General features: G+C 42.0%; 2 protein-coding genes across 5 annotated transcripts; both read right to left on the bottom strand.

Annotated features, from left to right (window-relative positions):
- Positions 1-29,188: 29,188 nt before the first annotated feature.
- LOC124040347 (bone morphogenetic protein 5-like) lies at positions 29,189-71,002 on the bottom strand. Its single transcript, XM_046357471.1, has 7 exons — positions 69,935-71,002; positions 64,351-64,543; positions 43,220-43,368; positions 35,568-35,765; positions 34,825-34,901; positions 34,288-34,398; positions 29,189-34,078 (listed from the first exon to the last, which is right to left on the bottom strand). The coding sequence occupies exons 1-7, from the start codon at positions 70,428-70,430 to the stop codon at positions 33,929-33,931; spliced, it is 1,374 nt and encodes a 457-aa protein (XP_046213427.1). The 5' UTR covers positions 70,431-71,002; the 3' UTR covers positions 29,189-33,928.
- Positions 71,003-73,318: 2,316 nt separating this feature from the next.
- On the bottom strand, positions 73,319-121,578 carry col21a1 (collagen, type XXI, alpha 1). Of its 4 annotated transcripts, none has more exons than XM_046357466.1 (30): positions 121,366-121,575; positions 117,370-117,500; positions 116,590-117,150; positions 115,256-115,421; positions 110,651-110,879; positions 108,951-109,124; positions 108,047-108,124; positions 107,302-107,310; positions 105,451-105,540; positions 104,156-104,218; positions 90,475-90,528; positions 90,327-90,380; positions 90,076-90,129; positions 89,438-89,491; positions 88,992-89,045; positions 88,846-88,899; positions 87,541-87,594; positions 83,331-83,375; positions 82,503-82,556; positions 82,241-82,294; positions 80,676-80,729; positions 80,313-80,384; positions 79,440-79,475; positions 78,842-78,886; positions 78,289-78,321; positions 78,034-78,180; positions 77,804-77,858; positions 77,525-77,719; positions 76,234-76,311; positions 73,319-75,481 (listed from the first exon to the last, which is right to left on the bottom strand). In XM_046357466.1, exons 2-30 carry the CDS (start codon positions 117,467-117,469, stop codon positions 75,291-75,293), a joined length of 2,907 nt encoding a protein of 968 aa, XP_046213422.1. In that variant the 5' UTR covers positions 117,470-117,500; positions 121,366-121,575; the 3' UTR covers positions 73,319-75,290. The 4 variants fall into 4 exon arrangements, with proteins under 4 accessions (XP_046213422.1, XP_046213423.1, XP_046213425.1 ...); XM_046357467.1 differs by lacking the exon at positions 121,366-121,575 and adding an exon at positions 121,243-121,338; XM_046357469.1 differs by lacking the exon at positions 107,302-107,310 and having other exon boundaries at positions 121,366-121,576.
- Positions 121,579-144,179: the final 22,601 nt, after the last annotated feature.

The raw sequence follows: 144,179 nt of genomic DNA, 5'->3' as shown, positions 1-144,179 counted from the left end.
TACTGATCCCGAGGGGATTCTTCCTTATGGGCGTGTTGTCGGGTTAACAGTCTGGGGAATTGAAAGACAGGTTAAGCAAGCACTCACGCACACTGCGTCGCCGCGCGCTTGTCCTAGTAACCTCCTTTTCGTTCCTGTTTCCACTCGTCTGGCTGTTCTTCAGTGGGCTCACTCTGCCAAGTTAGCTGGTCATCCCGGTGTTCGAGGCACTCTTGCGTCTATTCGCCAGCGCTTTTGGTGGCCGACTCAGGAGCGTGACACGCGCCGTTTCGTGGCTGCTTGTTCGGACTGCGCGCAGACTAAGTCGGGTAACTCTCCTCCTGCCGGTCGTCTCAGACCGCTCCCCATTCCTTCTCGACCATGGTCTCACATCGCCCTAGACTTCATTACCGGTCTGCCTTTGTCTGCGGGGAAGACTGTGATTCTTACGGTTGTCGATAGGTTCTCTAAGGCGGCACATTTCATTCCCCTCGCTAAACTTCCTTCCGCTAAGGAGACGGCACAAATCATTATCGAGAATGTATTCAGAATTCATGGCCTCCCGTTAGACGCCGTTTCAGACAGAGGCCCGCAATTCACGTCACAGTTTTGGAGGGAGTTCTGTCGTTTGATTGGTGCGTCCGTCAGTCTCTCTTCCGGGTTTCATCCCCAGTCTAACGGTCAAGCAGAGAGGGCCAATCAGACGATTGGTCGCATACTACGCAGCCTTTCTTTCAGAAACCCTGCGTCTTGGGCAGAACAGCTCCCCTGGGCAGAATACGCTCACAATTCGCTTCCTTCGTCTGCTACCGGGTTATCTCCGTTTCAGAGTAGTCTGGGTTACCAGCCTCCTCTGTTCTCATCCCAGCTTGCCGAGTCCAGCGTTCCCTCCGCTCAAGCGTTTGTCCAACGTTGTGAGCGCACCTGGAGGAGGGTGAGGTCGGCACTTTGCCGTTACAGGGCACAGACTGTGAGAGCCGCCAATAAACGCAGGATTAAGAGTCCAAGGTATTGTTGCGGCCAGAGAGTGTGGCTTTCCACTCGCAACCTTCCTCTTACGACAGCTTCTCGTAAGTTGACTCCGCGGTTCATTGGTCCGTTCCGTGTCTCCCAGGTCGTCAATCCTGTCGCTGTGCGACTGCTTCTTCCGCGACATCTTCGTCGCGTCCATCCTGTCTTCCATGTCTCCTGTGTCAAGCCCTTTCTTCGCACCCCGTTCCTCTTCCCTCCCCCTCCCGTCCTTGTCGAGAGCGCACCTATTTACAAGGTACATAAGATCATGGACATGCGTTCTCGGGGACGGGGTCACCAATACTTAGTGGATTGGGAGGGTTACGGTCCTGAGGAGAGGAGTTGGGTTCCGTCTCGGGACGTGCTGGACCGTTCACTCATTGATGATTTCCTCCGTTGCCGCCAGGATTCCTCCTCGAGTGCGCCAGGAGGCGCTCGGTGAGTGGGGGGTACTGTCATGTTTTGTCATTTATTATCTTGTCTTGTCCCTGTGCTTCCCATTCTATTCGTTTCCCTCTGCTGGTCTTATTAGGTTCTTTCCCTCTTTCTATCCCTCTCTCTCCCCTCCCTCTCTCACTCTCTCGCTCTCTCTTCTCTCTATCGTTCCGTTCCTGCTCCCAGCTGTTCCTATTCCCCTAATCAATCATTTAGTCTTCCCACACCTGTTCCCGATCCTTTCCCCTGATTAGAGTCCCTATTTCTTCCTTTGTGTTCCGTTCCTGTCCTGTCGGTTCCTTGTCTAGAATTCACCGTGCTGTGTTTGTGTATCGCCCTGTCGTGTCGTGTTTTCCTCAGATGCTGCGTGGTGAGCAGGTGTCTGAGTCTGTCTGGTTCAAGTGCCTTCCCGAGGCAACCTGCTGTTCACCTGCTGTTCAAGATCGAGTCTCCAGTTTGTCCTCGTCATTTCGAGTGAAAGTTGTGTTTTTTGTTTGTATTTACTTTACTGGATTAAAGACTCTGTTTTCGCCAAGTCGCTTTTGGGTCCTCTTTCACCTGCATGACAATGTGGGTGAATTTAGCACATATTGATGTTTTAAGGAGACATCAGCTGGCGTTAATCTAGTGACATCCATGTTTGCAATGGGCATCTTGTTATTTGATTAAATTCCAATAGGCCACATTTTGCCTAGCCATTGTCACAAATTGAAAGGTGTGAAAACCATTAATAGGCTACTGTTTGTTTTTCCCTGAGCTGATTTGGGCCATCAGTTGATTGACAGATGTCGACCTACTGTAGAATGGTAAACTTTCCTCCAGTGTGGATGCTCGCCCATGTTTTATAGTTAGGCTATGTATAATTTGCAGAGGAATGTATGGTACTGAAAATCTGTACTTAAAGCCGTTATCAGCAGTAGAAACAATAACAAAGTGCTCTCCCAGACCCTGTTTCGGTATAAAGTTGAGGAATGGGGCTGGAGAAATGTAACCATTTAAATTCATAGACAGAGCTATTGATGCAAGGACTGACCATCCATGATATCACAATTATAGTTTTAACCATGTTTTGAGGCTATATAGTCTTTAATTAGTTTAGAAACAGATACATACCTAAGTACTAATCACAAATTTAGTTTGGTCATTTTTTACACCTTATAGTAAATTGTGGCAGCAAAGAAAAAGGACAGTTTAGTGCAAGTGATTTGACATGCATTGTTTCATTTAAGCCTGCCAGCCAGCACCATCTTGCAGATGTCCTCCAGTACAGCTAAAATCTTGATATAATAACCATCAGATGGAAATAAACGGGGTCACGCAATGATATGGTGTGGTCCTCTCACTACAACTCGGGAAACCATGCAGTTTACTAGGCTACAGATGAAATAAGTTACGATGAACTTCACAGAGTTGTGAAAGTGCACGGTGATCTTGATGTTCCTTTCCAAACAATATCGAGGGTCTTATTCTGGTGACATGATGTTTGACAAATGCTTGATTGCTGTTTGACAAATATTTTTGCTCTTGTCCATGATAAACTCATTATAAAGACTAGTTCACCCATCCTTACTGTATCTGCAAGCTGTTGGCTAGAGCACACGTGCCAAGACCAGAGTAGACACATTTGCTATTTAATGAAACAATTTTTGTGACATAACTATCCATTGGGTTGAAAATGCGATGGACACACATTGAACTTTAGATTTTTATTCGGTACATGAAAATGTAAGCGAAAAAGTACATTTTGTGTGGATTAGGTAATCACGTGCTGATTTTTATCCCCAACATGTCCATTTGGTGTTAACACCCCTGGTGGTTAAAGGCACATATTTTCTTTATGCGGATTCTAGAATATTCACATGAAAATCTGTCGCCAATTGGACTGAAACCTAGCTGCTGTGCAGAATTTCATAAAAAGGTAAATGGTAACTGAGACATTTTAATAATTTTACAATTACAATAGCATTAGAACGCCAGCCAGCCCTGAGGTTAAGAGGTTGATCCGGTAACCGAAAGGTTGCTGGTTTGAATCCCCAAGCTGACTAGGTGAAAAATCTGTTGATGTGCCCTCGAGCAAGGCACTTAACTCTAATTGCTCCTGTATTGGATAAGAGCGTCTGCTAAATGAGTAAAATGTCAAATGTAATTGCACAATATAATTTCAAGTACATGTGATGTGAATGCCCACTAAAAAGATGTACACCATGTTTCACTCAAAATGAAATATCAAGGATGATCAGGCAAGCGTACAAAAGTCAAATAACCATCAATATAGAAATGTCACTATCAATCGGGTTACTAGTATGCAAATCAGGCACATTTCAACGTGTAATTAAAGATCAAGGTAGGTATTCAGGTCAGCATCATAAGTAGCCTAACAGATAATCAAAAGGCCTAATAGAATATCAATTGCCATAGTCAACTCAATCATCTTTTTCCAGCCAAGGTAGGATTTACTGGTCATGTTTCAATAGGATTTTACATTTACATTTACATTTAACATTTAAGTCATTTAGCAGACGCTCTTATCCAGAGCGACTTACAAATTTTGACATCAAAGTAGATTTTTTGGTACATTTTAGCTAACTGTAACCCTTCTCCCAACCTACTCCTCCGAACCTGCATCGTTAATTCTCTTAACCTGTTGCATAACTTCCAAAAGCAGTATCCCTTCTAGACAAAACCAGATTTACCCGCCGAACCTCACCTTTCCACTTACAAAGGTATTTTATTTTCTTGGCTGGCCTATTCTACTCCCCCTTGGTTGTGCTGTAAATAAGACAGACACAAAAACAACTTTGTAGTATATGGCACAAAAAAAGATTACTGATATGATACACTGACTGAATGAGAGATTTGCTTATGGGCCTAGGTCATAAAAACACAGGGACATTTACACACACGCACACTGCGCTGAACATTAGCTAGCTAGCTACATGGTCTACACTGCAGCAAGCTAGCTAGTTTAGACAGCATATCTACTTGCACTTAATGTGATAGCTAGTTAGCTATTGCCACACACATCTGATTAATCTGGGCAGTATTTAAGCCAATGACAAGGTGGCTAGTTAGCCAATAAGCAGAGATAATATGGAGAGCTACAGTGCCTTGCGAAAGTATTCGACCCCCTTGAACTTTGCGACCTTTTGCCACATTTCAGGCTTCAAACATAAATATATAAAACTGTATTTTTTTGTGAAGAATCAACAACAAGTGGGACACAATCATGAAGTGGAACGACATTTATTGGATATTTCAAACTTTTTTAACAAATCAAAAACTGAAAAATTGGACGTGCAAAATTATTCAGCCCCTTTACTTTCAGTGCAGCAAACTCTCTCCAGAAGTTCATTGAGGATCTCTGAATGATCCAATGTTGACCTAAATGACTAATGATGATAAATACAATCCACCTGTGTGTAATCAAGTCTCCGTATAAATGCACCTGCACTGTGATAGTCTCAGAGGCCCGTTAAAAGCGCAGAGAGCATCATGAAGAACAAGGAACACACCAGGCAGGTCCGAGATACTGTTGTGAAGAAGTTTAAAGCCGGATTTGGATACAAAAAGATTTCTCGAGCTTTAAACATCCCAAAGAGCACTGTGTAAGCGATAATATTGAAATGGAAGGAGTATCAGACCACTGCAAATCTACCAAGACCTGGCCGTCCCTCTAAACTTTCAGCTCATACAAGGAGAAGACTGATCAGAGATGCAGCCAAGAGGCCCATGATCACTCTGGATGAACTGCAGAGATCTACAGCTGAGGTGGGAGACTCTGTCCATAGGACAACAATCAGCCGTATATTGCACAAATTTGGCCTTTATGGAAGGGTGGCAAGAAGAAAGCCATTTCTTAAAGATATCCATAAAAAGTGTTGTTTAAAGTTTGCCACAAACCACCTGGGAGACACACCAAACATGTGGAAGAAGGTGCTCTGGTCAGATGAAACCAAAATTGATCTTTTTGGCAACAATGCAAAACGTTATGTTTGGCGTAAAAGCAACACAGCTTATCACCCTGAACACACCATTCCCACTGTCAAACATGGTGGTTGTAGCATCATGGTTTGGGCCTTCTTTTCTTCAGCAGGGACAGGGAAGATGGTTAAAATTGATGGGAAGATGGATGGAGCCAAATACAGGACCATTCTGGAAGAAAACCTGATGGAGTCTGCAAAAGACCTGAGACTGGGATGGAGATTTGTCTTCCAACAAGACAATGATCCAAAACATAAAGCAAAATCTACAATGGAATGCTTCAAAAATAAACATATCCAGGTGTTAGAATGGCCAAGTCAAAGTCCAGACCTGAATCCAATCGAGAATCTGTGGAAAGAACTGAAAACTGCTGTTCACAAATGCTCTCCATCCAACCTCACTGAGCTCGAGCTGTTTTGCAAGGAGGAATGGGAAAAAAATTCAGTCTCTCGATGTGCAAAACTGATAGAGACATACACCAAGTGACTTACAGCTGTAATCGCAGCAAAAGGTGGCGCTACAAAGTATTAACTTAAGGGGGCTGAATAATTTTGCACGCCCAATTTTTCAGTTTTTGATTTGTTAAAAAAGTTTGAAATATCCAATAAATGTCGTTCCACTTCATGATTGTGTCCCACTTGTTGTTGATTCTTCACAAAAAAATACAGTTTTATATCAGTTTTTTAAAAGCCTGAAATGTGGCCAAAGGTCGCAAAGTTCAAGGGGGCCGAATACTTTCGCAAGGCACTGTAAAAACAGGTAGTTAGCAACCTAGCCATTTAATTTGCACTCGCCCCTCAAAACACAATCAAAATAAAATTTAATTTGTCACTTGCACCGAATACAACACCTTACCGTGAAATGCTTACTTACAAGCCCTTTACCAACAATTGAGAGTATGAAAATACTGGCTAAATAAACTAATGTAAAAAAATAACAAAGAAATAACAATAACGAGGCTACAGTTGAAGTCGTAAGTTTATATACACTTAGGTTGGAGTCGTTTTTTTCAACCACTCCACACATTTTTTGTTAACAAACTATAGTTTTGGCAAGTCGGTAAGGACATCTACTTTGTGTATGACACAAGTAATTTTTCCAAGCATTGTTTACAGACAGATTATTTAACTTATAATTCACTGTATCACAATTCCAGTGGGTCAGAAGTTTACATACACTAAGTTGATTGTGCCTTTCAACAGCTTGGAAAATTTCAGAAAATGACGTCATGGCTTTAGAAGCTTCTGATAGGCTAATTGACATAATTTGAGTCAATCGGAGGTGTACCTGTGGCTGTATTTCAAGAACTACCTTCAAACTCAGTGCCTCTTTCCTTGACATCATGGGAATATCAAAAGAAATCAGCCAAACCCTCAGAAAAAATGTCTGGTTCATCCTTGGGATCAATTTCCAAATGCCTGAAGGTACCACGTTCATCTGTAAAAACAATAGTACACAAGTATAAACACCATGGGACCACGCAGCCGTCATACCGCACAGGAAGGACATGCTTTCTGTCTTTTAGAGGTGAACGTTCTTTGGTGCGAAAAGTGCAAATCAATCCCAGGACAACAGCAAAGGACCTTGTGAAGATACTGGAGGAAACAGGTACAAAAGTATCTATTTCCACAGTAAAACGAGTCCTATATCAACATAACCTGAAAGGCCGCTCAGCAAGGAAGAAGCCACTGCTCCAAAACCACCATTAAAAAAGCCAGACTACGGTTTACGACTGCACAATGGGGGACAAAGATCGTACTTTTTGGAGAAATGTCCTCTCGTCTGATAAAACAACAACTGTTTTGCCATAATGACCATCGTTATGTTTGGAGGAAAAAGGGGGAGACAACCAAGCCAAATAACACCATTCCAAAACACGGAGGTGGCAACATCATGTTGTGGGGGTGCTTTGCTGCAGGAGGGACTGGTGCACATCACAAAATAGATGGCATCATGAGGTAGGAAAATTATGTGGATATATTGAAGCAACATTTCAAGACATCAGTCAGGAAGTTAAAGCTTGGTCGCAAATGGGTCTTCCAAATGAACAATGACCCCAAGCATACTTCCAAAGTTGTGGCAAAATGGCTTAAGGACAACAAAGTCACGGTATTGGAGTGGCCATCACAAAGCACTGACATCAATCATGTAGAAAATTTGTGGGCAGAACTGAAAAAGCGTGTATGAGCAAGGAGGCCTACAAACCTGACTCAGTTACACCAGCTCTGTCAGGAGGAATGGGACAAAATTCACCCAACTTATTGTGGGAAGCTTGTGGAAGGCTACCCGAAACGTTTGACCCAAGTTAAATCATTTAAAGGCAATGCTACCAAATACTAATTGAGTGTATGTAAACTTCTGACCCACTGGGAATGTGATGAAAGAAACAAAAGCTGAAATAAATCATTCTCTCTGCTATTATTCTGACATTTCACATTCTTAAAATAAAGTGGTGATCCTAACTGACCTATGACAGGGAATTTCTACTAGGATTAAATGTCAGGAATTGTGAAAAATTGAGTTTATATGTATTTGGCTAAGGTGTATGTAAACTTCCAACTTCAACTGTAGCCTACGCTGCTTGAACTGACACCCATTGGACCTGTAGTCTAATATAGCCTACAAACACCGTTCAGATCTGCCCCCTGGCAGTTATTCCTAAAATATTCAATATTCACTCAAATCCTCAAGCTGCAGAATTATATTCCTCCTGCGACAAAAGGGGTCAAATTAAGATCCAACATCTGTAGGATTAGCCATGACAAGAATACGCTATATACACTACCGTTCAAAAGTTTGGGGTCACTTAGAAATATCCTCAATAACATCATATTGATCAGATATACAGTATTGACATTGTTAATGTTGTAATTGACTATTGTAGCTGGAAATGGCTGATTTTTAATGGAATATCTATATAGGCGTAATATAATAATAATATATGCCATTTAGCAGACGCTTTTATCCAAAGCGACTTACAGTCATGTGTGCATACATTCTACGTATGGGTGGTCCCGGGAATTGAACCCACTACCCTGGCGTTACAAGCGCCATGCTCTACCAACTGAGCTACAGAAGGACCATAAGGCGTAGAGAGGCCCATTATCAGCAACCGTCGTTCCTGTGTTCCAATGGCATGTTGTGTCAGCTAATCCAAGTTAATCATTTTAAATGGCTAATTTATCATTAGAAAACCCTTTTGCAATTATGGTAGCACAGCTGAAAACTGTTGTACTAATTAAAGAAGCAATAAAACTGTCCTTCTTTAGACTAGTTGATTATCTCAAGCATCAGCATTTTTGGGTACGATTACAGGCTCAAAATGGCCAGAAACATAGACTTTCTTCTGAAAGTCATCAGTCTATTCTTGTTCTGAGAAATTAAGGCTAATCCATGCGAGAAATTGCTAAGAAACTGAAGATCTCGTACAATGCTGTGTACTACTCCTTTCACACAACAGTGCAAACTGTCCCTAACCAAAATAGAAAGAGGAGTGGGAGGCCCCGGTGCACAACTGAGCAAGAGGACAAGTACATTAGAGGGTTTAGTTTGAGAAACAGACTCCTCACAAGTCCTCAATTGGCAGCTTCATTAAATAGTACCCAAAAACACCAGTCTCAACGTCAACAGTGAAGAGGTGACTCCGGGATGCTGGCCTATGCAGAGTTACAAAGAAAAAGCCATATCTCAGACTGGCCAATAAAAAGAAAAGATTAAGATGGGTGAAAGAACACAGACACTGGACAGAGGAACTCTGCCTAGAAGGCCAGCATCTGTTTAAGCTCTCTTTGGTAGGGGGCAGCATTCTGCATTTTGGATGAAATGCATGCCCAAATTAAACTGCCTGCTACTCAGGCCCAGAAAATATGATATGCATTTAACTGGTATATTCTTCAATGGACAACACTCTAAAGTTTCCAAAACTGTTAAAATAGTATCTGTGAGTATAACATAACTGATTTGGCAGGCGAAAACCTGAGAAAAATCCATTCAGGAAATTTTTGTTTGGTAGTTTTCTATTCATTGCCATTACAGTATCCATTGACTCAGGACTCAATTTGCAGTTCCTATGCTTTCCACTAGATGTCAACAGTCTTTAGAAATTGTTTCAGGCTTGTATTCTGATAAGAGGGAGTAAGACCAGTCTGAATGAGTGGACCCTGACGTGTCACAGAGCTTTGTCATGCTCAATGTTTCTATGAACTTTACGGATACAATTTTGATTTTTTTGCCTGCCTGTTTTAACTGCGGTTGAGCCTGTGGATTACTGAAGAAAACGCACGATCAAAGAGACTTTATCGAACAAAAGGAACATTTATTGAGTAAATGAATGTCTTCTGAGTGCCACCATATGAAGATCAAAGGTAAGGGATTAATTTTATCTCTATTTCTGAGTTTTGTAACGCTTCTGCTTGGCTGGTTACTGTTTGTAATAATTTGTCAACTGGGCTATGTTCTTGGCTAGGTATGTTCTGGGCTAGGTATGCTTTCACCGAAAAGCATTTTATAAAATCTGACACTGTGGTAGGATTAACAAGAAGTTAATCTTTAAACCTATGCAAAATATGTTTTGTTTTCTGAATTTTTATAATGAGCATTTCTGTAATTGAATTTGGTGCTCTGCAATCTCACTGGATGTTGGCCAGATGAGACGCTAGCATCCCACATACCCTAGAGAGGTTAACAGTCTCATGATGTTGCCCTCTTTGGACACAGCGAGCACCATCCTCCTACCTCTGCACCATCCCCCTCTCTCTCTCTCTCCTACACTCAGGCTGCTGTGGTCAAAGAGGTCATAAATTCCTGGAGGAGAATCTTCCTCATGGTGTCACGACTTCTGCCGAAGTCGTTGCCTCTCCTTGTTCGGGCGGTGCTCGGCGTTCGACGTCACCGGTCTTCTAGCCATCATTGATCCTTTTTTCATTTTCCATTGGTTTTGTCTTGTCTTCCCACACACCTGTTTTCTATCCCATTCATTACTTGTTGTGTATTTAACCCTATGTTTCCCCTCATGTCTTTGTCAGAGATTGATTTGTTGTCAGTGTTCTGTGATTGTTGGTATAGGTGCGCGTCGGGTCCTCGTACCCATGTTTTGTTTGTTTGTACATTTATTGTTATGGATCATACTCTTGGAACTCTATTAAAAGACTCCATATTTACACTCCATTTGACTCTCCTGCGCCTGACTTCCCTGCCACCTATTACACCTATGCGTGACACATGGCCAGACAGTATAGAGAGAGAGTGAGTTTCATAGAGAGAACAAAGGAATTTATTCCGCCTCACAGAACTGGAGAACCGAACAATATTTATGTTCTGGAGAATGGATAAAAGATCGGTGAAGAATCCAGCTACGAACTGGTCCATTTGGTACAATTTTGTGAAACTCATGAGAGTCAACACAGCCGCATTACCATGACCCTGTTTTTACAAGATTCTCAGTTATGAGGCTTACATCTAATTGTTGTATGAAATTCATGAGTAAAGATGAAACTATTTGTGAAATTATGTAATGTGATTTTAGACTGTTTAATGAAGGAAACTCCAATTCCCTTTGGAGTTTAACTAAATCAGAGGACCGCCCCCAGCACAGGCAGGACCCGGCGTCATGGGACCGCCCCTTTCTATGTTCTGAATAAAACCCCCACCTGGGTTTTCCCCACTTCAGACCGAGCTTACCTCAATTAGGGGAGGGCTAAGGGTTGAGACCAGACCAGCTTACCTCGATAACCACGAGAGGGCTAAGGTTGCAGACCATGCATTTCTCTTGTTGAAAACCATACCACGTGGTTAAACTCTTAGACTATTGATACCGACAGAATAAGAACAAATCTTTGATGCTAAATACTAGTCTGCAGCTAGGAATTCGGTATCATTGAACCGACAACCGCCGAAACATCTATTCTATAACAACATGAATGAATGTTACTCTGAACTATCCATTCTAACCACGGCAGAGAGAGAGGGCGGACAAACTCTCCAACAGAAACAAACTTTTCAACAAAGATCCCGACGACACACTGAGCGTAAATATATATTGACTGCAATTATTCCCGAATGAGTGAGCGTTCATGTGCAAAGGATTAGCATTTCAATTGTTATAATGATCAACTTTGTAGTGTCTCATCTCAGTTGACCCCCACTTCCCTTTTTGTCCACCAAGCCGCGATACCTGTTTATCCCACTAGGGAAACTCCGCAATCATTTCCTTGTAACTATCTACTGTTTGTTTATGCATTTCTGTGAATTACTTAGTTAGTAAATAAATGATTTAAGACAATTGATGTATGGATGACTCATAGTGAAGACTGGGTTCATGCAGATAACCAACAATTTACGACGTTTGGAATGAGACTAACGTGAGGTAAAGAATAACTCATTAATTCGAAGACTAATTGATCAGATATTAAAATACCTGAAGTTACATTAGGAAAATTATAACTTTGTAATCTGAATATTTTCCCTGGTGCCCCGACTTCCTAGTTAATTACAGTTACACAATTAATTTGTTTAATCGCGTAATAATAATTACAGAGAGTTATTTGATAAAAATAAGTCTTCAGTTTTAATGATGCCAAAGACACGACAACAGTCTAATGGCCTGGGGATAAACCGTTTCTATCAGTCTCTCCTCCCAGCTTTCATGCACTTGTACTGTCTCCTTTTTCTAGATGATAGCAGGGTGACCAGGCCCTGTTTCGAGTGGCTGAGGTCCTTCATGATCTTCTTGGACTTCCTGTGATACCGGGCTCACCTCACCACCATCTGGAGAGCCCTGTGTTTGCGGACTGTGCAATTGTCGTACCAGGGGTTGATACAACCCAACAGGATGCTCTCAATGGTGCATCTGTAGAAGTTTGTGATGGTTTTAGGGGCCAAGCTGAATTTCTTTAGCCTCCTGAGGTTGAATCAAATCAAAGTTTATTTGTCACGTGCGCTGAATACAACAGGTGTAGACCTTACAGTGAAATGCTTACAGGCTCTAACCAATAGTGCAAAAAAGTATTAGGTGAACAATAGGTAGGTAAAGAAATAAAACAGTAAAAAGACAGGCTATATAGAGTAGCGAGACTATATATAGTAAAAAGACAGGCTATATACAGTAGAGAGACTATATACAGTAAAAAGACAGGCTATATAGAGTACCGAGGCTATAAAAGTAGCGAGGCTACGTACAGACACCGGTTAGTCAGGCTGATTGAGGTAGATTGAGGTAGATATATGATAAACAGAGAGTAGCAGCAGCGTAAAAAGAGGGGTTGGTGGGGTTGGGGGGAGCACACAATGCAAATAGTCCGGGTATCCATTTGATTACCTGTTCAGGCTTGGGGGTAAAAACTGTTAAGAAGCCGTTTTGTCCTAGACTTGGCACTCCGGTACTGCTTGCCATGCGGTAGTAGAGAGAACAGTCTATGACTGGGGTGGCTGGGGTCTTTGACAATTTTTAGGGCCATCCTCTGACACCGCCTGGTGTAGAGGTCCTGGATGGCAGGCAGCTTTGCCCCAGTGATGTACTGGGCGGTACGCACTACCCTCTGTAGTGCCTTGCGGACGGAGGCCGAGCAATTGCTGTACCAGGCAGTGATGCAACCAGTCAGGATGCTCTCGATGTCGCAGCTGAAGAACCTTGTGAGGATCTCAGGACCCATGCCAAATCTTTTTAGTTTCCTGAGGGGGAATAGGCTTTGTTGTGCCCTCTTCACGACTGTCTTGGTGTGTTTGGATCATTCTAGTTTGTTGGTGATGTGGACACCAAGGAACTTGAAGCTCTCAACCTGCTCCACTACAGCCCTGTCGGTGAGAATGGGGCCGTGCTCAGTCCTCCTTTTCCTGTAGTCCACAATAATCTCCTTAGTCTTGGTTACGTTGAGGGATAGGTTGTTATTTTGGCACCACATCAGTGTGGCAGATGTTTTGCTACCTACCCTCACCACCTGGGGGCGGCCCGTCAGGAAGTCCAGGATCCAGTAGCAGAGGGAGGTGTTTAGTCCCAGGATCCTTAACTTAGTGATGAGCTTTGAGGGTATTATGGTGTTAAACGCTGAGCTGTAGTCAATGAATGGCATTCTCACATACAGTGCCTTGCGAAAGTATTCGGCCCCCTTGAACTTTGCGACCTTTTGCCACATTTCAGGCTTCAAACATAAAGATATAAAACTGTATTTTTTTGTGAAGAATCAACAACAAGTGGGACACAATCATGAAGTGGAACGACATTTATTGGATATTTCAAACTTTTTTAACAAATCAAAAACTGAAAAATTGGGCGTGCAAAATTATTCAGCCCCTTTACTTTCAGTGCAGCAAACTCTCTCCAGAAGTTCAGTGAGGATCTCTGAATGATCCAATGTTGACCTAAATGACTAATGATGATAAATACAATCCACCTGTCTGTAATCAAGTCTCCGTATAAATGCACCTGCACTGTGATAGTCTCAGAGGTCCGTTAAAAGCGCAGAGAGCATCATGAAGAACAAGGAACACACCAGGCAGGTCCGAGATACTGTTGTTAAGAAGTTTAACACTTACCCATGTCGTCATTCAGCCACGATTCCGTAAGACATAGGATATTACTATTTTTGATGTCCCGTTGGTAGGATATTCGTGATCGTACCTCGTCCAGTTTATTGTCCAATGATTGCACGTTGGCGAGTAGCATTGACGGTAACGGCACTTTCCCAGGCATCTGGCTCTTTGTCCTCTGTACCTGCGTCGCTTCCTCTTGGAAATAACGGGGATGTCAGCCCTGTCTGTCACGATGTTCGTAATAATGAATGTCGGACCAAGGCGCAGCGCATGTTGAGTTCAACATAACATAATTAAACTTTAGCAAAGACAAAACAATAAACAATAAACTAACAAACAACAAACCGTGACTACAACACTAACTCAAAACATAAACAATATCCCATAACCCACAGGTGGAAAAAATGCCTACTTAAGTATGATCCCCAATTAGAGACAACGATTGCCAGCTGCCTCTAATTGGGAATCATATAAAAACCCCAACATGGAAAAAACAACCTAGAACCCCACATAGAAAATATAAACTAGACTAACCCCCCAGTCACACCCTGACCTACTCCACCATAGAAAATAAAGACTCTCTATGGTCACTTGATGATTGAGTTGGAGACGTGCGTTGCTACACAGTCATGGGTGAACAGGAAGTACAGGAGGGAGAGGAGCACACACCCCTGTGGGGCCCCCATGTTGAGGATCAGTGTGGCGGAGGTGTTGTTGCCTACCTTCACCACTGACCCAGGGCCTTGAGCTTAGTGATGAGCTTTGAGAGCACTATGGTGTTAAAGTCAAGGAACAGCATTCTGTGGGATGGGCAGTGTGCCTTGCAATGACGATTGTATCATTTGTGGATCTGTTGGTGGTCTAAGTTGTCGGGTAAGCTAGAGGTGATATGGTCCTTAACTAGCCTCTCAAAGCACTTCAAGATTACAGGAGTGAGTGCTTTGGGGCAATAGTCATTTAGTTCAGTTACCTATGCTATTTTGGGTCCAGGAATAATGGTGAACATTTTGAAGGAAGTGTGGGGGATAACAAACTGGGATATGAAGAGATTGAATATATCCGTAAACACTCCAGCCAGCTGGTCTGCACATGCTCTGAGGAATCGGCTTGGAATGCCATCTGGGACGGTAGCCCTGCGAGGGTTAACAAGCTTAAATAACTTACTCACGTCGGCCACAGAGGACAAGAGCACACAGTCCTCATGAGCGGAGGGGGCCCGCGTCCGCGACTTGATGTTGTTTTCCTCGAAGTGGGTGAAGGAGGTGTTTAGCTTATCCGGGAGTGAGGCATCGTTAGATCAACACTTAACCCTGCTGAGAGCACTGAAACACAAAACTGACACTTCACCAGAACTCAGTGTGCAGTGCAGGGTTGCTCCTGTGCAGTGGCTAACCAGATATTAAATATAAAGGAGCTGATTGACATCTTCTGTCATGCAGGTGAAAGAGGACCCAAAAGCGACTTGGCGAAAACAGAGTCTTTAATCCAGTAAAGTAAATACAAACAAAAAACACAACTTTCACTCGAAATGACGAGGACAAACTGGAGACTCGATCTTGAACAGCAGGTGAACAGCAGGTTGCCTCGGGAAGGCACTTGAACCAGACAGACTCAGACACCTGCTCACCACGCAGCATCTGAGGAAAACACGACACGACAGGGCGATACACAAACACAGCACGGTGAATTCTAGACAAGGAACCGACAGGACAGGAACGGAACACAAAGGAAGAAATAGGGACTCTAATCAGGGGAAAGGATCGGGAACAGGTGTGGGAAGACTAAATGATTGATTAGGGGAATAGGAACAGCTGGGAGCAGGAACGGAACGATAGAGAGAAGAGAGAGCGAGAGAGTGAGAGAGGGAGGGGGAGAGAGAGGGATAGAAAGAGGGAAAGAACCTAATAAGACCAGCAGAGGGAAACGAATAGAATGGGAAGCACAGGGACAAGACAAGATAATAAATGACAAAACATGACAGTACCCCCCACTCACCGAGCGCCTCCTGGCGCACTCGAGGAGGAATCCTGGCGGCAACGGAGGAAATCATCAATGAGTGAACGGTCCAGCACGTCCCGAGACGGAACCCAACTCCTCTCCTCAGGACCGTAACCCTCCCAATCCACTAAGTATTGGTGACCCCGTCCCCGAGAACGCATGTCCATGATCTTATGTACCTTGTAAATAGGTGCGCTCTCGACAAGGACGGGAGGGGGGAGGGAAGACGAACGGGGTGCGAAGAAAGGGCTTAACACAGGAGACATGGAAGACAGGATGGACGCGACGAAGATGTCGCGGAAGAAGCAGTCGCACAGCGACAGGATTGACGACCTGGGAGACACGGAACGGACCAATGAACCGCGGAGTCAACTTACGAGAAGCTGTCGTAAGAGGAAGGTTGCGAGTGGAAAGCCACACTCTCTGGCCGCAACAATACCTTGGACTCTTAATCCTGCGTTTATTGGCGGCTCTCACAGTCTGTGCCCTGTAACGGCAAAGTGCCGACCTCACCCTCCTCCAGGTGCGCTCACAACGTTGGACAAACGCTTGAGCGGAGGGAACGCTGGACTCGGCAAGCTGGGATGAGAACAGAGGAGGCTGGTAACCCAGACTACTCTGAAACGGAGATAACCCGGTAGCAGACGAAGGAAGCGAATTGTGAGCGTATTCTGCCCAGGGGAGCTGTTCTGCCCAAGACGCAGGGTTTCTGAAAGAAAGGCTGCGTAGTATGCGACCAATCGTCTGATTGGCCCTCTCTGCTTGACCGTTAGACTGGGGATGAAACCCGGAAGAGAGACTGACGGACGCACCAATCAAACGACAGAACTCCCTCCAAAACTGTGACGTGAATTGCGGGCCTCTGTCTGAAACGGCGTCTAACGGGAGGCCATGAATTCTGAATACATTCTCGATAATGATTTGTGCCGTCTCCTTAGCGGAAGGAAGTTTAGCGAGGGGAATGAAATGTGCCGCCTTAGAGAACCTATCGACAACCGTAAGAATCACAGTCTTCCCCGCAGACAAAGGCAGACCGGTAATGAAGTCTAGGGCGATGTGAGACCATGGTCGAGAAGGAATGGGGAGCGGTCTGAGACGACCGGCAGGAGGAGAGTTACCCGACTTAGTCTGCGCGCAGTCCGAACAAGCAGCCACGAAACGGCGCGTGTCACGCTCCTGAGTCGGCCACCAAAAGCGCTGGCGAATAGACGCAAGAGTGCCTCGAACACCGGGATGACCAGCTAACTTGGCAGAGTGAGCCCACTGAAGAACAGCCAGACGAGTGGAAACAGGAACGAAAAGGAGGTTACTAGGACAAGCGCGGCGACGCAGTGTGCGTGAGTGCTTGCTTAACCTGTCTTTCAATTCCCCAGACTGTTAACCCGACAACACGCCCATAAGGAAGAATCCCCTCGGGATCAGTAGAAGCCACAGAAGAACTAAACAGACGGGATAAGGCATCAGGCTTGGTGTTCTTGCTACCCGGACGGTAAGAAATCACAAACTCGAAACGAGCGAAAAACAACGCCCAACGAGCTTGACGGGCATTAAGTCGTTTGGCAGAACGGATGTACTCAAGGTTCTTATGGTCTGTCCAAACGACAAAAGGAACGGTCGCCCCTCCAACCACTGTCGCCATTCGCCTAGGGCTAAGCGGATGGCGAGCAGTTCACGGTTACCCACATCATAGTTGCGCTCAGATGGCGACAGGCGATGAGAAAAATAAGCGCAAGGATGAACCTTATCGTCAGACTGGAAGCGCTGGGATAGAATGGCTCCCACGCCTACCTCTGAAGCGTCAACCTCGACAATGAATTGTCTAGTGACGTCAGGAGTAACGAGGATAGGAGCGGACGTAAAACGTTCTTTTAGAAGATCAAAAGCTCCCTGGGCGGAACCGGACCACTTAAAACACGTCTTGACAGAAGTAAGAGCTGTGAGAGGGGCAGCAACTTGACCGAAATTACGAATGAAACGCCGATAGAAATTAGCGAAACCTAAAAAGCGCTGCAACTCGACACGTGACCTTGGAACGGGCCAATCACTGACAGCTTGGACCTTAGCGGAATCCATCTGAATGCCTTCAGCGGAAATAACGGAACCGAGAAAAGTAACGGAGGAGACATGAAAAGAGCACTTCTCAGACTTTACGTAGAGACAATTCTCTAAAAGGCGCTGTAGAACACGTCGAACGTGCTGAACATGAATCTCGAGTGACGGAGAAAAAATCAGGATATCGTCAAGATAGACAAAAACAAAGATGTTCAGCATGTCTCTCAGAACATCATTAACTAATGCCTGAAAAACAGCTGGCGCATTGGCGAGACCAAACGGCAGAACCCGGTACTCAAAATGCCCTAACGGAGTGTTAAACGCCGTTTTCCACTCGTCCCCCTCTCTGATGCGCACGAGATGGTAAGCGTTACGAAGGTCCAACTTAGTAAAGCACCTGGCTCCCTGCAGAATCTCGAAGGCTGATGACATAAGGGGAAGCGGATAACGATTCTTAACCGTTATGTCATTCAGCCCTCGATAATCCACGCAGGGGCGCAGAGTACCGTCCTTCTTCTTAACAAAAAGAACCCCGCCCCGGCCGGAGAGGAAGAAGGCACTATGGTACCGGCGTCAAGAGACACAGACAAATAATCCTCGAGAGCCTTACGTTCGGGAGCCGACAGAGAGTATAGTCTACCCCGAGGAGGAGTGGTCCCCGGAAGGAGATCAATACTACAATCATACGACCGGTGAGGAGGAAGGGAGTTGGCTCGGGACCGACTGAAGACCGTGCGCAGATCATGATATTCCTCCGGCACTCCTGTCAAATCGCCAGGTTCCTCCTGAGAAGTAGGGACAGAAGAAACGGGAGGGATGGCAGACATTAAACACTTCACATGACAAGAAACGTTCCAGGATAGGATAGAATTACTAGACCAATTAATAGAAGGATTATGACATACTAGCCAGGGATGACCCAAAACAACAGGTGTAAACGGTGAACGAAAAATCAAAAAGAAATAGTCTCACTGTGGTTACCAGATACTGTGAGGGTTAAAGGTAGTGTCTCAAATCTGATACTGGGAAGATGACTACCATCTAAGGCGAACATGGGCGTAGGCTTCTCTAACTCTCTGAAAGGAATGTCATGTTTCCGAACCCATGCTTCGTCCATGAAACAACCCTCAGCCCCAGAGTCTATCAAGGCACTACATGTAGCACCCGAACCGGTCCAGCGTAGATGGACCGACAAAGTAGTACAGGATCTTGATGGAGAGACTTGAGTAGTTGCGCTCACCTGTAGCCCTCCGCTTACAGATGAGCTCTGGCTTTTACTGGACATGAATTAACAAAATGTCCAGCAACTCCGCAATAGAGGCACAGGCGGTTGGTGATCCTCCGTTCCCTCTCCTTAGTCGAGATGCGAATCCCTCCCAGCTGCATGGGCTCAGACTCTGAGCCAGAGGAGGGAGATGGTTGCGATGCGGAGCAGGGAAACACCGTTGATGCGAGCTCTCTTCCACGAGCCCGGTGACGAAGATCTACCCGTCGTTCTATGCGGATGGCGAGAGCAATCAAAGAGTCCACATCTGAAGGAACCTCCCGGGAGAGAATCTCATCCTTAACCACTGCGTGGAGTCCCTCCAGAAAACGAGCGAGCAGCGCCGGCTCGTTCCACTCACTAGAGGCAGCAAGAGTGCGAAACTCAATAGAATAATCCGTTATGGACCGTTCACCTTGGCATAAGGAAGCCAGGGCCCTAGAAGCCTCCCTACCAAAAACTGAACGGTCAAAAACCCGAATCATCTCCTCTTTAAAGTTCTGGAACTTGTTAGAGCAATCAGCCCTTGCCTCCCAGATAGCTGTGCCCCATTCTCGAGCCCGGCCAGTAAGGAGTGAAATGACGTAAGCAACCCGAGCTCTCTCTCTAGAGTATGTGTTGGGTTGGAGAGAGAACACAATCTCACACTGCGTGAGAAAGGAGCGGCACTCAGTGGGCTGCCCGGAGTAGCAAGGTGGGTTATTAACCCTAGGTTCTGGAGGCTCGGCAGGCCAGGAAGTAACAGGTGGCACGAGACGTAGACTCTGGAACTGTCCAGAGAGGTCGGAAACCTGAGCGGCCAGGTTCTCCACGGCATGGCGAGCAGCAGACAATTCCTGCTCGTGTCTGCCGAGCATGGCTCCTTGGATCTCGACGGCAGTGTAACGAGCGTCTGAAGTCGCTGGGTCCATTCCTTGGTCGGTTCCTTCTGTCATGCAGGTGAAAGAGGACCCAAAAGCGACTTGGCGAAAACAGAGTCTTTAATCCAGTAAAGTAAATACAAACAAAAAACACAACTTTCACTCGAAATGACGAGGACAAACTGGAGACTCGATCTTGAACAGCAGGTGAACAGCAGGTTGCCTGGGGAAGGCACTTGAACCAGACAGACTCAGACACCTGCTCACCACGCAGCATCTGAGGAAAACACGACACGACAGGGCGATACACAAACACAGCACGGTGAATTCTAGACAAGGAACCGACAGGACAGGAACGGAACACAAAGGAAGAAATAGGGACTCTAATCAGGGGAAAGGATCGGGAACAGGTGTGGGAAGACTAAATGATTGATTAGGGGAATAGGAACAGCTGGGAGCAGGAACGGAACGATAGAGAGAAGAGAGAGCGAGAGAGTGAGAGAGGGAGGGGGAGAGAGAGGGATAGAAAGAGGGAAAGAACCTAATAAGACCAGCAGAGGGAAACGAATAGAATGGGAAGCACAGGGACAAGACAAGATAATAAATGACAAAACATGACATCTTCAAAATCACGAATAAGATTACAAATCATTTATAATATTAAACTGAAATATATTCTGCTATCCATGGGCTCAGCTGTTTCAAAAAAAGGCATGCTAAATGAGGAGAATCTAGGTCAGGGATGTGCATATTGGCAGTCCCCTTTTGAAGACACTTTAATATACACTGAACAAAAATATACTAACCAAAAATATAAATGCAACATGTAAAGTGTTGGTCACATGTTTCATGAGCTGAAATAAAAGATCCCAGAAATGTTCTATAAGCACAAAAAGCTTATTTCTCTCAAATGTGTTTACAGCCCTGTTCGTGAGCATTTCTCTCATCTGCTAAAATAATCCATCCACCTGGCAGGTGTGGCATATCAAGAATCTGATGAAACATCATGATCATTACACAGGTGAACCTTGTGCTGGGGACAATAAAAGCACACTCTAAATTGCACAGTTATGTCACACAACACGATGCCACAGATGTCTCAAGTTTTGAGGGAGAGTGCAATTGGCATGCTGACTGCAGGAATGTCCACCAGAGCTGTTGCCAGAGAATTAAATGTTAATTTCTATACCATAAGCCGCCTCCAACTTTGTTTTATAGAATTTGGCAGTACGTCCACCCGGTCTCACAACCGCAGACCACGTGTATGGTTTCTTTTGGGCAAGTGGTTTGCTGATGTCAACATTGTGAACAGAGTGCCCCATGGTGGTGGTGGGGTTATGGTATGGACAGGCGTAAGCTACAGACAATGAACACAATTGCATTTTTTCAATTGTAATTTGATGCTGTGATGAGATCCTGAGGCCCACTGTCGTTCCATTCATCTGCTGCCATCACTTTATGTTTCATCATGATAATGCATGGCCCCATGTCTCAAGGATCTGTACACAATTCCTGGAAGCTGAAAATGTCCTAGTTCTTCCATGGCCTGCATACTCACCAGACAATTCAGTCATTGATGTTTGGAATGCTCTGGATAAACGTTCTACGGTGCTCTGGATTGACGTGTACGACATGCTCCAGTACCCACCAATTTCCAGCAACTTCACACAGCCATTGAAGAGGAGTGGGACGACATTCCACAGGTCACAATTAATTAGATATGTATTAGATAGTGTTTCTAGTTCCAACAGTGCAGTAAAATCTAACAAGTAATATCTAACAATTTCACAACAATACACACAATAGACACAAATCTAAAGTAAGGAATTTAATTAAGAATATATACTGTTATGTATGCCGAGTCTCCACCAAATGAGGCAAATCCCCTTTCAGTTTCAGTTTCCTCACCACTGGAACAATTTCCACAAGTCATTACAGTTAGATGTTCTGGTGTCGCTCGGACAGCTTAGGGTGTTAATTGAGGACCTAGTAGCTGAGGACTGTGACTGTTTTTCATACATTTTGTGTGTCCTGTTGATTCCCGTTATATTTTTAATCGTATTGGTTTTTGTATTTTTTCCCAAGGTGGTGTAGCAGTGCAGACGTGTTTTGTTCGTCCCCTCGTGTACTTTTGTATTTTTTCATCTTTTTTGTATATAGTTCAATTTTATTTTCAATCTCTTCTCCATTTTAGTTCAATTATACATTCCAGTAACCTACTTCACCCAATGTGATACGGAACCGCTATTATTTGTCATTTTCAGACTTTTAGCAAGAACCACAGCCATCAGAAGCTAACCATTAGCTATTTAGTCATTGTTAGCCACTGCAAGCGGCCTTTACCTTCTGCACAGGTACCAGCCACTTTTTATATATATATATATATATATATATATATATATATATATATATATATATATATATATACAGTGTGGCAAAAGTAAAAAAATGAGATGAGAGAGGCCTGTAATTTTCATCATAGGTACACTTCAATGACAGACAAAATGAGAAAAAAAAATCCAGAAAATCGCATTGTAGGATTTTTAATGAATTTATCTGCAAATTATGGTGGAAAATAAGTATTTGGTCACCTACAAACAAGCAAGATTTCTGGCTCGCACAGACCTGGCTCTCACAGACCCCTTCTTTAAGAGGTTCCTCTGTCCTCCACTCGTTACCTGTATTAATGGCACCTGTTTGAACTTGTTATCAGTATAAAAGGCACCTGTCCACAACCTCAAACAGTCACACTCCAAACTCCACTATGGCCAAGACCAAAGAGCTGTCAAAGGACACCAAAAACAAAATTGTAGACCTGCACCAGGCTGGGAAGACTGAATCTGCAATAGGTAAGCAGCTTGGTTTGAAGAAATCAACTATGGGAGCAATTATTAGTAAATGGAAGACATACAAGACCACTGATAATCTCCCTCGATCTGGGGCCCCACGCAAGGCCCCGTGGGGTCAAAATGATCACAAGAGCGGTGAGCAAAAATCCCAGAACCACACGGGGGGACCTAGTGAAAGGGGAAGGACTGCCCGTTCCATGATCTCGCCATCACGGTTGACAACTCCATTGTGTCCTCCTCCCAGAGCACCAAGAACCTTGGCGTGATCCTGGACAACACCCTGTCGTTCTCAACTAACATCAAGGCGGTGGCCCGTTCCTGTAGGTTCATGCTCTACAACATCCGCAGAGTACGACCCTGCCTCACACAGGAAGCGGCGCAGGTCCTAATCCAGGCACTTGTCATCTCCCGTCTGGATTACTGCAACTCGCTGTTGGCTGGGCTCCCTGCCTGTGCCATTAAACCCCTTCAACTCATCCAGAACGCCGCAGCCCGTCTGGTGTTCAACCTTCCCAAGTTCTCTCACGTCACCCCGCTCCTCCGTTCTCTCCACTGGCTTCCAGTTGAAGCTCGCATCCGCTACAAGACCATGGTGCTTGCCTACGGAGCTGCGAGGGGAACGGCACCTCAGTACCTCCAGGCTCTGATCAGGCCCTACACCCAAACAAGGGCACTGCGTTCATCCACCTCTGGCCTGCTCGCCTCCCTACCACTGAGGAAGTACAGCTCCCGCTCAGCCCAGTCAAAACTGTTCGCTGCCCTGGCCCCCCCAATGGTGGAACAAACTCCCTCACGACGCCAGGACAGCGGAGTCAATCACCACCTTCCGGAGACACCTGAAACCCCACCTCTTTAAGGAATACCTAGGATAGGTTAAGTAATCCCTCTCACCCCACCCCCCCCTAAGTTTTAGATGCACTATTGTTAAGTGACTGTCCCACTGGATGTCATAAGGTGAATGCACCAATTTGTAAGTCGCTCTGGATAAGAGCGTCTGCTAAATGACTTAAATGTAAATGTAAATGTAGTGAATGACCTGCAGAGAGCTGGGACCAAAGTAACAAAGCCTACCATCAGTAACACACTACGCCGCCAGGGACTCAAATACTGCAGTGCCAGACGTGTCCCCCTGCTTAAGCCAGTACATGTCCAGGCCCGTCTGAAGTTTGCTAGAGAACATTTGGATGATCTAGATGAAGATTGGGAGAATGTCATATGGTCAGATGAAACCAAAATATAACTTTTTGGTAAAAACTCAACTTGTCGTGTTTGGAGGACAAAGAATGCTGAGTTGCATCCTACTGTGAAACATGGGGGTGGAAACATCATGCTTTGGGGCTGTTTTTCTGCAAAGGGACCAGGACGACTGATCCGTGTAAAGGAAAGAATGAATGGGGCCATGTATCGTGAGATTTTGAGTGAAAACCTCCTTTCATCAGCAAGGGCTTTGAAGATAATAATAATAATATATGCCATTTAGCAGACGCTTTTATCCAAAGCGACTTACAGTCATGTGTGCATACATTCTACGTGTGGCTGGGTCTTTCAGCATGACAATGATCCCAAACACACCGCCCAGGCAACGAAGGAGTGGCTTCGTAAGAAGCATCTCAAGGTCCTGGAGTGGCCTAGCCAGTCTCCAGATCTCAACCCCATAGAACATATTTGGAGGGAGTTGAAAGTCTGTGTTGCCCAGCAACAGCCCCAAAACATCACTGCTCTAGTGGAGATCTGCATGGAGGAATGGACCAAAATACTAGCAACAGTGTGTGAAAACCTTGTGAAGACTTACAGAAAACATTTGACCTTTGTCATTACCAACAAAGGGTATATAACAAAGTATTGAGATAAACTTTTGTTGTTGACCAAATACTTATTTTCCACCACAATTTGCAAATAAATGTATTAAAAATCCTACAATGTGATTTTCTGGATTTTTTCCCCCTCATTTTGTCTGCCATAGGTGAAGTGTACATATGATGAAAAGTACAGGCCTCTCTCATCTTTTTAAGTGGGAGAACTTGCATAATTGGTGGCTGACTAAATACTTTTTTGCCCCACTGTATATATATATACAATGCCTGACACCTGCCGTAATCCCTGGACCATTCTCCTGATCTTCACAGCTAGCTAGCACCCACCGTGTTACCCAGTACTGAAGCTATCCCTGACACCCACCTCCCGGTCGACTGAGTTGTTCACCCGGACTCCAACCAAACACGACTAGAACACACTATTCCACCAAATCCTTGCCATAACCTCTGGACCTTGGCACCGGATCACCGCTGCTACCGAGTGGCTATAGTGGCTAAAGCCTCTGCCCCGAAGCTAGCACCAGTTAGCCGTGAGCCAGGCGTATCTACCGTATAGAAAACAAAATTACTACAACTACAATACCTCTTTTGCCACCTGGCTTGGATCCTTAGTCGACACGGCGCCCCGCCGCACCACCACGACAACTCTGCCGACGAATACTCCATCCGCTGTGCCTTCAATTGGCCTCAGTCGGAGCAGACACTTCTACTAGCCCCAGGCTATTAAATTGAAACGCTGCGTCGCCCTCGTGCTAGCGTGGTAATGACTACTCTGCGGCCTCCCTGTTCCATCTATTGCTACCCCTGGACCCTATGATCACTTGGCTACATAGCTGATGCCCGCTGGACTGTCCATTAATCACAGTACTCCATTCTGTTTATACTGTATATACTGTATATATATATGTATTTATTCATTATTATTTCTTTATTTCTTAATCTGCCGGCCCCAGCCGCAAACTCAGGCTCTGTGTGTAGTTAACCGACCCCCTGCCCATTCATCGCCATTTTACCTGTTGTTGTCTTAGCTAGCTCTCCAAATCAACACCTGTGATTACTTTATGCCTCGCTGTATGTCTCTCTCATATGTCAATATGCCTTGTATACTGTTGTTTAGGTTAGTTATCATTGTTTTAGTTTACAATGGATCCCCTAGTTCCACTTATTATACCTCTGATACCTCCATTGTCCCACCTCCCACACATGCAGTGACCTCACTCATTATAACCAGCTTATCCAGAGGTACAACCTCTCTTATCATCACTCAGTGCCTGGGCTTACCCCCGCTGTACCTGCACCCCATCATACCCCTGTCTGTATATTATGCCCTGAATCTCTTCTACCACGCCCAGAAATCTGCGCCTTTTATTCTTTGTCCCCAACGCTCTAGGCGACCAGTTTTGATAACCTTTAGCCGTACCCTCATCCTACTCCTCCTTTGTTCCTCGGGTGATGTGAAGGTAAACCCAGGCCCTGCGTGTCCCCAGGCACCTTCATTTGTTGGCTTCTGTGATCGAAAAAACCTTGGTTTCATGCATGTCAACATCAGAAACCCCCTCCCTAAGTTTGTTTTACTTACTGCTTTAGTACACTCCGCCAACCCTGATGTCCTTGCCGTGCAGAGAGAGAACTTGCAAAGTTCTGTCATACTTTGCAGGTCTATACCCAAACAGTTTGAACTTCTAATTTTAAAAATGAACATCTCCAGAAATAAGTCTCTCACTGTTGCCGCCTGGTATTGACCCCCCTCCGCTCCCAGCTGTGCCCTGGACACCATTTGAGAATTGATCGCCCCCCATCTAGCTTCAGAGTTCCTTCTGTTAGGTGACCTAAACTGGGATATGCTAAACACCCCGGCAGTCCTACAATCTAAGCTAGATGCCCCAAATCTCACACAAATCATCAAGGAACCCACCAGGTACAACCCTAAATCGGTAAACATGGGCACCCTCATAGACATTATCCTGACCAACTTGTCCAACTTTCAACCGTTCGCTGCCCGCACCCGCCCGCCCGACTAGCATCACCACCCTGGACGGTTCCGACCTAGAATATGTGGACAACTATAAATACCTAGGTGTCTGGCTAGACTGTAAACTCTCCTTCCAGACTCATATTAAACATCTCCAATACAAAATCATATCTAGAATCGGCTTTCTATTTCACTACAAAGCCTCCTTCACTCATGCCGCCAAACTTACCCTAGTAAAACTGATTATCCTACCGATCCTCGACTTCGGCGATGTCATCTACAAAATAGCTTCCAACACTCTACTCAGCAAACTGGATGCAGTCTATCACAGTGCCATCCATTTAGTTACCAAATCACCTTATACCACCCACCTCTGCGACCTGTATGCTCTAGTCGGCTGGCCCTCGCTACATATCCGTCGCCAGTCCCACTGGCTCCAGGTCATCTATAAGTTTATGCTAGGTAAATCTCCGCCTTATCTCAGTTCACTGGTCACGATAACAACACGTAGCACACGTTCCAGCAGGTATATCTCACTGGTCATGATAACAACACCCACCCGTAGCACACGTTCCAGCAGGTATATCTCACTGGTCATGATAACAACACCCACCCGTAGCACACGTTCCAGCAGGTATATCTCACTGGTCATGATAACAACACCCACCCGTAGCACACGTTCCAGCAGGTATATCTCACTGATCATCCCCAAAGCAACACCTCATTTGATAGCATTTCCTTCCTCTGCTTCCAGTAACTGGAACGAATTGCAAAAATCGCTGAAGTTGGAGACTTTTATTTCCCTCACCAACTTTAAACATCAACTATCTGAGCAGCTAACTGATCACTGCAGCTGTACATAGTCCATCTGTAAATAGCCCACCCAATCCACCTACCTCATTCCCATACTGTTTTTATTTAATTTAATTTTCTGCTCTTTTGCACACCAGTATCTCTACTTGCACATCATCATCTGTTCATTTATCACTCCAGTGTTAATCTGCTAAATTGAAATTATTCGCTCCTATAGCCCATTTATTGCCTACCTCCTCATGCCTTTTGCACACACTGTATATAGACTTTCTTTTCTCTACTGTGTCATTGACTTGTTTGTGTCATTGGCTTGTTTATTTTTTACTCCATGTGTAACTCTGTGTTGTTGTCTGTTTTACACTGCTTTGCTTTATCTTGGCCAGGACGCAGTTTCAAATGAGAACTTTTTCTTAACTAGCCTACCTGGTTAAATAAAGGTAAAATTTAAATAAATAAATAAAAGTATTGTTGTGATGAGGGCACCCTTTGGAAAGAGACCATGGTCTCAAGGAGTTTTCTCTGAATAAATAAAGAATAATACAAAAAAATACATAATAGTACTCACTAAAATAAAAAATACATCTGTTCAAGGTACAAAAACTAGTAACACTCAAGCAAAGAAAGACATAAAGAATGAAAGAAAGAGAGAGAGAAAGGTAGAAAGAGAGAAAGAAAGAAAAACACCCTACACAAACTTTAGCGGATTGTCATGGGTTGTTTTACTGCTGTTTTCAGAGCAGCCATTTTGTGGTGTGCCTCAGAAGTAAGGGGCTGTTGATGTGATGGGATTCAGAGCACCTCTGACTCACTGTGGGCTGTAATTCAACAGGAGGCCCTCCCGAGGGGAAGGAGGCAGTGTATCAATCTGCCCTCAGTATTGCAACTCCTTTCATGTGGTCAGGGGGTTTACGCTAAGAGGCCTCTATACTTGCTGAGAGTTCCTGAAAGTATGAGTTTATTCATGCTAGCCCCGTACGTTATAGAGAGGGAGAAATGTAGCTGGATTGGAAAGAATCCATGATATTAAACAGTAGATGGGATTGTAAGTGCTAGAAGTAATCATGCCAGGCAACAGGCCACAGGAATGCAAATCATCCTCCACGCCAAGAGTTAAGTTAGCAGGTGGCCTCTTCTATTCATTGAACATCAACACTTTACGATGGGAGCACACATAACATCTGGGCAGACTGGTCACTGCTTTAAATTAAGTGAAATATAGTCACTCAATGTTCTGCCATTTGGGAAAAAAAGCTATAAAAAGGGGTGACTGAGGGAAGAAAAAGTATAACTGAATACATGTCCTGTGTTTGGTGAAGGTCAATACAGTTGTGGCAATAAATATTCATCTTTAACCTAATCCCTTTGGTTATCTACCTTTCCAAGTGTACTGAACATCCCTGGGCAACCAAAGGACTTCAGGAAGCCTACTTGGACTGATTTGTTAGACCAGGGGTTGAATGCAAGAGCTATTCATCCCAGGTCCCTGCTCTCATTTCATAAATGAGCTGCTATGGTGAGATATTGCATTAGTTAGCGCATGCTCCTGTTGATAGAACCTTCTTCTGATTCGACTTAAGCCTGCTCATTTCATAGGTAGATGCTTACAGCTTTCAGAATAGAATGTGTGTGAGAAGTAGGTTAATATCACTTTATTCATACACAAGATCACCTTATTCATACACAAGATCACTTTTTTCATACACAAGATCACCTTATTCATACACAACATCACTTTTTTCATACACATGATCACCTTATTCATACACAACATCACTTTTTTCATACACATGATCACCTTATTCATACACAACATCACTTTATTCATACACAATATCACCTTATTCATACACAAGATCACCTTATTCATACACAAGATCACCTTATTCATACACAACATCACTTTATTTGTACACAATATTGTACACAATATTATTTATTTATTTATTTGTACACAGAAGATCCAATGGAAGAAAGACACACATACACACTCAGGTTGGAAAGGTTGGTGCGGGGGGCTGTTGTTGTTGTCGTGGAGCAGTTGTTGTTGGTGTTTAAGTGCCTTGCTCAAGGGCACAACGGCATGCAATGGCATCTATGATTTGATACCAGCAACCCTCCGGTTGCCAGCTTACTTCACGACAGATTTTTCCCATCAGACCCGGGATTCAATCTTGCAACCCTCCGGTTGCTTGTTCGCCTCTCTAACTGCTAGGCTCCCTGTTGCTAGGCTACTCTATAAACATTTTTTTTAAACTTTATGTACAGTGGCGTTTATTCATGGATGCCAAGGGAACACAGGCTTCCCCCAAAAATGAACGGGGAAAAAACGATATAAAATAATGTATATTTCGTCTCTCTGTGTTTCATAATTTTGATTCAATTCGCAAGAGACTGAATGTATCTCACTGGAGAAAGCATCTGAGCAAGCGAAACAGTGCCCCTCTCTCTGTCTCTGTATATGTAGCCCATGCTGTCTGGTCAAAAAGAGTATGACATTGTTGCCGCCCGCAGAATTGAATGCAAAAGGAAGCCAGAGAGCATTTGGTCTCTGTTGATAAAAACATAAAAGTAATAAAAGCCAATCAACATTGAGCTAAACTGAGTGAGCTCAACTGTGAAATTAGCCATGGATGGAGACACGGATTTGGACTTAATTATCCATACTGGCCAATGATTATAACATCGATTCTGATCCAACCATTAATTCATATTGTGCCCATGGCCTGAGGATGGTAGTTCAATATGCTGCTATATGTAGTAGGCTAACATTAACTAACTGGCTCATCATTGCCCATGAAAGGAAGTCAGGCTAGTGAGCAAGCATTTGAGCTCGGTAGTCTTGGAAAATATATATTGTGGTAACTCTCCGTGGTTCTAAATCATCAGTTATTTAGTAGTTGGAAAATGTTGTAAACATTAACTTGCTTGAATATGCTGTAGGTGATGTAACTGTTCGTATGCTTTGTGGACTTCACAGGACAAATGTTGCTCCCCGGTTTTGTGATGAAACAAAGGTGTAGTTGACTTTATTCTGCCACTGTCTTCTTAATGTCTGGGCCTTAGGCCTATATGTCACAGTGGCAAGGCATAACTGGTTATAGAGCAAACAATGCAAATATCACAACAAAAAGTTTTTTTCTGGCCTGGCTTCCTCAGTGATTTTACCCATGCACCGCACCGCTACTGTTTATGTATATTGCATAAACAAGAAGTTTGACTGAATCCTACTCTTGGTGTGTTAGTGGTTAATTAGGGACAAATTCCTCAATGGTTAACTATCTGTTCTTCATCCCATTTGAGCCAAGTGGGAGCTGGAATAGCAACTATGGCAAATAGCATTGCTTCTCTTTTCTCGAAGGATAGGACGCAATGTCAGTGGTCAAAAAAGTAAGTAGAACTGTCTTGAACTGAATTGTGTCTACAAAGTGTTTGTGTGTCACAGAGAAAACTGAATCCATTTAGATATTCTCCCTCTTGGCAGTTGTCGTTCTAATAGCGTGGATTTCCTAGCTAGTTGATTTAAAAGGTCACTTCTCTATGGAAACCCCGTGCTTTACCAACAGCTGCTTGGCGGGAATCATGATTAAGCGCTAGCAGAGACGAAAAAAGCATAACAACCATTGTGATCACACCACCGTAATTCAAACCCTGATGCTACTCATATACTTTGCATTAAACAATAATGTAGCAGTAGAACATTTGGTCAATGTATGGTCTAACCCGTACATTTATTTTATATTCTCCAAAATAGGAGGGATGCCTCTTTGGTGCCTAGTGACCATAGATCACTGCACACAGCAACAATATGATGGCGTAATCCTCCCTGTCAGGAGTCAGGAGAGAGCTCTGCTGAATCTCACAAAACAACTAAACATTAGCAGTCTGTCACTACGCAGCAGATGTACAGGCTCCCTGGGTGGACCCCTATGTTTATATCATACTTGTCAAACATTTATAAATCTCAGACGGTAGTCCGGCAACAGTGCATAAAACATCCATAGAATTCCAAACACTAATACACGAAGACAACTTGGATTTGAAAAACCTGAAGGCCTGCAGCTGGAGGACAAAAGAGAGTGTTTGTCAATGGAGTTTCTTTAAGGTGGGATTGGTGTTTTAAGCCTTTGGGGGTGGGGAAATTGTTATTTTCATGTTTAAACTGAACATCTTTTAAGGGATGTAAATTGTCTGTTTATTTTTTAATATGTATTGGTTGAGTTAATAATAAATTGAAAGTATTTGGAAACAATATTTTCAAAAAGATCATTTAATAATATGTAAACAACACTAACAATACAGTAACCTGTATTTTTCCCAAACATATATTACTCAAATTATGAAGCATAACAACATGACAATAATAATATAACATCAATAATAATACAAAAATAACAGTGATATAACCACAATTGGGCAAACAATGTATTTTCTCACACCTTGATCAAACCTGTCCCAAGCATGCATCCGCGTGCGCCATCGTGTGCATTTTGATTTAGTTTATCTCCACCATATGCGTTCATGACACGCAGGTTAAAATGCCAAAACCAACTGTGAACCAACTATATTAATTTGGGGACAAGTTGAAACACAAATGAAACATTCATGGACATTTAGCTAGCTTGCTGTTGCTAGCTAATTTGTCCTGGGAGATAAACATTGGCTTGCTATTTTATCTGAAATGCTAATGGTCCTATTTTTTTGCTGGATCTTTGTAGAGGACACACATACAAAATTGTGTGTCCTCTACTCCGACAATTAATTTTGTTGTCAGTTTGTCCGTTTTCTTTGATTAATCTCTCCTTGTTAATTATTCAATCACCCATGTGGGTTAGTATGGTCATGAAAACAAAAGAGTAGATGGGAGAGGCAGGACATGGAACCAAGTTCTGGCTACGCAGACGATCGTTGAAACATGCAAGCAGTTTGGATGAAATGAAATGATGATTGAACGTGTACATGATGTGTACATTTATTTTGCAACACTCGCGCACACAACGTGGCCGGTCTAGTCAGCATGTTAGGGATGTTTCATCCATTACGTATTGAATATGTAAAATATGAAAATATATACTGGCCATAAAGTACTTTTAAGAGCGCTACTGCACAACTTTTGCCTAATTTTCATATATTCCTATGGTTATTGAACTATGACATTTCAAGGGTCTGAGAATATAGCAGGCCAGTCCTCATGTTTTTTCAGTGAATGCTCTAGAAATATGTATTCAACAGAATGTAGCTATGGGATACTTTGGCATAGAGGAAGTACCTTTCAGCAGAACTTATTTGATATAAAACATGATATATACATATATTTTATAGCCAGAAGTCTAAGGATACCGTATAAACAACCACACGTTTTTCCAAACCCATTTTCATGATAGACTGAAGCCTGTGCACAGTGTAAATATGATTAACTTCAAGCCTGGAGGAAAAACTCAGAGTGTTATTCAAGGGGACCTATTTGAAATACTTCCTTTGCTCTTTTACGGCATACCTTTAATGTGATTTATGTTGTGCCAGGCTCTTACTCAGTCAATAACATCAATACGGATTCTGCTTTAACACGTCTGATGGATAAATCAAATACATTTTTTTGCAAGTTGCATAGGCTAGTATAGGTTATAATGTGCTTCATAATACAATGTCGATGCAATAATTGACACTATTTCTAGGTAAGATACTGTATTTTCAACTGCGATGTCATAAGATTTGACCTCATTTTACTGTAGCAGCATCTTGTAAATCTTTTCTGAGTGGTTAGAATGGTTTAAAACAATGGTTTGAAAATGAAACCTAATGTAACAGTTTGAAAAACAGTGCTTTACACTCTTAGAAAACGGGTTCCAAAACGGTTCTTCCGCCGTCCCCATAGAAGCACCATTTTGGGTTCAATGTAGAACCGTATGTGGAAAGGCTTCTATATGGAACCCCAAAAGGTTCTACCTGGGAAGAAAAGGGTTTCTTCAAATGGTTCTCCTATGGGGACAGCCGAAGAACCATGTTGGTAAAATGTGTATACTTAGTTGAACCGTATTCAATAACAATACGTCCAATAGATCCATATTGGATCGAGAAGTTTCCTTTTGCTAAGATGTACAACAAAATCCTACAACTATAACAACATACCTGTATATGTTTGATATGGCCTATAGGAGAGAGTGCCAAGTCATGTCTAATATACATGCACTCTAATTTCATATTCTAAGTCATATTCATTGTACAATGTTGAGTGTTTCCACAAAAATAGGGGAAATAAATAAGTTAATACAACTAATATATACATAATACTGTACATCACACCTCCAACCTATCTAAATCGATATTGTACTTTTTCCAGCAATACCACATATGTGAAATATAATGCTGCTTGCCTGTTAATGGCAACCACATGACCTGACGACCATGTTTCTGTATTTCTTGAGGATGACATTTGAGCTGTCATCAAAGTAAAGCACAGATATAGCGTTCAGCTTGGTCGGTGCACAGCATGGCTTTGGCACATTGTCAGGGAACATCAGATGGACCTGTGGAAGTGAACAGAAAAGACCGAGTAAAATATAAATGAAAATGACTGAAAGAAAGAAAGAAAGGACTGAGTATAGAAAGGAGATAGCATCAAAGCAGCAGTTTGAGAAGCTCATAAAATCTATATGGTGAGGGAATAATTATCACCATATTGTTAAAGACATTCAATATGAATTCAAATAAGTCACTTTTGAAGCTTTGCACTTACCAGAGTTTGCACAATGGCGTGATTTGTCGCATTCATATGTGCATTGAGTGGAAAAGAACATTCCCCATCGCAGTAAAAAGCAGCATAGCCTTCAGGTGCAATAATCCAGTCCTTCAAATAGAATTAAAAAAGACAAAATAAGCCTCAACGTGCTCCTCATTGAATATTGAAGACACTTCATGTGTTTTCTTTAGTCAGTCATCTGTCTGTTTCTCGTGAACTGCATTGAATACCATAAATAACAGTGTTGAAACTAACAGAGGTGTTTTTACAAACACACACATATTTGTAACACACATGTAACACACATATTATGATTCTGATATTTTTTTTTACTAATTGGTCTTTTGACCAATCAAATCAGCCATGAAAAAGAGCTGATGTCATTGGTCAGAAGACCAATTATTGGAGAAGGAAAAGAATTGGGCTGAATTGGGCTGTCTGTCTAAATGCAGCCTATGTGCCTTCTGCTCTGACATGCTTATGACAGTGTAGAATAGACATGGTAAGGTTGAAATGGTATTCCATCTTTCTTACCTGCCATCCTAAGTCTCGGAAGCTGACGTAAAGTTCATGCTTCTTGCAGGCTTGTTTCTGTTCACTGGTGTTATGATCTGAAAACAAGAAACATTCAATTAATCTGCAAGTTTACCGGTTTTTCATGCATCATTAGGCTTTTATTTTATTTTATTGATGCACCTGTGAGCACTATTATTATTTTGGACAATAGGAAACTAGAAAATTATTAGTGGAATGTTAACAAGCTGTTAACAGCAAATGGCAGCACCAACTCATTTCTAGTTATTACAGTAAATCGGCCACTGAAAGGGTCTTGACTGGGTGTCCCCAACGCACTGAAGCACATCAGTCCTAAACAGCTGTGGAGCTGAAGCAAGTGCACATAGACTTCTATAAAATGACAGCCAAATGAAACTAATTTATTGAGGGTCATTGGGGATGTTTTGTGTACTTTAGCTACAGTATTTATTTAAGGTGAGCGTTACATGTTAATATCCATGGACCATCCTGAGTTGAAGGAAGGGTAAAAGATTCACCAGGTAGGTTTATTATTTTGGAAAGCTGTGTGTTTTATATGGATCTATAGTACACGTGTAACTGCCAAAACAAGGCTAATTGGCAACAAGAAGCTGCTTGAGTAGACATAACTTCCTGGAGGGTAGACATAACTTCCTGGAGGGTAGACATAACTTCCTGCAGGGTAGACATAACTTCCTTCATGGAGGGTAGACATAACAATTATGATCGTTTAATATGCCCACCTCCACTTTTCGGTGCCTGTGATGATTCCTGTTGACCACCTGATTTGTTACGATTGTGATTCTTTTTCTTTCCACCAGCGGCCCTGACAGAGCGCAGCAATACCTCACTGGCCTTGAAGAATGAGACTAGGAACGGCTGTTTGGATTGTGGTCCATTCCTACCAACGATGCCAGCAGACTTTATGTTGATACTCCGTCCTTTAAAACAACAAGCAGTGTGAATAGCAGCAAACAGAAGCATACTTACATTCCTATCCAATCAAATGCAATGATCGGGGCACAACATAAGAGTTTATTTCCAAAAAGCACTGTCCACCAATCCTTCACATTTGTGTTTTTAGGATTGCATATGGATACTTTCATGTGTGTGTAAAATATTACTGTTCTCAGATGTTTCATTCATAGATTTTAGATGTATAGTTGAAGTTAGAAGTTTACATACACCTTAGCCAAATACATTTGAACTCAGTTTTTCACATTTAATCTTAGTAAAAAAATCCCTGTCTTAGGTCAGTTAGTATCACCACTTTATTTTAAGAATGTGAAATGTCAGAATAATAGTAGAGCAAATGATTTATTTCAGCCTTTATTTCTTTCGATCACATTCGAATTGGGTCAGAAGTTTACATACACTCAATTTGTATTTGGTAGCATTGCATTTAAATAGTTTACCTTGGGTCAAATGTTTCACAAGCTTCCCACAATAAGTTGGGTGAATTTTGGCCCATTCCTCCTGACAGAGCTGGTGTAACAGAGTATTGTAGGCCTCCTTTCTGGCGTATGCTTTTTCAGTTCTGCCCACAAATTTTCTATAGGATTGAGGTCAGGGTTTTGTGATGGCCACTCCAATACCTTGACTTTGTTGTCCTTAAGCCATTTTGCCACAACTTTGGAATTATGCTTTGGGTCATTGCCCATTTGGAAGACACATTTGCGACCAAGCTTTAACTTCCTGACTGATGTCTTGAGATGTTAATTCAATATATCCACATCATTTTCCTACCTCATGACACCATCTATTTTGTGAAGTGCACCAGTACCTCCTGCAGCAAAGCACCCCCACAACATGACGCTGCCACCCCCTTGCTTCATGGTCAGGATGGTGTTCTTCGGCTTGCTAGCCTCTCTCTTTTTCCTCTAAACATAACAATGGTCATTATGGCCAAACAGTTCTATTTTTGCTTCATCAGACCAGAGGAGATTTCTCCAAAAAGTACAATCTTTGTCCCCATGTGCAGTTGCAAACCGTAGTCTGGCTTTTTTATGGTGGTTTTGGAGCAGTGCCTTCTTCCTTGCTGAGCGGCCTTTCAGGTTATGTCGATATAGGACTCGTTTTACTGTGGATATATATACTTTTGTACCTGTTTCCTCCAGCATCATCACACGGTCCTTTGCAATTGTTCTGGGATTGATTTGCACTTTCCGCACCAAAGTACGTTCATCTCTAGGGGACAGAACACATCTCCTTCCTGAGCGGTATGACGGCTGCGTGGTCCCATGGTGTTTATACTTGCGTACTATTGTTTGTACAGATGAACGGGGCACCTTCAGGCATTTGGAAATTGCTCCCAAGGATGAACCAGATTTGTGGAGGTCCGCAATTTTTTTCTGAGGTCTCTGATTTCTTTTGATTTTCCAATGATGTCAAGCAAAGAGGCACTGAGTTTGAAGGTAGGCCTTGAAATACATCTAGAGGTACCCCTCCAATTGACTCAAATTATTATTATATTAGCCTATCAGACGCTTCTAAAGCCATGACATCATTTTCTGGATTTTTCCAAGCTGTTTAAAGGCACAGTCAATTTAGTGACCCACTGGAATTTTGAGACAGTGAATTATAAGTGAAATAATCTGTCTGGAAACAATTGTTGGGAAAATGACTTGTGTCATGCACAAAGTAAATGTCCTAACCGACTTGCCAAAACTATAGTTTGTGAACAAGACATTTGTGGAGAGGTTGAGAAACGAGTTTTAATGACTCCAACCTAAGTGCATGTAAACTTCCAACTTCAACTGTATATTTTGATTTTGTTTTGCAAAACGCTACAAAATGTATACGTTGTTTAGCTGGAATTTTTTATTTTTTATTTAACCTTTATTCAAGTCAGTTAACAGCAAATTCTTATTTGCATTGACAGCCTACCAAAAGGCAAAAGGCCTCCTGCGGGGATGGGGGCTGGAATGAAAAATAAACATGTATTAAATCAAAATATAGAACAAAACACACAACACGACAAGAGAGACAACACAACACTATATAAAGAGAGACTTAAGACAACAACATAGTATGGCAGCAACACATAACAGCACAACATGTTAGCAACACAATATGACAACAACATGGTTGCAACACAACATGGCAGCAGCACAACATGGTAGCAGCACAAAACAGGGTACAAACATTATTGGGCAAAGACAACAGCACAAAGGGCCAGAAGGTAGAGAAAACAATACATCACTTAAAGCAGCCACATCTGTCAGTAAGAGTGTACATGATTGAGTATTTGAATGAAGAGATTGAGATAAAACTGTCCAGTTTGAGTTTTTGTTGCAGCTTGTTCCAGTCGCTAGCTGCAGTGAACTGAAAAGACGAGAAATCCAGGGATGTGTGTGCTTTGGGGACCTTTAACAGAATGTGACTGGCAGAACGGGTGTTGTAAGTGGAGGATGAGGGCTGCAGTAGATATCTCAGATAGGGGGGAGTGAGCACTAAGAGGGTTTTATAAATAAGCATCAACCAGTGGGTCTTGCGATGGGTATACAGAGTGATGTGTCCTACAAGCAGCATTGTTGGCAAATCTGATGGCCGAATGGTAAAGAACATCCAGCTGCTCGAGAGCACCCTTACCTGCCAATCTATGAATTACATCTCCGTATACTAGCATGGGTAGGATGGTCATCTGAATCAGGGTTAGTTTGGCAGCAGGGGTGAAAGTGGAGCTATTACGATAGAGGAAACCAAGTCTAGATTTAACTTTAGCCTGCAGTTTTGATATGTGCTGAGACAAGGACAGTGTACCATCTAGCTATACTCCCAAGTACTTGTATGAGGTGACCACTTCAAGCTCTAAACCCTCAGAGGTTGTAATCACACCTGGGGGGAGAGGGGCTTTCTTTTTACCAAACCACAGGACCTTTGTTTTAAGGACAGATAAAGCTTTTTGGACACTAAGAAAGCCTTGTTGTAGAGCATTTAACACAAAATCTGGGGAGGGGCCAGCTGAGCATAAGACTGTATCCTCTGCATATAATTGGATGAGAGAGCCTCCTACTACCTGAGCTATGTTGTTGATGTAAATTGAGAAGAGCATGGGGTCTAGGATCGAGCTTTGGGGTGTACCTTGGTGACAGGCAGTGGCTGAAACAGCAGCTATTCTGATTTTATACACTACACTCTTTGAGAGAGGTAGTTAGAAAACCAGGACAAAGACCTTCTTGTCTACACCCATTCAGCATCATTCACACCCTCTTCAGTTTTAGCCCCACCCAGCTCTTAAGGGTTGTTCCGAATGTACTAACAGCAGCAGTCAAGCACCCGAGCTAACTTGTTAGCTACTTAAGTGAGAGAGAACAGCTCACTGAACATTACTCACCCTAGCAGAGCTAATTAGGCTGTAATGTTATCCAGAACATTGGTGACTGCAACTGTGTTACAAATTAGACATTTGTAATATCTGAAAATATGGCTAGCTAGAATATCTTAATGTCTTATCTTACATTATTCATGGATATGGAAGCGTCTCCTGTCGGATGCCATGGTTGCTCTTAGGTTGAAGATGTAATCCGGAGACATATTATATTCCACTGATTTCAAAACTCAGTCCTCCAGAAAGTGGAGAGCCACACTTATGCAGTTATAATACACAATACACTTTTAAAAAAGCCACGCTAGACAGGATTACTTAGACATATTGACCAGCTCAAATAGACAGAAGCACACTAAACTCAGCAAAAAAAGAAACTTCCCTTTTTCAGTCTTTCAAAGATAATTTGTAAAAATCCAAATAACTTCACAGATCTTTACCGTAAAGGGTTTAAACACTGTTTCCCATGCTTGTTCAATTAACCATAAGCGATTCATGAACATGCAGCTCTGGAACGGTTGTTAAGACACTAACAGCTTACAAACGGTAGGCAATTACGTTCAAAATTATTCAAATTTAGGGCACCAATGAGGCCTTTCTACTGACTCTTAAAAACACCAAAAGAAAGATGCCCAGGGTCCTTGCTCATCTGCATGAACGTGCCTTAGGCATGCTGCAAGGAGGCATGAGGACTGCAGATGTGGCCAGGGCTATAAATTGTAATGTCCGTACTGCGAGATGCCTGAGACAGGGCTACAGGGAGACAGGATGGACAGCTGATCATCCTCACAGTGGCAGACCACATGTAACAACATCTGCACAGGACCGGTACTTCCGAACATCACACCTGCAGGACAGGTATAGGATGGCAACAATAACTGCCTGAGTTACACGAGGAACGCACAATCCCTCCATCAGTGTTCAGACTGTCCACAGTAGGCTGAGAGAGGCTGGACTGAGTACTTGTAGGCCTGTTGTAAAGGCAGCTCCTCACCAGACATGCACAGCATTGAGATTGCCTGCAATGACAACAAGCTCAGTCCGATGATGCTGTGACACATCGCCCCACACCACGACTGTAACGGCACAAACCCACCGTCGCTGGACTAGACAGGACTGGCAAAAAGTGCTCTTCACTGACAAGCCACGGTTTTGTCTCATCTGGGGTGATACACTGAGGCGTTACACTGAGGTCTGCACTCTGGAGCGGAATCGATTTGGAGGTGGAGGGTCCGTCATTGTCACGTTCTGAACTTTATTTCCTTTGTTTTGTCTTTATTTAGTATGGTTGGGGTGGGCAGTCTATGTTTGTTTTTCTAGGTTTGGTTTCTGTTTCGGCCTAGTATGGTTCTCAATCAGAGGCAGGTGTCGTTAGTTGTCTCTGATTGAGAATCATACTTAGGTAGCCTGGGTTTCACTGTTGGTTTGTGGGTGTTTGTTTCCGTGTGTGTGTTTGTCGCCACACGGTAATGTTTAGTTTTTTGTAGGTTTCACATTATCGTTTATTGTTTTTGCTCGAGTGTTCATTTGTCTTTATTAAAATATCGCCATGAAAACTTACCACGCTGCATCTTGGTCCGATCCTTACTTCTGTTCAGACGAAGATCTGCCGTTACAGTCGTGGTGTGGGGCGATGTGTCACAGCATCATCGGACTGAGCTTGTTGTCATTGCAGGCAATCTCAATGCTGTGCATTACAGGGAAGACATCCTCCTCCCTCATGTGGTACACTTCCTGAAAGCTCATCCTGACATGACCCTCCAGCATGACAATGCCACCAGCCATACTGCTCGTTCTGTGTGTGATTTCCTGCAAGACAGGAATGTGTTCTGCATGGCCAGCGTAGAGCTTTGAGCACATATGGGACTTGTTGGATCGGAGGGTGAGGGCTCGGGCCATTCCCCCCAAAAATGTCCGGGAACTTGCAGGTGCCTTGGTGGAAGAGTGGGGTAACATATCACAGCAAGAACTCGGCAAATATTTTGCAGTCCATGAGGAGGAGATGCACTGCGGTACTGTTGATGGAATTTATAGCTTTAAAGGAATGATTAGAATACTCCACTCAGAAACCATATAATTGTAGAAATTGACTAGAATCATAAAGTTATAATTAATATTGTGTGTAGTTTTAGTCAGTCAAACAATATGTCTATTATAGCGTCTTGAGCACAGAATGTCTGAGCAATATTCGGTGCCGACCTGACTAGAGATTTGGGAGAGAATGGGACGTCTCAAGGACAAGGTCTCCCTAATCTCTGTCGGCTGGGTAGTGAGACAGTATGCGCGTCGGATACCTTCTGTTTTGTGTGGATGTATGTGTGTGCATATGTTTGCGTGAATGTGTGTGCGTATGTTTGTGTGAATGTGTGTGCGTATGTTTGTGTGAAGGTGTGCGTGAAAAGCCAGTATAAAATTAATTGTTTTGTACAACAGGCTAGCGTGCTCTCGTATATACATTTTCTGACTATTGTAGCTGGGCCTCCGTCTGATTAATTTCATCCAGTTTCTTACAAATTATGGGTTTCAGGCTGAGTAATTAATTCAATTGGGTTTATGAACATTGAGAACATAATTCTCGTGACAGATACTTAATGCAGCTGGTGGCCACACCAGATACTGACTGTTACTTTTGATTTTTAGCCCCCCAACTTTGTTCAGGGACACATTATCCCATTTCTGTTAGTCACATGTCTGTAGAACTTGTTCAGTTTATGTCTCAGTTGTTGAATCTTGTTATGTTCATTCAAATATTTACACGTTAAGTTTGCTGAAAATAAATGTTGTTGAAGGTGAGAGGACGTTTCTATTTTTGCTGAGTTCATATGGCAGAACAATCCCAACTCATCTCTCGGCAAGTCCGGCCCACTCATTATCTCAGCCAATCATGGCTAGTGGGAGGGTTGCTCACTATTTCTGTGGCTCAACCAACTAGACTCGTAATTTAACAATTTTATTTGTATTTACAGATTGCATACACGTTTGTTATTAAGGCAAATGAAAGCTCACATGTCCGAGAAGGCATTTCTGCCAAGAACGCATTTTGATAAAAATGTTTACGTCCAAACGGCTCTCCTGTGAAGTAGTGACCCGCGACATATGCCTAGTTTCCTGAAATGAGTTACATTTTACTGTGATATGTGGCTGTCTTACCTAGCTATCTTAAGATGAATGCACTAACTGTAAGTTGCTGTGGATAAGAGCAACTTGCGTTCTTGGCAGAAATGTCTTCTCGAACATGTGAGCTTTCATGTGCCTTAATAACAAACATGTATGCCATCTGTAAATACAAATAAAATAGTTAACCTCTATGAGGAACGGGCTTCTCAGGATGATCAAACACATGAAGAGGATCTATCCTTAACTTTCATTTATTATTAGGAAAGTCAGTTAAGAACTAATTTTTATTTACAATGACAGCCTACCCCAGCCAAACACAGACTACACTGGGCCAATTGTGCACCACCCCATGGGACTCCCAATCACAGCCAGATGTGATAGAACCTGTATTTGAACCAGGGACTGCAGTTATATCTCTTGCACTGAGACAGAGTGCCTTAGACCACTGATCCACTTGGAAGCCCATGAAGCCAAGCAACACGTGTTGGGTTAAATGCGGAAGACACATTTCAGTTAAAGGTATTCAGTTGTGCAACTGACTAGGTATCCCCCTTTCCCCTTTCCCCAGGGCTCAGTTCTCCTCCCCTGTTCTCTCTCTAGACCACGACCAAGTCACAGGGCTCTGTTTTCTCTTCACAGGGCTTATCCTACATTTGCTATGCAGAAGGCAAACAGCTCTGTCTGTCCTTCTCTCATCTGACATACAGGTTATGATATGGTACAGTATGTATCTCTTCATGGTAAACATCAACATCACAACCTCAAACCTTGACAATAAAGACCTAAACTCTCCTCTATGGACAGCTGTGTCTACCTACAAAATGGCAAAGAACTTGGTTGTGACTTTGGAAGACCAGTTTTGGGGTAACTACAAAGTTTAACTGCCATTTGCTTTTCTATATGTATTTCCCAGCAACAACAAAGGCTGAAGAAAAGTAATGCTTCCATTACCATCCATAGTTTCAACAGAGAGCTGCAGACCCATGTTCTGCAGTGGATTCAGCACCCAGTGGTTACTGGTAGCTGTGATATCAAAGACCAGCCAACCCCCATCAGAGGCCTTGATCTTTTTGGAATCCAACAAGAACGTCTCTGCATCCCTGTTGAGGAAGAAATACATAGAAAATCAATAAAAAAATAACAGGTGAATGCATGTGATCACTTGACCCGCAAAGCAATGCACATACATTATTACGTGTAATAGTTTGATTTATTGAATAAAAAAGATTTGGCACAGTGGTGATATAATTGATGGGCCTTCCTCTCCTCTTTAAGCTCTGGAACTAATCATGAAATTCCTGTCATTACGCGTTAATTTTGTTAAAACTTGCACGGGGCCACACAAAGAGAGAACATGCTTCCTCTGTGTCATTTAGACTTGGAAGCAGAAGAACAGTTAAGGAGGCCCTGACACACCATATTGGAAATTATTATAGAAACAAAGTACCATTGAATAATCCCTACTGGATACAATTTGTTCCATCTTTCTCTCTCAGATCTGAGCCAAAAACATCCTTTGACAAACATGTATCTTGCTAGTTACATTTATTGATCCCATTTGCTCTGTCCTTTGAGCCCCATACTTTGAAGTAAATTCTTCTGAAATACAGGCACGCAACTTTCACTGGGGACTGGGGGTCATGTCGCCCCTACATTCTGAAATTACATTTCAAACTCAAATAAAATCGAATCAATTTTATTGGTCACAATCATGTGTTTAGCAGATGTTATTGCGAGTGTAGCGAAATGCTTGTGCTTCTAGTACTGACAGTGCAGCAATAACAAGTAATATCTAACAATTCCACAATAAATACCTAATGGAATCATTTACATTCTGAAATTACATCTCTGTCCCCCCCAGTTTTATCATTGCAATATGATACAAAACAGCGGCAACGGTGTGTTTAGAACGACGTGGACGCCTCGGAGAGGTCCACTAGGCTGTTTGGAGTGTTCAGCAAGCTGGAATTAGGACCATCCGGACACCACAGAGGGGGCGGACAGGCTGTGTAAAAGGCAAAGGAACTGGAAGGCTGGTTGGACCAACACCAGAGAGTTGAACATAGGCAGCTGCTGTCAGTGTGTTACACTTTTTTTCCAAGTTGTAAAAGCAAGCAGAGCAGAAACTGGCTACTCTTTAGTTGACTGATGTAGCTGGTAAGGTAACTGCTGTTTAACTTAACAGAATAAAACAAAACTAGTGTTTATATGCAGTGCTGAGCTATTAGCTAGTGTGACTGACATAACATTTGCTAAAGTTTCATCCTCTCTCGACTGAGGTGAATGAATTAGCTGCACTAGCTAGTAGCTACCATAGCCAGGTCAGCTCTAGCCTCTAGCTGTCTGTCAAATTGCGATATGAGGTCCCTATTATAACTATATAACAGCAGTTGCTTGTATGTACAGTATTTTTGGGCCTACCTGTAAGGAGTGGGAAGATTTTCAGACCAAGAAATATGGGTTATCAATATTTAGGCCTATTTCTAGGCAATGTAGTACACTAATTAGGAAGTATATTTTCTTGGAAAGATAACTGCCCAGTGCTTCTCTGCCCATGCATAGGCTATAGCCTACTCTATTTAATTGAGACCACAAGTGCACCTAACCTCAGGTACTGTATGGCTACTGAACTTGAAGCAGCAAGAATGATGACAGCGACACTTGCTATTTTTTTGCAGAGTCCTATATGATATAGCCTACCTTTTAGGAGGACCATTTGCAGGCATTGACAAATAAATGGGTAATCAATGCTTATTGAAAAAGAAAAGGCGCAACCCTCGCTCACCATAGTAGCCTAACCAATGTGCGTATTGTGCCTTTTTCTTTTCAGTGATGATTATATTTTTGGATTGCACTTCAACTCACGTTGGTGGAGCACCCTCCACTTCGTTCCATTACCAATATTTATTTACAGACACTGTGGTAAACTACAGTCTAATCATATTTAAGTTAACAGCCACGTGATTCTCTGCCCATGTATGCAGCTTAGTTTATTTCAATGAGACCACACATTCTAGATGCACTTGAACTCTCACGCCCAACTAGGAGAGGTAGGCTACTAAAGTTGAAGCACCATATTCTGAGTGTGTGAGTAATGCGGAAAAATATGTGCTTTTAAACCTCTCTTGGGTAGGGGGCAGTATTTTGACATCTGGATGAAAAGCATGCACAAAGTAAACTACTTGTTACTCTGCCCAGAAGCTAGGATATGCATATAATTGGTATATTTGGATAAAAAACACTCTAAAGTTTCTGAAACTGTTAAAATAATGTATGTGAGTATAACAGAACTGATTTTGCAGGCGAAACCCCGATGACAAACCATCCAGGGGAAAAAACAATTGACATCATAGGATTTTCCAATGGATTTCTATGGGATACCCTTATTATTAGGAACCTGGTTGCAGTTCCTATGGCTTCCACTAGATGTCAACAGTCTTTAGAAATTGTTCAATGTTTTTCTTTTGAGAAATGAAGAAGTAGTCCTACTCATTGTATGTGTCACTCCAGGTGGACTCGACGGTTTTGGTGCGCGTGAACTGGAGCGCGCTTCACTTTGTATTTATCCGGTATTAGAAACCGTTTATTCCGTCTTAAATTTGATTGATTATTTACATTTTAGGCTACCTGAGGTTGGATTAGGAACGTTGTTTGAAATGTTTGGACCAAGTTTACAGGTAACTTAGATACTGCGTAGGCATGTTGGGCGAGTTGAAACCGGTGTATTTCTGAATCAAGCGAGCCAAATAAATAGACCTTTTTGGGACATAAAGAAGGACATTATCGAACAAAATGACAATTTGTGATGTTTCTGGGACATGATGTTTCTTGGAGTGCCAACAGAAGAAGATCTTCAAAGGTAAGGCATTAATTATATCGCTATTACTGACTTATGTGTCGCACATTCCTGGTTGAAAAAAGATTTTCATGTGTTTCTATGCGGGGCGCTGTCCTCAGATAAACGCATGGTGTGCTTTTGCCATAAAGCCATTTTGAAATCTGACACAGCAGCTGGATTAACAAGAAGTTAAGCTTTTTTTAAATGTATAACACATATATTTTCAAGAATGTTAAAAATTTGAATTTAGTATTTTTGAATTTCACGCTCTGCAATTTCACCAGATGTTGGCCAGGTGGGACGGTAGCGTCCCACCTGGCCAACAAGAAGTTAATACAATACAATAGGCTAACGCATACAAAGCAGAAAGAGGACCGTTTCCAAATAATCTGTGGGACAAGAAAAATATTTTCATCCCAAAGTCATTTGTCTGACCGCCTGCAGCATGAAAAATGCAGACCGCACCGCAATGATCTCTGTCAGTTCCTGTAGGCATCCCCCGGGAATGCAGCCCTCTAGTGCACAGACAGTACACAATATTGCTCATGATGTCTTAGCAGGATCAGATGGTGACATGGGTCAGGGAAGACTAATCTACAGAGCTCAGGTGAATTTTGCAGTATATTAACAATATCAGTGAATGATACAAAGTTCCATCTTGAATTGATGGGTAGACCTACAGTAGCCACAGGACAGCAACTTAAAGCTATAGTCTGAGATCTGGGAATGATGGTCATTTCAATTATTGAACAATTTATTATATTCTTGGATAACATCATGTATAAATATACACCAAGGTAATTCGTTGTCATGCCTCATCTTAGGAGGATCAGATGGTGACAGGGGTCTCAGCAGAGTCAGGCAGCCTGGGAAAACCAGTCTGTGATGGAGCTGAGGTGAAGTTTTGCCGATACAACACGATATTCTCTCTGTGCAGCAAACACTGGACAAGCCACATACGGTTTCCAAACTGTATAAAGGGTTGAAAGAGGCTTTGTCTGATGTCACAAAACATTCTGAAACAAAAATGTGAAGAAGACCAATGGGCAGGATTCACAAAACCTTCTTAAGAAGAAATTTCTTCGTAACAGCCATTTTTTCTCCTTAACATTAGACTTAAGAATAAAGTTAAGAAAAATTGCTATTCCTCAATTAAGTTATTGGAAATGTTCTTAAGGTTTTTCCTAAATGTCTTTTTAAGAAAAAAGTCGAAAAGAAATGGGATTCTTGAAAATAATGCTTTAGAATTTCTTCTTGGAAATGTACTTAACTTTAGAACAGTTTAAACCCTTGAGACAAATGGATACTTTTGTAACCATGAATGTTTTCTTGCACCACAGACACAGTTGGCTAACGGATACAAATTAAACATGCATTATCTAGCTAGCTAGTAATTAACAACATATTACAATATTCTAGAAGTGTTAAATAGCTAATGCTATCTCGTCAATTTGCAAAGAAGAACACGGCTAACTTAGCTAACGTTAACGTTGTTAGCTATGTTGGCTATAATGTCTTTACACGTTAGCTAGCTAACATATCTAACTAATTTACCGGTTGCGCAGTCCGTCTACCACCATCTCTATGATGGACGACACCTTCTCCTCCAGCTGGTCCACATGAATGGTCTCTCAGCTCCCTTCTTCTTAGCAGCCGACTTGATGTCGGGCCACTTCTTTACGGCGTCACTGTCCCTTGCCATACCCCCGACGGCAGAGACAGACTCAGCCACTCTCGCCCATCCTTTCTTTTTGGTCTCTGCAGTGACCACACAGTTATCAAGTCTCACCAATAGCAACCTTTTCCTGGCTGCTATTTCCTCCACCATCGTTTCAATCTCTTTTTTTGGTTATCAATTTTTGATTTTGATATAGTTAGTCTGATGGCAATAATGTGTGAAAAATAACCAAATAACCAAATCTGATCATCCCTGTCACATAGGCTTATTGACTGGTTTCAAGCCCGTCACTAATGTCAAAGCCCTCAAATGAATTACTTAAAAATCATACAATGCGATTTTCAGAATTTTTGAAATTACAGACCTCTCTACATGCTTTGTAAGTAGGAAAACCTGCAAAATCAGCAGTGAATCAAATACTTGTTCTCCCCACTGTATATACAAAACATTAAGATCACTTGCTCTTTCTGTGACATAGGTGACCAGGTGAATCCAGGTGAAAGCTATGATCCCTTATTGACGTCAAATTTAATGAGCTCTTCAGTAAGACCATTCTACTGCCAATGTTTGTCTATGGAGATTGCATGATTGTGGGCTCGAATTTATACACCTGTCAGCAATGGGTGTAGCTGAAATAGCCAAATCCATTCATTTGAGGGGGATTCGATATGCTTTTGATAGAATTAGATTACTTCCCCAAAAATGTTTTTATTTTGTCTTTGGCAATAGCAGGTTGTAACTCAGCCTCTGAATATCAACTAAACAAAACAATGATATCAATATGTATCTGAGTAACGTCTTTCCTGGGTATTTTACACTTTGTTTCTAGCATAAAGCATCGCAAACCAAAGCGCTGTTATAGATCACTTTATATAATCGGATCAGTTTTATTTGAATCAAAATCTTAAGCTAACAAAGGGTAGGCTTTTAGACATTTTCTTTAATAAAAGGTCAGCCTATTGGATACCCTCTCATACCCCCTCAATTCAAGTCTTGGTTTAAACTTAACAGCCTTTCACTGGCACAGAGGTAGGCTTTTTAAAGAGTACAATATGGGTGGAGGAATTTACCAACAACTCTATGGATATAGCAGCATATAGCCTAATTTTGTTTGTTTCTTATTTCTTAAATAGGAAGAAATAGGGTCAACACAAAGCCCTCTTGTTGTTAGTAAAGTCTAATTTAAATGAAGACGGTTGAAATTAATTATGCTTACTTGAATTTGCCTACTTTCATCACCCTGAGCTGTCCATTTCTGATTGATTGTGGCGCGGCTGCTAATTCGAAGTTTAAGCACCACAATGTAAGTTACTCCAATCTGGCTTATTGTCAATGACTCTGATAAATACACTACTGTTCAAAAGTTTGGGGTCACTTAGAAATGTTTTTGAAAGAAAAGCATTTATTGTCCATTAAAATAACATCAAATTGATAAGAAATACAGAGTAGACTTTGTTAATGCTACCCACCATTGCGACCTGTACGCTCTCGTTGGCTGGCCCTCGCTTCATACTCATCGCCAAACCCACTGGCTCCATGTCATCTACAAGACCCTGCTAGGTAAAGTCCCCCCTTATCTCAGCTCGCTGGTCACCATAGCATCACCCACCTGTAGCACACGCTCCAGCAGGTATATCTCTCTAGTCACCCCCAAAACCAATTCTTTCTTTGGCCGCCTCTCCTTCCAGTTCTCTGCTGCCAATGACTGGAACGAACTACAAACATCTCTGAAACTGGAAACACTTATCTCCCTCACTAGCATTAAGCACCAACTGTCAGAGCAGCTCACAGATTACTGCACCTGTACATAGCCCACCTAAAATCTACCATTCCAGTGTTTTACTTGCTATTTTGTATTTACTTTGCCACCATGGCCTTTTTTGCCTTTACCTCCCTTATCTCACCTCATTTGCTCACATCGTATATAGACTTGTTTATACTGTATTATTGACTGTATGTTTGTTTTACTCCATGTGTAACTGTGTCGTTGTTTGTGTCGAACTGCTTTGCTTTATCTTGGCCAAGTCGGAATTGTAAATGAGAACTTCCTCCCTCTCCCATCGATGGAGGAACGGGTTCTCCACCACACCACCGTCCTCCATCGGATCGGATCCGCGATGGATCAAGCGATGGAGAGAATGGACAGATGGGAGAGGAGTGGTCTCCTCTCTCCACCTTCGGCATCAACGGTTCCAGACTCCCCATCTCCCGACTCCAGCACCCCCCATTTGACGCTACCGAGGGCTTATGATGGAGTGGCGGTGGGTTGCCAGGGGTTTCTGCTTCAGCTGGAGCTATACCTGGCCACCATCAGACCCACTCCCTCAGGAGCAGAGAGGGTGAGTGTCCTCATTTCCTGCCTCACGGGTCGTGCTCTGGATTGGGCGAATGCAGTCTGGAATGGCCCAGACTCAGCGCGGGAGCACTCCACAGAGTTTTCCTGCCGCTTCCGTGCCGTGTTTGATCACCCTCTAGACGGCCGAGCGGTGGGAGAACGACTATTTCATCTCAGGCAGGAGAGGAGGAGCGCCCAGGATTACGCGCTGGAATTCCGGACCTTGGCAGCCGGATCTGGGTGGAACAACAGGGCCCTTATGGACCACTACAGGTGTAGTCTCCGAGAGGATGTCCGCCGGGAGCTAGCGTGTCGGGACACCACTCTGTCACTGGATCAGCTGATTGACATGTCTATTCGACTGGATAATCTGCTGGCTGCCCGCGGGCGTTCAGAGAGGGTTCTGTGCGTTCCACCACCCAGCCCCTCCGCTCCCATTCCAATGGAGTTGGGAGGGGCTGCGCCGAGGGGTACCAGAGGAGGAGGCTTTCCCTGCACCAACTGTGGTCGGAGAGGACACACATCTGATCGGTGCTGGGGGGGTCCGTCTGGGAGTAGAGATGGCAAGCGGAACGCTTCTCGGTCACCCCAGGTGAGTCAGCATCAAACTCACCCAGAACCCCTTGTTGGCCACATGTTTGTCTTAACCTTTTTCCTTCACTTTTTCCCCTCTTCCCAGCATAGGGCGCTAGTCGATTCAGGCGCAGCTGGGAACTTTATGGATCGCGGACTCGCCCTTAAGTTAGGGGTTCCGCTGGTGCCGATAGATTCTCCTTTCCCCGTGCACTCCCTAGATAGCCGGCCATTAGGGTCAGAGATGGTCAGGGAGACCATGGTCCCACTGGACATGGTGACGCAGGGGAATCATAGGGAGCGTATCAGTTTCTTTATTATTGATTCGCCTGCGTTTCCAGTGGTGCTGGGGACTCCCTGGCTGGCACGGCACAATCCTAAAATTTCGTGGAGACCGGGGGTTCTCCAGTGGTGGTCAGAGGAGTGTTCTGGAAGGTGTTTGGGAGTTTCCATCGGTGCCACGTCGGTGGAGAGTCCAGACCAGGGTTCCACAGTGTGCATTCCCCCCGAGTATGCCGATTTGGCAATCGCTTTCAGTAAAGTGAAAGCGACTAAATTACCACCTTATCGACCGGGAAGGGATTGTAAGATAGATCTCCAGGTAGACGCTGCGCTTCCCAAGAGTCACCTGTACCCGCTGTCCCAGGAGGAGACGTTGGCAATGGAGACATATGTCACGGAGTCGCTGGGACAGGGGTACATTCGGCCCTCCAATTCACCCGTCTCCTCAAGTTTCTTTTTTGTGAGGAAAAAGGAGGGAGGTTTGCATCCGTGTATCGATTATAGAGGTCTAAACGCCATCACAGTGGGGTATAGTTACCCTCTACCTCTCATCGCTACGGCGGTGGAATCGTTCCACGGAGCGCAGTTCTTCACAAAACTGGATCTCAGGAGTGTGTATAGTCTGGTGCGTATTCGGAAGGGAGACGAGTGGAAAACCGCATTTAGAACTACATCCGGCCACTATGAGTACCTCGTCATGCCGTATGGGTTAAAAAATGCTCCAGCCGTTTTTCAATCTTTTGTAGACGAGATTCTCAGGGACCTGTGTGGGCAGGGAGTGGTTGTTTATATCGATGGCATTCTGATCTACTCGGCCACTCACACCGCGCATGTGTCTCTGGTGCGCAAGGTGCTTGGTAGACTGCTGGAGCATGACCTATACGTCAAGGCTGAGAAATGCGTGTTCTCTAAACGAGCCGTCTCTTTTCTGGGATATATCGCATTTCCACCTCGGGGGTAGTGATGGAGGGTGACCGCATTAGGGCCGTGCGTAATTGGCCGACTCCAACCACGGTAAAGGAGGTGCAGCAGTTTTTGGGTTTTGCCAACTACTACCGGAGGTTTATATGGGGTTTTGGCCAGATAGCGGCTCCCATTACCTCACTGCTGAAGGGGGGCCCGGTGCGGTTGCAGTGGTCAGCAGAGGCGGACGGAGCATTCAACAAGTTGAGGGCGCTGTTCACTGATGCGCCCGTGTTGGGGCATCCGGACCCCTCTCTAGAATTCATAGTGGAGGTGGACACGTCCGAGGCTGGGGTGGGTGCCGTGCTATCACAGCGCTCGGGTACGCCAGCAAAACTCTGCCCCTGCGCTTTCTTCTCAAGGAAGCTCAGCCCAGCAGAGCGTAACTATGATGTGGGGGACCGGGAGTTGCTAGCGGTGGTTAGAGCTCTGAAGGTGTGGAGACACTGGCTTGAGGGGGCTAAGCACCCTTTTCTCATCTGGACTGACCACCAGAATCTGGAGTATATTCGGGCAGCTAGGAGACTTAACCCACGTCAGGCAAGGTGGGCCATGTTCTTCACCCGTTTCCGGTTTACTTTGTCTTATAGACCGGGCTCCCAGAACGTGAAGGCTGACGCACTGTCCCGCCTTTACGACACGGGGGATGGGTCCACCGAACCTATTCCCATCCTTCCCGCCTCAAAGCTGGTAGCCCCAGTGGTATGGGAGGTGGACTCGGACATCGAGCGGGCATTACGGGCTGAACCCGCGCCTCCTCAGTGTCCAGCGGGGCGAAGGTACGTGCCGCTTGGTGTTCGGGACAAACTGATTCGGTGGGCTCACGTCCTACCCTCCTCGGGTCACCCTGGGGTGACGAGGACAGTGGCGGAAGATCCTGACCGATCTTCCGCCGTCTCAGGGGAACACCACGGTTCTAGTGATTGTGGATCGGTTCTCTAAGTCCTGCTGTCTCCTCCCGTTGCCCGGTATCCCTACAGCCCTACAGACTGCGGAGGCATTATTCACCCATGTCTTTCGGCACTACGGGGTGCCGGAGGACATCGTTTCTGATCGGGGCCCCCAATTCACGTCTTGGGTATGGAGAGCGTTCATTGGAACGCTTGGGGGTCTCTGTCAGCCTGACCTCCGGTTATCACCCGAGAGTAATGGGCAGGTGGAGAGAATGAACCAGGAGGTGGGTAGGTTTCTGCGGTCGTATTGCCAGGATCGGCCAGGGGAGTGGGCACTCACTACGCCACTCCTCTACTAACGTGTCCCCTTTTCAGTGTGTGTTGGGGTACCAGCCGGTCCTGGCACCATGGCATCCGAGCCAGACCGAGGCTCCTGCGGTGGAGGAATGGGAACAGCGCTCCAAGGAGACCTGGAGGGCCGTCCAGGAATCTCTACGACAAGCGAGTGGACGGCAGAAGAGGAGTGCTGACCGCCACCGCAGTGAGGCCCCCGTGTTTGTACCGGGGGACAGGGTCTGGCTCTCGACCCGAAACCTACCTATCCGCTTGCCCTGCCGGAAGCTGGTTCCGCAGTGTGTAGGGCCCTTTAAAGTCCTGAGGAGAATAAACGAGGTGTGTTATCGATTACAACTCCCTTCCTATTATCGTATTAACCCCTCGTTTCATGTGTCTCTCCTCAGGCCGGTGGTAGCTGGTCCCCTGCAGGACAGTGAGGTGCCGGAGGTCCCCCCCCTCTGGACATTGAGGGGTCCCCGGCGTACACGATCCGGGCCATTCTGGACTCAAGACGCCGGGTGAGGGGCCTGCAGTACCTCATGGACTGGGAGGGGTACGGTCCGGAGGAGAGGTGCTGGGTACCGGTGGGGGACATCTTGGATCCATCCATGTTGAGGGATTTCCATCGCCTCCATCCGGATCGCCCTGCACCTCGTCCTCCGGGGCGACCGCGAGGCCGGTGTCAGCGCGCTGGGGGTACTGTCACGAGTCCGACCGAGGGTGTTTCCCCTTCCCGGGCGGGTGGAGCTCGGCGGTCGTCGTCACCGGCCTATTAGCTGCCACTGATTGTTTTTCCTCCCCCTCCTTGCATGTTTAGTGGTAGCACCTGTTCATGTTAATTAGTTTGACTTTATTAGACAGCCGGCCCGCCTGGTTGTTGTACGGGATTATTTCAATGTAACCTTAGGCTCTGTTGTAGAGGTACGTGTTAGTGCCTGGTCGTGATTTTTTCCATTGTATTTTTTGATTCCCTGTGTTTGGGAACGTAACTTTTGTGAGCACCCTGTGGTGCGTTGGTGCTATTAAAAGACGCACAGCATTGAACTCTGTCTCCTGCATTTGACTCCACACCCACGACACCCGGAGCATTACAATAGGTGTATAGAGGCCCATTATCAGCAACCATCACTCCTGTGTTCCAATGACACGTTTTGTTAGCTAATCCAAGTTTATCATTTTAAAAGACTAATTTATCATTAGAAAACCCTTTTGCAATTATGTTAGCACAGCTGACAACTGTTGTGCTTATTAAAGAAGCAATGAAACTGGCCTCCTTTAGACTAGTTGAGTATCTGGAACATCAGCATTTTTGGGTTCGATTACAGGCAAATGGTCAGAAACGAAGCACTTTCTTCTGAAACTCGTCAGTCTATTATTGTTCTGAGAAATGAAGGCTAATCCATGTGAGAAATTTCCAAGAAACTGATGATGTCGTACAACGCTGTGTACTACTCCCTTCCCAAAACAGCGCAAACTGTCTCTAACCAGAATAGAAAGAGGAGTGGGAGGCTCTGAGCAAAATGACAAGTACATTAGAGTGTCTAGCTGAGAATCAGACGCCTCACAAGTCCTCAACTGGCAGCTTCATTAAATAGTACCCGCAAAACATCAGTCTCAACGTCAACAGTGAAGAGGCGACTCCGGGATGCTGACCTAGGCAGAGGTGCAAAGAAAAAGCCATATCTCAGACTGGCCATTAAAAAAAAGATTAAGATGGGCAAAAGAACACAGCATCCAGGAGTCGCCTCTTCACTGTTTTCCGGTGAGACTAGTGTATTGCGGGTGCTATTTAATGAAGCTGCCAGTTGAGGACTTGTGAGGTATCTTCTTCTCAAACTAGACACTCTAATGTACTTGTCCTCTTGCTCAGTTGTGCACCCGGGTCTCCCACTCTTTTTTCTATTCTGGTTAGAGCCAGTTAGCTCTGTTCTGTGAAGGGAGTAGGACACAGCGTAAGGTAGTCATGTACAACATTAACAATGTCTACAATGTATTTCTGTTCAAAATTATGTTATTTTAATGGATAAGAAATGTGATTTTCTTTCAAAAACAAGGACATTTCTAAGTGACCCCAAACTTCTGAACAGTAGTGTACATCATGGGCAGGAAACATACTGTTTTTTATAAAAACCAACTATATTAGTAGCAAGCTATCAAAGTTGATCTTCATTCCTCCTAATCTTCACACTCTCCTTAAACTGATGAGAACATAGGCTATAGGCTAGTCCATGCGCAAGAAGTGTGTTTTTTGGACTAGGCCTAATCCTTTCCCAAAAATCAGAAGAAGCCTTTGACTCTTCTTCTGAACTGCCACCTACACAGCACAGCCACTGGCCAGGCAGCACATAAACACGTTTTTGATCAGCAAGAGCAGAGCAGGCAGGGGCTCAGGGTTGGAATATCCATTGCGGTGTGTAATGCAGCCTAGTTTAATTACACCGTCACAGCAGCTATTTTCGAAATGTAACTTTACTCTGTGATTCTCCGAGCGTGCACTTCGCAGACTACAGCCTGTATGGAAAATCTGATTGAGACCACAGTAAATAGCCTATAGGCGCAATTGATATTGCACGCCCAGCGGAGAATCATAGATGAGGGGTGGCATCGGGCACACATCGATATATAACCTAATAAGCAACTAATTGTAAAAAGATGTTTTTTAACCAATTACAAATGACTCTGACTAGATTTTAAAAAAGACTAAACCTTCTCATGTCTAGACTTAAAAAAGACTAAACCGTCCTCTGACTATATTCAAAAAAGACTAAACCCTCCCCTTGACTGAAATTGAAAAAGTATGGCCCTCTCTATTTTCCTCCAGGTAAACATTCTGTAACTTTCGATTCATGCCTCATGACTCTTTGGCCAGATTAGAGACAATCTGTTTTCACAACTGCACAATGTATGGACAGGCAGGATATTAATCAACCAGTCACATACTCAAGGCCATAATTTCCAAGTAGTGAAAAAACCAATAAAGTTACAAATGTGTCTTTGTTCTACCACACATTTAAAGTCCTATGTGTCTGAGCTGTTGAGCAGTTTAGAGCCATCTTTATGAGTGCTTCTTGGGGGAGGAGCAGAGAAAGGAGGTGCTGAACTGTGAAACTCTGAATAAGTTTTATCCAGCAGAAAAATAACAGTTAGGACCTAAGAAGCTAAATGTGTGGTGTGTGATGGCTCCAGACCTGGGTGAGCTATAAAGGTGACCGTGATGACTGAGGCCCAGGGCTTCAGATGGGAGAGTTTATTGACTAGGACCTCCAGAAAAGCCCAAGAGGGCCATATCTCCCCTTCAATCACCCGCACACATATTTGGCCAGTGAATGTGGGCCCTGCTTTAAGTAGACCCCTGTGTGTTCAGCTATGTCACTGCTTCCCACTTCCAGAACAGCTTTAAGAGAAGTAGGTAGGCATAAGGGTTACCATGGGAACCCCCTAGGCAGCTCCTATTGGGCCAATATGGCTTCAACTGAACGGGAATGCAACAAGTCGCCTGATAGTTAACACAGAGCAGGAGGACTGATAACTGATGGATTTCTGAGTGGTGAACTTGCTAATGGAAAAGCTTTATCCAATAACTATATTTGTGAGCCCCTGGTGTGGTGAGAATGAGACAGAACAGGGTTTGAGATACAATACACAAACTGTATCTAGTCAGTCAACTGAAAGGAGAACAATGTAGAACATTTTTAGACCAGGCAAAGATCAACTGTAGAATTCATACATAACATTGACATATTTACTTAACATGCAAATGTATGTTTGTTCTAAAGTTTCAGTAACTTATTAAAAACTATTTTTCATGTCCAAATACACATAAAGTCAAAATGTATGTTTGGTCTTAATTAAATAAAAGAAAAACCTGATTGGGCCAGAATGTTTGCGTAACCTTGTCCATTAAGCTGTGTTTACACAAGCAGTCCAATCAGATCTTTTGCCAATAATTGGTCATTTGAACAATCAGATCTTTAGCCCATATTTGGTCATTTTAACAATCAGATCTTTAGCCCATATTTGGTCATTTTAACAATCAGATATTTTGCCCATAATTGGGTAAAAGATCAGAATTGGGCTGCCTGTGTCAACCCAGCCTTATTGCCTCCTTTGTTGTTTGCTTCATCTTCATTGTATTGTTTCATGACTCACCACACTGCGTAGGCTACTGATTGCATTTACCACAGCTAAAACTCTCTTTCCATGGAAGACGTATAATATAAATACCACAATGGATGTTTCTAGTCAATAAAATAACCTTAATCTAGATCCTCCATTTGGAATCACAGTTAAGATAAAACAAAAGTATAGTCAATCTCCTAATGATAGTATATTTGTGACAAGCTTCATTTCATGGCATTTCTTATTAATTTGTGCCACTTAATGCTCTGCAATATCCATCTATTGCCTAAATGTTTGTATCAGGTCATGATTTGATATTTCAAAGGAGAAAAATAAAAAGTTTGAAGATACTCAAAACAAGCTGATTAATCAAGGAAAATACCCTCTAAACTTTAGAGATGTGCTAGTGTAAACATGCCCTTTATTTTCTGTCTGATTGCCTGCCACAAGTGTTTCACAGTATTGTGCAGGTGTTAAAGGGACATTTGAAAGCCTCCCTTGGAGAAAGCCTCCCTTGGAGTTGATTGATTGACTGATTAAGAGCACAAGATTGGATAGTGCTAGAGGTTCCAAGGGTGGCTTCTGATTTAAGGCCAATTTATACTTGATCTCCAAATGCGGTTGGAGGTTCCGTATGGACGGTGTGACACAATTGTGGAGCCGCTGGAGGCATGCAGAGGCCATTGAGGTCCGTAACGCATTGCCGTGCTCCTCCCAAATTTTGCAACAATGAGGAGGGCTCTGTATTGCTCCGTATAGCTCCGCATTGACATGATTGATTAAAGAATGGTAGAGGCGGGAGGTCCTGTGTCAACACAAACTCACTTCGTTAACAACTTCCTTCACAACAACTCTGCTTCATAAAGCACAATACGTATGAATGCCCTGACTTCTGCGGAAGCTGCATCACAGTAAACGCTGTAAAGCCACTGCAGACGTCAGATTGACCATGCATAGCGTTTTAGGGAGAGCCGCTCATAGATGTTATGCTCTACAGATGTAGAATATGTTGCAAGGAAAGATCAGGCTTGAATGCCTCGTGCCCTTTAGGGAATGTACAGCATTAGTGGGGGATGCTCTAACGGAAGATTGTGTTTGGGTTTCTGTTTCTGTACAGCACTTTGAGATATCAGCTGATGTACGAAGGGCTATATAAATAAATTTGATTTGATTTGATTTGTTTGTTTTTTATGGTTATGTCTTGTAATTGAGTATTTGTATTTTGTTTTGTATTGATGTGTGTGTTTGTATTGTGCAGGGCTCATTTGTAAAAGAGACTTGGTCTCAATATGACACCCTATTAAAATAAAGCTGAAGAAAAAGTATAAAATGTGATTGATTGGATTTATTGATTAATTAATTAGTTAATTAATGAATGCATTTATTCATTCATCCATTCATTTGAAAATACATTTACATCCATATCACTGAGGTATTACATCTCACATATGATAAAGTCATGTTTTCCATTCTCAAACTTTCCAATTTAAAAACCCAAATCAGCAACCATTTTGGATCTCTAACTGGCAAAAAGCCCAGGGCAGAACAAGGCAAACTGGTTTGTAAACTCACATGGCTGCATCTTTTATGTACAGTGATTCAGGATGCCTATAAACAGTAATAGGGGACATTTGAGATGGCTGTTTCCTCTCAGTTAAACAGAATAAAATGTGCTTTCACTTCCCTTCGTATAGGCGTTTGATTGAGGAATCCACCACTCTAAACCATAGAATGATCAATTACATGCAGTAGCAAATTCAGTTCATAACATAGTTTGATTTAGACCAAATGTACAGTGACCGTCTAAAGAGGTATAAAACTGGATGTCAAGGATACTCTACTGTACACAGTACTGTTTTAGAAAAAAAAGATTGTGGAACTTATTCCAAAGGTGGCATTCAATATAATCTGTTTCTGTGGAGGGACTTTTAAATGCCCATGACTGAATGTATATTCCATTTCACAAGAATTTACAAGGTAATGATATACTTCATATAAAAACATTTATATAGGATGGATGATTTACAGAGTCAAATTGAAAAGCAGCTGGTCATGATTTGATATTTCAAAGGAGACAAATTACCTTCTTGAAGCTACTCGGAACAAGCTGATTAATCAAGAAAAAATACCCTCTAAACTTCAGCGATGTACTTATATAAACAGGATGTCCTTTATTTTATGCCTGATTGCCTGACACAAGTGTTTCACAGAACCGTGCAGGTTTTAAAGGGCCATTTAAAAGCCTCCCTTGGAGTAAACTGTCACAAGCATGTACCCAAACCTGGATGCTCAGCTTTAGATAATGATCTAAAGATATCCACGCCCAAAATTCCAAACTTTCAAATGCATTCACATCAAATCAAAACAAATGTTGTTTTTCACATGCGTCGAATACAACAGGTGTAAACGTTACTGTGAAATGCTTACTTGCAAGCCCTTAACCAACAATGCCATTTTAAGAAAATGGAGTTGAGAAAATGTGAAAATGTGCAGATGTGTTCTTGCCTACCCTTACCACCGGGAGACGACTCATCAGGAAGTCCAGGATCCAATTGCAGAGGGAGGTGTTTAGTACCAGGGTTCTTAGCTCAGTGATGAGCTTTGTGGGCACTATGGTGTTGAACGCTGAGCTGCAGTCAATGAACAGCATTCTCACATACTGTAGGTGTTCCTTTTGTCCAGGTGGAAAAGGGCAGTGTTGTGTGTGATTGAGATTGTGTCAGCTGTGGATCTGTTGGGTTGGTATGTGATTTGGAGTGGGTCTAGGGTTTCCGGGATGATGGTGTTGATGTGAGCCATGGCTAGCCTTTCAAAGCCCTTCATAGCTTCCGTCCTGAGTGCTACAGGGAGGTAGTCATTTAGGCAGGTTACCTTCGCTTCCTTGGGCACAGGGACAATGGTGGTCTGCTTGAAACATGTAGGTATTACAGATCTGGTCAGGGAGAAGTTGAAAATGTCAGTGAAGACACTTGCCAGTTGGTCAGCGTATTCTCTAAGACAAGACCTGTTAATCCGTCTGGCCCCGCGGTCTTGTGAATGTTGAACTGTTTAAAGGTATTGGTCACATCGGCTACGGAGAGCATGATCACTGATCACTGTGTCCGGAATAGCTGGTGCTCTCATACATGCTTCAGTTTTGCTTGCCTCGAACAGACCATAAAAGGGATTTAGACTGTTTGATAGGCTCGCGTCACTGGGCAGCTCGAGGCTGTTTTTCCCTTTGTAGTCCGTAATAGTTTACAAGCCCTGCCACATCCGATGAGCATCAGAGCCGGTGTACTAGGATTCCATCTTAGTCCTGTATTGACACTTTGCCTGTTTGATGGTTCATCTGAGGGCTGTCATGACGTTGGCATGTGGGTAAGGTTTATGACCCACCCCCCATAAATACCTTTCTCCCTTCCCTCTCTCTTGACTCTACAGAGCGACTCTTGAATAGCCTTTGTTAAACAGAGATTCTGGGAACATCAGAAGGTGGGGGGAAATGAACCATATTTTGGTAATCCAACCAGATGAACATATGCATTGGTACTTAATGAATATGATGTCCGTTCAGTTGTCATCTGAGACATTCTCATCACTGATATGATGACATAAACAGTACAGTGGAAAGTCTACACATTATAGTTATCAGATTCACATGGAATTGTGTGCAATTTAAATGTTTGAATATTAAATTATTTGGGAGGGGATGAAATGTGATTTTATATTCTAAAATGTGAGAATTGGGTTTTCATGAATGAATTAGGCCCGACTCAGTGGCCCACCCACGTGAAGAGACACTCGTTATAATCTATGAAACACGCCCTCCTCTCCCTTCCTATGTAAAACCTTGACAACAATATAACTTTCTGTTCCGGGTACATTAGGATGACATTCCGATGTCAGAAGGGTTCAGATAATAACTACAGAACAAAGCCAACCTCAGTGTGAGCTTTGGTTGTGAATGGTATGAACTTTGATCTCTTATTCACTACAGAAGTGATAGCTGTTGAGTTAGCAACAGCAGCTACAAACGTGGGCTAGGAAAGAACAGACACATAACAACGTTATTACAATGTATCCAATTTACCACCAGAGACATTCTTCAAAGGACAAAGGACTCTGTTGGGCAACACAGCCTTCTATCTACCACCAGCCTACCGAAGTGCAGCTCAGAGTAAATATTTATTGCATTTTCCTTTTCCAAATGAGCGGTAATTTAGAATGCATAAGATACTGTATTTCCGAGACATCACTTCTCCCTTTTTCTTCAGTCTTTCTGCTCTTTCACTCAAACCCAACCCCCTTTTCTTTGGATAACCAGCTGTCATATCTGTTCTGTCTGCTAGGTACGCTTTCCTTTATGACATAATTTGTAATCAAGGTATGATTAATTCTGTGTATATGTAATTCTGTGTGATTAGTTAGGTATTTAGTAAATAAATAATTAAACCCAATTTTGTATTGCTGATTCAACTTGTTTGCCAGGGTGTTTGTGAAGATAACCAAGAATTTACAACTTTCATATGAGACTGAAATAAGCTGACGGTATTGATATTGACTGCTATTGATGTAAAATATTACTAGGTCTTTAAGAATTTATTCCAAATATAACTGCTCTATAAATATTATTTCGTGGTGCCTCGACTTTCTCGTTAATTACATTTACATGATTAGCTCAATCAAGTAATATTAATTACAGGGAAATTATTTTTATAGAATAGCATGTCATATCACTTAATCCGGCATAGCCAAAGACACGACAGGGCATAGCAGGATTTCTTATAAGATTAGTCTCCCGCTCCTTCAAAACGGCAGCTCTAGCCTTTAGCTCTGTGCTAATGTTGCCGGTTATCCATGGCTTCTGGTTGGGATATGAACGTTCTGTGACTGTGGGGATGATGTCGTCGATACACTTATTGATGAAACCGATTACTGAGGTGGTATACTCCTCAATGCCATTGGATGAATCCCAGAACATATTCCAGTCTGTGCAAGCAAAACAGTCCTGTTGCGTAGCATCTGTGGCATCTGACCGATTCCATATTGATCGAGTCACTGGTAATTATTGTCAAATTTGCCAAATGGAGGTTGAGGGAGTACGTGTCTCTTTGTGTAGAGTAAAGGTGGTCTAGAGTTTTTTTCTCCCTCTGTTTGCATATGACATGCTGGTAGAAATGAGGTACAACAGATTTAAGTTTGTCTGTATTAAAGTCCCGAAACACTAGGAGCGCTGCTTCTGGATGAGCATTTTCTTGTTTTCTTATGGCCTTATACATCTTGTTGAGTGCAGTCTTTGTGCGAGCGTCGGTTTGTGGTGGTAAATAGACGGCTATGAAAAATATATATGAAAACTCTCTTGGTAGATAGTGTTGTCTACAGCTTATCATTAGGTAATCTACCTCAGACAAGCAATACCCAGAGACGACCTTAATATTAGACATTGCACACTAGCTGTTATTGACAGGTAGACACACAACCCCGCCCGTCATTTTACCGCACATAGCTGTTCTGTCCTGCCGATGCATAGAAAACCCAGTCAACTGTATATTATCTGTGTCGTCGTTCAGCCAGGACTCGGTGAAACCTAAGATATTACAGTTTTTAATGTCCATTGGTAGGATAGTCTCGAACGGAGCTCATCCTGTTTATTCTCCAGTGATTGCACGTTGGCTAATATAACAGATGGTAGAGGGGGCTTACACACTCATTGACAAATTCTTACAAGGCACCCTAATCTGTGCCCCCTATATTTCCGTCTTTTCTTCATAAGAATGACAGGATTTGGGATCCGCCATAAGAGATGGTAGCATCAACATTATGTACAAAAAAGTTACAAACAATGCGGAAAAAAACACAAAATAGCACAATTGGTTAGGCCCCGTAAAACGGCAGCCATCCCCGTCAGCGCCATTATCAGTTTCAAAGCGGATTCAAAACTAATTTAAGCTGTGTTCAATTTCATAAAATGTTAGGTTCACTCTAAGACCATGGTGATTGGAAGATTGGAAGATTGGGTGATTGGTAGATTGGGTGATTGGTTGATTGGAAGATTGCGTGACTGGTAGATTGGTTGATTGGTAGATTGATTGACTGGTTGATTGGTAGATTGGTAGATTAGTAGATTGGAAGATTGTTTGATTGGTTGTTTGGTGGATTGGAAGATTGGTGGGTTGATTGATTGATTGATTGATTGATTGATTGATTGATTGATTGATTGGTTGGTTGATTGGTAAATTAGAAGACTGAAATATTGACTGATCTGTTTGGAAGATTAATTGATCGATAGATTGGATGATTGGTTGATTAATAGATTGATTGATTGGAAGATTGCTTAATTGGTAGATTAAACGATTGGTTGTTGATTGATTTATTGAATTATTGATTGAATGTTTAATTGATTGGATTTATCAATGAATTCATTTGAACATACATTTACAGCCATGTCACTTAGATATTACATCAGACATGTGATAAAGACAGTTCTTCCATTCTCAAAATATCCAATATAAAACCCAAATCAGCAACCATTTTGGTTCTCTAACTGGCAAAAAGGCCAAGGCAGAACAAGGCAAACTGGTTTGTAAACTCACATGGCTGCATCTTTTATGTACAGTGATTCAGGATGCCTATAAACAGTAATAGGGGACATTTGAGATGGCTGTTTCCTCTCAGTTAAACAGAATAAAATGTGCTTTCACTTCCCTTCGTATAGGTGTTTGATTGAGGAATCCACCACTCTAAACCATAGAATGATCAATTACATGCAGTAGCAAATTCAGTTCATAACATAGTTTGATTTAGACCAAATGTACAGTGACCGTCTAAAGAGGTATAAAACTGGATGTCAAGGATACTCTACTGTGCACAGTACTGTTTTAGAAAAAAAAGATTGTGGAACTTAGGAATCATAAATATACAGTTAACCCTATTCCAAAGGTAGCAGTCAATATAATCTGTTTCTGTTTCTGTTTCCATAACTGAATTCATATACCATTTCAGAAGAATTGAAAAGGTAATGATATACCTCATATTTAATTGGGATGATTTGGGGTGTTAAAATGAAGAGCAGCTGGAGCTTACTTGTTTTGATATTCCTTGATGACCTGGTGGATGGTGACCTTCAGGGTAATGTTCTCATAGCGAGGAGGACTGCCATCTTTGTAGATCCGAAACTCAGCAGCAGTCACCGCCTCCCCCTCTGGGATCTGAGTCAAGTCAAAACGGAACTCCTTGTAGTGTCTTCGCTGATGGGAGAAATCTTTGTCTTTCTCCACTGAAAAAGAAGACAGTATGGTCCATGAGGACTAAATAGAGGACTCGCATAACTGCATAACATGCTGAGAGGAAATGTATAAACCTTATTCAGATCAGTGATTATTATTACCGATATCTTCCTCCCTGATACACAATAGATCCAAAATGTGTTGCAAAGCGACAGAATGTGGTGTGACAGCAGTAACCTACCTAACTGAAAAAAAAGTAATTTATCAAAACTTTTCACATTCCAAAAGCCAATCCAAACATTTTGACTCCCAACAAAAGCACTCTCCAGTCCATTCAATCAGTCAACTGAGTACAAGTAGAAGTTTCCGGACAGGCCCTCCACTGTGTGCCGCACAACATTCTCTGCCCATGATGAATGGGCTGTCAGTTAGGAAAAACAGGGTGATTTCAATAATTGAAAGTTACTTTCGTCTTTTTCGTGCCCCTCCACGTGAGAAAAAGAGATCAGACAGACTTTTTTTTTTAACATGATTTGAGTGACTGCTTTGACCTCATTTACCAACCTAATATTGATCTCCTGTAGTTCCTATATAACATATTGGCTATGTTTGATACAAGAAACCCATATTAAGATACAAGGAACCCATATTAATCTTTGTCTGATATATTTGTTTAAACTTGTTTCATAGGAGGACATTAGAAAATGTGCACATTTCCAATTTACAAAAATGATAAATGCAGGTGTAGCATCTTCATTTAACTAATATTGTCACCACTGGCGGTCGTGCCTTTTAAGATTAGGGAGGACAAATTGTTTTAATAAGCATGGTTTTATTTCTATTACAGCATTATTGGATGATACTCTAATTTGCCCTATTCCCATCATGAGGTTGTTACAACTTAGCATGCAAATGAAAGTTTATAACGTTGGTGCACAGGTCGAGAGACAAATTGGAGTAATCAAGATGACAGACAATGACACATTCAATACTGCCTTGCACACTCTTGACTGCATCTAGCTGATCTGGGGTGTAATCATTAGTCCAAATAGTTTCAAAATGTTTCTCCTCCTCTCAACCTTCACTCTTTGCTTGTGGACTTCAGTGCACAACACAATAGCTGTGACCAAGGGCAAAAAACTCTCCAAGCCAAACCTTCATACTATAACCGCTAACCGCTACACAGCTTACATCGTTGTCACTATATTAACATTATAGTCAACAAACTAGAACTAACGCGTTAGTAAACCCACAATCTAATCCATATATATAATTGCGAAGTAAGCAGTTTAGCAGTTACACCAGTGGGCCCTGGTGGCAATACATTTATAAAACTGAAAGTTTACCTGGACTTGGAAGAGTTGCAGTGTTTCATAGCCTCACAGCAGTGTTATAGAATATTGGACCTTTGACTTTCATTCTTTTCTCATTCTCAGCTCAAACTATTTCTCCAACTGTCAATCATTTCAAATGAACAGAGGACGCGTATCAGAGCTGCTTAGCAATGTCACAATGGGATGCCGGACTATCACGTCTCAGCATACGTGGACTATGATTTACTCTTTAGCCAGCTAGCTAACACACAGTAAATAGCTATCTAGCATTCCTCAATGTTGGAGTCAGGTTGTTGAGCAGGCTAAATGAGCTGCATTACCCAAGTAAGTGAAAGGTAAAACAATAACAACAACAAATTACCATGAAATCTCTCTCTCTCTCTGCTGCTTCTCCTTCATTTTTGAAGAAATGAATTTATTCAAAACTGTTCCAACTATTGTCTTTCTCTCTCTTCGAGTCAACTACTCACCACATTTTATGCACCGTAGTGCTAGCTAGCTATATCTTAGGCTTTCAGTAGGCTACTAGATAAATGATCTGATTATTGGATTGGATGGCCAACATGTCAGTTCATACTGCAAGAGCACTGCTAGGTAATTATGAAGTCGTCATAATTACTGTGTAAGTCTATGAAAGCGGGTGAGAACCATGAGCCTCCTATGTTTTATATTGAAGTCAATGTACACAGAGGAAGAAGGAAAATAGCTGTCCTCCGGTTACACCATGGTGCTACAGTAGAGGGTTCTGTTAAGGCCACTGTAGACCTTCATTGCAAAACTGAGTAGAATGGTCCTCACCTTCCTCCTCTGAGGAGCCTCCACTGATAGTCACAGCAAAATATTCCTGCAGCAACATGATTTGAACATTTAGTCAATAATGGTGCTTTATCAGTGGTTAGGCTATTAGCTGGCCAAATGTAAGCTACAGAGCGTCTGCTAAATGACTTAAATGTAAATGTAAATGTAAATAGCGAATTTATGTAAATCACAAAGCTCATCTGCATTTCCGGCGGTACAGGAAAATTATCAGCAACAAAATATTGATCAAATTAAGATTGTACATTTGTACTATATAATATGACTGAGAGTTACACTTGACAAACAAAGAAGAGCAGACCTAATTTTGAACCTGTCACGCCTTGGTCATTGTATTTTGTGTTTTCGTTATATATTTGGTCAGGCCAGGGTGTGACATGGGGTTTTGTTGTTGTATTTCGTATTGGGGTTTTTGTATTATTGGGATTGTGAATGATTATTTCGGTCCGACTCTCTTTCTTCAACAGACGAACGCCGTTACAGAACCCTGTCTGCAATCAAAGGCATGCCATAATACAGTCAAGAAGACACAAAGTGACAGCTAACCATCCAACACTTGCTAAATAGCAGCAGAAAAGCATTGATGTTGAGGTGTGTTCTGGCACAGCAAGTGAAATCATACAGCCAGTGAGTCCATTTCACTGATAGTTTATCTACAGTGAAAGTCTGTGGTTACTTAACACAAACAGGCCAGGGGTCAGGCCGTCCTGTTATAGATTGGACTTGCTCCATGATTAGCTTTGGTCAGTAATCAGAAGCAGAAGTGAGGTTGAGTATATAGTATTTCAAGCGTCAGATAGGTGCAGATCAATTCAGATTGTGGTTTGACTCACTAAAAAGGGTCGGCAACTTAGGCTACCAGACATGTAGCAGTTTCAGTGAATAAACTTTGATGATAATTTGGAAGAGGAACTAGGCAAATTATACATATTTTGCACAATTGCTCATCATAATCTCTCCCGAGTGGCGCAGTGGTGTGAGGCATCACTGTAGTGCATGAGGCATCACTGCAGTTCCTGGTTTGAAACCAGCTGCGTCACATCCGGCTGTGATTGGGAGTCCCATAGGCCAGCGCACAATTGGCCCAGTGTTGTCTGGGGTAGGCTGTCATTGTATGTAAGAAATTGCTCTTGCCTGATACAAATGAATTTTGGCAAGAGTGAATATGCATTTTTGTGAATACCTCACTTAAATTACCTAATAATCATTCATAGTAGTAGTATTATAATAGGCGTTAGTAGTATCATTAGTGTAGTTAAATCCATTATAGCTGTAGTAGTAATACTTGCGTAAATAGTCTCATTGAACACTTTACCACTGACTGTCCCATGAATGAGAGCACAGAGCATTAAAGGCTGACAGTGAACACAGCTCTAAGTGCAAACAGATGGGACTGGCCAAGGTGAGGGATTGTACATTCAACAGTGTTCACACAAATACCTTTTACATGCTTTCGCTATACAGCACTTATAAGAGCTATATCTCCTATAAGCCTCTTTGTTGTTACATGTGTTCTCTGTAACTGTAGTTGTTGGTAGATGTGTCTGTATCATTGTAGGATCATAATTTGACCTGTATTGTCACAGCAAAAATAAGCAACAGGATTTGAACTGTTTAGTCCATAATGTTGCTTAATCAGTATCTGGTCAAAAGTAGGCTACATGAAAAGTGCAGTACAGTTAATATAACTTGTGCTAGTGTGGGTTTTCAGTGAATTTCTGTAATCTCAAAGCTCCTCTGTATTTCTTGCAGTCCAGGAAAATTCTCAGCAACAAAATAGCGATTTAATTAAGATCCTACATCTGTAAGTGTAGTTTGTGTTTTATCATAGTGGCACATGTGAACAAGTATAATATTTCACTAGCTCCTTTTTTGCCGCTGTTGTACTATTCCTTAAATGCGATATACATTACATTTCACTCTCCTTTGGGATGTAATGTTTAATGAAACATGACACAAAGACGAATTAACAATGCTACTGCTTTCACATCTTACTTCCCAAATCCACTGCCACGATGAATAAGTGGCGAAAATGTGCAGCCCTCATTCGATCGCTTTCCTTTCTTTAACAACAGGACGTAATTAAGGCCAATTTAACCAAGGCCAGACAGTCATCTGATAAGTTTGTATGAACTGCGGGTATAAAGGTCAGCGCTACTGAAGAAACAGTGTTAATCATATTTACCGGAACGCCTTTCCTTGGGCTACAATGCGTTTTGACAATTTCAAAAAACATAAATATTCCGGTGTGGGCCTTATGAAGTACTTTGATAAAAATATATTCATTCAAAATGTATGTGCTGGATATCTAACATGTGCTGAATGCTTTTGATGTCCCCTTGTCAAATAACCATTGTCCTAGGTTATTCAAATATGAAGGTTTAAGAGAAAAGTAATGCATTTTAAGGGAAGCAAGACTTAGAATGAAATTGCAGTTGAATATTTCAAGATCTCCATTAGAGATGAGAATTTGAAGAATGTCCATACAAACAGCTTGTTTGATCAAACCTTATTCAAAGAGCATGGATAAGGTCTTTAAAATATGGGTCGTTTGTGCCTTTACCACTGTTTTACCTTGTAAATATGGTCTGACATTAATATCAGGCATCTCAAAGTCTGAAATAGAAACTGACATTGACATAGAAATAGACTTGAAACATCAACATCAGTATAATGAAAAGTACAGCATTAAGACAAACAGCACAGTGACCTTGAAGAGAACTTGGGAACACTTCTGAGCAGTGTGCCACACTGTTCCTGCTACAGGTGACAAAGGGGAATGAGGTCCTGATACTACAGGAATAGCCTATAACTTATATTAATTGGAAATCTAACTGAATATCATAATTATCTGCAACAAAATTAATAGCATTGCATATGCTACTGTGGGAGGAACATTTGTTTAACATGTTTAGGGTTTTTATTTTCGTCTAATGAATCCAATCAAATTCAATAAAAATAAACACAGATTCGTGTTAATTTAATCAATGTTGTTAAGTTAGAATTTGTATGAATCTATGTGGTATTTTAAATCTAAAATGAAAACAGGGTTTAAAGAGTACGTTTCCAGCATGGAAGGACATATGGACAATATAAGAAAAATAATAAGCCTATAATATATTAACAAATGTAAATATTAAAATATTAGTAGTGAGAAGGCCATGTGACATTGTTCTAAGGATTAAAAAATACTGTGGTTAATCAGTTACCGCAATATTTGCCATTTTTGTGTGTTGGAGCGCACGGAACAAATCAGCAAGCTTGAAACCTTTCTCAATTCAATTCGCTTACCTAAGTTGACAAAGCTCATAACCATATCAGCATCGTTTAGAAAGTTGGTGTCGTGAGATGTAGTGAGTGGAGGGCTTTGGCTCGTCAGAGGAGCCGCGCGGTAAGGTTGCGAAACACGAGAGTGTCCCTGCGGAGAGCCGTGGTACCCTTTACGCGAGTTTCCATGAGCCTTCGCGCTGAATCCTTTCCCTGTAACCTCTTGTGTTCTCAACCCTTCTTCCTCCTCAGTAGTCATGGCATTGTACAGGTCAAGCATGAACAGGGGTGCTGAAGATGCTTGTTTTCCTGGAGAAAAGGGCCTTGGACGATGTGGTAAACCCAAAATAGAGAGAATCTCTCTCTGAATCTCTCTCCGTTCATGGTTACGCAATCTCCTGTAAATAAAACTAGAATGCACATGGTTGTCGCCTAAACCACAATGAGCGCAGTATAGAAAACTCAAGCAGCTCCAGAAAAGTCCAAACGTTGCCCGGTTCAAAGAAATGAAAGCTCTCATCTTGCACAATTATGTTTTTTTGATGATGATGTTACACACGTATACAGTTGTTACCAATGTATAAAGATGATCTCCATTTCAATGCAAATATAACAATTTCTGAATGTTTTTTTTTACATCCAGCATAACATAAAGGTTATTATGTCACAGCACTTTTAAGGAGAACGTCTGCCTGCAATGATGTTCTTGTAAGTCTCACATGAACGTATGCTGTGGAGCTGTCCCTTCTCTTCGGCAAAAATAGACACGTTTTTGTTGAAGTTCTTTCCAGTGCTCCGCTTAAATCCAATGTCCCACTGTCACATGTTTCAAAATAGGCGCATCACATGTGGAATTGTTACTTTCTATCGCACCTACACAATAACATGCAGGTACGCCCATACAAGTCGAAAATGCCCAACGCTTTCATTGAATAGGAACATAAAAGCCCATTTGAGTGGAAATCAGTAGACTATATACAGTAACAGGACCCGTTGCCACTAGTTGCCACGGCGCGTAAAGTTTTAGGGAAAATGTGTTGAAGCTTGTTGTCTATCCAATGAGTCCATCCCATCCAGGAACACGTTGTTGCATCCACCTCTAGCGGCCACAATAAAACTTAACCGACATGAAGATGAATGTGGCAACTCAGATGTGCAAGGGGAGACACTTGAAATCTGAAACCTGTCTTAACAAGTCAAATAATAACGACACGGCCATTTAATTACCCCTTCAGGGCTGGCCATATCAGTGCGTTTAAGGAGAGGACATTTGGACAAATGAGTAATTATAGTTTCCAAAATCAAATCTGTACATACATTGAATATAGAAATATATCAATCAACGTATATTTTTGACCACCTACAATATTATGTCGATGGTCTTTTAGGACAGGCCCATCTATATTGAACAACATTTGTATATGAATGCAACATGTAAAGTGTTGGTCTCACGTTTTGTGAGATGAAATACAAGATCCCAGAAATGTTCCATACACTTTTTTCTCTCAAATTTTGTGGCCAAGTTTGTTTACATCCTTGTTAGCGAGCATATCTCATTTGCCAAGATAATCCCTCTACCTGACAGGTGTGGCATATCAAGAAGCTGATTAAACAGCATGATCATTACACAGGTGCACCTTGTGCTGTGGAATATAAAAGGCCACTCTAAAATGTACAGAGTTGTCACATAACACAATGCCACAGATATCTCAAGTTTTGATGGAGCGTGCAACTGGCAAGCTGACTGAAGGAATTTTCACCAGAGCTGGTTGCTAGTGAATTTAATGTTAATTTCTCTGCCATAGAGAATTTGGCAGTACGTCCTACCGGCCTCACAACCACAGACCGACCACGTGTAACCACGCCAGCCCAGGACCTCCACATCTGGCTTCTTCGCTGGCGGGATCGTCTGAGACCAGCCACCTGGACAACTGATGAAACTGAGGAGCATTTCTGTCAGTAATAAAGGCCTTTGTTGGGAGGAAAAAAAAACCTATTCTGATTGGCTGGGCTTGCCTCCCCAGTGGTGAAGGTAATGTGTAATAAATAGAGTAGGGCCTAATTAATTTCTTTCAATTGGCTTTTTTCCATCTATGAACTGAAATTGTCACATGTTGAGTTTATTGTTTTTGTTAATTATTATTTCCTTTTAGCTCCACAAAGTTGCAAATCATTTTTTTCTTAATAAGCAGACTGTAGGCTGGTGAGGTGTGACATGTGCGCGAGTTATCCTCACATGGGGCTGTATGGTCATCATCATTGGACATAGTTAAATAATGAGGTTAGTGCATACATTTTCATATGTACTGGAGCCCTGTGGGAATCAAACATACAACCCTGGCATTGCAGAAACTACGCTCTATCAACTGAACCACACAAGCCCCAGGAATGTGTAAGCCTATGTATGTATACAGGAACGTATGTGCTATTGATATGGCTGCTAAGATGTCTTGCCAGGTTTGCAATAGTGTATTGATTGGGTATATCATGATATAAATATCCTAACATTCATTTACATCAAAGGCAACACGATTACTTTTCCAATTATGTTCAGACCTACAGTATGTATACACTATTAAAATGTTAACTTTTGAAGGGATTGATAGCAATAGTTACAGGTAAGAACAACCTGTAATCATGCAGTAGGCCTACCTCAGCTTTAATATTACTGATGAACAATCATAGTGTCCAAGCTATCAGTCATTGGTTGGCTCAGGTGCAGCTTAGCAGTGCTGTCAATATTATCCCCAAGACATATACAGTAGCAGCATAAATTGTCCTTCTCCACATTTTCTCCATCAAAGTCTTGGCCTCTATTGGTTGGCTTTGCTATAGCTAGGCTACTCATTGTGATGTATTGGTTGACCTCGCTAACTATAGCTAGGCTGCTCATTAAGATCTATTGGCTGTTTGTTCTATGCCTTTCAAGCTGAGTTTCTTTTGAAAAGAGATAGAAATGGTAAATTATTATTATTATTAGCAATCTATAAAGTATTTCATTTTCATTCAATTGGCTAAGCATCCCCAATGATTAAGTTATTTCACAGTTTAGTTGCAGAGTTGTAATCCCATTGCGCCATCTAGTGTAGGATGTGTACATCACCTGTTGTTGCAGACAGACAGCCATAGACAGACACACAGATACACACACACACATGCGAGCACACACACAAATTCAGTCATCTGGCAACTGTGATGTGACAGTTGATCAAGATCGTACAAAGATGTAAGAGTATGAGAGTGTTAGGACCATCATTTATCATCCCCAATTACCACCAGTAAGAATTATATACTTAAAAGGAAATTCCAACTGTGATTTTGAAACAGAAGGAAATTAATAATATAAGGTAAAAAGTAGTGGAATTAATTTTTTATTTGCATAACACACACACAAACACCCCAAAAAAATTCACGTCATAAAAAAAGTTTTAATTAATGATACCAAAAGTCAATACAAAAGTCACCATTACACATACAAAATTAGACACAGCAAAAAAACGACCATGCTCTCACAGGTAAAGCCCATCAATACACAGTAAATTAGTTCAGTTTTATAAATAACCAAAAATACTTAAACTTGATAGGCTAAGGTAAGACAAGGTACGGTAAGGTAAGGTACTCAGGCACATAAATGTCATATATGCACGAACAGTAAAACATTTGCAACAGAGCAAACTTCAGATTAAGTCAAGATGTCAACATGTTTCATTTATCCCGCACTCGTTTGGCAGAAAGTAGCTAGGATTTCCCAGGTTTACATTTGTTATAGTAGGTAGGCCTATCCTCTACTCAAGTTTAAAAAAATACTTGTTAATGTATTTTTCATACAATATATAAACTAGTTTTTGTTAAAAAAAATGTTTTAAAAGGAATATAAACTGAAATAGCATCGCTGTAATGCACACAGGTTTTAGATTATGGCTTGTATATGTTAATTCATCAAAATGTTTCATAAACATAGCAGCCTCCATTATAGAGATAGTAAGCTCACAGATTCGCCCTGAAACGATGTAATAATTATTTAGATGTTGTTTACAACAACTTTATTTGTCAAATTACAAATTATAATACATTACAGGGTCTTTAAACATTTCATTAAAAAATACAAACAAATTTGCTAAACAAATTGAGGGGTGACCATGAAAAAGAAATGGTGCAAAAACACAACTTTTTTTGGGGTGACCAATCAGAATGTATGGTGCAAAAAACAAAAACGTTTTGGGGTGACCAATCAGAAAGTCTGGTGCAAAAAAATCATAATTTTGGGGTGACCCATCAAAAAGTATAGTGGAAAAACACCAACACCAGGGGGCAGTATATGGCAAGAAAATGTACCATCAGCATTGTCCAAGTGGAGTACCAACCCTTTATTCCTGTGTACTTCTGTGAGCAATGTAGAATTCTTTACATTAGATTTTTTGTATTGCTATTTGGCTCAGAATCTAACCAATGCCAACCAAAGCCATCCAAATGTAGGAGCAATTACTATCATTCTTTTAAAGGGATAGTGAAACATTTTTTCATGCTTGCTGTTCCTGTAGACTTCCAGTCATTGTGCTAATGCTAGATAGCAATGGCTTCAGAAACTACCTTCAAACTGCCATTTGCAGAGACAAATGGTATCCATGAGTTCATCTGACTCTGGGCAAGTACAAAAAGGAAAAAATGTTGTACTATCCCTTTAAAGCAAAATGGAGCCCATGACATAACAAGCGGAATGTGACAAGGACAGAATGAATATGTTTTTTTTCCCCTCTAAAGCCGGTTTATACATGCTGCTAATATGGGTCCTGTGTCCTGATCTTATCCACATTGTGATTGTTCCCAAATTTTCAGAAATGTAATCTCTTATCTGTCCACTGTGCATGCATTGTGACCAGATTTCCTGGCCCACCCCTGTATGCAAATTATTTCACAGTTATTCTTTCAAAATAATCGTTATTTATTTTAAGACACATATTGATGACATAAGTCAATGGTGCCATCTGTCCAGATTCGGCTACACAGATATTTCCAAACCCAACGTGTGCCTGACTACCTAAGAAGCTGGTCAGGAAGATTCGATCACAATCAGATCACAGATCACAATCTTATAATTGTCTACACCTGTCTAAAAATGTGGGCACAGTCAAAATGTGGACAAGATCAGGACAAAGGACCAGGTTAGAGCCAGGTATAAACTGGGCTTGATAAAGGTAATGAAAGGATGCACATGAGTATCTTTGCTATATACATGTTAAGAGGTACTTCCTGTTTCCGTGACTAATGGGAAACACTGTAAAATGTGATCTTCCTGAGATTGGAAAGATTTGCTGTTTTTCTTTGAGATGTATGCATCAACTCCCAGACTGTTTGATTGCCTGCCTGCTGCCATGTTGGGTCAATAGTTTGGTCCTTTACTAAAAGGATCCCTGCTCCTCATCATGACACCGTAACACATGGATAGATGACACACCCCCGGCTGGCCCGGGACCCCAGGGTTACCTCTCTTCCCCTCCTCCCCGTTTAAGCCAGGGGGTCCTGGTTTCCCTGGATGGCCTGGTTTACTGTACCCCTGGGGACCCATTTGACCTAGGAAAGTAGACAATTACAAATTAGATGTTTCTCTTGTGGTTCCAAAACATGTCTTACTGGTTTGCCAACAATTCCTAATCCTGTTATTTGATCACTTTTGATTGAAAAAGGGTAGCTAAGGTCCCAGAAGTCTTACAATGTGTTTATCTGTAGAAGAGGGGAAAAGGGTCATAATAGATTTGAAATGAATCCCAGAAAGTACTCTCCAACAGCTTGGACTGAGGACATGATTGGACACTATGCAGTGACTCAGATGCATCAATCTTAAGAACATTCTCCTGATTCCATTTCTATCTTAACTAAATAACTGAATAGACATAACTACACTGAGTGAACAAAACATACAGAACACCTTCCTAATATTGAGTTGCACCCTTCCTTTTTCCCTCAGAACTGCCTACATTTTTTGACACAAACCGGTGTCACCTGGCACCTACTACCATACCTCGTTCGTTCAAAGGCACTTACATCTTTTGTTTTGCCCATTCACCCTGTGAATGGCACACATACACAATCCATTTCTCAATTGTCTCAAGGCTTAAAAATACTTCTTTAACCTGTCTCCTTGTCTTCATCTACACTGATTGAAGTGGATTTAACAGGTGACACCAATAAGGGATCTTAGTCTATGTCATGGAAAGAGTAGGTGGTCATAATGTTTTGTATACTCAGTGTATATTGCATTTATCTGGTTGGATGTACAGTAGCGTACCATACATAGTAAACATGTATTATATTCCTATTATTACCTGGAGGCCCTGGTGTTCCCGGATCTCCAATCTCTGTTCTTCCTTGACTGCCCTTCTCACCCTTTAATCCAGGATCTCCTGGAAACACAAATAGAATGCAATGTGTTCCAGACAGTACAAATAGAATGCAGTATGTTCCAGACAGTACAAATAGAATGCAATGTGTTCCAGACAATACAAATATAATGCAATGTGTTCCAGACAGTACAAATAGAATGCAATGTGTTCCGGACAGTACAAATAGAATGCAATGTGTTCCAGACAATACAAATAGAATGCAATGTGTTCCAGACAGTACAAATAGAATGCAATGTGTTCCAGATAGAACAAATATAATGCAATGTGTTCCAGATAGAACAAATAGACTGCAATGTGTTCCCGACAATACAAATAGAATGCAATGTGTTTCAGACAGTACAAATAGAATACAATGTGTTCCAGACAGTACAAATAGAATGCAATGTGTTCCAGACAGTACAAATAGAATGCAATGTGTTCCAGATAGAACAAATAGACTGCAATGTGTTCCAGATAGAACAAATAGAATGCAGTGTGTTCCGGACAGTACAAATAGAATGAAATGTGTTCCAGATAGAACACATAGAATGCAATGTGTTCCAGACAATACAAATAGAATGCAATGTGTTCCAGACAGTACAAATAGAATGCAGTATGTTCCGGACAGTACAAATAGAATGAAATGTGTTCCAGATAGAACACATAGAATGCAATGTGTTCCAGACAATACAAATAGAATGCAATGTGTTCCAGACAGTACAAATAGAATGCAATGTGTTCCGGACAGTACAAATAGAATGCAATGTGTTCCAGACAATACAAATAGAATGCAATGTGTTCCAGACAGTACAAATAGAATGCAGTATGTTCCGGACAGTACAAATAGAATGAAATGTGTTCCAGATAGAACACATAGAATGCAATGTGTTCCAGACAATACAAATAGAATGCAATGTGTTCCAGACAGTACAAATAGAATGCAATGTGTTCCGGACAGTACAAATAGAATGCAATGTGTTCCAGACAATACAAATAAAATGCAATGTGTTCCAGACAGTACAAATAGAATACAATGTGTTCCAGATAGAACAAATAGACTGCAATGTGTTCCAGATAGAACACATAGAATGCAATGTGTTCCAGACAGTACAAACACATTTTGAAATCTTATTTGAATAAAGGAAAAAGCTAGGCCTATGTTTATATTCTACTCTACTGTTTACCTGTACATGCTGCACAGATTAATTGAGTCCTCTGTAAGCCTATGTATTACCTTTCAAGCCAAGCATCCCAGGATGCCCAGGTCGACCTGGATGGCCTGGCTGTCCACTGGAACCAGGGTTCCCAGGAAAGCCTGTAGATCCTTGGGGCCCAACCGGGCCTGGTACCCCCGGAGTCCCATCCCTGGTCTGACAGTGGTCACAGTTACTCAGCTGCTGGTTACTGAGGAGTAGTGAAGGCATCTCCACTGGGATGAAAACACAATGGAGAGGGCTCAGATATAGGTGTACTACACAGAGCACAGCAATGATCAAACATAATCAATACTCACATCTAAGTACCTCTCTGCATATTTCCTGAATTATTTGCTTGGACATCTCCCTTCCCTGTGGAAATGTGACATGATTGATGGCATCATGTAAAATGTACGAGTCAATTAATACAAATGGCATAGACATTGATGGAACAGTGAACGATTGTTGTTGAAAAGTGACATGTTGGGTAGTTGTTGATGACCAAGGATGGTCAGTGTACTGGTGATTGTACTGGTGAGGTACATACAGGTCTCCCCTCTAGTCCAGGTGGCCCAAGAGGGCCAACGTCCCCGCTTTGTCCTCGAGGCCCAGGCGGGCCTGTCTGCCCAGATAGTCCTGGCTGGCCTTGGTGACCTCCCAGTCCCCTCTGACCGGGGTCTCCTGTTGTCCCTTTCTGGCTTCCACAAGAGCATAGTATAAGTACACACACACTGTTCTAGATGGGGATGTATGCTTGGGTATTAGGGCTGCAGCTACTTACAGTAGTCAATGACAAACTTACCTCTCCTTTTTGTCCCGATGAGCCATTAGAGCCCTGTCAATCAAAGTCATAATGGCTGATTATTAGTAATGTTCATTAATTATAATGTAACTGGAATTGAATGAGATGGAAATACAACTAACTTCCATATCCTCTAGATGTGGATAAAGGAAAAACATGCTGTTTAAATTGATATTGCCAATGGAAAAGTGATCGTCAGAAGTAAATTTGAGAGTTGTTCTGACACTTCCAAATTCACAATCCAATTTCTGTACATGAATGTATTAGATCAGTGCTAGTCTATGATATGAAATAAATACATTGTGACAAGAGGAAAATATTCCCATTTACAAATGATTTAGTCTATTGAAGAACCACTATAATGTGGTGAGAAAAGTTTCCCAATAGAACAAGTCTACTGCAGCACTTGCAAGCAGTAAATATTATGTAACTGGGCTTCCGAGGCTACTGGACAATCAACTGTCCAATTGGACAAAATGCTCTTGTATAGCCATTACAGAATTCATTCATTGATGTAAAAAAAAAAGATGTCATCATAGGAAGGGGAACTTACATGATTCCCTGGAATTCCTATATCTCCTTTTTCACCTCTCAATCCCTGTAGAGAAAATTAAACTAGCAATTATGGTTTTTGTTTTTAGTCATTCTGTTTGTGATTAAATGTAAGGTCATCCGTAATCAAATTAGTGTCCTTCAGAGCAGAGTTAAAATTGACTGAGATTTTACAAGAAGGTTGTTGCTACGTCCATGACAGTCAGTTTAATGATATTTCCATCCAGAGACTCGGTACAAGTGACTTCTTAACCGTAGTCCTGTGGTGACATTGTCATTTGACTCGATACGCTTCCTAGTTTCCCCCCCAAAGTTCATAGCTGTCCCTGTTTTCCATGACTTTTGAATTAAGCGGTTGTTCAACATGATTCCACTCTGGCTAAATGAAAGCAACCACATTTGGAAGGAGGTAGTGAGCCAAGCATCCGATTATACTTGAAGCAGTCTTTTGTACATGGAAAATGTAGCAACCTGTATATACAGTACCAGTCAAAGGTTTGGACACACCTACTCATTCAAGGGTTCAAGACGCTCCATACAAAGAATCAAGGGCAGCTAATGGATTTGAATTATCAGGAGTTATTAAATGTCGCAAATACCTCCCCTCCTCGTTCACCTGCATCTCCCCTTTGTCCCTGGTGAGATAGAAATGACACAACAATCACGTGTTATGATATTGTTCTAATATTGTTACAATAGGAGAATACAGAGTTACAGCTACAAATGTTCAAACTTCAGCTGCATCAATTCCACGGAACATGCTATGGATATGCCAGAGGACAGTGTGTTAAACATATTTTGTTGTAAGATTGCAAGTTGTCCTGAAGTGGTAGAAATTAAACGAAAGGCAAACTAAAAAATGCTGTTTATGATACGGTAAGCTGGATATAATTGTCTCTAGGGTGGAGCATCAAATAATGACCGTGAAACAGTTCATGTAAAAAATACTGTTCTTGATCAATGATGTATTTTATTGCATTTGATTAACCCTCACCTGTAAATTGCAGTCCTTGGGGAAATGTATTTATTTCATCATATGAAAGGCTTATTGGAAGCTGTGGTATAAATTATTATTCTTTATTGAAGTTAATGGAGGTAAATCTGGAAACACAGCTCACTATAAAGTAGCTTTCTGGCTCCAAATTCTTCATCAAAATGCAACGGCAGTGTTTTTCCTCGCTCATTAAATAAACAATTTGATCGGGATGGCAACACTGAAAACATTTGCAGAAAACATTCTTAATGCTTAATCTCAGCTCAATCGTACACTAAGCCTCAGAAAAATAAATAATTATACCAATTTCAAAAGAACATATTTGAGCAGAACATTTTGTGAAAATGAGTATAATTGCTAATTCCAATAATTCCAATAATTGCTAAATAGGTTAATCCCTATTGAACAGTATAGACATAGTATTTTCACAGCAGTTAAGAGTGATTTTGTAGGAGACTGTCCTCTCCCTAATAACTACCTTAGGTCCTGTCAGGCCTGGCATTCCTGGGTGTCCTGGCTGACCTGCTCCACCATGGTCACCTGACTTGCCCTGGAATAACATTCATTCAATCAGCATTATACTGTACATGTCCATTTGAGTCATTTAGCAGACACTTATTACAGCGACTTACAGTCTTAACATAGCTGGGTGAGACAACCACATATCTGTACATAGTAAGAACCCACAGTAAGGACACTTTCTCTTTTAGATGTTCTGTAGCTTACGTCGTAAGGGTTCATCAATGACTCACACAACCTTCTTAAAACAGATCTAAATGACGTAATCACCTTCACATTCATAATAGACAATATCAACCGATATAAAACTTTAAATGTTGACCTCCTGTCCTGGAACCCCTGGTTGACCTGGAAGTCCACTTTCACCTTTGCTGCCCTATATTTGAGAAGAAAATATTAGTTGAAGGAGGTACTTCATAAAATACAATTCAGAAATACAATTCTGCTTTGAAATCATGATATACTGCTGTGAAAAAAAGGCATTGATGAAAGGCATTGTTTCCACATTGGCAGAGACCACATTCAAGGTAAGTGCTGCGTATGTCGGCTCAATCAGAAATTCCATTTAAATGTCCAGCGTGCTATTACATTATGTAGTGCTGATAGGATTTAAACCTAGCCCTAGTTTGTGTTTTTTCTTTTTCTAAACAAATATCCTCTCCCTAATAAATGCTGTTTGAAACTAGGACATTAATATGAAAACCCTGGTCATGTCTATAAACTACTATTTCACTCCTGTGCCATTAACCAATACACATTGGCTCTTGTTAAACAGATATCAGTTAATGAAAAGTGATTGGGAGACAGAGAGTCGAGACCAGAGAACCAGAGTACCAGACCGCTTTTGATTTCCATCCCAAAATTCCACTGTCGAAGGCAATAGTAGTCAACTTATATCACCATTTCATTTGGCGTCTCCAGTATAACCATGGCACTGCTCTAAACAACATACTCGCTATAAATTATATCACTGCAGAAAATGTTAACCCAAGCACTAAATGCATCTACAATAATGCAAAGTTTTGTTACATGTCTCGGTAGGCCTATACAGTGGCACTCTAACATGACTAGAGGAACGGATTTCACACACCAATAGACAAGGGCTGATATGCACAGAGCAACTATAAACCCTTTTAAGGACAGATGAGGTAATGTAGCCGGCAATATTTTGAATTTCATAACACTGCTCAATGTCATTAAGTGTTTTAAAGTTGCTCTGTGTGGTCATCACTGCCTCTAGTGGTGGTGTTGCAGCACTGCCTCTAGTGGTGGTGATGCAGCACTGCCTCTAGTGGTAGTGTTGCAGGAGACAGGAGTAATTGAGATCTTCAACAGGACACTGTATCAGTACCAGTAAATGGCCAGAACACTGAAATTCGTCCAACACATTACAGATGTAGGGTCTTAATTTGTGCCAGTTTGCTGCAGCAGGAAAATACTTATTAAACCAATTATAATTCATGGACATTCTTGTATGAGGTGATGGATTTTTTGTTAGATCAAGTCTGAAATGTATAGGTGGAAATGACAAACTTTAGAAGCCTTTTTAAGACTCAAATACACTCAAAGTTAGCATTTCCTGCTGTGCAGGAACATTCTCAGCGACAAAACAGTGATCAAATTAAGATCCTACATTTGTACCTGTATTGGTTCACATCATTTCAATGCTAATATAGTGTATTAAGGTATGTGTTTGAGCACTATCTATTACTATATTTACACAGGTTATTGAGATGTTCTCAGCCCCCCATGAAAAGTGCATTTTACTACTTCTGCAAATAGTATTCACATGGACATTGGGCAAAAGAAAATCGACATAATCCATGATTGACATAATCCCATTGACAAGATGTTACATTTCTGGAAGAGAACAGAAACCACTAGTACCTTAGGTCCAGGTTGTCCTGATGATCCAGGTTCACCAGGCAATCCATTGTCCCCCTAAATAAGAAAAACATGAAAACAACATCAGTTTCGATGTTCCCGGTATCTCTGCACATCTGTATTTGTATTTATTATGGATCATTGAGTATGTGTGAAAATTACTTACAACTTTGCTCCATGCATATGTAAAATATACTACTGTAAGTGTGACTCTGAATACATTTGGAAAAATTGAAACTGGATCTATTGTTGGCAGCCAACTTACAGATTGTCCAATGGAACCTTTGGCTCCCTTCGGTCCTGGTAAACCATCTTCACCCTGTAATTATAGAATCATATAATTAATAACACTTTTCTATACAGTGGTTGTTTAATTTGCAAATATTTTTAGCTAAGAACAAGTTTAACAACTTCCCTGATTGTTTGCATGTGTGCTCTTTCTCTCTGTCACTTATGACGTCTTTATTAAAGATTATTTATGTATTTCAATATCAAAACTTGAACCATAGTTTATAAAAGTCTAATGTTGTGGGGATAGGGTACTGGGTCCTCAGAGGACTTTTGAAATTGAAGACTGAGGTCTTCAAGTTTTGTAATCCCAAAATCATTTGTGGATTTTCCAAAATCCATCACCTGCACTTATATTTTTGTGATTTAGCAGATGCTAAAATCTTATCCAGAGCGACTTACAAGAGCAATTAGGGTTCAGTGCCTTGCTCAAGGGCACATCGGCAGATTTTTCACCTAGTCGACTCGGGGATTCAAACCAGCATTTTTTTGGGTTACTGGCCCAACACTTTAACGACTAGGCTTACTATATTATATTCCTATTTATTTTAGTCTATACTTTATAACAGTGCAGGTAAACCAAAGTTGAAAACAGTATAGTGTTCCTAAATTGTTTTAGACATAAAATAAGGGAATGCCAAATAAAGTACAATAACATTATAGCCTTTCTTGCACAAAAGTTTTCTATAAAAAATTGCCGGGAAGGAGATTTTGACTTTGAATCAATATTTAATGAAAATGTAATAGACAGTATGGGTACGTACTGATATAAGGGCAGACGTTTATGAGAATAACAGGAGCTCACCTTAGTTCCACTCTGGCCCTCATTTCCAGGCCCGCCAGGCATACCCTGGAAACAAAAGAGTATATATGACAGAACACGATCACAATACCCCGTGTGTTATGCACTACAATTGTTTTCAATATATTGATGAAAGACAGACAGGAAAGTGTCCTCCCCATCTAACACAGCTAACATACTGTATATGGTTCACGGATAGTTTTGTTTTCTTTCTGCTGAGAGGTCTGGATTATTCACATATCAAATGTCTTTCCCCTGAGCTTCGCTGGCTGTATCAGACAGTGGGTTTAATAGCTTTCACAGGATGTTGTAAAAACAAACACAAATACCGCCCTAATGAAGAGAACAGTAGTATTAGATAGCATTGGGTATCACTATGAATGGACAGGTCGAATGCGGCTTGAAACCTCATTGCATTTATAATTCATCAGAGAGATTGTTGTACCAATCTATATAACATACAATGTGTGTGTTAACCCTTGGCGATCTCTTCATAACATGTTCATTGATTTTATATGAATAACTAGTTGACCCCTAACAAGGATAGACCTAATAGTGCAAATAAGTTTGTTGTCCAACTAAACTAATGGTGTTTTCTAATGCAATAAATAGACCTCTGAACCTTTCACCTATTACTACCTGTCAGGGCAAGGAGATTGAGGTTGTAACCTCATATAAATATCTTGGAATTTTAACTGATGATGCCTGTCTTTTAAATTGCATATTCAACAATTTACAAAAAAATTGAAGCTGAAATTGGGATTTTATTTTAGGAATAAGGCCTGTTTTTCTTTTGAAGCCAGAAGGAGGCTAGTATCAGCTACATTTATGCCTTTACTAGACTATGGGGATATTTTATATATGAATGCTTCCACTCAGTGTTTGAGATCAATTGACACTCTTTACCATGGAGCATTGAGATTTCTTTCAAACTGCAAAACCCTTACGCACCACTGCACTTTGTATACCAGGGTTGGTTGGCCTTCTCTAGTCACTCGTAGACTCAGTCACTGGTATACTTTTATGTACAAAGCCATTTTGGGTTTACTACCTTTTTATTTGTGCATTTTATTGTTCAGAAATGTGGTGGGTACTCTCTTCGTTCGCTCGACTTTATCCTGCTAACTGTTCCAAATGTCCGAACTTAATTTGGTAAAAGGGCTTTTATGTACTCTGCACCATCGTCTTGGAACACCTTACAAAATACTTTTAAACTGGAAGAACTTGTCCCGATTGGTGTTTTTAAATCACAGATGAAGGATTTTGAGGCTGATTCCCTGACCTGTCAATGTTTTTAATTAGCTGTTTTATACTCTTGTGAATTCAATGGTTTTTATTAGATTACTTGTAGTTTTTCATGCTGCCGATCTTAGCCAGGGCGCTCTTGAAAAAGAGATTTTAATCTCAATGAGCCCTTCCTGGTTAAATAAAGGTTCATTTAAATTAAAAATATACTTCCTAAAGTTTGTATAGAAGAATATACACAACTTTATGTTGACCTATAAGTGTTCTCTGCACACAATAGTTTTCCCACTAATCAGTCATTTCAACATGGAAAATGTATCTGGGACACCTCCAGAGTCTCATTCCGACAAAGCCTCAGACCTCAAAGCTCTTAAAGCCACAGTGTATATCTTGGTTTAAATGAATAGCAACACAGTCCCAAAAATATTACTCATTGAAAACAGCAATAGGTGTTTCAAATGCTTGAGGATATGTTCCATGAAGATGAACGGATGCATTCCGTTTCCATGAAAGCTTGCCCATTTTGTCTGACCACTCAGTGTCAGAAATCAGGAGTTTAAAAGAAGAAGCATGTATGTAGTGAATACATATGCCATGTTTATGGAACTACTAAATAAGGACTACTGCATTTAGTGATACCAAATATCTCTGAAAATACACTGTGGTGTAACCCTGTGAACGATGAGACCAAAAGGAGACTATTGCGTACAGGCCAAAGGTCAGTTGATACATCATATTTAAGTAGTCCCAGAGATGACTGTATATCCTTTTTCAAGTATGGTCTACATTCATGACTGTACGCATATTATCTATTGAAAACATTTCCTCCTCTTCAAAGACTTTCGACAGACACATCTCTGTCACACTTCAAACAAAGACTGACGTCGAAGGTTAAGGATATGGATATGGGTGACATAGCAGGTCACGCAAGTAGTGGTTGGCGGCAAATGGTTGGCGGCAAATGTAGAATAACCAACAATGTCAAATCCCAAGCAGGGATTGTCACATCCTAAACCAAATTCTGCATATTCCATTACACCTCACAGCATAATCTGATATATGTTTGGTAGATGAGAGACAATATTTGTTGTTAATGGACAAATGTGAAAAGTGCCTGGCGTTTAAAACCCTCCTGGGGACATAAATGGTCGTAAATAGTAAATCTGTTAGTTTGTGAATGTTTAGTTGAGTAAATAAACAGTTTATAATTGTTGAGCACATCCAACAAAACTACCTTGAAATGCCTCTTTAGTCAGTTTTTCATGATAAACGGGTACAGATGTTTGGAAAACGGCAGAGACTTTATCTTGAGGGGATTGTAAAGGAACATGGAAACATGGAAAATAACTAATCAAAAATCCTCCGATGCTGCAAATATATTAAAAGCTGTTCCCCAGATGAGGCTATTGACAATTAGCCACTTCAGTTAAGACACCATGAAAATCTATGTATGTGTCATATAGATAAGCCAAAGCGTATTTATGTGTTAAACCGCAGAGATGTTCTTGGAATAGGCAGAGTAGTACATCATGGTCAACTATAGTTTGTTACATGTATTCTTGGATCATTGATGGGAGTATGGGGGAGATGAATGGAGTTAATCCATCAACAAGTTGTGACTGTGAGGCTTATTATGGCTCATTGGAGGCACAAATGTTTCATATCATTTTTCTTCCAATGGAATTCATAGAAAATGTTGCACATCAAAGAGCTGCCTAGCTATGGAAGTGTCCAAGAACAGCCTTTGTTTCCTTCTCTTTACATAGTGTTCTACTAATTAGAAATGTGACGACAAAGAACCCTTTCAATTCCAAACACTAAATACCTAAATAAGGACCTCTAACCAATTTTGGGCAAGAACACCGCATGAGCTATGTTTTTCGTTATGTGCAATGCTTAAATCCTGTTAAATGCTAACATGCAGTACTGTATCTATCTGCTGCAGAGGAGGCTGGTAGGAGGAGCTATAGGAGGACAGGCTCATTGTAATGGCTGGAATGGAATACATGGAACGGTATCAAACACATCAAACATATGGAAACCACATGTTTTACTCCATTCCATATATGCCATTCCAGCCATGACAATAAGCCTGTCCTCCTATAGCTCCTCCAAACAGCCTTCTCTAATCTGTTGGCTTTGGATAGGGCCTGAACGTGGTTTTGGAGGGCCAATAGTGTGTGCTCTTCCATCTAATCTAAAAAAAGCAATGACTCAATGTCTTTCGGATACAACACTCTTGACTCTCATTGGTTATTCAAAATCACATGACACTTGTCTCAAGAGGAAGGCTGATAACCCAATCCTTTTCCCCATGCCATTATCAACACGTCATGTAAAATAAGTACCTAAATAGAAAAAAGTCTCACAATACAATCATTTTTAGACACTAGCTTTGAGGGGGTTACAGGCAGATACAACTATTGTGTTATTTAGTCCATAAAGACATTGGATCATTGGATGTTCTGGCAAACCAAATGGCTTACAGCCCTGTGGAGCAACTGACTCATCTAGAACATTGTAGTTCCACCACTCGGCTTGTGCGGCCAAATCTGCAGAACTCCCAAGACTAATGGGGATGCACTTGTGTAAAACTCTTTTTCAGATGTATTATTCTGTCCCCAAATGACTACAAAATGACTACATGAAGTCACCAAAGTATTGCCATAATAGGGTTTATATCCTGGGATGAACTAGAGGGAAACCACTCCAAATTTACTAGCTGTCAGAAATACTGTCATGATCCATGATGTCGGCTGTGATTCAAGTAGCTCCAGATGACTGAGTCTGTTTTGGATATCCCCTGCTAAAGTCAAGGAACTCATTTTATTTGAGGGGGCGGAGGGCATTCTGGCATTGTTCATATTTCATAGAAAACTAAGCATACAAGAAAGTAGACCGTCTAGAGTGCATAGAATGTAGATTATAATCCATGGTTATAGAAAGAATAGAAATGTCCATGACTTACAGGATGGCCCTCCCTTCCGTCTAGACCAGGGATGCCAGCTGCTCCAACCTCTCCCTATTGATGAAAATAATGCATTACATTTACATTTAAGTCATTTAGCAGACGCTCTTATCCAGAGCGATTTACAGAATATCATTAACACAGACATCATGCTTGATGATTCAGTGAACCGGCTACAGGTACAGTTCAAAGAGATAGCAGCACCCACCATGAATTTGCTAATTGGATACTGTTGAATCTATCTTTGTTAGATTAAAGTTAACAGCAGAGGCGGCAGGTAGCCCAGCAGTTAACAGTGTTGGGCCAGTAACCGAAAGATCGCCAGTTTGAAAAATCTGCCGATGTGCCCCTGAGCAAGGCACTTAGCTGTAAGTCACTCTGGATAAGAGTGTCTGTCAAATTAGTTGTTAAATAAGGTGTATGTACAGTGTCAGCTCTACATGTGACCCAGCTTGTCAAGCCATGATGAGGTTAAATAAGGTACAGTGTCTGTACAGTATCAGCTCTACATGTGACCCAGCTTGTCAAGCCATGATGTGTTAAATAAGGTGTCTGTACAGTATCAGCTCTACATGTGACCCAGTTTGTCAACCCGGGCGGCAGCGTAGCCTAGTGGTTAGAGTGTTAGACTTGTAACCAAAAGGTTGCAAGTTCAAATCCCTGAGCTGACAAGGTACAAATCTGTCATTCTGCCCCTGAACCAGGCTATTAACCCACTAGGCCATCATTGAAAATAAGAATTTGTTCTTAACTGACTTGCCTAGTAAAATAAAGGTTAAAAAAAAGCCATAATAAGGTGTCTGTACAGTATCAGCTCTACATGTACAGTAACCCAGCTTGTCAAGCCATTATTTTCAACCAACTGGCATTCTAAAAACATCCAATGAGACACTACTTGTTCTATTTTCCACAGTGTAGAAGGGAAGAAACCAACTGTGAACATTTTTGGAAGGTTCTACATGTGGAAGAAAAAAATCATATAAATCCAGAAGTTATAACGCAGACACAACCACCTAGATGGTGATGAACTGCCATTAAGATAATGGAAACCATGTGTCAGAAAAGCCTGAGCTGAGTAAGAACACAAGGAAACAATGGTGCTAACCCCCTTATAGATCACAATGTGTTCTAACAGCAATAATATATTTCCACTGTTGGGGAACTGCCAGACAATAGCAGCGTAACCCTTTGGTGGTTCAGTTCAGACCGACTACGTCAAGTCAACCTTATGGTCAATTTTGTCAAACCTCAATCCCATCCATCAGTGAGTTAACTTTCCTTTGTTTAGTCACATTGAAAACCAACCTTTTGACCGATTTGTCCTGGGACTCCGTTCTTTCCATCGCTTCCAGGTAAACCCTGAGTTGAAGAATGGGAGAAAGAGATATTTTTTCAAACTTAAAGCCATGTCAGTTCCTGGTTTGAGACCAGAGTATCTACATTGTACATACGGGTACTCCTGGATGTCCGGCTGGCCCAGCGAATCCCCTGGCTCCTTTTTCTCCCTGAAATCGTTAAATTGATATATAGTATTTAGTATTTTAATAGGATCCCCTTTAGCTGCTGCCAAGGCAGCCGCTACTCTTCCTGGGGTCCATACGGGAACCAAACAACACATCACACCAAAACGGTCTACATCATCAATAAAACAATACATCACACAATACCTTGTGTACTATACAAATTCACCCTTATCCATCATTACAAATGTACAATATTACAACAATATAATACTGCAGTATATTGGCCAGAGGTCAATATACTGTATAAATTTGTCAATATGTTTGTCATCTTGAAAGCATAAGCAAGTGGCCAGTTAACTACTACCTAACCTTTGTTGTTTACTTAGCAATTAATGTACATAACCGTGTGGTTAACAGTATTGAGATATTCTTACAACGAGGCCATCTTTGCCGGCCAGTCCTGATCCCCCTGAAAGACCCACAGAGCCCTGGGAAAGAAATGAAAGAAATGAAAGATTCATTTAATAACGCCCCTTGCCCACCGTTCCCTGAAAACATTTGATTAAGATGAACAGTGAAATGCTTACTTACGAGCCCTTCCAATCAACAAAAAAGTAATAACACATAATAGTAACAACAGTAACAATAAATCATGTACAGAGTCAATGTCTATGTTCCTTATAACCTACAAATGTTTCATGTTCTTTTTCATTTCCTTTGGCTCGCTCTCATAGCATACAAGGTGTATTGTTTTATTAGATGTGGGGTTCATGCCATTCAGTTCACCAGCTGTTTATGTCCATTTAAGACGGATCTATTAGGATATAGTTCCGAGAGTTTATTGCTATGGATTACCAATAGCTTCCTTTTCTGTTCATAATTTGACCAAAATAATTCATCAATGCAACATATGTCATCTTCCCAGGATGTAAGACATTTAGGGAGATGGATTACTGATTATAAACAGATTAATTGAATAACCTGGCTGATAATGTGCATGCAAAGAGTTGATATTATATAGAGATGTATACATTTGATAACCTTATTCAGTGAAACCAGTGTTATGGTGTACCTTTTCACCTGCTTGACCCAATGGCCCAGGTAATCCCGGAACCCCTCTTTCACCCTGAAAAGACAAGAGATTTATACATAAAATGTGTGTCTGATAAAAGTGATTGTAGATTATTAGAAGTAGCTTTGATCAGTTGGTTGGAATACAAGCATTGGTTATAATGCATGAAAGTGGGTCTCCTACAGTGTCATAAAATAAATAATGCCGAATCGATAAAAAGTCATACTAATGCTTTGTTTTGACCTTCCTACCGAATCACCAGGCCGTCCTTGTTCTCCCTTGTTGCCATCAACCCCGCGTCGCCCCTGAAAGAGAGAACAGAAAGAGTAGCTCCATTGATTTTACATCAAAAACACTACTCTGATCAAAACATAATTTGTTTTAAAATTCAGCTGATACCTCTGTCCCAGTTGGACCCTGTGGTCCAGGAATCCCTCGGTTACCAGGCACACCCTTCAATTTAAAAAGAGGAGAGATGAGAATTCATGAGATATTTACCCTTTTTATTAATGTTGCTCATAGATAAAACACATGAATCAGCTGTGTTCAATTAAATTAGTCTCACTTAATGTGGCAATCAGCAGTTACACATTAACAAGGCGTGCTCCCAGCCTGTGTTTCGCAAAAAAATTGAGGGATGGGGCTGGAGAAACGTAACCACGCTCAAATTCGTAGACAGAGCTATGGATGCAAGGACTGACCATCCATTATATCAAAATTACGGGTAACAATTTACTTTGACAACACAGCTATAAAGCATTCTTTAAGCATTTCATGAACGTGTTACAACAGGCCCTAAATGCATTATTAATTAAAGGTTAATGAAATATATCCATAGCATATCTACAGAGCATATCTATAGCGTCTTCCTAGTCTGGTGTGGATCACTTGGTAGAGCACAGCACTTACAGCACCAGGGTTGTGGGTTCAACTCCCATAGGGGACCAGTATGAAAATCTATGTACTTAGTACTGTAAGTCTCTTTGGATATGAGAGATTTCTAAATGTAAAAAACTGTAAATGCTATGCAAGAGCTCATGTTTAGGTATCTTTGTAGATGTGTCATATGGTGTGCTTTATCCTTCATAGTTACATTTTCATTGACCTAGGCATGCTCTCACAAATGATTTACCTTAATTGATGACATGTGTGTGCTGTAACTTTCTGTACTTAATTAACCACCCTCCTCCTGTGATTGGAGCATCCTTTAAACTACTGACTCTCTTTCATTGTGGTCCACACGCTCTGCCTCCTTTATAACCTGTGGTGCACCTGTGTTTGAGGTCAAGCGTGGTGAAGAAAAGAAATTGCAAATTGTTGGTCCAAAATACAAAGGTTTGAGCTGCGTAGGTGTGGTTGAAGCTAGCTCATAGTGGCGTTCGTCCTAAAAATTGTTTTCCCTGAGTTCAGGGTTGTCATCTATCGTTAGTTGTTTTGTAGTTGTTGGTCCAAGTGCCACACCCCGTGCTCCCCCATGCTCGTGGTGATGGTGGCTTCGCCAGGTAGATTTATTGTGATTCAATAATTGACAACGTCATTTATTTGCTCTTGTGGACAGTAATGTGGTTGTAGTCCTGTGCATTAGTATTGTCTAAGTAGTGTGCAAGCCACCATCTCGTTATCTGTTGACTGATGATCATTGTGATACTGGCTTGGAGAAAGAAGATTGTAATAAAATATATATTTTTAATGGTGTTGTCTGCTCAATTGCATTGCTTCACAGATCTTCATTATAAAGGGTTTTAAACACGGTTTCTCATGATTGTTCAATGAACCATACACAATTAATGAACATGCACCTGTGTAGTTAAGACACTAACAGCTTACAAACGGTAGGCAATTAAGTTCAAAGTTATTCAAACGTAGGGCACTAAAGAGGTCTTTCTACTGACTCTGACAAACACCAAAAGAAAGAGGCCCAGGGGTCCCTGATCATCTGCGTGAATGTGCCTTAGGCATGCTGCAAGGAAGCATGAGGACTGCAGATGTGGCCAGGGCAATAAATTGCAATGTCCGTACTGTGAGACGCCTAAGACAGCACTACAGGGAGACAGGACGGACAGCTGATTGTCCTCGTAGTGGCAGACCACGTGTAACAACACCTGCACAGGATTGGTACATCCGAACATCACACCTGCAGGATGGCAACAACAACAGCCCAAGTTACACCAGAAATGCACAATCCCTCCATCAGTGCTCAGAATGTCCGCAATAGGCTGAGAGAGGCTGGACTGAGGGCTGTTGTAAGGCAGGTCCTCACCAGACATCACCGGCAACAACTTTGCCTATGGGCACAAACCCACCAGACAGGACTGGCAAAAAGTGCTCTTCACGGAAAAGTCCCGGTTTTGTTTCACCAGGGGTGATGGTCGGATTCGCGTTTATCTTGAAAGAATGAGCGTTACAACGAGTCCTGTACTCTGGAGTGGGATCCATTTGGAGGTGGCGCGTCCGTCATGGTCTGGGGCGGTGTGTAACACTCATTCCTTCACGAAGGAGAGTTACACACAGCATCACCGGACTGAGCTTGTTGACACTGCAGGCAATCTCAATGCTGTTCATTACAGGGAAGACATCCTACTCCCTCATGTGATACCCTTCCTGCAGTCTCATCCTGACATGACCCTCCAGCATGACAATGCCACCAGCCATACTGCTCATTCTGTGCGTGATTTCCTGCAAGACAGGAATGGTAGTGATCTGCCATGGCCAGCGAAGAGCCCGGATCTCAATCCCATTGAGCGCGTCTGGGTCCTTTTAGATCAGAGGGTGATGGCTCGGGCCATTCCCCCCAGAAATGTCCGGGAACTTGCAGGTGCCTTGGTGGAAGAGTGGGGTAACATCTCACAGCAAGAACTGGCAAATCTGGTGCAGTCCATAAGGAGGAGATGAGCTGCAGTACTTAATGCAGCTGGTGGCCACACCAGATACTGACTGTTACTTTTGATTTTGACGCTCCCTTTGTTCAGGGACACATTATTCGATTTCTGTTAGTCACATGTCTGTGGAACTTGTTCAGTTTATGTCTCAGTTGTTGAATCTTATTATGTTCATACAAATATTTACACGTTAAGTTTGCTGAAAATAAATGTTGTTGAAGGTGAGAGGACGTTTCTTTTTTTGCTGAGTTCATATGGCAGAGTTTACTTTATTTACATACGTATTCAGACCCTTTGCTATGAGACTCGAAATTGAGTTGAGGCGCATCCTGTTCCCATTGATCATCCTTAAGATTTTTCTTCAACTTGATTGGAGTCCACCTGTGATAAATTAAATTGATTGGACATGATTTGGAAAGGCACACGCCAGTCTATATAAGGTCCCAAAGTTGACAGTGCTTGTCAGACCAAAAACCAAGCTATGAGATAGAAGGAATTGTACATAGAGCTCAGAGACAGGATTGTGTCTATGCACAGATCTGGGAAAGGGTAACAAAAAATGTCTGCTGCATTTAAGGTCCCCAAGAACACAGTTGCCTCCATCATTCTTAATTGGAAGAAGTTTGGAACCACCAAAACTTTTCATGGAGCTGGCCGCCTGGCCAAACTGAGCAATCGGTGGAGAAGGGCCTTGCTCAAGGAGGTGACTAAGAACCTGATGGTCACTCTGACAGAGATCCAGAGTTCCTCTGCGGAGATGGGAGAACGTTCCAGAAAGAAAACCATCTCTGCAGCACTCACCAATCAGGCCTTTATGGTAGAGTTGCCAGACGGAAGCCACTCCTCAGTAAAAAGGCACATGAAAGCCTTTCTTGGAGTTTGCCAAAAGGCACTCACAGACCATGAAAAACAATATTCTCTGGTCTGATGAAACCAAGATTGAACCCTTTGGACTGAGTGACAAGCGTCAGATCTGGAGGAAACCAGGTAGCATTCATCACCTGGCCAATACCATCCCTACGGTTAAGCATGGTGGTGGCAGTATTATGCTGTGAGAATGTTTTTCAGTGGCCGGGACTGGGAGACTAGTCAGGATTGAGGAAAAGGTGAACGAAGAGATCCTTAATGAAAACCTGCACCAGAGCGCTGGTGCAGGTTTTATGCTGCTGGGGGGCTAGGGTCAGTCTGTTATATCTGGAGTATTTCTCCTGTCTTCCTGTGTGAATTTAAGTATGCCCCCTCTAATTCTCTCTCTTCATCTCTTTCTTTCTCTTTCTTTCGGAGGACCTGAGCACTAGGACCATGCCTCAGGACTACCTGGCCTTATGACTCCTTGCTTTCCCCAGTCCACCTGATCATGCTGATGCTCCAGTTTCAACTGTTCTGCTTGTGGCTATGGAACCCTGACCTGTTCACTGGAAGTGCTACCTTGTGCCGGACATGCTATATTGGACTCTCTCTCTACCGCACCTTCTGTCTCTGACTCTGAATGATTGACTATGTGATAGGTGAGAATTGTCTGTTAATTGAATGATAAGAATATTCCGCCCTGAAACATATAATTGTATGGAATTGATTAGAATGTATGAAATCATAATCAATTAATGTGTAGTCCTAGTCAGAAATAGGGTAAAACAATATGCCTTTATGGTATTTTAAAACACAGACTGTCTGAGCTTGGTGCTGACCTGACTAGAGATTTGTGAGAGAACGGGGAGTACGTCTCAAGGACAAGGTCACTATCTCTGTTGGCTGGGAAGTGAGACAGACGGTGTGCGCGAAGCAGGACATGTGTGTGCGTATGTTTGTGTGTACGTGTGTGCGAATGTTTGTGTGTACGTGTGTGCGAATGTTTGTGTGTATGTGTGTGCGTATGTTTGTGTGTATGTGTGGGCGTATGTTTGTGTGTATGTGTGGGCGTATGTTTGTGTGTATGTGTGGGCGTATGTTTGTGTGTATGTGTGGGCGTGAGAAGTCAGTATAAAATGAATTGATTTGTATTCTTGACTTCAGAACGTTCCCGTGAATAAACATTTAACTTTGGTAGGCTGGGCCTCTGTCTGTTTCCTGTTCTATCAGTATCAGACTACGGGTAACTTCATTGGTAAATGACCAGGAGTATAGAATTCTCCTGACACTATGAAAAGCAAACTGACATTTACTCTTGAGGTGCTGACCTGCTGCACCCTCTACTACCACTGTGATTATTATTATCTGACCCTGCTGGTCATCTATGAACGTTTGAACATCTTGGCAATGTTCATTTTTAATCTCCACCCGGCACAGCCAGAAGAGAACTGAACACCCCTCAGAGCCTGGTCCTTCTCTAGGTTTCGTCCTAGGTTCCGGCCTCTCTAGGGAGTTTTTCCTAGCCACCGTACTTCTACGCTGCGCAAAGTACTGGGTAAAGGGCATGAATACTTACGTAAATGTGATATTTGAGTGTTCATTTATTTTTTAATGCAGAACAACGGATTCTGCTTTGTCATTATGGGGTATTGTGTGTCGATTGATGAGGGGGGAAAACTATTTAATCCATTTTAGAATAAGGCTGTAACGTAACAAAATGTGTAAAATGTCAAGGGGTCTGAATACTTTCCGAAGGCACTGTATTTCATTAACCTTTAATGTGGTTGCGAACTGTTATAACATGTTCCTGAAAAGCTTATATATGTGTAATGAATACTTTATGGCTATATAGTGTTGGGTTCGGGATTTCTTGACTTGTGAAATCTACTTATTCATGTCACTGAGGGAGAGAGTGGAATGTATCATGTTTACATTGTGTCAGGATGTGTTATCGTTAGCCTTCAGGGATCCTAGTCACCATGACAGAAGTGATTTTGGTAGGATTGAGCACTTTGGGGCAGAGGTCAGGTCAGATGAAGTGAGGAAGAACAGATATCACTAAGGTTCTGTCTTGCACCAGGGATGCATTGGCTGTTCAGATGTGTAGGAGGAGACTCAGCCTGGGAGAAAGAGTTCAATATCAGTGCTTGTGTGAATATGTTTTTTGTCTAATGCAGTTGTATTGACCCAATGGGTGAATAAACTTGGTGTAAGGTTTCATAGTGTCCGACGAGTTCTTACTCTGATAATTAGAACATAACACTGGTCAAATTATAGTTTTAACCAATTTGTAAGTCGCTCTGGATAAGAGCGTCTGCTAAATGACTTAAATGTAATGTAAATGTAACCTATACAGGCTATACAGTGTTTGTTTACAAACATTGGTGTAAAACAAGCTAATATTTTGGGTTCTGATGGGGTACGACAGTTGAACTAAGCTCATGAGGCATTTATAAGTTATATTCTTCAAGAATCAATGTGTACATATCATTCCTTTCTATGTCCAAAAATGGCTGTAGATACTGCAATTGCCCCTTCAAAATGTTAAAACAACTTTCAAAACCTTCATACATACACACTTTATAAGCCTTCATTAGCCCGTTGTAAGGCCTATATAGATGCTTCAGAAGTCATTCATAATCAAATGCCATATGAAGTGTGCCAAAGGGGTTTTGATAGATTTGACAAAACAGATGTAAGGACCTTTTATATCACTCTTTTTGTAGTATGACTGCATTTACATTACATTTAAGTCATTTAGCAGACGCTCTTATCCAGAGCGACTTACAAATTGGTGCATTCACCTTATGACATCCAGTGGGACAGTCACTTAACAATAGTGCATCTAAAACTTAGGGGGGTGGGGTGAGAGGGATTACTTAACCTATCCTAGGTATTCCTTAAAGAGGTGGGGTTTCAGGTGTCTCCGGAAGGTGGTGATTGACTCCGCTGTCCTGGCGTCGTGAGGGAGTTTGTTCCACCATTGGGGGGCCAGGGCAGCGAACAGTTTTGACTGGGCTGAGCGGGAGCTGTACTTCCTCAGTGGTAGGGAGGCGAGCAGGCCAGAGGTGGATGAACGCAGTGCCCTTGTTTGGGTGTAGGGCCTGATCAGAGCCTGGAGGTACTGAGGTGCCGTTCCCCTCACAGCTCCGTAGGCAAGCACCATGGTCTTGTAGCGGATGCGAGCTTCAACTGGAAGCCAGTGGAGAGAACGGAGGAGCGGGGTGACGTGAGAGAACTTGGGAAGGTTGAACACCAGACGGGCTGCGGCGTTCTGGATGAGTTGAAGGGGTTTAATGGCACAGGCAGGGAGCCCAGCCAACAGCGAGTTGCAGTAATCCAGACGGGAGATGACAAGTGCCTGGATTAGGACCTGCGCCGCTTCCTGTGTGAGGCAGGGTCGTACTCTGCGGATGTTGTAGAGCATGAACCTACAGGAACGGGCCACCGCCTTGATGTTAGTTGAGAACGACAGGGTGTTGTCCAGGATCACGCCAAGGTTCTTGGCGCTCTGGGAGGAGGACACAATGGAGTTGTCGACCGTGATGGCGAGATCATGGAACGGGCAGTCCTTCCCCGGGAGGAAGAGCAGCTCCGTCTTGCCGAGGTTCAGCTTGAGGTGGTGATCCGTCATCCACACTGATATGTCTGCCAGACATGCAGAGATGCGATTCGCCACCTGGTCATCAGAAGGGGGAAAGGAGAAGATTAATTGTGTGTCGTCTGCATAGCAATGATAAGAGAGACCATGTGAGGTTATGACAGAGCCAAGTGACTTGGTGTATAGCGAGAATAGGAGAGGGCCAAGAACAGAGCCCTGGGGGACACCAGTGGTGAGCGCGTGGTGAGGAGACAGATTCTCGCCACGCCACCTGGTAGGAGCGACCTGTCAGGTAGGACGCAATCCAAGCGTGAGCCGCGCCGGAGATGCCCAACTCGGAGAGGGTGGAGAGGAGGATCTGATGGTTCACAGTATCGAAGGCAGCCGATAGATCTAGAAGGATGAGAGCAGAGGAGAGAGAGTTAGCTTTAGCAGTGCGGAGCGCCTCCGTGATACAGAGGAGAGCAGTCTCAGTTGAATGACTAGTCTTGAAACCTGACTGATTTGGATCAAGAAGGTCATTCAGAGAGAGATAGCGGGAGAGCTGGCCAAGGACGGCACGTTCAAGAGTTTTGGAGAGAAAAGGAAAGAAGGGATACTGGTCTGTAATTGTTGACATCGGAGGGATCGAGTGTAGGTTTTTTCAGAAGGGGTGCAACTCTCGCTCTCTTGAAGACGGAAGGGACGTAGCCAACGGTCAGGGATGAGTTGATAAGCGAGGTGAGGTAAGGGAGAAGGTCTCCGGAAATGGTCTGGAGAAGAGAGGAGGGGATAGGGTCAAGCGGGCAGGTTGTTGGGCGGCCGGCCGTCACAAGACGCGAGATTTCATCTGGAGAGAGAGGGGAGAAAGAGGTCAGAGCACAGGGTAGGGCAGTGTGAGCAGAACCAGCGGTGTCGTTTGACTTAGCAAACGAGGATCGGATGTCGTCGACCTTCTTTTCAAAATGGTTGACGAAGTCATCTGCAGAGAGGGAGGAGGGGGGAGGGGGCGGAGGATTCAGGAGGGAGGAGAAGGTGGCAAAGAGCTTCCTAGGGTTAGAGGCAGATGCTTGGAATTTAGCGTGGTAGAAAGTGGCTTTAGCAGCAGAGACAGAGGAGGAAAATGTAGAGAGGAGGGAGTGAAAGGATGCCAGGTCCGCAGGGAGGCGAGTTTTCCTCCATTTCCGCTCGGCTGCCCGGAGCCCTGTTCTGTGAGCTCGCAATGAGTCATCGAGCCACGGAGCGGGAGGGAGGACCGAGCCGGCCTGGAGGATAGGGGACATAGAGAGTCAAGGGATGCAGAGAGGGAGGAGAGGAGGGTTGAGGAGGCAGAATCAGGAGATAGGTGGGAGAAGGTTTGAGCGGAGGGAAGAGATGATAGGATGGAAGAGGAGAGAGTAGCGGGGAGAGAGAGCGAAGGTTGGGACGGCGCGATACCATCCGAGTAGGGGCAGTGTGGGAGGTGTTGGATGAGAGCGAGAGGGAAAAGGATACAAGGCAGTGGTCGGAGACTTGGAGGGGAGTTGCAGTGAGGTTAGTGGAAGAACAGCATCTAGTAAAGATGAGGTCGAGCGTATTGCCTGCCTTGTGAGTAGGGGGAAGGTGAGAGGGTGAGGTCAAAAGAGGAGAGGAGTGGAAAGAAGGAGGCAGAGAGGAAAGAGTCAAAGGTAGACGTGGGGAGGTTAAAGTCGCCCAGAACTGTGAGAGGTGAGCCGTCCTCAGGAAAGGAGCTTATCAAGGCATCAAGCTCATTGATGAACTCTCCGAGGGAACCTGGAGGGCGATAAATGATAAGGATGTTAAGCTTGAAAGGGCTAGTAACTGTGACAGCATGGAATTCAAAGGAGGCGATAGACAGATGGGTAAGGGGAGAAAGAGAGAATGACCACTTGGGAGAGATGAGGATCCCGGTGCCACCACCCCGCTGACCAGATGCTCTCGGGGTGTGCGAGAACACGTGGGCGGACGAAGAGAGAGCAGTAGGAGTAGCAGTGTTGTCTGTGGTGATCCATGTTTCCGTCAGTGCCAAGAAGTCGAGGGACTGGAGGGAGGCATAGGCTGAGATGAACTCTGCCTTGTTGACCGCAGATTGGCAGTTCCAGAGGCTACCGGAGACCTGGAACTCCACGTGGGTCGTGCGCGCTGGGACCACCAGAGTAGGGTGGCCGCGGCCACGCGGTGAGGAGCGTTTGTATGGTCTGTGCAGAGAGGAGAGAACAGGGATAAACAGACACATAGTTGACAGGCTACAGAAGAGGCTACGCTAATGCAAAGGAGATTGGAATGACAAGTGGACTACACGTCTCGAATGTTCAGAAAGTTAAGCTACGTAGCAAGAATCTTATTGACTAAAATGATTAAAATGATACAGTACTGCTGAAGTAGGCCAGCTGGCAGTGGGTGCGTTGTTGACACTACACTAATCAAGTCATTCCGTTGAGTGTAATAGTTTCTGCAGTGTTGCTATTCGGGGCTAGCAGGCTAGCTAGCAGTGTTGTTTACGTTACGTTGCGTTAAAAGAACGACAATAGATGGCTAGCGAACCTAGAAAATCGCTCTAGACTACACAATTATCTTTGATACAAAGACGGCTATGTAGCTAGCTAAGTAGCTAGCTACGATCAAACAAATCAAACCGTTGTACTGTAATGAAATGAAGTGAAAATGTGATACAACCTGTGAATGCGACCGGGTAGTTGAGTTCTATACAGAAGACGTTGGCTAGCGTTGGCTAGCTGTTGGCTAGCTAGCAGAGTCACCTACGTTAAGGACGACAAATAGCTGGCTAGCTAACCTCGGTAAATTAAGATAATCACTCTAAGACTACACACTCTAAACCTAAACAACACAATTATCTTGGATACGATGATACGAAGACAGCAAAGACAGCTATGTAGGTAGCTAACACTAAACTAATCAAGTCGTTCAGTTGAGTGTAAAAGTTTCTCAGTGCAGCTAATCAGTGGACGTTAGCTAGCTGGCTAGTGAAGACTACGTTAGGACGGCGAAATACGATAATTACGCAATTATCTTTGATACAAAGACGGCTATGTAGCTAGCTGAGAAGAAATTGCTAAGATAAGACAAATCAAACCGTTGTGATATAATGAAATATAATGAAAAAGTTATACTACCCGTTGGAGCGACGTGCAGATGCGACCACTCGCTCCAACCGGAACCGACTGCTTATAAATGATTCGCAAGACCTTTATGTAGGGATCATTAAAGCTCTAAAAAGCCTTTATCAGTTGAAACATGTTGCTGGTATAGTTAAGACAAGGTTTTTGGTATCCTGTTAAAGTCAAGGTTATAAGGTTATGGGTAAACTATGCCTTTGTCCTCACAGCAGGACAACTACAATCTATATGAGGACATGACCTCCAGCCAGCTTTCAATTGGAATCTGTTGAAAAATGCTAATCAGTTTAATCAAACATCAGGCAATTTATTTTCTCCAAATCTTGTTCCTACATGGCCATGAAAGGGGGTGAACCCCTTTTTCCATTGCTTTTAGGAGACGTACTTTTATCCTCGTGAGAGTGGTGAGCACCACCGCCAAGCACTATACACTTCATAATTTTACGTCAAGAGAGCATATGAAACTCATTAATGAATTAGCGCTCATACTGCTGCTCTGCAGCTGTTATGGAAAACTTGAGCCTCTGCCCTAGATATGAAGTACTACATAGGTAGCAATTTACAGTTGACACTACCTGTTAGCTACAATATAGTTCCATACTGCATTTTACTTGATTTTAATATCATAAACTGGCACAGGAATGGTATGTCATCTGCATGTCTATATCCAACATAAGAAAAAATAGTCAGGAGAAAAGTATGCTTTCTGTGTGTAGATAAGTTTCTGCATTGATCATAGATCTTTGCTCTTAGTATGATGGTAAACTTGATTACTGAACAGAATATGTTTCCAGTTCTGTAAGTTCTTTCATACTTCCACACCCATACTTGATTATACTACAAGTGGGTACCATTTGTTTATTCAACTAAGTGTGTCGACAAATTCATTGGGGAAAATTTGAGGACTGTTCAATTAAGATAATTATTCAATTCTATTTAATGACTCAAACCACTAGAGGATGTTTACTGGGAACTAAAATATTCTCAGTTGCTACAGACATTAGCATTTGCAATAAAACAGCCCTCATATTTTGGGATAAATCCAAATGTAACATCTGCCCCAACTTCAGTGGGAGGATGAAATGTAGGAGGATGATATGTACTGCTTTCATTGTTATGTAGTGTAGGGTTTGAACGAAACTAATATCTTTCCTCTGGTTACAAAGGAAAGACTTCACAAGATATTTATGAAAGACACTCTCTCATCCCTTTATGGCACTTTGGAGGAAGATTTGCTCCAATAATGCATTGCCAGTATTTAAAGGCCACAACATGTTCACGAAGAATTCATCTTTGTATTGTAAACTGGTCTACAATTCTCGTGACCTCAGTCAACAGTAGAGATTAGTATCGAGTGCAAGTTGAACACCCCACACAGACCAACGTACTGTCCTTCCAACCATACAGCATTTCAAAGCCTCTAATGGAAAAAGCTAGGAAAATATAGGACTTCAAAATGTCATCCGAACAGTGAGTTGATAAAGAGTTCATTGATAGATAACAATGAACAAATTGAGTTCATAAAAATTAGTGAAACAATGGTTATTTTGTCCCTGATATAGTTTAGGCAGAAAATGACACAATAGTCTTTGTTACATGACTATTTACAAGAATAATGATGATATTCAAAATTGACTTTATATGCCACTTTGGGCAAACATTACTGAGTCATTACAGGGTGGTTTTCCGGACACAGATTCAGACTAGTCCTGAAAAAATAACTTTTAATGTAGATTCTCCATTGAGCTTTACTTTTTAGTCCAATACTAGGTTGAATCTGTGTCCAGGTAATCACCCTTCAAGTTCAAAGTGATGGTATAGCTGGTACAAGCAAGCAAGCAACATCAGCAAACGTGCCACATGTTTTCAGTTAGTGAATTTCCAGGTTCTTATGTAGTAAGTTTTCATACAGACACTCTTACCTCCTGCTTACCAGTTTCAGTGAAATCTGAGTCATACCACAAAAAAAAAAAAATGCCAAACCGCTAATGCACAAACGCCTACTAAAAAATCTACTGCTTCTGTAAGATTTATCTTGTTACAGTGACAGTCCCCTGCGAGGTAACATGTGCTGTACTGTTTCATGGAAACAATGACCATGAGTCCTCTTAAAACATTTGTCAGATTTCCAAAAACATTTGCTTCATGGCATGAAGTCTAGCCCTTAGAAATGAACAGTCCCCTAAAGGTCATGATCCAATCCACTAAGGGTCTATTCAATCAATTCTGGTAAGACAATTCTGCTCTAACTCAAAGAAATCAAACACCAACATGGAACGAAGACATGTAGGGACTTTATCATTAAGCTAGACACTAGAGGTTAGAGAGACATTCACCTTTACAAATGACATGACAGATTCTTCTCTTTTCCTTTCTGCTTGATGTTAGAGAGCATCTCAGGGAGGACTTGCTCCTTGACTATCTTCATGATCTGTTTCATAATCGTTATGTTCTGACTATCAGCCACTTAACATGTAATCAGGTGAAGTTCCAATATGCTTTAGCATCTTCAGTGGCAACCAGATCATTCTATAAAATCTACACTTAGAAAAGAAGGGTTCTATAAAAGGGTTATTCGGCTGTCCGCATAGGATAACCCTTTTTGGTTCCAGGAATAACTTTTAGGGTTTCATGTAGAACCCTCTGTGGAAAGGGTCCTACATGGAACCAGAAAGAGTTCTACGTGGAACCAAAAAGGGTTATCCTATAGGGACAGCCGGAGAACCGTTTTTGGTTCTAGATAGCACCTTTTTTTCTACTCTCTGCAGATTTCTGTATGTTAGAAACTGTGGCAGCGGTGATTAATTCCGTTTGAGTTCAATCTAGTCTAGAAATAGTAGATCTGGGCCCGTATCCACAAAGCGTCTCAAAGCAGGAGTGCTGATCTAGGATATGTCCATATAATCTTAATCTTTGTGATCAACACTCCTACTCTGAGACACTTTGTGGATACGGGCCCTGGACTTATTAATCATATTTAACACAAAGCTTTTCTGCAAATAATGACATTTGATCTCCATCTGGCCCGCCTCCATCTGGCCCGCCTCCATCTGGCCCGCCTCCGTCTGGCCCGCCTCGTGTGCCCAGTTATCACACTGGCAGGAGTCATAAAGTTTCTCCTGCCACCCAGTAGGGAGAAAAAGCCTTTAGAGTTAAGTACCAGATACTGTACTTAACACTCAGACATGAACCTCTTTTCCCTTTCCTTTTAAGCATGTGAAAAATGCCCTGAAATCCCTAGAAGGTAAATCCTGTTGGAGAAAGGGTACTATTAGCACCACTATGTACTCTACCCCAGGTGCCGATGGCGTGGGCGTCAATCAACGCAGCCCCCTGCACCTGATTCAGAGGGTTTGGGTTAAACGTAGAAGACACGTTTTGGTTGAATGCATTCAGTTGTGCAACTGACTAGGTATCCCCTTTCACCCTCTCTCTCCAAGTGTGCTCTTTAACCGTTACAACATTAAAGGGAATTCTCTTGACATCCAAAACATCCAACTGGTTTGAATACCCATTCAGCAATGTCCCGAATAGCAATTAATCCATTTTCAATGCATTTATTTTCTCCAAAAGTGTTGGATTCTGATGGGTGTTGAATAAGTAGATGTTTGTATATTAAACTATGTAGTACTCACAGGCTTACCATCAGCACCAGCAGGACCAGCTTGACCTGGGTTCCCCGTTGTTCCTGCTTCCCCCTGACAGAGAACATAGCATGTTATTGACTGGACCATTTTGATCTTTAAAACAACACAATTGCACCACTCATGAAACCGCTGAACTACTCAGAAACTGTTTGTCTATTGCATGTTGCAAAGCAGCACCGATTTGGTTTTAAAACATGTTCTTTGTGAGGAGCATAAAACAGAAATGCTTTTTACCTTTCCTGGAAAAGACCTTTCAAGGTTTTACAGACTTTATCAGTACGAAAGATCATTCTGAGTTCATGTCTCAGCAGGACATGTTGAGCTTTACTTGATTCAAGATGCCCTTTGCTACAATTCCTGTTAATATATCAGCCCCATAGGAGGCTGGTGGGAGGATATATAGGAGGACGGGCTCATTGTAATGTAATGGATAATCGTAAACAATTATGGAAACATGTTTAACTCCATTCCATTGATACCATTCCAGCCATTACAATGAGCCCATCCTCCTGTAGCTCCTCCCACCAGTTTCCTCTGATTCAGCCCAAAATATCCATCTGCGAACCAGCCATGCTTGTAGCCTTTTGGATGTATTATTAAAACCTTTAAGAGCAATCTTTTCCTTTTGAAAAACTGGATTTGTACCCATGCGTGACTATGGCCTTATAAACACAAACATGACTGCAACCAACACTTTTACAGAATAAAATGACCTGTTGCTGTGGTAATATTGCTTAAAGGTGAAACGTTTTAATTTAACTTTTAACATCTTGTAAATTCTTTGGCATATGCTCTGTGAACAATTAAATGTGTCACACAGCACTTTATTTTGTGGCCCATTTAAGGAAATTGTATTTTGCCTAGGAGCCAGTCTGTTTGTACTTTTAGTCAACTTGTCATTCTCTTGCCAAACAATCCATAACTAGTCCCTTTTTCAATGGTTCATTATTTCCATCAATAAAGACGTTGGACAGTGGGGCAGGTCTTATTGATAACATCTTCCAACCACAACCCAATCACATGCATTGCTGTCACAGTGACGTACTGTAGGCACAAAGCCACATCCGTTTGAACCGCATCTTTCTATTTGGCTGTACGTTCACGTCTTGGATGAATTGGTCATGCAAGTTGTGGGTAGACAAAACCATTTATGTCAGAAAACTGTTCAAAAGTGAAACGCTTTCAGAGGTGTATTTCATTTGCACAGCATCATGTCCTGATGGAAGGAGTTGACACCTGATTTAGAAACTGGCAAGCGCGGTGATGTAACCCTTCTGACTGACCTTCATTCCTTGAAGACCAGGAGGTCCGGGAGGACAGGTACATGGTTCTGGAGTCGGGTCCACGTCTATGTCACCAGGGCCATTGGCGCACTGGAATAAACAAGAAACACGCACACCATTCACTAATGGCACGTAGCCCTTTCCAGTGGTCAAACCACCAACTCGCCCTCTAGTGGCCTCATGGGTGGAAAGTTATTAATATTTTTCATAATTTCATAATTAATCAAGATGATTAAAAAAACAGCCAAAAATCCAGTGTTTCAATGTCAAACTTTTTTCCCCTCTTATTTCTTCTGTTACGTATATAAAGTGTAATTTTGGGATGCAAACTCAAAATTGAATACATTTCAACTCTATATCTGACATGGTACAGGTGTCTTTAAAAAAAAGTCCATAGCCATGCGTGTGAGGTGTGTACTTTTCTTTCAAAGTAGACTACCAAGAAACACTCTGCCTACTGCAGTAAAAGGTTTGAACATAGTGATCACTAAGCCATACTCTTGTCATATGGAAGACATACGAGCAATTAATCAATGATATGTCTGATTTCCTGCTAACAGACACTCAGACAACTGAAGCCAAGGGAGTGCATTCAGTTCAGGTCTCTTAGCAGTCGTATCATTTAGCATTTGGCAGCCTAGTAGCATTCACACAGCAGACACTTCCAGCAAAATGACTTTGCAAACATAGTTCTAAAGACAAAGGGCTATATAATAATAATATATATTACATGTTTATAGCAAGAGACAAAAAACCTTGACTGCATATTAGTACAAATATGTTTGCTTGCTTGACGCAAGGGAAAAACATTACTTTGGACTTATCCTGAAATTCATAAAATGTAACTATAGGTATGTTCAACATAACGTTATTACCATGTGATTACTTTTGTATTACCGGTAGCCTAGCGGTTAAGAGTGTTGGGCCAGTAACTGAAAGGACGGCTGGTGCAAATTGTCAAGCCGGCAAGGTGGTAAAAATCTGACGTTTTGCCCTTGAGCAAGGCAGTTAACCCCCAACAACAACTGCTACCCGGGCGCCTATGATGTGGACGTCGATTACAGAAGACCCCCGCACTTCGCTGATTCAGAGGGGTTTGGATAAATGCGGAAGACACATTCCGATTGAATGCATTCAGTTGTGCAATTGACTAGGTATCCCCTTTCCCTTCCCTATTACAATGTTGTAACTATAGTTAGTGCTGTGTAGTTACCTGGGTATAAGAGAAGCTTAAAAGAAAACTCCACCCAAAAACCCTATTTTTATTTTGTTTCCCTTGTTGATATAGTCCCAAAATCTGTTGCATGTCAGCATCCACATTTTGAATATACTGTATATAACTTTCAAAATACAGTAATACAGTCAGTATTTTGCATTATATGATGGTGTGTAGTGCATCATATAATTGCTGGCATACAAAACAAGTTGGGATTATATCAACAATGGACTAATAAAACCAATACCAAAAGATAACATTTTGGGTGGAATTTTCCTTTAAGGTAAAGTGTTACCAATACATTGCACAACCCCTAGCAGATTAGTGATGGCAGGTAGCCTAGTGGGCCAGTAACCGAAAGGTTGCTAGATTGAATCCCTGAGCTCACAAGGTAAAAATCTATTGTTCTGCACCTGAACAAGGCAGTTTACCCACTGTTCCTAGGCTGTCATTGTAAATAAGAATTTGTTCCTAACTGACTTGCCTAGTTGAATAAAGGTTAAATTTAAAAATTATAAATTAAAAAAGTGACACTGCAAAAGACCATAAAATGAAGTATAGTCTTACCTCTGTCGATGAAAATTAAACTAGGGTTTACTTTGTAAGCGAGCAAAGCCATCAGCCAAAATACATACCTCGCCGTCCTGGAAATAAAAGGAGCGAGATTATGTCATGGAAGCGCCTGGAACCTGTAATCTCACACTAATAGACCAATTAATTTAGAGAATAACACTGGTTGAAGGTAAATGAGACAATGCAAGACATGCAGGGAGAGAGAGAGAGAGAGATGCTGGCATGCGGTTGTGTTTTCAGTGCCTCTCTGTCCCTCTCTTTTTGTTTCTCCCAAACTGATATCCAGAAACCACATATGCAAAACAATGGTCTGGCATCGTGGGTTAGTAGTGAAAGCAATAGCCAAGCCAATGCAGCATTTGGCCACTGCTTCACAAACAGATTTGCTGTCAGACGGTAAAATAACAGTGAGAGCAATGTGCATGTGGCAAGCAGAGGTAAAGGCGCTCCACCACAGCACAATAGAAAGCAGGATAAGGTCAAACAAGTGATATGTGTAATAATCTATAAAACACGGGTCATATATCGTGAATCATATTCCTAGTACCATATGATTCAATGCACAACTGAAAGAGGAGAAAGAAGAAAGAAAAAGGTAATGTTTTTTGACAAATTTCAACAGATTTCAAGATGAACATTGAATGGATTTTCCCCGATACTAAGTCATGTTGGTGGTATGGTGGTATACAGTATAGTGGTGCATTGTGATCACAAACAGGAAAATATGTGATCCCTTAAAAAAATGTGGTTTGGTTTTAATGTGCCACATTAATTACAAGGACACATCCAAAAGTTGGTTGTACTCACAACTCCAGGTATTTCACAGGCAGTCTCACGGTTGTTCTGCTCGGGGTCGCAGTAGATCCTGAGTTTCATAATCTCAAACTGTTAAAGATAAAGGAATTATCATACGGTCGGGGGAAAAGCATTTCAACACTAACAAGTGGCTACTTTATCTTGATAAGAGTTTTATAACGATTCATGAACAGTAATAAGTCCCTCTCATCACCATACCAGGAAGTTATTTCTCTAGACTTAAGTGACACCTTCATTTACCATAACTTGTAAGGATTTACTTGCAGGTCATTTTCAAGTTTTATGGGTTGAAAACAAATCCAGCAACATTCTGGTTGCATGTCTCAAATTAGCTTGGCCAAAAGTTGTTCATTTTAACACACATCATTATGATTGATTGCAGGTTGAGGATGTTTGGCACAGCACACCAAGTATCAACATGGCCTAATAAAGCAAAGACTAAATAAGACGTAGAGGGCAGAGAGGTTCTTCGTGGCAAGATTTTCTAATCCACTGAGGTCAGTATGTTTTAGAGGAAAATGCAGAATATTGACTCTTCACATCCTACTGTTAAACAGTTAGACCAATAGCCGCTTAAATGCGATCCAATGTACCGATGTAGGATGTTAATTCGATCACAATGTTGAAGGAGAACTTTGCAAACTTGTGGTGTATTTTATGTTTTAAAAGGCTTCTAAAATGTGTAATTTCCCTTGCAAAAAATTAATCAACCCCTAAAAAATGCCCTTTAATTGTAATTAATTGTAATTCACATTTCCTGTTGCAGAAGGATTATTTTCTTGTTGTAGCAAACTGGCTCAAATTTGTTGTGCAAATCTGTAAACGACAGTTGTCTTGCTCAAAGAAGCACAAATGCACGTTACTGGTTGTGAAAATGTTGTCTCCGGATACTTACTGGTACAGTCGTCTCTTTGCTGACATACTTTCCGATCTGGGTCTTCCCATTAATGAAGATACCAACAGGAGGTTCCAATGGAATGGTTTCAATTTCCAGGTCATCAACATACAGGGTAACATCCTGCTCAGTGACCAGTAGGCGAAGCTGGTGCCAGTTCTCATCAAATAGTTTCTATTTGACAAGAAAAGAGGATAAGGAATGATTATATATACAAAGGTCAACAAGGTCAAGGAGAATGTAGCAACCTGCCCACTAGAGAGTGCAATGGATATGAAATTGTTGGGCAATCACAAAACACTGATAGAAAGAACAATGGAGAAACAAAGAATAAAGACAGCCTCAGATTTAGAAGATCAGTTTATTTTCGTTTTTGTTAAAATCACTAATCCATATGGTCAAAACGTAAGAAATCAAAGGCTAAGTTTAGACAGGCACCTCAATACAGATATTTTTGAACTAATTGGTATTTTGACCAATATAATCAGATATTTTTTATATCAGATAACTTTTAGAGCTGATCTGATTGGTCAAAAGAACAATTAGTGAAAACAATATCAGAATTGGTCTGCCTGTCTAAAGGCAGACCATGACATTTAACTTAGGCATGTCAAGAAGCCATTGTAAAGTAGGCCTCGGCTAGCACAAGGCCAGTAGGAAACCGTTGGATTATTTGAAATAGTCTGATAAGGTGACTGATCTCCAAGAAGTTATTATCTAACCATAATGAATCATTCCTTCAATTCACTACATCCCATTCTCCTCAAATGTCACAGTCTTCAATCCCCCCACATCCTAGGCCTTAGAAAGCTAGTTATTTTCCCGAAAATGCTTCTTCGGAATATAATGTAGCTTGTTGTCATATCATTAGTGTGTGTAGTAATAAACCCTATCACTGTTTTATGAGGACTCTCTGTGTTTCATGGACTGTAGAGACTGTACATCTGCCTCAGAGATTTTCATGATGATTGCCAGTTCTGGAGAGAAATGAATTAATGACTTAGCCAGACTATTTTTGTTTCTCTTTTTCAAATTTGATGTTTTATAAATGCCACAAACAGATCATGATTTTACATTTGTTGGGGCTCGGTACAGATTTATCATCTTAATCACTCTTTTGTTGCTGAGAATTTCACTGTTTCACAGGAAATGCACATAAGCTTTGTGATTTACAAAAATGAATTGAAAACCTGCACTAACAGATGGTTATAGTAACAGTATCCCACTTTACAAGTAGCCTCATTTTGACCCTCTAAAAGCCTAACCACCGCTCAAGCAACATTATGGATTAAACGTTGAAATCCTGTTGCTGCAGTATTATTTTGCTGTGACTATACTCATTCAAGGGGTTTTCTTTGCCTTGATGCAAAGCTGTCATCTTCGAAGAATCTCAAATATAAAATCTATTTTAATTTGTTTAACACATTTTCTGGTTACTACATGATTTCATGTGTTATTTCATACTTTTGATGTATTCACTATTACTAGAAAATAGTAAAAATAAAGAAAAACCCTTGAATGAGTAGGTGTATCCAAACCTTTGACTGGTACTGTAGGTAGGGGTAAAAGTGACTAGGCAATCAGGATAGAATAAAAAGAGTACCAATAAACAGAGGTCAAATAAAGATCCAACATCTGTAAAGTACTATCATGTCATGTGTCTGTTTTGGTGGTTTGGAAGACTCATGGTGTTGCGGTACCTTGGAAGGCTCTTGTTGGAAGACCACTGTCTGAGTATCACCCGGTGCTACACTGGTTGTAGTGAACTTGACATTGCGTTCAAATCCGTTAAGTGTGACAGCCATTTGTGGTTTCCCGTTGTTGGTCTGTACCCTCCATAAGTCCCACTCTTCCCTGAGCAGAGACCCCTTGTACCTCAGTGTGGACACAAAGACGTAGGACGGAGGCAGGCCGTCTGGAAACAAGTTCCTGTGGGCCAAAATTAAACAACCAGTCAATCACATCACCATGAAACAACCAGTCAATCACATCACTATGAAACCAGAGTGATAAAGTAGACATGGCAACAGTGACACTCGTAGGAAAGGTTACCATCTTTACCTCACAATCTGTGGATACTACACGATTAGAAATGTTTAAAAAATGATGTAAAAAATCACAGCACAATTGAAAAACATATGGCACATGGAAACTAAACAAGGGTGGTCTACGGTGATAGGTGGGATAGGCTGAGAGTGGCTGAGGTTTGGGATTAAAGAGCTGAGGTCTATGGTGATAGGTGGGATGGGCTGAGGGTTGGGATTAAAGGGCTGAGGTCTATGGTGATAGGTGGGATGGGCTGAGGGGTGGGATTAAAGAGCTGAGGTCTATGATGATAGGTGGGATGGGCTGAGGGTTGGGATTAAAGATCTTATGTTTGGTATTGTATTATTGTTATGTGAATGCTTTATATAAAAGTACCATGTATGTTAAATGTGCATGTAAAATGTGTATGCAAAATGTATACAAAAATGTATTTATAAAATGTATGTACACTACCATTCAAAGTTTGGGGTCACTTAGACATTTCCTTATTTTTGAAAGAAAAGCTAATTTTGACTATTAAAAGAACATCAAATTGATCAGAAATACAGTGTAGACATTGTTAATGTTGTAAATTACTATTGTAGCTGGAAACGGCTAAAGGAATATGTACAGAGGTCCATTATCAGCAACCATCACTCCTGTGTTCCAATGGCATGTTGTGTTAGCTAATCCAAGTTTATAATTTTAAATTGGTGTGGCAGGGTAGCCTAGTGGGTAGAATGTCAGACTAATAACCGAAAGGTTGCAAGTTCAAATCCCCAAGCTGACAAGATACAAATCTGTCCTTCTGCCCCTGAACAGGCAGTTAACCCACTGTTCCTAGGCCGTCATTGAAAATAAGAATTTGTTCTTAACTGACCTGCCTACTTAAATAAAGATAAAATAAACCCATTTTGCAATTATGTTAGCACAGCTGAAAACTGTTGTACTGATTGAAGAAGCAATAAGTAAGTAAGTAAGTAGGATGGCAGATGTTTATTTGTGTTATTTGTAACTTTTTAAAATCTTTTTTTGTACATAATGTTGCCACTACCGTCTCTTATGAGCGAAAATAACTTCTAGACATCAGGACTGCGGTTACTCACGACGGACTAGCAGAACCCTCTTTTTCCTTTCACAACTATGATGAGCCCAACACGAAGGATACACTGCTTCCTCAAGAACAGGCCCGATCCCATGATCTGCGTGAAGAGGAGGCGGAAAAAGAGGGGGTGAAGGTCAGGCTGCCTTCTAAGAATTCATAGGCGATCGAATAAACCCCCACTTCCCTCCATTCTGGTGGCAAAGTGCAATCTTTGGAGAATAAACTCGACGAGTTACGAGGAAGATTAAACCACCAACAGGACATTAAAAACTGTAACATCTTGTGTTTCACGGAGTCGTGGCTGAACGACTACAACATCAACATACAGCTGGCTGGTTATACGATGTACCGGCAGGATAAAACAGTGGCGTCTGGTAAGACAAGGGGCGGCGGTCCATGTATTTTTGTAAACAACAGCTGGTGCACGATATCTAAGGAAGTCTCGAGCTATTGCTCGCCTTAGGTAGAGTATCTCATGATAAGCTGTAGACCAAACTACTTTTACTGAGATAGTTGTCATCTGTATTCATTGTAGCTGTTTACATATCACCACAGTCAGAGGCTGGCACTAAGACAGCATTGAATGAGCTATATTCCGCCATAAGAAAACAAGCAAACGCTCACCCAGAGGTGGCGCTCCTAGTTACTGGGGACTTTAATGCAGGGAACCTTAAATCCATTTTACCAAATTTCTATCAGCATGTTAAATGTGCAACCACAGGGAAAATAACTCTGGACCACCTATACTCCACACACAGAGACGCATACAAAGCTCTCCCTCACTCTCCATTTGGCAAATCTGACCATAGTTTTATCCTCCTGACTCCTGATACCAAGCAAAAATTAAAGCAGGAAGCACCAGTGACTAGATCAATAAAAAAAAGTGGTCAGAGGAAGCAGATGCTAAGCAACAGGACTGTTTTGCTAGCACAGACTGGAATTAGTTCCGGGATTCCTCCTCTGATCAGTCATTGGCTTCTTCAATAAGTGCATTGATGATGTCGTCCCCACAGTGGCTGTACTTACACACCCCAACCAGAAGCCATGGATTAGAGGCAGCATCTACACTGAGCTAAAGGCAAGAGCTGCCGCATTCAAGGAGCGGGACTCTAACCCGGAAGCTTATAAGAAATCCCGCTATGCCCTCCAAGGAACCATCAAACCGGCAAAGCGTCAATACAGGGCTAAGGTCGAATCGTACTACACCGGCTCTGACGCTCGTCGGATGGGGCAGGGCCTACAAACCATTACAGACTACAAAGGGAAGCACAGCCGAGAGCTGCCCAGTGACACAAGCCTACCAGACGAGCTAAACTACTTCTATGCTCGATTCTCACATGGAATAGCCTTCATTTCTCAGAACAAGAATAGACTGACGAGTTTCAGAAGAAATTATTTGTTTCTGGCCATTTTGAGCCTGTAATCGAAACCACAAATGCTGATGCTCCAGATACTCAACTTGTCTAAAGAAGGCCACTTTTATTGCTTCTTTAATCAGTACGACAGTTTTCAGCTGTGTTAACATAATTGTAAAAGGGTTTTCTAATGATCAATTAGCCTTTTAAAATGATGAACATGGATTAGCTAACACAACATGCCATTGGAACACATGAGTGATGGTTGCTGATAATGGGCCTCTGTACACCTATATAGATATTCCATTAACCCCAAACCTTTCAACGGTAGTGTATATGTAGCAGAAAGGCTTTAAAAATAAATACAATAAATAAATAAAGACATTTGTGGTTAAGGGATGGTTAATAAAAAATAAAAAATAAAATATTGACACAGCCACTGGTGTTGCACATACTGAGGTACGGGGGGGGGGGGGATCAACGAGATTTGGGGTCCCCCAGCCCCCCAAAAAAGCATCATACCATGAAAGAAATGTTCAGAATTATAGGAAATTAGCTTTATAACTACAACATTTTTCTCTCAGCAATATGTAGAATGTCAGGAAATTAGCTCAGAGATTCTTGAAAGTCAGGACAATTGTTGTCTGACAGGGAAATTTTTATAGTTAAAAAATATGATTTTGTTGTGTTATTTTTATTTGAGCCCTAAAATGTACATTCATGAGAATCTTAGAAAGATTTGTTTTAGGAATTCTCTAAACTTTCAAAATGCCTTTGTCCGGAGCAAAGGAACCCAATTTCAAACTTTCCAAAAAAGTGTTTAAAATTTAAAAAACTGGCAATGATGGTTATTAACTAGAAAATTATCTTTCATGAAATAGCCAACTCTGACTTTAAAACCCCCTAGATTTGATTGACACACCCACACCCACAAGGTGATGTCATTTTGGATATAGTAGCTCCCTGTGTGTTTAAGTTAGAGACATACAGTACAATTTATTGTATTGGCTGCAGCTCAATCCCCTCTTTCCGGATATATAAAGTTTTCACTTAATCCATACAACGGGGCTTTTGAAAGTGGCCTTTTTATACACATGAGAGAATCCAGACAAGACATTCACAACAAATCTGTCTGTAAAACCCAAACAGTGTGAGTTACAAACTAATAAGCTTCAGGGAAGTTGTCTGAAGGTAATCCAGTACCAAGCTGCAAAAAATGTATAGGTAAAATGTGCCAAAAATAACGTGACCAAACATGGGTCTAAGTTTTCTCATTCAAAACCTTGTTCCTTATTATTTATTTTTTTTGCCATTTATTAATGTGTAGTTCAATGTGTTTCTATGGGCTGTAGCAATAAAGGTCTAATTCAATATTATATAAAATATGTTTTTTTTATATAGGCCTTTAAACACTTGTTCGATAATAATTGTAAAAATAAAATGCATTTTATGGTGTCTGATGGGGTTGGCAGGAATCCAGTTAGTTGCATTTTATGAAAACATATAGAAATTGGAGGTTGTTCCTTTACATGCTGTTATACTGTAGCTGATTCTTTGGTCAATCAAAATATATGTTTCATTTTTATTTGTATTTTTATTAAGACAAATATTTGTGGAAAGAAAGTTGAGATTGTCCTGTCTTTCAAGAATCCCTGAGCTATAAAATAGCAAAAAATATATATACCTCATAGCCAAAATGTGTAAAATAGCATGAGATTAGCTATAAATCTGCACATTTTTTCTCTCTGCCCACATGAAAAACAGAGGGCCCAGTGAAACTGTGCTACGCCACTGGACATGGCATGGTGTTTAAAGCTTACGTCGTGCTTTCACTCAGGTCAACGCGAGATGTCACCTGGAAGGCTTTGGAGCCATAGAAAGACCCTTGAGTTTTTTTGACCTTTTTGGCCAAATTAAGATACTGTAGAATATCGAAGCCCTTCACATCACCGTTATCGACTGAGATACTGCTTGGACAAACAGTCTCTGAAATAAAGAGAATGAGAGAATTTAGAACACAGCAGAGTACGTATTTTTGTGTGACTGGTTGAACATCACAAGCACACTTTCATACCACCATCCTTTTTTTCTGGTTGGGCTGCATGTTCATTTTGAGTTAAATCCATTTAATTTGACCTAGAAACTGAAGTGTCAGATAATCTGTTGTAAAAGGCATTGGAAAGGCTGTCTAAAGAACACCCCTCCCATTGTGAAAACCAGACAGCATTTGACCATTACACCCACCCCTTAATCACGCATGTTAATTATTACAGTAGGCTATTCATTTACATGGGATCAGGCATCCTTATTGTTTTTAAGTGGATACAACCACTCAAATAGGTCTGATTTTCCTAACTATTGTTTTATGCTTGGTTCTGGGAGTTGTTTCTGCTCTTGTTCTTGATGAAACCATTTTGTTTTAAATAGCTTCACTAACCTTCACTTCACTCTGAAGCATGAACCAGTATCTGGGCAAAGGAGATGATGAATGTGACGAGATCGCCTCTCTGCACAAACCTCTACCATTCAAGCTACCATTCACCAGCTCTGCAAGCGTCAAAATTCAGGATTACTAACCAAATATGCCTGCGCTGCCAGCAACTATTGTAATTTACTGCCGTTACGCCATGTATATTCCTTCAAAAAATATCGCAATAAAAATCTACAAGCAAACAAAAAAAATCATTATGTATTGTTTCTTACCAGAAGGTGCCTCTTCCGGTCAAAAAGCAATAGCTAGCTGTTTTGTTGTTGTTGCTTGTTCATTTTTATTTAGGCCTTGGGCAGAGAGCAGATCACATCATATCATCCTCTCCTTTGCCCAGATATTGGGTCACCTGAAGCACTAACATCACATTGACATTACTCTCTAGGCACAGTTTGGCTCGTCATCCATAGTCATCAGCTTTAGAAAACATTTACATTAACAATCATTAGATCTTTAGAAAAAATTTGATTTCAAGACAGTTCTTGGTTTTGAAGAGCTTCAATGTTTGGCAATGTGCAAACATGTTAAATGAACCAAAGAGTCCTTAAAGGCCCTCTCCTTAATTTTAACGAACAACAACAAAAATGATTGCCCCACTTGGTTTGTTATAAAGCTGAGGGATAGGGCTTATGACTGTCCCCATTTTGTCATCACAGCAATGCCTACCTTCACACAATTTCTGCCTTATGGTCTCACGGATCTTGGAAATAGCTTTATAGTCATCAACATAAAACACGTAGTTGGAGGAAGGCTTGTTTCCAATAGCATTCAACTCTGCCTCTTCTGTCTCAGATCCCACACCAATGGCAAAGATGATTATTCCTCTTCTCCTGGCTGCCTCTGCTGCAGCTTTCACCTCATCTTGTGACTTCCCGTCTGTTAGGACCACAGCGATTCTAGCAACGCCCTTTGGGCCTCTCTCAGACAGGTTAAACAGTTTGTCGCTAGCAAACTGTATGGCCGTCCCAGTCCTTGTATTTCCTCCCATGTAGTCAATGGATTCCATGGCTCTAATGAGATCCTTGATATGAAGGTGCTTCCCTAGTGGAATATTTATGATTGGATCATCACTGTATTGGACCACTCCAATCTGGGAGAACTTCTGTCCGATGTTAAAGCTTGTGGTAATGTTGACTAGCCATCGCTTGACTAGTTCAAAGTTCACATCAGCTACACTCCATGAGCCGTCTAGGATAAAGACCAGATCACTTGCAACAGTCTTACAACCTGTAAGAGACATGAGACACATGAGTGGTGGTACACAGCCTTGAGACAAAACATTAATGCTGAGTATTCACTTCTTCTAAACGAATGGCCTTTACCAATACGGTTCATAGAGAGCTTTCCTGAACATCCATTCTGTTTTTTATAGTAAACCTGAGAGATAACGGACACCATGCAATGGAAATGTGTCACACATAACGATGAAGAGAGAAGCACTCTTACTGAATCTCATGTCCTCATCTTGTGCTGTACAAGACAAGTGAAGGAGCATGAAGCACACACACCGCAAGACACAATGCATGGATCTTGTTTTGCAACCCATGATGCTGAAGTACCAAACTCCAATTGTGCCCCTATAGGGAAAGGGAAACAACACATGCATTGCTGAGATTGTCGTTACAATTGCTCATATCAGTTAACCAATCAAGACCATTTTTCTTACTTGTCACTGCTGTTACTTGAATTGCATGCAATGCATATCTTAATATTGAAAGTAGACATATCTGTGACAAAAGATGGAGGGTCAGTATATTGTATTTGTTGTAAAGATGATAAAGCAAATTAAGTATGTGTTAGTGGCAATGAAACATGGAAGAGCATTCTGAGGTCTCTCTCTCTCACACACACTCGCTCTCTCTCACATACTCGCTCTCTCTCCATGTGTGTGAGTACTCAGAATTGTTTTGATCATACTTCTTTGTTTCCCTCTGGATTCTTTAGGAAATGGTATATTTTATTGCAGTTTCCAGCCCGTGAAAGTTAGAAACTGCAGACATTATAAAAAGAAGCAGCTATAAATGAGGAACAGATATGTTCCATAGAAAGCATTTGTGGAAGGAAGGAAGGAAGGAAGGAAGGAAGGAAGGAAGGAAGGAAGGAAGGAAGGAAGGAAGGAAGGAAGGAAGGAAGGAAGGAAGGAAGGAAGGAAGGAAGGAAGGAAGGAAGGAAGGAAGGAAGGAAAGACCTTTAGTCAGCTCAGTCAATCCATCCGATCAACCTTAAGCAGTGGGTTTTCCTGAGACAATGACCAGACTTGGATAGATCAATTCTGCAATGACCGAAATCTAACCCTGATCCACCATATGTAACTGTGCAGTCGGTTTGTTGTCACAGCCATAACATGACTGTGTTTTTCCACTCCCTGACCTGGGATTTGCGGCACAGCTCAGTGAGGCTCCAAACTGCCATGGTAGAGCCGGCCATTTTGTTCCGGTCTTTCCCCCCAAATCCGTCCAGAGCACTAGGGGAGGTCGCTGGAGCAGCAGCGTGACATGGGCAATTTGGTATGGTCAGTGCTATCCTGTATCCTTGGGACATTCCTACCATAAACCTTAACATTAACCCCTACCCTTACCCTAACCCTAACCCTTACTGTTTTAAATTTCAACTTCAATGATGTGACTTCAGAGTTGGGACTTCCCAATGATCCCAGAAAGCAAAGACCCATTCGCTAGTACCCCAAACTGGATATTTCTACATTTCTGCTAAAGCCACATGGAATTCATTTATGGCGTCAGACAGTGAAATTCCAGCTCTGGACAGTGACCAAACACATGTCGTCATGACGAATGGATGGCAACCATTGTCCAAGACACAAAGAGACCTGGTTGTGATTGGACTACACAGTTAAAGGAACACATTCCTGAATGGGCTACATTAAAGCTTGATGGAGTAGGCACCAGCTGAGAATGCATGCCACAAAATTCTCTCAAATAACCCATGCACTTTGCAGGTCAGTGCAGTGCCGTCAACCATATGTTTATTTTTATTTTGTATGACCCAGTCATTGACCTCTGACGTTATTGGAGCAGTGCAGACACTTAATAGCTCTCCATCTTGGTCAAGATGATGGGTCGCTGGTATGCAGTTTATTATAACCCCCCCTCCCCTCCCCGACTAAAAAAACACAAAACAATATCCATCATAAAGATTTTTTTAAATCTGACATGTTGCCTAAAACCCGTAACATGACTTCCAAATTCTATTCCAGACACCTTATTTATTATTATCGAGTCTGAGTTATTCATCTAGTTTGCTGCAATACTTTGTAAAATATTTATGTCATGCCTAGTGGATTGCATCCAGCTGGACATGGGAGTCAGGAAGCTCATGTTGAACAGCTGATTCCTCCCACTTTTCCAGAAAAGGTGCTACCAACAGAGTTAACCTGTTCGTGGTTCGAGCCGAAAGCACAAACTTATATAGATGATCACTTACGGATTTTCTGGTTCCTTCATCTGGTTCTTACCCTAAGCTTTTTGGTTGCTATGGTCTTCTGATTGATAGAGTTGTTGTTAGGGATACATTTGAGATGTTGTTTTCACAACTCCAAAGCTAATTGGGGAAGTTAATGTGCACCTACTAGAATAGCTATTTAAACATTAGCACCTGCTGTCTTAAATTACTGCTTAATATGTCAACCATTGCATTTTGGACTGAACTCCTTTAAATAATGCAATTAAAAGTTATTCCCAAAATCAACAGCTGCTGTTCAGCATGTACTACAACCAATGATTTATACAGTATGTACACTAGTTGACTGACTAGCTGTCTCTAAGCCACCGCGCCTCAATTGTGACACTCCGCCACCATTGTAACAACTATTTTGGAAGCTATATAAATACATTTATTTTTATACCTTCATTTGTTTTTGCCAGCTTTATTCTATTATAAGCTCCTTATTTTATTACAGACACATACATTTGATTATGTTAGCTAAGCAGAAAAATATATATATTTAGAAATATTCCTTAAAGTATAGTTTGTTACTTTCCCCACTACAAAAACAATTATACTTACTGTCCAGTGCAGTAAAATATGTATATATTTCCACACTGAGGTTGGAATAATAATTTGAAATTCAGAAAATGATGATAATGCCCTTTTAGTGTAAGAGCTGTTTGAAAATACCGCCTGAAATGTCTGCCTGTTTTGATGCTCTCTGCCAATAACAGATCGTTTTTCAGTTATCCCTCCCCTCTCAGACCCCTCCCAGACAGTCCAAGCAAAATTCTTGTTTGAGAAATTGCTCTTTGCTAAGAAGCAATTTTTTTGTTCATGACCATATTAATAGAAAACAATCACAGTAAGTTATTAATTGTTACCCAGAAATGATTTGATATTGAGATACAAATGGCTGCTTTGGACCTTTAAATAGATGTCATTTTGTTCTTAAAAAATTTAATTGAAATAATGTAGAATTCCATTCATTCATGTGGAGGACTGCTTCTTCTGGGGAGTGCCAATATGGCTGACTGGTGGTTTCAAAGACTCTCTTTGGCCAATACATAGCATCAGCAATCCAGGGTTTATATACATAATTGATTACAACTTTGCCAAGGTAAGGGGAACGTTAATTACTGCCAAGTTCCTCAGGCACCAAAGGAAAAGCCAAAACATTATATTAAACCTCCATTGAAATCAAATCAAATAAGCAAAACTATGAACCTATATCATCACAGTAGACTAAACCACTTGGAGCCTGGGAGGGGTATATTATCATTCAATATGTTCCTATTTTAGAATGAGCTACAGGCTAGGGGTTTACTTTTGGGAATGCCTAACTTTTGTTTTATATAAATCTGTCACACTCACAGAAACTCATGAAAGCAATTTATGCAAACCCCTGATCTTGGTATTTCTATGGTTTTTGTTCCCTCAACTTTCTTTTTCTGTTTATGAGAGGAGACTGAGTCGAGCGCCAAGCAGAGTTCAGTTAAATAATTCCATTCATTCTTTGCATATGACAGAGGCACAAACAAGGGACTGATAACTGCTCCTAATGTCTTCAGTATGCTACCTGCTGTCTGCTGCTGCAGCCGCTCAGATCATAGGAATATAAACACTAGTAGATTATCACATCTATTGAGACATTGATAAAGCACAAAGCTTCAGTGAAAGCTACAACACACTAAAACACACTCAAAAACCAGAATGATCTGAAATTGTACTGAAAGTTCATACTCAGTTTAAATCCCAAAAGGATCCAACAGGTACAACTTGCTTTACAATGCATTAAACAATTGAATAATAAACACATTTCAAACAAGAAACAATCTGTTTCCTAATTTAAACATGAAACATTCTTTAGCATACCGTAGATTAAAGTATTGGCATCAAAGGCCCTTGCAGACCCAAAATCAACAAGTGTACAAGATGTAGTTTTCCAAAAATGGCAAAAGCAAACCCCCCAACCCCCCCCCCCCAAAAAAAAGTTACCAGAGGTTAGTGTAGTCCGAGTGTCAGTGTCCCCTGTCACCTTCTCATATGTGCCATGTGGCCATAACCGTGGCAAGGTCTAGGTAGAAGAAGAAGAAGCTGTGTTTGGGGAAGAAGTTTCAGCACTGCACCAAATGTTCCTCCTGTGACTGAAAGCCTGCCCTCTCCATTCACTTTCCAGCTCTCTCTCTCTCTCTCTCTCTCTCTCTCTCTCTCTCTCTCTCTCTCTCTCTCTCTCTCTCTCTCTCTCTCTCTCTCTCTCTCTCTCTCTCTCTCTCTCTCTCTCTCTCTCTCTCTCTCTCTCTCTCTTTCTCTCTCGCGCGCTCTCTCTCTCTGCCTCTCTCTTCCCCTCTCTCCCCCTGTCTCCCCTTCTCACTTTCTTCCCCTCTCTCTTGCTCTCCCCCTCTTCCCTTTCACTTTCTTCACCTCCCTCCCTCCCCCTTCTCTCTACCCCTCTCTCTTTTCCTCTTTCTCTCTCTGCCTCTCTCCCTCTCTCTCTCTTTTCTCTGGGCCTTCTCCAACTTTTACTGACCAACAGCCACTCTTAATTATCCAGGCTAAGAGAGAGAGACAGATAAGAAATACTGAGAGAGACAGCCTCTTTCTGTCAGTGCCAGGAGAAAAAGAGTAGTCAAAAGGACAGGATTGTGTGTGGGGGCTGAAGGTATACACATGAAGTCCTGAGGGTTCCAGGAACCAGGGTGGGTCCTAGATAACGCTACAGGCTTTCACATGCTGGGACCAAACCTCGGGCTTGGAAAGGGCTTACCAAGGTGGACAGCAGGAGATCATGTTGTACAAGTGAGCAATGAACAAGGGGCATAAAATGGCTGTGATATGGTACCGTTCCTAGTAGCCTCGTCTTACAGCTGAAACTCGTCAAAAATGTCCAACCAAATCTGATATCAGTTGAGAATGTTGTTGTAGACTTCAGTTTGTCATATTTCTTTGAGTTTCATAGCTCTGCAGCATCCTGCATCAACTAATGACTCGATTTTGGCTTTCTCCACCTCAGTATTGCAATGATTAACAGGGGCAGTTTCAGCATACAGGCTGAAATACTCCCAGGGTAGCCCAGAATACACAATGTTAGGCCTTCACAATGTACATCTCATGAGAATAAAAACACACATTGTACACATCAAGATGATTTCACAACCTGACCTAAGGGAACAAAAAATTCAGTGTAATAACTAAGATACACATTAAATGCTGTCCAGATGCTGTAGGACAGGGTTTCCCAATAGGCGGTACACGGGCCGAATTTGGCCCGTTGGTGATTTTATTTGGCCTCCCAAGTTTTCTGAGCAATTTCTTTATATATTTTTGGACATAAAATACTGTAACAACACCAGCAAATCAGCTCCAAGTGATTTTGATTTGGGAAGTCTGTTCCAAAGTATTCCCATGTATAATAGAGAGATAGATGTGGTCGTTTACAAATGTAAGCTGGGTTTGAAATTATTACGTTTAGTCAAATATTACATTATTTTTGGGTTTCTTGTGGTCAATTTGCAGTCTACAAATTATGTGTAATTATGTTCTGGCCCCGTGACCATCCGCTCAAGAAAAACTCTAGTTGACGATGCCTGCTGTAGGAGAATGCATTGAGTCAAGCATGATCGTCATCTGTTTGAGGAAAAAAGGGGTTTACGCTAACGATACAAATAAAATAAAATTACATTTGTCACATACGCCGAATGCAACAGGTGAAATCTTACAGTGAAATGCTTTACTTATAAGCCCTTAACCAACAATGCAGTGTTAAGAAAAATAGCCCCACCCCCCAGAAAAATGAAAGTAACAAATAATTAAAGAGCAGGAGTAAAATAACAAGGCTATATAGAGGGGTTACCAGTACAGAGTCAATGTGTGGGGGCACTGGTTAGCCAAGGTAATTGAGGTAATATGTACATTTAGGTAGAATTGACTATGCATAGATAATAACAGAGAATAGCAGCAGCGTAAAAGACAGTGTGGGGGGCGACAATGCAAATAGTCTGGGTAGCCATTTTATTATCTGTTCAGGAGTCTTATGGCTTGGGGGTAGAAGCTGTTTAGAAGCCTCTTGGTGCTTCGGTACCACTTGCCGTGCGATAGCAGAGAGAACAGTATATGACTAGGGTGCCTGGAGTCTTTGACAATTTTTAGGGCTTTCCTCTGACACCATCTGGTATAGAGGTCCTGGATGGCAGGAAGTTTGGCCCCTGTGATGTACTGGGGCATTCACACTACTACCCTGCCTTGCGGTCGGATGCTGAGCAGTTGCCAGACCAGGCAGTGATGCAACCCGTCAGGATGCTCTCGATGGTGCAGCTGTAGAAACTTTAGAGGATATGAGGACCCATGCCAAATCTTTTCAGTCTTCTGAGAGGGAATAGATTTTGTCATTCCCTCTTCATTTTATTTTTATTTTACCTTTATTTAACCAGGCAAGTCAGTTAAGAACACATTCTTATTTTCAATGAAGGCCTGGGAACAGTGGGTTAACTGCCTGTTCAGGGGCAGAACGACAGATTTGTACCTTGTCAGCTCGGGGGTTTGAACTCGCAACCTTCTGGTTACTGGGGAACCACTAGGCTACGCTGCCGCCCCATGACTGTCTTGGTGTGCTTGGACAATGTTAGTTTGTTGGTGATGTGGACGCCAAGGAATTTGAAGCTCTCAACCTGCTCCACTACAGCCCCCTCGATGAGAATGGGGCGTGCCCAGTCCTCCTTTTCCTGTAGTCCTCAATTATCTCCCTTGTCTTGAACACATTGAGGGAGAGGTTGTTGTCCTTGCACCACACGGTCAGGTCTCTGACCTCCTCCCTATAGGCTGTCTCGTTATTGTCGGTGATCAAGCCTACCACTGTTGTTATCTGAAAACTTGTGACCTGATGTAATGAAACACTGTTTACATTTTTGACATGATTGTGCTGTGATAGGGGGGCATCTAGAGCCTAATTATTTGATTTGGCCAGCATTTTCAGAAATACAGTGGGGCAAAAAAGTATTTAGTCAGCCACCATTTGTGCAAGTTCTCCCACTTAAAAAGATGAGAGAGGCCTGTAATTTTCATCATAAGTACACTTCAACTATGACAGACAAAATGAGAAAACAAAATCCAGAAAATCACATTGTAGTTTTTTAAATTAATTTATTTGCAAATTATGGTGGAAAATAAGTAATGGGATAATGATGATTTAAATGGTTCCACTGTCCAGATCCGCCTACACTTGTAAGATATCCAGATACAATGCATGCCTGACTACCTCCTCAGGAAGATCTGACCACAAACAGCTAATCAGTTTTTAATCCTCTAAACCTGTCTGAAAATGCAGGCACAATCAGAATGTGGAAATGATCAGGACAAACAATGCATGTTAGAACCAGGTATAAATGTCTTACATAAGCCTATGAAGACAGCATACTGATAAATAATGTCAGAAACAAGGTTGTTTTGTTAAAATGTTTATGATGGAATTGTAGATAAAGTATCTAGTAGCAGTGGAAGAAGGGGTGGACAATCCTCCTCAGTGAATTTCATAAAAGTAAAAATAATGAAAAGTGATCGTTTTTAGATAAAACTATACTAAATATATTCACGTCACCAAAGAATTGATTAAAGCACACTGTTTTGCAATGGCTTACAGTAGCCTCAGCAGCACTCTGTAGGGTAGCACCATGGTATACCCGGAGGACAGCTGGTCCTTCCTCCTCTCGATACATTCACTTCAATAAAAAAAAAATAGGAGGCTCGTATTTCTCACCGCTTTCCATAGACTTACACAGTAATTATGACAACTTCCAGATGACATCCTCCAACCGATCAAAGCTTTTGCAGCATGAACTAACATGTTGTCCACCCAATCAAAGGATCAGGTAATGAATCTAGTACTAAAAGTATAGGCTATAGTACAGCTAGCTAGCACAAAATATGGTGAGTAGTTGACTCAAAGAGAGAGAAAGGCAATAGTTTAACAAATTTGAGAATGTGTATTTTGTTTAACTGAAGGAGAAGCAAAAGAGAGAGAGAGAAATAGCTATATTTCATATTTTTTCCACTATCACTTTCACGTCAAGGTAAGCTTTTGGTTTTATTAATTTATTGCCACCGCGGCTCGCCAATCGATGTAACTGCTAAACAGCTTGCTAACTGTACAGTGTACTACATGATTGTAGCGAGTTTAGTAATGGGTTAGCTCTAGTAGCTATGTTTTTGATTTGACATTAGCTAATGAGGTGACAACAATATAGTCTGTGTGTAACGGTTAGCGGTTATGATATGAAGGTTTGGCTTAGAAAGTTTTTTTTGCCTGGTCACAGACCACTGATGTGTTGTGCACTGAAGTCCACAAGGGAGTGGAAAGGTGAGAGGAGGAGAGTGCATAGATGCAAGAAGGAATTATACAACGATCTGGCTGCTATGAAAGTGAACTGTTTGCATGTGATCAGGAGTGTATTGATTCTACCGATTCTGTTGAAAAACAGACATAAACATACCTAAATTTGTCCAATAGAAACTCTTGTTTGCAACTGTTGGACTAATGATTACACCCTAGATCAGCTAGATGCAGGCAAGTGTGTGCAAGGCTGTAATAAATGTGTCAATGTCTGTCACCTTGATTACTCAAATTTCTCTCAATCTGTGCACCTACAGTACATTGTAAACTTTAATTCATAGGCTAGGTTGTAGCAACATTGATGGGTATAGGGAAAATGTGAGTATCATGTAGTAAGTAGCCTAAACCTATCTCTGTTACATTGAGCTGGATGAATGGAATATGAATGACAGTCATCCAATATGCTGTAATATAAATAAATCCATGCTCATAAAACACGTAATCGTCCTCCCTCATCTTAAACGGCACCTAAATCAAATCAAATCAAATGTATTTATCCCTTCTTACATCAGCTGATATCTCAAAGTGCTGTACAGAAACCCAGCCTAAAACCCCAAACAGCAAGCAATGCAGGTGTAGAAGCACGGTGGCTAGGAAAAACTCCCTAGAAAGGCCAAAACCTAGGAAGAAACCTAGAGAGGAACCAGGCTATGTGGGGTGGCCAGTCCTCTTCTGGCTGTGCCGGGTGGAAATTATAACAGAACATGGCCAAGATGTTCCAATGTTCATAAATGACCAGCATGGTCGAATAATAATAAGGCAGAACAGTTGAAACTGGAGCAGCAGCACAGTCAGGTGGACTGGGGACAACAAGGAGTCATCATGTCAGGTAGTCCTGGGGCATGGTCCTAGGGCTAAGGTCCTCCGAGAGAGAGAAAGAAAGAGAGAATTAGAGAGAGCATATGTGGGGTGGCCAGTCATCTTCTGCTGTGCCGGGTGGAGATTATAACAGAACATGGCCAAGATGTTCCAATGTTCATAAATGACCAGCATGGTCGAATAATAATGAGGCAGAACAGTTGAAACTGGAGCAGCAGCACAGCCAGGTGGACTGGGGACAGCAAGGAGTCATCATGTCAGGTAGTCCTGGGGCATAGTCCTAGGGCTCAGGTCCTCTGAGAGAGAGAAAGAAAGAGAGAAGGAGAGAATTAGAGAATGCACACTTAGATTTATACAGGACACCGAATAGGACAGGAGAAGTACTCCAGATATAACAAACTGACCCTAGCCCCCCGACACATAAACTACTGCAGCATAATACTGGAGGCTGAGACAGGAGGGGTCAGGAGACACTGTGGCCCCATCCAAGGACACCCCCGGACAGGGCCAAACGGGAAGGATATAACCCCACCCACTTTGCCAAAGCACAGCCCCCACACCACTAGAGGGATAACTTCAACCACCAACTTACCATCCTGAGACAAGGCTGAGTATAGCCCACAAAGATCTCCGCCATGGCACAACCCAAGGGGGGGCGCCAACCCAGACAGGATGACCACATCAGTGAATCAACCCACTCAGGTGACGCACCCCTTCCAGGGACGGCATGAGAGAGCCCCAGTAGGCCAGTGACTCAGCCCCTGTAATAGGGTTAGAGGCAGAGAATCCCAGTGGAAAGAGGGGAACCGGCCAGGCAGAGACAGCAAGGGTGGTTCGTTGCTCCAGAGCCTTTCCGTTCACCTTCCCACTCCTGGGCCAGACTACACTCAATCATATGACCCACTGAAGAGATGAGTCTTCAGTAAAGACTTAAAGGTTGGAACCGAGTTTGCGTCTCTGACATGGGTAGGCAGACCGTTCCGTAAAAATGGAGCTCTATAGGAGAAAGCCCTGCCTCCAGCTGTTCTAGGGACAATTAGGAGGCCTGCGTCTTGTGACCGTAGCGTACGTGTAGGTATGTACGGCAGGACCAAATCAGAGAGATAGGTAGGAGCAAGCCCATGTAATGCTTTGTAGGTTAGCAGTAAAACCTTGAAATCAGCCCTTGCTTTGACAGGAAGCCAGTGTAGAGAGGCTAGCACTGGAATAATATGATCAAATTTTTTGGTTCTAGTCAGGATTCTAGCAGCTGTATTTAGCACTAACTGAAGTTTATTTAGTGCTTTATCCGGGTAGCCGGAAAGTAGAGCATTGCAGTAGTCTAACCTAGAAGTGACAAAAGCATGGATTAATTTTTCTGCATCATTTTTGGACAGAAAGTTTCTGATTTTTGCAATGTTACGTAGATGGAAAAAAGCTGTCCTTGAAATGGTCTTGATATGTTCTTCAAAGGAGAGATCAGCGTCCAGAGTAACGCCGAGGTCCTTCACAGTTTTATTTGAGACGACTGTACAACCATTAAGATTAATTGTCAGATTCAACAGAAGATCTCTTTGTTTCTTGGGACCTAGAACAAGCATCTCTGTTAAGTCCGAGTTTAAAAGTAGAATGTTTGCAGCCATCCACTCCCTTATGACTGAAACACATGCTTCTAGCAAGGGCAATTTTGGGGCTTCACCATGTTGCATTGAAATGTATAGCTGTGTGTCATCCGCATAGCAGTGAAAGTTAACATTATGTTTTCGAATAACATCCCCAAGAGGTAAAATATATAGTGAAAACAATAGTGGTCCTAAAACAGAACCTTGAGGAACACTGAAATTTACAGTTGATCTGTCAGAGGACAAACCATTCACAGAGACAAACTGATATCTTTCCGACAGATAAGATCTAAACCAGGCCAGAACTTGTCCGTGTAGACCAATTTGGGTTTCCAATCTCTCCAAAAGAATGTGGTGATTGATGGTATCAAAAGCAGCACTAAGGTCTAGGAGCACGAGGACAGATGCAGAGCCTCAGTCCGATGCCATTAAAATGTAATTTAGCACCTTCACAAGTGCAGTCTCAGTGCTATGATGGGGTCTAAAACCAGACTGAAGCATTTCGTATACATTGTTTGTCTTCAGGGAGGCAGTGAGTTGCTGCGCAACAGCCTTTTCTACAAATTTTGAGAGGAATGGAAGATTCGATATAGGCCGATAGTTTTTTATATTTTCTGGGTCAAGGTTTGGCTTTTTCAAGAGAGGCTTTATTACTGCCACTTTTAGTGAGTTTGGAACACATCCGGTGGATAGAGAGCCGTTTATTATGTTCAACATAGGAGGGCCAAGCACAGGAAGCAGCTCTTTCAGTAGTTTAGTTGGAATAGGGTCCAGTGTGCAGCCTGAAGGTTTAGAGGCCATGGTTATTTTCATCATTGTGTCAAGAGATATAGTACTAAAACACTTGAGCGTCTCTCTTGATCCTAGGTCCTGGCAGAGTTGTGCAGACTCAGGACAACTGAGCTTTGGAGGAATACGCAGATTTAAAGAGGAGTCCGTAATTTGCTTTCTAATAATCATAATCTTTTCCTCAAAGAAGTTCATGAATTTATCACTGCTAAAGTGAAAGTCCTCTCTTGGGGAATGCTGCTTTTTAGTTAGCTTTGCGACAGTATCAAAAAGGAATTTCGGATTGTTCTTATTTTCCTCAATTAAGTTAGAAAAATAGGATGAACGAGCAGCAGTAAGTCGGAAGACTTCCAGTTTGGTGTGGCGCCATTTCCATTCCAATTTTCTGGAAGCTTGCTTCAGAGCTCGGGTATTTTCTGTGTACCAGGGAGCTAGTTTCTTATGAGAAATGTTTTTAGTTTTTAGGGGTGCAACTGCATCTAGGGCATTGCGCAAGGTTAAATTGAGTTCCTCAGTTAGGTGGTTAACTGATTTTTGTCCTCTGGCATCCTTGGGTAGACAGAGGGAATCTGGAAGGACATCAAGGAATCTTTGTGTTGTCTGTGAATTTATAGCACGACTTTTGATGTTCCATGGTTGGGGTCTGAGCAGATTATTTGTTGCAATGGCAAACGTAATAAAATGGTGGTCCGATAGTCCAGGATTATGAGGAAAAACATTAAGATCCACAACATTTATTCCATGGGACAAAACTAGGTCCAGCATATGACTGACAGTGAGTGGGTCCAGAGACATGTTGGACAAAACCCACTGAGTCGATGATGGCTCCGAAAGCCTTTTGGAGTGGGTCTGTGGACTTTTCCATGTGAATATTAAAGTCACCAAAGATGAGAATATTATCTGCTATGACTACAAGGTCCGATAGGAATTCAGACAACTCAGTGAGGAACGCTGTATATGGCCCAGGAGGCCTGTAAACAGTAGCTATAAAAAGTGATTGAGTAGGCTGCATAGAACGTCATTTTTTTTTTGTAAATTGAAATTTGCTATCGTAAATGTTAGCAACACCCCCGCCTTTGCGGGATGCACGGGGTATATGGTCACTAGTGTAGCCAGGAGGTGAGGCCTCATTTAACACAGTAAATTCATCAGGCTTAAGCCATGTTTCAGTCAGGCCAATCACATCAAGATTATGATAAGTGATTAGTTCATTGACTATAATTGCCTTTGAAGTAAGGGATCTAACATTAAGTAGCCCTATTTTGAGATGTGAGGTATCATGATCTCTTTCAATAATGACAGGAATGGAGGTGGTCTTTATCCTAGTGAGATTGCTAAGGCGAACACCGCCATGTTTAGTTTTGCCCAACCTTGGTCGAGGCACAGACACAGTCTCAATGGTGATAGCTGAGCTGACTACACTGACTGTGCTAGTGGCAGACTCCACTAAAGAAATAGAAAGAAGAAATATGCCATTTAGCGGACGCTTTTATCCAAAGCGACTTACAGTCTATGCTGGCAGGCTGGCTAACAGCCTGCTGCCTGGCCTGCACCCTATTTCATTGTGGAGCTAGAGGAGTTAGAGCCCTGTCTATGTTGGTAGATAAGATGAGAGCACCCCTCCAGCTAAGGATGGAGTCCGTCACTCCTCAGCAGGTCAGGCTTGGTCCTGTTTGTGGGTGAGTCCCAGAAAGAGGGCCAATTATCTACTAATTCTATCTTTTGGGAGGGGCAGAAAACAGTTTTCAACCAGCGATTGAGTTGTGAGACTCTGCTGTAGAGCTCATCACTCCCCACTAACTGGGAGGGGGCCAGAGACAATTACTCGATGCCGACACATCTTTCTAGCTGATTTACACGCAGAAGCTATGTTGCGCTTGGTGATCTCTGACTGTTTCATCCTAACATCGTTGGTGCCGACGTGGATAACAATATCACTATACTCTCTATACTCGCCAGTTTTAGCTTTAGCCAGCACCATCTTCAGATTAGCCTTAACGTCGGTAGCCCTGCCCCCTGGTAAACAGTGTATGATCGATGGATGATTCGTTTTAAGTCTAATACTGCGGGTTATGGAGTCGCCAATGACTAGAGTTTTCAATTTGTCAGAGCTTACGGTGGGAAGCTTCTGCGTCTCAGATCCCGTAACGGGAGGAGTAGAGACCAGAGAAGACTCAGCCTCTGACTCAGACCTGCTGCTTAATGGGGAAAACCGGTTGAAAGTTTCTGTCTGCTGAATGAGCGACACCGGTTAAGCGTTCCTACAGCATTTCCTTCCAGAAACCATGAGAAAGTTGTCTGGCTGCGGGGAATGTGCCAGGGGATTTATACTACTATATGTACTCACTGGTGGCACAGACGCTGTTTCATCCTTTCCTACACTGAAATTACCCTTGACTAACGATTGCGTCTGAAGCTGGTCTTGTAGCAGAGCTATCCTCGCCGTAAGGCGAGTACAGCCACTGCAATTAGAAGGCATCATGTTAATGTTACTACTTAGCTTCGGCTGTTGGAGGTCCTGACGAATCGTGTCCAGATAAAGCGTCCGGAGTGAAAAAGTTGAGGGAAAAAAACAAAAATATAAACGGTAATTAAAAAGTAAAAACCGTAAAGTTGTCAGGTAGCAAAATAGGTTGACAAAACGCACAGCAACTCGAAAACAAGTCTGCAAGTTGTTTGATGACACCTTCCACCACTCGTATCTAGCATTTGTCAAGTCGACAGGAAATTGAATGGTGCCCTGTAAATATTTGATGACTCATTAGATTGGTCAATGAAAAATACATGGCCTTCAAAAAATAACCCAACAGAATGTTTATTGGTGTTTTACATGGTAGGATCACCAGCCGATGGGTCAGAAGTTCATTAATCACAAATGATGACTCCATTGTAGCGTACAGTTGAATTTGTAGTATTTTCTCACTGTAACAACATTGCTGTATTCTGTAACAACTGAAATGGCAACGTAAAGATGGAAAGTGCATTCCCAAACTTGACCAGACATGTTACATTTTGATGACCTCACAGCTTTAAGGGTCCCAATGAAAATGTTTAGGTACTTTGTCGAATTAACAGAAAACTACTGACACAGCAAATCACTGTCATCCTAAAGGAAAATAATATATAATAATAATATATGCCATTTAGCAGACACTTTTATCCATAGCAACTTACAGTCATGTGTGCATACATTCTACGTATGGGTGGTCCCGGGAATCGAACCCACTACCCTGGCGTTACAAGCGCCATGCTCTACCAACTGAGCTACAAACTCACAAGCACCATTATTAGCAATTGTAACAAGTACTAATGTTATACCCATCAAACATAAACCCATCATTCAATTCCTTGAAAGTTGACCCAACATATTTCAGCTGCTCAGAACACTCCAATGTCGCACAGAGAGTTTCTTTCAAAAGTCCATTAGACATGTTCTTGTTCTGAAGCCAAGCAACAGAGGCTTCCTGAATCAGACCTGAGAGACCCTGTGTCTCGGCACAACCTTGTGGTAGAGCGCCCACCTGCTGACAATCTTCTGGCAACTTAGTTCCACATTTGACGAATGGTTAATCTGTGGTTTACACTGACGGATGACATTTAAATGGGAACACCTGGAAAACTAGAACATCTCTGGGAGTCCTGTCATTCTGTCATAGCTATCGAAATGTGAAATTTACAGCTAGGATCATTCTGGATGATTTGGAGGCCTTAGAGGAAGAACCAGGGGAAGGGAACATTGTGAGGTTAAGGAATTATAGGTCACACAAGGGAAATAGCAGGGATGCATGAGAGACATGCATGTATGATTATGCAATTATCTTGGTTCTCCCCCAAAAAACGTTATATGTATGTGTATGCATGTGAACCTTTCGGAGGGGTTGGGTTCAAAGGGGAAGTCAAATTTAGGTTGGACCTTATGTGCTATTGACCAATAAAGTGATCTTCATCTTAATCTTGATTTTGTAAATGTAGCCGAATTACTTTGAATATAGTTGTATCATATCATATGTGCATTTTTCAAATAAATGACAAACCTTAAACATTAGTGAGGACCTACTATCCTTACATACTGTAGCCTATAGTATACTTGGGATGGAAGGGCTGGTACACCAACTGTACACTATACCCTCTCTCTCTTCGGACGACCACTTTTCCATCTTGAAGGTAGACTCAGCGATATGACTTACATGCAGAAAGTAAACAGCATACTGGGTCAATTTCCAAAACAACTAAGAGCGTTGAAGTGCGATGCTCAAATTCTCTGCTGTTTTGGATACCGGGAACCACCCATATGTCACTTCAGTCACACTTCAGCATTATCACCGTGCTGCTGGGCTGTTTGTTGCTGCTTCGCTACCTGCCAAACTCTAGCTTTTTACTTTTAAAAAGCCGTTTAATCAAACTTTGCATTTAACACATTTCCCAACGTCTTAGTTTTGCCCAGTAAGTACAGGTGGTACTAACTGTCTGCATGCTCATTCAACCGATATAAACTTTCAACCAGTTTTCACCACTAAGCCAGGAATCTGAGTCAGAGCCTTCTCAGGTCTCTCCTCTGTTATGGGGTCTGAGCCTCCCACCATTAGCTCTGACAAATTGAAAAGCCTCGTCATTGGCAACTCCATTACCTGCAGTATTAGACTTAAAGGAATCATCCAGCGGTCAAACATAGTTTACCAAGGGGACGGGCTACCGATGTAAAGGCTAATCTGAAGATGGTGCTGGCTGAGGATAAAACTGGTGAGTGTAAAGAGGATAGGGATATTGTTATCCACATTAGCACCAAAGATGTTAGGATGAAACAGTCAGAGGTCACCAAGCTCAACATCGCTTCAGAGTGTAACTTAGCCAGAAAGATGTGTCAGCATCGAGAAATTGTCTCTAGCCCCCTCCCCGTTAGGGGTAGTGATGAGCTCTGCAGCAGACTCGCACAACTCAATCGCTGGTTGAAAACTGTTTTCTGTCCCTCCCAAAAGATTGAATTTGCAGATAATTAGCCCTCTTTCTGGGACTCTCCCACAAACAGGACCAAGCACGGCCTGCTGTGGAGTGATGAACTCCATCCTATCTGGAAGGGTGCTCTCAACTTATCTACCAACATCTGGTTACACTGGTTACCAAATCCTCCGCTCATCCCGCAAAGGCGAAGGTGTTGCTAACATTTATGACAGTAAATTTCAATTATTAAAAAAAAGAGTGTTCTTTTCTTTTGAGGTTCTAGTCATGAAATCTATGCATCCTACTCAATCACTTTTTACATCTACTGTTTACAAGCCTCTTGGGCCATATACAGCGTTCCTCACTGAGTTTCCTGAATTCCTATCGGGCCTCGTAGTCAGGCCAGATAATATTCACGTTTTTGATTACTTCAATATTCACATGGAAAAGTCCACAGACCCACTCCAAAAGGCTTTCGCAGCCATCATCGACTCAGTGGGTTTTGTCCAACATGTCTCGTGACCTACACATTGCCACAATCATAGCCTGGATCAATTTTTTTCCCTTGGAATAGATATTGTGGATCTACATGTTTTTCCTCATAATCCGGGACTATCGAACAAACATCTTATGAAGTTTCCCAATCTCAACAAATAATTTGCTTAGACCCCAACCAATGATTATCAAAAGCAGCACCATAAATTCTCAGGCAATCCAAACATTCCTAGATGCCCTTCCAAACACCATCCACCTACCCAAGGATGTCGTGGTACAAAAGTCAGTTAACCCCCTAGAGTCGATTTCCATGGCTCTGCTGAAATCTAATTAGCATAATAAAAACATCCCCAGCAAGATCCATCAGTTTAAACTAAAGATATCTCCATTGAATGCGTCTCAATCTATCATATCCGCTGATGTCGCACTTCCGCATTCCGCAAAGCTAAAGTGGTGTTTGTCAGACCATGAAACATCCCGAAAATCGGTCTTCGCACTAAATTGTCTATAGCATCTCAATGGTTCGGCCTACAAACTACCCCTCTATAGAAAGAGGAAACTCACAAACATGAAGGTGTTTGCAGTTTCGCTTTAGGATGCCCACAAGCCTCACAAGACTAGTCTGAATGTCCCCTGGTACCAGTTTAAAAAATAATGGATGTACATGTATATGTATATGTACATGTATATGGACAAAGTTTAGTGTCAAAACTAAGGGGATAAATGCATGTCAAAAATAAATAAAATCTCTCAGATATACAGCACATTCAGAAAGAATTCAGACCCCTTTCCCCTATTCCACATTTTGTTTTGTTACAGCCTTGTTCTAAAATTGATGAAATAAAACAAATCATCATCAATCTACACAAAATACCCCACAATAAAAAATGTAAAAAAGTTTTTTAGACATTTTTGTACCAAAAAATGGAAATACCTTATTTATGTACGTATTCAGACCCTTTGCTATGAGACTCGAAATTGAGCTCAGGTGCATCCAGTTTCCATTGATCAACCTTGAGATGTTTCTACAAATTGATTGGAGTTCACCTGTGGTAGATTCCATTGATTGGACATGATTTGGAAAGGCACACACCTGTCTATATAAGATTCCACAGTTGACAGTGCATGTCAGAGCAAAAACCAAGCCATGGGATCAAAGGAATTGTCCTTAGAGCGCCGAGACAGGATTGTGCCGAGGCACAGATCTGGGGAAGGGTACCGAAAAATGTTTTCAGCTTTGAAGGTTGCCAAGAACACAGTGGCCTCCATCATTGTAAATGGTAGAAATTTGGAACCACCAAGACTCTTCCTAGAGCTGGCCGCCCAGCCAAATCAAATCAAATCAAATCAAAACAAATTTTATTTGTCACATACACATGGTTAGCAGATGTTAAATGCGAGTGTAGCGAAATGCTTGTGCTTCTAGTTCCGACAATGCAGTGATAACCAACAAGTAATCTAACTAACAATTCCAAAACTACTGTCTTATACACAGTGTAAGGGGATAAGGAACATGTACATAAGGATATATGAATGAGTGATGGTACAGAGCAGCATACAGTAGATGGTATCGAGTACAGTATATACATATGAGATGAGTGTGTAGGCAAAGTAAACAAAGTGGCATAGTTAAAGTGGCATAGTTAAAGTGGCTAGTGATACATGTGTTACATAAGGATGCAGTCGATGATGTAGAGTACAGTATATACATATGCATATGAGATGAATAATGTAGGGTAAGTAACATTATATAAGGTAGCATTGTTTAAAGTGGCTAGTGATATATTTACATCATTTCCCATCAATTCCCATTATTAAAATGGCTGGAGTTGGGTCAGTGTCAATGACAGTGTGTTGGCAGCAGCCACTCAATGTTAGTGGTGGCTGTTTAACAGTCTGATGGCCTTGAGATAGAAGCTGTTTTTCAGTCTCTCGGTCCCAGCTTTGATGCACCTGTACTGACCTCGCCTTCTGGATGATAGCGGGGTGAACAGGCAGTGGTTCGGGTGGTTGATGTCCTTGATGATCTTTATGGCCTTCCTGTAACAACGGGTGGTGGAGGTGTCCTGGAGGGCAGGTAGTTTGCCCCCGGTGATGCGTTGTGCAGTCCTCACTACCCTCTGGAGAGCCTTACGGTTGAGGGCGGAGCAGTTGCCGTACCAGGCGGTGATACAGCCCGCCAGGATGCTCTCGATTGTGCATCTGTAGAAGTTTGTGAGTGCTTTTGGTGACAAGCCGAATTTCTTCAGCCTCCTGAGGTTGAATAGGCGCTGCTGCGCCTTCTTCACGACGCTGTCAGTGTGAGTGGACCAATTCAGTTTGTCTGTGATGTGTATGCCGAGGAACTTAAAACTAGCTACCCTCTCCACTACTGTTCCATCGATGTGGATAGGGGGGGTGTTCCCTCTGCTGTTTCCTGAAGTCCACAATCATCTCCTTAGTTTTGTTGACGTTGAGTGTGAGGTTATTTTCCTGACACCACACTCCGAGGGCCCTCACCTCCTCCCTGTAGGCCGTCTCGTCGTTGTTGGTAATCAAGCCTACCACTGTTGTGTCGTCCGCAAACTTGACGATTGAGTTGGAGGCGTGCGTGGCCACGCAGTCGTGGGTGAACAGGGAGTACAGGAGAGGGCTCAGAACGCACCCTTGTGGGGCCCCCGTGTTGAGGATCAGCGGGGAGGAGATGTTGTTGCCTACCCTCACCACCTGGGGGCGGCCCGTCAAACTGAGCAATCGGGGGATAAGGGCATTGGTCAGGGAGGTGACCAAGAACCCGATGTTCACTCTGACAGTGCTCCAGAGTTCCTCTGTGGAGATGGGAGTACCTTCCAGAAGGACGACTAAAGACCTCTCAGACGATGAAAAACAAAATCTTTGACCTGAATGGAAAGTGTCATGTCTGGAGGAAACCTGGCATCATCCCTAGAGTAAAGCAAGGCGGTGGCAGCATCATGCTGTGGGGATGTTTTGCAGCGGTAGGGACTGGGAGACTTGTCGGGATCGAGGGAAAGATGAATGGAGAAGAGTACAGAGAAATAATTGATGGAAACCTGCTCCAGAGTACTCAGGACCTCAAAGTGGGGCAAAGGTTCACCTTCCAACAGGACAATGACCCTAAGCACACAGCCAAAACAATGCAGGAGTTGCTTCGGGACAAGTCTCTGAATGTCCTTGAGTGGCCCAGCCAGAGCTCGGACATGAACCCAACCGAACATCTCTGGAGAGACCTGAAAATAGCTGTGCACCAACACTCCCCATCCAACCTGACAGAGCTTGAGAGGACTTTCAGAGGAGAATGGAAGAAACTCCCCAAATACAGCATCATACCCTAGAAGACTCAAGGCTATAATCGCTGCCAAATGTGATCAACAAAGAGTCTGAATACCTATGTAAATGTGATATTTCTCTTTTTTTTAATACATTTGCAAAAATGTCTAAAAATCTGTTTTTGCTTTATGGTGTATTGTATGTAGATTGATGGAGGAAAACACAATTTAATCAATTTTATAATAACGCTGTAACACAACAAAATGTGGAAAAGTCAAGCGGTCTGAATATTTTTCAGATACACTACACTGTAGGACAGACACTTCAGAACAAACTTCCTTTAGATTTTTTGGGGGGACTATCTGTTGATCCATGTAATGAATCCGTTATTAAATGTGTTTATACGGGCTAATAGTAATAAGGCCAAATTCAATATTTCATCAAAAAATTGTTTTATATATATTTTTTTATACTTCAAGGGGTCTTAAAATTCCAAATCAAATAGCTAAATGATCCTTGGTATGACCGTCCACATGTTAGCGTAGTAGCTTGGAAAGACAGTACCATGCAATATCGAAAAGAACTCACTATTGCTCGATCAGCCTCATTTTACACCCTGATAGAGGAGAACAACTATCCAAAATGTATTTTGATACGGATGAAAAGCTATGTATGTAAAAAGCAGCATTCCCCAAGTGAGGATGGCCTTCACTTCAGAAGTGATGAGTTTGTGAACTTCTTCAATGAAGAGATCATGGAGTGGCAGGGTAGCCTAGTGGTTAGAGCATTGGACTAGTAACTGAAAGGTTGCAAGTTCAAATCCCTGAGCTAACAAGGTATAAAATCTGTTGTTCTTCCCCTGAACAGGCAGTTAACCTAATGTTCCTACGCTGTAATTGAAAATAAGAATTTGTTCTTAACTGACTTGCCTAGTTAAATATAGGTCAAATCAAATAAAAAAATGGACATTAGAAAACAAATTACAGACTCTTCTTTGAATACATGTATTTCTTCAAAACTCAGTTGTTCTGAGTCTGCAAAAAAACTTCCATGAAATCGTATCAATAGAGACACTCATGTTTTTTTAAATCCTGTATCTTTCGACACATTCACAAAAATAGTCATGGCCTCTAAAACTTCCAGCTGTCTACTGGAACTTATTCAAACTGAACTACTGAAAGAGCCACTTCCTGTTGAATTTAATAAATTGGTCCCTGTGTACTAAACTCACTAAAAGTGGCTATTATAAAGCCTCTCCTGAAAAAAAACCTTGACAATGAAACTATCTCCCATTCCTCTCAATAAAAAAAAACTGTTGGTCTGCAACTCAATGCCTTCCTGAAGACAAATAATGTATATGAATTTCTCCAGTCTGGTTTTAGACCCCATCATAGTACTAAGATCACCAACAATGATGAGACAGCCTATAGGGAGGAGGACAGAAACCTGGCAGTGTGGTGCCAGGACAACAACCTCTCCCTCAATGTGAGCAAGACAAAGGAGCTGATTGTGGACTATAGGAAAAGGAGGGCCAAACAGGCCCCATTAACATCGACGAGGCTGAAGTGGAGCGGGTCGAGAGTTTCAAGTTCCTTGGTGTCCACATCACCAACAAACTGTCATGGTCCAAACACACCAGGACAGTTGAGAGGGTACGACAACACCTTTTCCCCCTCAAAAGACTGAAAATGTTTTGCATTGGTCCCCAGATCCTCAAAAAGTTCTACAGCTGCACCATCGAGACCATCCTGGCGGGTTGCATCAACGCCTGGTATGGCAACTGCTTGGCATCTGAACGTAAGGTGCTACAGAGTGTAGTACGTACAGTCCAGTACATCATTGATGCCAGCTTCCTGCCATCGAGGACCTATACTCTTGGCGGTGTCAGAGGAAGTGCCTAAAAATGGTCAAAGACTCCAGTCACCCAAGTTATAGACTGTTCTCTCTGCTATCACACGGCAAGTGGTACCAAAGGCTCCTTAACAGCTTCTACCCCCAGGCCATAAGACTGCTGAACAATTAATCAAATGGCCACCTGGACTATTTATTTGATCCCCCACCCTTTTATTGTTACACTGCGGCATCTCGCTGTTTATTGTCTATGCATAGTCACTTTACAAATTACCTCAACTAACCCGCACATTGACTCGGTACCGGTACTCCCTCTATATAGCCTAATTTTCTTGAGTTATTTTTTATTTTTTATCTATTTTTTCACTTTAGTTTATTTAGTAAATATTTTCTTAACTCTATGTATTGAACTGCATTGTTTGTTAAGAGCTTGTAAGTAAGCAAATACAACACCTGTTGTATTTGGCGCATGTGACAAAAACTATTTGATTTGATTTGAATGTGATAAATTACCTTTTAATGGTGTCCGACCAAGGCTCTGCGTCTGTCCTCGTGCTCCTAGACCTTAGTGCCTCTTTCAACACCTTTGCTCACCTCATTCTTTTGGAGAGATGGTCCCCTTTGTAAAAGTTATTGCCCGTTTTTGATCTTATCTGATAAGATCTTATCTTATCGGAAAGATATCAATTTGTCTCTGTTGATGGTATTTCCTCTGACAAATCAAGGGAAAATTTCAGTGTTCCTCAAGGTTCCGTTCTGGGACCACTATTCACTAAATATGCTACCTCTTGGTGATGTCATTCAGAAACACAATGTCAACTGTCACTGCTATGCAGATGACACACAGCTACACATTTCAATGAAACTTGGGAAGCTCCAAAATAGCCTACCCTGGAAGCTTATGTTTCAGACATGAGGAAGTGGATGTCAGCAATATTTGTACTTTTAAACTCGGACAAAACAGAGACGCTAGTCCTAGGTCTTGAGAAATCTGACAATAAGTCTCAATGGTTGTACAGTTTTCTCAAATAAAACTGTGAAGGACCTTGGCATTACTCTGGACCCTGATCTCTCTTTCGACGAACATATAAAAAATATTTAATGAGCAGCCTTTCCCATCTTCATATACATTGCAAAAATGTGAACCATTTTGTCAAAAATGATGCAGAAAAGCAAATACATGCTGTTGTCGCTTCGAGATTAGACTACTGCACTGCTCTACTCTCCGGCTACCTGGATAAGGCACTAAATAAACTTAATCTAGTGCTAAATACGGCTGATATAATCTTGACTAGAACCCCAAAATGTGTTTATATTACTCTAGTGCTATCCTCTTTACACTGGCTTCTTATTAAGGCTGTTACGAATTCCTTTTGGCCCGACAGTCTAGGGGGGATGGTAATGAGATCCGTAACATAACTCATGCAAATTATTATTGTGACAAAGTAAAAGTGTGCACGAAATAACCACGACAACAGAAATCTACCGTCAAACTCTAGGTTTATTTATAAACACACGGTAATGTGGGGAGCAGGAAAAGGGGCTGAGCTGGACCCAAGAAAAGAAACAATAAGTATTCAAAAACACCCCTAAGCTAGACTAGCCTACTTTAACAGCTAACTAACTAACCAAAAATACAGTGGGTGGTCCGCCCAGTTCTACCTAGTGTATTTAACAAAGTTCACCTACGGGTAGTGTATGCCCATGGGCGACTTGTCTTGGTTTCCCCTTTTCCCACCAGCAAACAAACAAACACCATAACCAAAACCAATACTCACAGGTGATGACAAAGTGCTATGGAGGTGCTTTAAACAAAAGAGAGGTTAAGACACAAAGCGAGAGTGAAACACAGAGACCTACAGACATGGCATTTACAGAGAGATTGAGCTAGAGATTGAGCTGAGCTTTAGAACAAACAAATGATGGGGTTTTTAAACCATGGGGAAGGAACTGTGATAGGTCAGGAAATAGGAGGAGGTGTGTCTTTTGATTGTTGACTGATTGGGGAGTGATGATTTTCACCTGTGAGGGGAGAAGGAGAGAAAAGAAACACACACACAGGATACACACACACAGGATAACTGTATCCGTAACAAAGGCTAAGGCTGATTTCAAGATCTTACTGAGAACCTACAAACATTACATGGACTTGCTTCTAATTATTTGGTCATGCAGTACATACCTACACATATGCTATTGTCACAAGACGCAGGCCTCCTTATTGTTCGTAGAATTCCTAAGCAACCAGCAGGAGGTGGGGCTTTCTCCTATAGAGCTAAATTTTCACGGAATGGTCTGCCTGTCCATGTGAGAGACGCAGACTCGGTCTCAACCTTTATGTCTTTAGTGAACACTCATCTCTTCAGTATTTACTATGATTTAATGTAGTCTTTGGCCAGGGGTGTGAAGGTGAACAGCAAGGCACTGAAGTGATGAACCACCCTTGCTGTCTTTGCCTAGCTGGCTAAATCTTCTCTCCACTGGAATTCTGTGCCTCTGATCCCATTACTGTTGTGCGGGTGAGTGAGGACCCAAAAGCGGTTTAACAGAAACAGAGTCTTTTAATGTCCAAACACAGGGAAGACATATATCCTCTTCAGATGTATCGATTGACAAAATAGACAACCCGCAGAGAGGGCGACAAATAAATCATAAAGTCCTCTGATCTTTACAGGAGAGTCCCCTTCTAGCAGCAGAAGAGAATAGCAGGGTTAGCGGCAACAGACTGCTGGTCTCTCCGGGTAGGCGCGGGTTGTAGAGGACAGAGGTACCTGATCACACGTAGCATCTGATGAAGAGGCAGATTACGACAGGACGGGGCAAGGGTGAAGCAAACGAGAATCTGACAAAGACAGAAGCAGAAACAGAGAGAGAAATAGAGACCTAATCAGAGGGAAAAAAGGGAACAGGTGGGAGAGAGTAAACGAGGTAGTTAGAGGAGATGAGGAACAGCTGGGGGAAGGAAAGGAAGAGAAGGTAACCTAATACGACCAGCAGGGGGAAACGAAGTGAAGAGAAAGAACAGGAACAAGACATAACATGACAATACATGACAATTACGGAGGCTTGGGATCAGTATAAGAGTTTGCGCTCTCCCATGCCATCCCTAAGAGGGGTGCGTCAGGTAGGCTTTTTCACTATACTCGACCTGAGTGGGTTGAGTAACTGACAAGATCTTCCTTCCTGCCGTTGGGATCGTGCGGTGGGGGATATTTTCCAGTATTTATGCTGCAGTAGTCTATGTGCAGTGGGGCTAGGGTCAGTCTGTCATATCTGGTGTAATTCCCCCGTCTCTCTCTTTTTCTCTCTTCCCTCCTGGAGGACCTGAACCCTAGAGCCAGGACGACTGATCCGTGTAAAGGAAAGAATGAATGGGGCCATGTATCGTGAGATTTTGAGTGAAAAACACCTTCCATCAGAAAGGGCATTGAAGATGAAACATGGCTGGGTCTTTCAGCATGACAATGATCCCAAACACACCGCCCGGGCAACGAAGGAGTGGCTTCGTAAGAAGCATTTCAAGGTCCTGGAGTGGCCTAGCCAGTCTCCATCTCAGCCTCATAGAAAATCTTTGGAGGGAGTTGAAAGTCTGTGTTGCCCGGCAACAGCCCCAAAACTTCACTGCTCTAGACTAGATCTGCATGGAGGAATGGGCCAAAATACCAGCAACAGTGTGTGAAAACCTTGTGAAGACTTACAGAAAACGTTTGACCTCTGTCATTGCCAACAAAGGGTATATAACAAAGTATTGAGATAAACTTTTGTTAATGACTAAATGTGATTTTCTGGATTTTTTTCTCATTTTGTCTGTCATAGTTGAAGTATACCTATGTGAAAATTACAGGCCTCTCTCACCTTTTTAAGTGGGAGAACTTGCACAATTGGTGGCTGACTAAATACTTTTTTGCCCCACTGTATATGGGGTTGTTTGAGTGAGCGGTTTGCTAATGTCTATGTTGTGAACAGAGTGCCCCACGGTGGCGGTGGGGTTATGGCATGGACAGTCATAACCTATTGACAACAAACACAATTGAATTTTATCAATGGCATGTTGAATGTACAGAGATAGTTCCAAGATGGCATAGCAGTTCAGACGTCTTTTGTCCTCGTCTTGTCGTGTCCTGTATATATATATATATTTACAATATACATTTTTATATATTTTAGTTTTATTTTCCTTAAACTCATCTTCAAAACACTTTCCTGCAAACCGCCTCACCAATTTATATATTTTTTTAAAGAAAGTATTATTTACCTCAAATCTGTAATCCTCCATAGAAGCTAACCAGAAGCTAGCCACAAGCTAATCCAGAAGCTATTTCAGAAGCTAACCAGAAGCTAATCAGAAGCTAATCAGAAGTTGATTAGCTTCTTTACTGGCTAATCGTTAGTATTCAGCTAACCACGGTTTGTGGTCATCAGCTATCCTTCAGCTCGAAAATCTATCGCCAGTTTTCTATGGCGCGGCTCGGGCCGGAACATACCGGACCCATTTTTCTCTCCATGTCCCCGGATTTCAACCGCTAACTCTGGACATTTATACCTCGATCTCGCAGCTAGCTAGCTGCTATCTGTGTGACTATCGGCTTACGTCAATTATTCCGGAGCTAGCCAACTGAAGAGTTCCATCAGTCACTCTTGGGCTACAATCACCTATCCGGACCCGT

Source organism: Oncorhynchus gorbuscha, linkage group LG07 (genome assembly GCF_021184085.1).
Source record: "Oncorhynchus gorbuscha isolate QuinsamMale2020 ecotype Even-year linkage group LG07, OgorEven_v1.0, whole genome shotgun sequence".
Classification (NCBI taxonomy): Eukaryota; Metazoa; Chordata; class Actinopteri; order Salmoniformes; family Salmonidae; genus Oncorhynchus; species Oncorhynchus gorbuscha.
Note: the sequence above shows the minus strand (reverse complement) of the source record. Positions and strands in the feature narration are given on the sequence as shown.

Bases quoted from the DNA above. Each gene is read 5' to 3' on its own strand.
- col21a1 (XM_046357466.1), bottom strand. From the start codon at position 117,469: ATGGGTTGCAAAACAAGATCCATGCATTGTGTCTTGCGGTGTGTGTGC. The intron at 108,125-108,950 runs GTAAGTATCCGG...TATCTTTAACAG, and splicing joins GCAAAGAGACGACTGTACCA to TTTGAGATTATGAAACTCAG. The intron at 83,376-87,540 runs GTAAGTCATGGA...TTTTGTTTCCAG, and splicing joins ACGGAAGGGAGGGCCATCCT to GGTATGCCTGGCGGGCCTGG.
- LOC124040347 (XM_046357471.1), bottom strand. From the start codon at position 70,430: ATGAGAGCTTTCATTTCTTTGAACCGGGCAACGTTTGGACTTTTCTGG. The intron at 64,544-69,934 runs GTAAGCGAATTG...CTTCTTTTTCAG, and splicing joins TATGAGCTTTGTCAACTTAG to TGGAGAAAGACAAAGATTTC. The intron at 35,766-43,219 runs GTAATGGAAGCA...GTTGTTTTAAAG, and splicing joins CTCTGTTGAAACTATGGATG to GACGGAGTATCAACATAAAG.